The 144,179-nt window shown below is 45.1% G+C and overlaps 2 protein-coding genes across 8 annotated transcripts; one reads left to right on the forward strand and one right to left on the reverse strand.

Annotated features, from left to right (window-relative positions):
* Nucleotides 1-16,746: 16,746 nt before the first annotated feature.
* On the forward strand, nt 16,747-44,935 carry FBXO25 (F-box protein 25). Of its 5 annotated transcripts, none has more exons than XM_061424291.1 (11): nt 16,747-16,836; nt 27,316-27,456; nt 29,921-30,024; nt 31,115-31,164; nt 33,636-33,728; nt 35,413-35,506; nt 37,518-37,702; nt 38,626-38,808; nt 39,944-40,087; nt 43,545-43,571; nt 44,171-44,935. In XM_061424291.1, the coding sequence occupies exons 2-11, from the start codon at nt 27,323-27,325 to the stop codon at nt 44,258-44,260; spliced, it is 1,104 nt and encodes a 367-aa protein (XP_061280275.1). In that variant the 5' UTR covers nt 16,747-16,836; nt 27,316-27,322; the 3' UTR covers nt 44,261-44,935. The 5 variants fall into 5 exon arrangements, with proteins under 5 accessions (XP_061280275.1, XP_061280292.1, XP_061280284.1 ...); XM_061424300.1 differs by lacking the exon at nt 16,747-16,836 and adding an exon at nt 17,146-17,232; XM_061424308.1 differs by lacking the exon at nt 43,545-43,571.
* A 4,228-nt stretch (nt 44,936-49,163) lies between these two features.
* TDRP (testis development related protein) lies at nt 49,164-97,627 on the reverse strand. Of its 3 annotated transcripts, XM_061424346.1 has the most exons (4): nt 96,856-96,955; nt 96,129-96,316; nt 53,007-53,110; nt 49,164-51,692 (listed from the first exon to the last, which is right to left on the reverse strand). In XM_061424346.1, the coding sequence occupies exons 2-4, from the start codon at nt 96,231-96,233 to the stop codon at nt 51,347-51,349; spliced, it is 555 nt and encodes a 184-aa protein (XP_061280330.1). In that variant the 5' UTR covers nt 96,234-96,316; nt 96,856-96,955; the 3' UTR covers nt 49,164-51,346. The 3 variants fall into 3 exon arrangements, with proteins under 3 accessions (XP_061280330.1, XP_061280338.1, XP_061280323.1); XM_061424354.1 differs by lacking the exon at nt 96,856-96,955 and having other exon boundaries at nt 96,129-96,531; XM_061424339.1 differs by lacking the exons at nt 49,164-51,692; nt 96,129-96,316 and having other exon boundaries at nt 53,028-53,110; nt 96,856-97,627.
* Nucleotides 97,628-144,179: the final 46,552 nt, after the last annotated feature.

The following is a 144,179-nucleotide window of genomic DNA, read 5'->3' on the forward strand; positions in this document are numbered from 1 at the left end:
TTTTGTTTTCATGTAATTTTATTTATTTAATTTTGGCTGTACTGGGTCTTTGTTGCTGTGCGGGCTTTTCTCTAGCTGTGCAAGCAGGGGCTGCTCTCTGGCTGCGGTGCTCAGGCTTCTCGCTGTGGTGGCTTCTCTCGTGGTGTGCAGGCTCTAGAGCACGCCAGCTTCAGTGGTTGCAGCCTGAGGGCTCTGGGGCATGGCTCGGTAGTTGTGGTGCACAGGCTCAGTTGCTCCACAGCAGGCGGGATCTTCCCAGACCAGGGACCGAACCTGTGTCTCCTACATCAGTAGGCAGATTCTTTACCACTGAGCTGCCAGGGAAGGCCCTGGCCTTCAGTTTTACCTCCTGCCTTGGAGATGGATCTCAGTTCCCTCTTCTCAGGCCCATAAATCTGGGAATTCTCCTGCACCCCCACCTCTGGGGTATAGCTAAGCTCCAGAAGCAGGTCGAATGGGGCAAGAACCCCCAGTGGCCGAGCACCTCCACCCTAATGTGTCCTTGAGACCCCACTGCTTTCTCTCCCTGGCTCTGTTCTTTGCCTTGGGTGTGAGTCAGGGACAGGACGTGAGGATGGGTGGGGGGACAGGCGACCCTGCGGTGCAGGAGGCCCTGGGCACTCAGGCTTTCTTTGCTCCCTCCCCTCCTGCACCTGATTCCCAAGACTGCAAAACGAGGCTCTACTTCCAGCCTCCTGTATGGTCATGTCAAGGAAGACCCAAGAGCCTGTTTTTCCATATTTCACCTCAGGACATTTGGACATCGAGTAGTTTAGCAACAGGAAATAAGCCACCGTATAAGCAGAATGTTTCTCAGTCAAAAAACAAGCAATCAGAGAAAACGTATTTTAAAAAAAGAAGATTTAGTGGGTGGGCCAAGTTTTCTATCTTTCACCTGGTGGATTAACGATTATATGGCTACACGGCAGCATCTAACATTTTCAAACAGGAAGACATATGATTAAATCTCTTTTGATGTTATCTGCAAATAGTTTCTCTGAGCTCTGCTTCCAAAGGGTCATTCTCCAATTAGAGTCAGAGATGATTATTGTGGCAGCAGCCCTGCCTGCTTTGATGGTGAATTCTTCAAAGCATAATTAGCCTACATGCAGTATCTTGTAGCATGTTGGACCCTCAACATTTTGTTCTTTTCTATTAGTAACTAGAACCATTTCATCTCATATGTGAGTGCGTGCATGTTCAGTCGTGTCTAACTCTGTGCGAACCCATGCACTTCAGCCCGCCCAACTTGTGTGTCCATGGAATTCTCCAGGCAAGAATACTGGAGTGGGTTGCCATGCCCTTCTCCAGGGGATCTTCCCAACATAGGGACTGAACCTGTGTCTTTTGTGTCTCCTGCATTGCAGGTGGAATTTTTACCACTGTATCTCCTGGGAAGCCCATTTCATCTGATGCTTTTCCAGTAGAATGGAGTTCTTTGCTACTCCTGCCCAAGGTCCCTGTGACCTGCCACAGGGAGTGGACAGCCCTGTGGCTCCTGCTCCCCTGGCCCTGGGCAGACCATTACGCCCTCAGGACTGATGATTTAATAAGTTCATTTCCACTCAGGACATTTGCTAAGGCCTCTCTCGAAATAACAGATTGTTGCTCTTGACAACTTATTACTACTATTGAAGTGGACCTTGCGTCAAGGTGAATGGTTCCTAAACCTCTAATGGTCACTGGTGAGCAAAGTGAGGTGGAGGAGCAAAGACTAATCAGGTACTATGTCCTCTAGTTTCCTTTTGCTCAATAGTGACCACTAGAGGTCAATTTAGATTCCTGGCATTAGGTCATTTTTTTGAAGAGTTAATTGATGTTATGGGCTTCCCTGGTGTCTCAGACGGTAAAGCGTCTGCCTGCAATGGGGGAGACCTGGGTTCATTCCCTGGGTTGGGAAGATTCCCTGGAGAAGGAAATGGCAACCCACTCCAGTATTCTTGCCTGGAGAATCCCATGGATGGAGGAGCCTGGTAAGCTACAGTCCATGGGGTTGCAAAGTAACATTATATAAATGACATTGACTTGCTTTAAAAGAAGGCTGAGCACCGAAGAATTGATGCTTTCAAGTTGTAGTGCTGGAGAAGACTCTTGAGAGTCCCTTGGACAACAAGATGAAACCAGTCGATCCTAAAGGAAATCAACCCTGAATTGGAAGGACTCATGCTGAAGCTCCAATACTCTGGCCACCTGATGGAAAGAGCCGACTCATTGGAAAACACCCTATTGCTCAGAAAGATTGAGGGCCGGAGGAGAAGGGGGCAACAGAGGATGAGATGGTTGGATGGCATCACAGACTCAATGGACATGAGTTTGAACAAACTCCGGGAGACAGTGGAGGACAGGGAAACTTGGCATGCTGCAGTCCATGGCGTCACAAAATCAGACACAACTTAGCGACTGAACACCAACAGCAACCCCCTCTTTTCTGAGTGAGCTCCAGGCTCTCGTGGGTGAGATGTCTGCCAAGTGAGCAGACTTAACCAGCTTCGCCTGAAGGCGCTGGAGGAGGTGCCTCCCAGGAGTTCCTCCTGGGCCCTCGGCCTTCCCACTCGGCTGGGGCTCCTCCTGGAAGCAGTGGCCACACCAGACTGGCTGGCTGTCCAGTCTGCCAGCTGCCTCCCTCAAGGTTCCCAAATGAAGGTACGAAAACCCAACTTTACCTCCATGCACACATACTTGGTAATATTGTACTCAGAATTTTTGTTTTTTGGGAAAGGGTATAATGCCAAACGGGTACTATTTGTTCAGTAACATTTAACAAATGTGTTATTAATCACAAACACATCTAAGTACATATGTAGACAAGGAGCCACGGTGAAAGATGTGTGCTTTTTGGACCACGCTGAGTAGAGGGTCCCTGTGACACACACTGCCAAGGGTCCCAAGACCCCCAGCCAAGCCTGCAGCATCCAAAATGCATTTTACTGCCGAGCCTTGTATACAAGCCCTCAGCGTCGAGCGTCGTCTGGAATGAGAGCTTTATTACTTATTTGGCTGTGCTGGGTCTTAGTTGTGGCATGTGGGGTCTTCAATCTTCACTGCAGCATGCAAACTCTTAGTTATGATGTGTGGGATCTAGTTCCCTGACCAGGGATCAAACCCAGGCCCCTTGGGTTGGACGTGTGGAATCTTAGCCACTGGACCACCAGAGAAGTCCATATTAGTTTATTTTTTATTGAAGTAAGTATAGTTGGTTTACAATGTCATGTTAGTTTCAGTTGTACAGCGTAGTGATTCAGTTATAAGCATATAACTGAATATATATTGCTTTTCAAATTCTGTTCCCATATAGGTTATCACAGAATATTGAGTATAGTTCCTGTGCTGTCCAGAAGGTTCCCGGGGCAAGAGCTGAGAGCCCTGAGCTCACAACGTGGCCTTCCAGCCTCTAGGCTCCCAGTTGGCACTCAAAGAGCCTGGATGTCACCACGCCTGTGGTTTTACAAGTTTAAGAAGCCAACAAGTTGAAAACCAACAGTGCTTCTTAGATCTGCAAGAGAACTGCGATCACAGGGCAAACCGAAGGTCTCACCTGCAGTGGGGAGGGGGCTCTTGTGAAGGTCATACCCCAGGCACAGGCGCCTTCAAGCCTGAGATGCAGGCACACCCCCAACCCCCAAGCCCAGCCTCCACTCCTGACACCCACGTCGCCGTGGCCTCAGTGGGCCTCGGCCTGCTGCAGGATTCAGCTCCCAGCCAGAGACTGAGGTCGGCCCATAGTGGTGAGAGTGCTGAATCCTGGCCACTAGACCACCGGGGACAGTGACAAGGCCCTGGCCTGTCGGCTTTGTGAAAGTGAATTTCCACAAAGAGACAGAAGTAGTGAAAGGAGTAAAGTATACTAGGAGGAAAAAGAATATGTGCAGATAGACCCCCGTGGAGAAGGCAATGGCACCCCACTCCAGTACTCTTGCCTGGAAAGTCCCATGGATGGAGGAGCCTGGTAGGCTGCAGTCCATGGGGTCGCAAAGAGTCGGACACGACTAAGTGACTTCACTTTCACTTTTTGCTTTCACGCATTGGAGAAGGAAATGGCAACCCACTCCAGTGTTCTTGCTTGGAGAATCCCAGGGACGGCGGAGCCTGGTGGGCTGCCATCTATGGGGTCGCACAGAGTCGGACACGACTGAAGCGACTTAGCAGCAGCAGCAGCAGATAGACCCCCAGTGGGCTCAGAGAGGGAGTCATGCCCTCGGGGTGGTCTGAATCGCTTACCCAGGCATTTCTCCCAGTTTTCTCTGGCCAATCACCTGGCTCTGTCTGACTCTGAGTTCTTGTCTGGAGTATCTTGGGGTCCTTCCTTGTGTACATGCATGTCTCTAAGCTGAGACAGATTCCTGCACAGAGGCCTGTGGGTAGGTTGATATCACCTGCTGTGGGGTGGGGCCACCTCTCTTTGACCTTCAAGGAGTCTTTCTGCACCTGTGTAGTTAGGAAGGTCTCCTTGACCTTGAGAAGGAGGAACATGTGATCTCCTTGGCTCTTATCTGGGCAGGGCTCAGCTCCTCCTCCCTTCTGCCATCACCTTCATCTGCGAGTCTCTGTCCACAGGGGACAAACTCCAGGTCAGGCAGCAAGCCTGGCTGTTTTAACAAATAAAAAAGGGGGAGATGCCGGGAGCCAGCATACTCCAGCTGCTCAGCTGGGACCCTGTCCACCTTCCGCCCCACCCACGCCCACACCCCCATTCCCTACATCCACATTCCCTGCCTCACCACCCCCCCACAGCCCATCAGCAGGGTTCCAAACAACAGGGAATTCCCATGGAAAACACTGCACGTCTCAGCCCTTGTTGACGGGGACCTGCCTCTCCTAAGTTTCACTTCTAAACACTAAATTGTTCAGTTACACATGTAACAAACCACCTCGCAAGAGCCATAAAAAGAACCAAAGTTCACGTGCAGATCCACTGGAACAGCATCATGGTATCTACTTATCAGCAATAAGGAAAAGTTGCTCTGTTTCCATAACCATAAATCTCTTGTCCTGGGTTATCAGGAGGTCTTCCCTCAGATGGCCGGATCTCTGCAGCTTTTGTCCTGGGCATTGACTCTGCTCACCCAAGGACAATAGGGGACAACACGTTCCCAAGCCCCAGGCACTGCACTATTCTCCTGGGTGTCCAAAACCCTGCCCACACATGTGTACATAGTCCCTGTGTTAAACCCACCTTAAGCTACCCCTGTGTGAAGGTTCCATCGTCCCCCACAGGGCTCCTGCTACTCCTGAGGATGGAACCAGGGACCTACTAGGTAACACAGACCTCTTTCCACTTGCTTTGGCAAAATAAATGCCTGTAGTTTTGAGAAAAAGCATATTGTGTTCTGTAACTTAACCCAGATGGTGTAAATGTGTGACATTTCATCGAGTCATCCCTCTTCCTCTGGGGAGGCTGCAGGTAGACGGGAGGCTGCAGGTAGACGGGACATCAGAGGACAGCTCAAAATAAACCCTCAGAAGCTGGAAGAGCCCCAGAGTTCTATTTGCTGCACTCTAGGCTGCTGCTGCTAAGTCGCTTCAGTCGTGTCCGACTCTGTGCGACCCCATAGATGCAGCCCACCAGGCTCCCCATCTCTGGGATTCTCCAGGCAAGAACACTGGAGTGGGTTGCCATTCTCCAATGCATGAAAGTGAAAAGTCAAAGTGAAGTGTCCGACTCTTAGCGACCCCACGGACTGCAGCCACCAGGCTCCTCCGTCCATGGGATTCTCCAAGCAAGAATACTGGAGTGGGGTGCCATTACCTAGGCAGGTATCTGCAATAGAACCCTATTTTCTTTTTACTTTTGCACTTTTCTTAACTGGAGGGCTGTCTGAAATACTGTTACTATTTTCCTGTTGCCACTGTGAAAAGTCCTGTTGGGGAACCGACACTGAGTTAAGCGGGCAGAGGTAATTTAGCATTTGGTTTTGTTTTAGAAATTTCGGTTCTCTGCTCTTGACACCACTCACTGGAAAAGTCCTCACTTGCTGCAACTCAGAGACCAGCGTCGCATAGGACGTTGAGCAAATGTTTTCCACACACACAGTATTCACAGAGCAGGACCAATCACGTTTTAATTCGGGCCATAGTGACATCAAACTTCATCAAGTAAATAAGCAACATAATCTGGAAATATCTCAATTTACCAATCCTCCTGGTATAGTTTTTCAATTGGGTTCAATAGAATCTTCAAGTCTAGAACAAGAACATGTATATTGAACATTTTTCATATGAAGGATGTGTATCATTCATTTGCTCATTTACTTATTCAGCAAGTATCTGTTTCGTGTCTAGTACAGATAAGGTATTGTCTTGGAAGCTGGGGTACATTGGTGGATAAGAGGAAAAAAAATCTTTTTTGTTTTGGTGAAGCTTACATCCTGCGGGTCCTAGCTCAGTCGCTTCAATCGTGTTCGACTCTTTGTGACCCCATGGGCTATAGCCTGTCAGGTTCCTCTGTCCATGGGATTCTCCAGCAAGAATACTGGAGTGGGTTGCCATGCCCTCCTCTGGGGGATCTTCCCAACCTAGGGATCAAACCAGTGTTTCCTATGTCTACTGCACTGGCAGGCGGGTTTGTTACCACTAGTGCCATCTGGGAAGCCCTATCCTTGTAATTAATAAATTAATTAACAAATTAATAAAGATGAAAAATAGACCAGTGTGAAGGGGTCTCTGAGTGCCTGAAGGCGGTTACAATTTTAACTGACATGCTGCAGGTAGGTCTAGTGAGAAGGTGACATAGGAACCGAGCCTTGCTAAGGCAGGAAGTCATCGTTTGTAAACCTATGATGTGCAGGCCACCTGAAGGCCCAGTGTCCACAAGACCCTGTGCAGACACTGTCTACCAGACAATTTCCCTTCCATCAGTTCAGTTCAGTTCAGTTCAGTCACTCAGTCGTGTCCGACTCTTTGCAACCCCATGGACCACAGCATGCCAGGCATCCCTGTCCATCACCAACTCCCGGAGTCTACCCAAACCCATGTCCACTGAGTCAGTGATGCCATCCACCCATCTCATCCTCTGTCCTCCCCTTCTCCTCCTGCCCTCAATCTTTCCCAGCATCAGGGTCTTTTCCAATAAGTCAGCTCTTCGCATCAGGTGGCCAAAGTATTGGAGTTTCAGCTTCAACATCAGTCCTTCCAATGAACACCCAGGACTGATCTCCTTTAAGATGGACTGGTTGGATCTCCTTGAAGTCCAAGGGACTCTCAAGAGTCTTCTCCAACACGACAGTTCAAAAGCATCAATTCTTCAGCGCTCAGCTTTTTTTATAGTCCAACTCTCACATCCATACATGACTAAAACCATAGCTTTGACTAGAAAGACCTTTGTTGGTAAACCAATGTCTCTGATTTTTAATATGCTGTCTATGTTGGTCATAACTTTTCTTCCAATGAGTAAGCGTCTTTTAATTTCATGGCTGCAATCACCATCTGCAGTGATTTTGGAGCCCCCAAAAATAAAGTCTGTCACTGTTTCCACTGTTTCCCCATCTGTTTGCCATGAAGTGATGGGACTGGATGCCATAATCTTAGTTTTCTGAATGTTGAGCTTTAAGCCAACTTTTTCACTCTCCTCTTTCACTTTCATCAAGAGGCTCTTTAGTTCCTCTTCACTTTCTGCCATAGGATGGTGTCATCTGCATATCTGATGTTATTGATATTTCTCCCGGCAATCTTGATTCCAGCTTGTGCTTCATCCATCCCATTGTTTCTCATGATGTACTCTGTAAATAAGGTAAATAAGCAGGGTGACAATATACAGCCTTGACGTACTCCTTTTCCTATTTGGAATCAGTCTGTTGTTCCATGTCCAGTTCTAACTGTTGCTTCCTGATCTGCATACAGATTTCTCAAGAGGCAGGTCAGGTGGTCTGGTATTCCCACCTCTTTCAGAATTTTTCACAGTTTATTGTGATCCACACAGTCAAAGGCTTAGCCCCTTCCATACTTGAATAATAAAATGCAGAGCACGAGGCCCTTCACTTCTGACAGCAGGGATCATGGCAAAGCTATGCTTCCTTCTTATAAATGCCCTAAGGTCTCATCAAAGTTCTAGACCTTTTAGAACTAACAACCAAAAAAGATGTCCTTTTCATTATAGGGGACTGGAATGCAAAAGTAGGAAGTCAAGAAACACCTGGAGTAACAGGCAAATTTGGCCTTGGAATACGGAATGAAGCAGGGCAAAGACTAATAGAGTTTGGCCAAGAAAATGCACTGGTCATAGCAAACACCCTCTTCCAACAACACAAGAGAAGACTCTACACATGGACATCACCAGATCGTCAACACCAAAATCAGATTGATTATATTCTTTGCAGCCAAAGATGGAGAAGTTCTATACAGTCAGCAAAAACAAGACGGGGAGCTGACTGTGGCTCAGATCATGAACTCCTTATTGCCAAATTCAGACTGAAATTGAAGAAAGTAGGGAAAACCACTAGACCATTCAGGTATGGCCTAAATCAAATCCCTTATGATTATACAGTGGAAGTGATAAATAGATTTAAGGGACTAGATCTGATAGATTGGAGAAGGCAATGGCACCGCACTCCAGTACTCTTGCCTGGAAAATCCCATGGACAGAGGAGCCTGGTAGGCTGCAGTCCATGAGGTTGCTAAGAGTCGGACACAACTGAACGACTTCACTTTCACTTTTCACTTTCATTCATTGGAGAAGGAAATGGCAACCCACTCCAGTGTTCTTGCCTGGAGAATCCTAGGGACAGAGGAGCCTGGTAGGAGGCCGTCTATGGGGTCCCACAGAGTCGGACACGACTGAAGTGACTTAGCAGCAGCAGCAGCAGATCTGATAGATAGAGTGCCTGATAAACTATGGACGGAGGTTCGTGACATTGTACAGGAGACAGGGATCAAGACCATCTCCATGGAAAAGAAATGCAAAAAAGCAAAATGACTGTCTGAGGAGGCCTTACAAATAGCTGTGAAAAGAAGAGAAGTGAAAAGCAGAGGAGAAAAGGAAAGATATAAGCATCTGAATGCAGAGTTCCAAAGAACAGCAAGAAGAGATAAGAAAGCCTTCCTCAGCAATCAGTGCAAAGAAATAGAGGAAAACAACAGACTGGGAAAGACTAGCGATGTCTTCAAGAAAATGAGAGATACCAAGGGAACATTTCATGCAAAGATGGGTTTGATAAAAGACAGAAATGGTATGGACCTAACAGAAGCAGAAGATATTAAGAAGAGGTGGCAAGAATACACAGAAGAACTGTACAAAAAAGATCTTCATGACCAAGATATCACGATGGTGTGATCACTCACCTAGAGCCAGACAGCCTGGAATGTGAAGTCAAGTGGGCCTTAGGAAGCATCACTACGAACAAAGCTAGTGGAGGTGATGGAATTCCAGTTGAGCTATTTCAAATCCTGAAAGATGATGCTGTGAAATTGCTGCACTCTCCCAGCAATCTTGGAAAACTTCCAAATTTGCCAGGAAATTTGGAAAACTCGGTAGTGGCCACAGGACTGGAAAAGGTCAGTTTTCATTCCAATCCCAAAGAAAGGCAATGCCAAAGAATGCTCAAACTACCGCACCATTGCACTCATCTCACAAGCTAGTTAAGTAATGCTCAAAATTCTCCAAGCCAGGCTTCAGCAATACGTGAACCGTGAACTTCCTGATGTTCAAGCTGGTTTTAGAGAAGGTAGGGGAACCAGAGATCAAACTGCCAACATCCGCTGGATCATGGAAAAAGCAAGAGTGTTCCAGAAAAACATCTATTTCTGCTTTATTGACTATGCCAAAGCCTTTGACTGTGTGGATCAGAATAAACTGTGGAAAATTCTGAAAGAGATGGGAATACCAGACCACCTGACCTGCCTCTTAAGAAATTTGTATGCAGGTCAGGAAGCAGCAGTTAGAACTGGACATGGAACAACAGACTGGTTCCAAATAGGAAAAGGAGTGTGTGAAGGCTATATATTGTCACCCTGCTTGTTTAACTTCTATGCAGAGTACATCATGAGAAACGCTGGGCTGGAAGAAGCACAAGCTGGAATCAAGATTGCCGGGAGAAATATCAGTAACCTCAGATATGCAGATGACACCACCGTTATGGCAGAAAGTGAAGAGGAACTAAAAAGCCTCTTGATGAAAATGAAAGTGGAGAGTGAAAAAGTTGGCTTAAAGCTCAACATTCAGAAAACAAATATCATGGCATCTGGTCCCATCGCTTCATGGGAAATAGATGGGGAAACAGTGGAAACAGTGTCAGACTTTATTTTTGGGGGCTCCAAAATCACTGTAGATGGTGACCGCAGCCATGAAATTAAAAGACGCTTACTCCTTGGAAGAAAAGTTATGACCAACCTAGATAGCATATTCAAAAGCAGAGACATTACTTTGCCAACAAAGGTCTGTCTAGTCAAGGCTATGGTTTTTCCAGTGGTCATGTATGGATGTGAGAGTTGGACTGTGAAGAAAGCTGAGAGCCGAAGAATTGATGCTTTTAATCTGTGGTGTTGGAGAAGACTCTTGAGAGTCCCTTGGACTGCAAGGAGATCCAACCAGTCCATTCAGGGCGGCCCTGGGATTTCTTTGGAAGGAATGATGCTAAAGCTGAAACTCCAGTACTTTGGCCACCTCATGTGAAGAGTTGACTCATTGGAAAAGACTCTGATGCTGGGAGGGATTGGGGGCAGGAGGAGAAGGGGACGACAGAGGGTGAGAGGCTGGATGGCATCACTGACTCGATGGACGTGAGTCTGAGTGAACTCCGGGAGTTGGTGATGGACAGAGAGGCCTGGCGTGCTGCGATTCATGGGGTCGAAAAGAGTCGGATATGACTGAGTGACTGAATTGAACTGAACTGAAGGTCTCATCGCTCTAAGAGCTACTGTGGACAGCTCAATTGTCCTTGTTCAAAGGAGACATGTCTGTATAAATTGCGTATTTATTTTCCTCTCAACATCTTTCTTTAAAATACATACTATTTCCATGGGACTCTGAGGCTCTCTGGCAAACAGAATGCTGGGCAAATATTTCCTACCACTGCACGTATTCTCCTGGCTGGTAAGGACAGTATCTTGAAATATTTATCTCCGTGACTTTCTTTTATCGACTCCCTTTTACATGACTTTGCATGGGTTAGAACATCTACGTTGCCTTGAAAAGAAGTAGGAGTTCTGGAGCTGGAATGAGAAGCAGAAGGAAGGGAAGATGTTTGATTTATTTTACTGTAACTCGCCAACCTGAGTCAGTGGGGCCAACAAACAGGAGCTAGGCTACTGTCTCCAGGTTTTGCTATACCACTGGGGCAACTTGATTGAGTCACTTAAGCAGAGCAGCCAACTAATCCCTGAAATTTCCATCAACAGCTGCCTACGTGTCAGACTCATGGATCATGATGATGAGACACTGACTGTGCACAAAACCTCCCTGAGTCCCAACTGAGAGGCTACACTGGGGACCCACTCTTACTGAGACCCAGGACATAGGACAAGTGGAAGTTCCGTCCCAGTTTGGCTGTGTCTCAAGGTTTCGGCAGGATATCTATAAACCAGGCATCTGGAGTCAGGCTCCCTGCCTAAGCATGTTCCTAGCATCGGCATTTGCTTCTCCTTGCTTCTTTCCACTCAGACAGGTCAGCGAAGTTCTCCAGGAAGAATGACTTGAGCAGAGACGCTGTAGGCAGTACGCGCTGCACTCTACGTAGTCCTTTCAGTGACACTATACCTGCCAGAGGCTCAGGTCACTTACATTGCCCCAGGTTTCAGGCTGGAGTAAAAGAAAAAAGTGTTTGTTGAAAGACTGTGCAAAGTTTTTGTATTTTTGCCGTCCTTCACTTCCCCTGACCTTGGGTTGGGTGAAGACACCTGGAATGATGCTCTGTGGGTCAGCACGTGGAGGAAAGGTGAGCCGTCACAGGGCCAGGAAGTACTTCCCCTGCTTACATGTCCCTGTGAGCGTGAGTTCTGGTGTGCACAGAAACAAATTTTGCCCTTGCACACATCCCCTCCGCTGGCTGCGGTCGCCTTCATCCAGCCGATCCAGACTCCTTGATGACACAAATTCACCCTTTTCTCATCCTGCCATTCCCAGCACTTCCGAGGACGATGAGATTTCCATGTGAACAGAGAAGCTAAATTTCTGTGTTCTGGTTGTATATTTCCATGTGTGCATTAGATACTTGCCTCCAAAAGATGAGGCTCCTTTCTATCGACATTTTCACCCATTCATTTCCCCTTGCTTTTCTAAATTATTTGGATTTGCTTTAACTTCATTTTCTCCCAGACACTGGAAGAATGATTAATGCAGCTCATTAACCATTTTATTGCTCATCCTCAAACTAGAATTAATTTTCCAAAATTATGTGGCACATTACTATAAAGATTTACTAAAACCCAGATGCATGTAAAATACTGCCTTTCTATTGTTTCTGTTTATTTTCAATTCTATCAAAAAGCAGTAAACTTCTGCTGGCAAAATTGCTTGGAAAAACCCAACTGTTTAGCAGGCAATGTTGCTGTTTTCATCTACAGGTTTTTACCGTAGCCCGGGTGACAGGGCATCTGTACAGTTGCCTTCATTTGTACAATTAGTGACTTGATCAGAAACTCAGAAAATTCTCACGACTGGACAGGAGAGGCTCTGTTCATGCATTTCTTCACAAAGAAGGATCCCCTTAGTAGACTTTGCTCATCTCCCGGAGGCTGTGCCTCTGTGCTCCTCCCAGGAGGATATGGTCAGTTGTCCCCCTACTCAGCAGAGGACAGGAGACCAGGGTGACCATTGGTGAAGTCTGGGGCAATCAGAGGGCCGCTTAGCAATGCTAAGGCTGCTAACACCTTACCAACCACTACCAACCTTTACCAACCATTGGGTGAGCCCGTCACGGGGCCAGGAAGTACTTCCCCTGCTTACATGTCCCTGTGAGCGTGAGTTCTGGTGTGCACAGAAACAAACTTTGCCCTTGCACACATCCCTGTTGGTTGGTTGATAAAAGGCTGCAGACACCTTACCAACTGCACCCAACCCATGGTGGTCTCCCATTTGATGGATGTAGGGCAAAGAATCAAGAATTCCAGGCTCAGAGGACAGCAGACACAGAAACCCATCTGCCATGTTTGCAGTGGGAGGTTGGGCCCAGCTCTGCTGCTCTGGTGGACCAGCTGAGTCATGAAAGTGTGGCCTTAACTACAAGATTAGGCTCCATGCACAGTTCTCTCTTGGTTCTAACAATCTATGGAAGTTTAATCTATGGCTTGGATCTCAAATAAAGCAGCATAGAAATAAAAGAAGTACATGCTAGCATGGAACTAACCATGCAGAAAGTGAAAGTGTTAATCACTCAGCCGTGTCTGACTCTTTGCAACCCTACAGACTGTAGCCCGCCAGGCTCCTCTGTCCATGGAACTCTCCAGGCACAAATACCAGAATGGATCGCCATTCCCTTCTCCAGAGGATCTTCCTGACCCAGCGATCAAACCGGGTCTCTTGCATTGGCAGGCAGAGTCTTTACCATCTGAGCCACCAGAGAAGCCCCAACCATGCAGATGCGAAGCCAGCTCTCAGTACCATATATGAGGTGACTCTGAAGGCGGACTTGTTCCTGGTCCTCGTGTTGTGAGATCCAGTGGTGTCTGCTGGATGGGTAGCTAGCCTCTCTCTGCCTTCTCTACAGAGAACTCGGCTTTCAGGGCTCTGTAAAGTATCAGGCCCTAGTCCCTGCCTTCAGAGAGCTTACAGTCTTCATGCAAAGCTCGAGGCAGGGCAGGGCTGGGATTTAGGAGACTGAAAGAATTTACAAGAAACTTGGGTTGTCTTTTGTTGGGTAGCTGCTAAACTTGTTCAATTCTTTGTGACCCCATGGACTGTAGCCCGCCAAGCTCCTCTGCCCATAGGATTCTCCAGGCAAGAATACTGGAGTAGGTTGCCATTTCCTACTCCTGGGGATCTTCTCGACCTAGGGATCAAACCCCAGTCCCCTGCATTGGCCAGGAGGATTCTTTACCACTGAGCTATCTGGGAAGCCCCTGTGATTTTCTAGGGACTGGTAAAGACTATAAGCACTGGAGGGCTAGGGGAAGGAGCCCCTGCCCAGTGGGCTGCCTCCCAGGGAGGATGGACACACAGTGACGGTGTCAGCCTAACCAAGCCATACCCTGGAATCAGCCTACTTGTGGGGTTCCAACAAGGTCGCTGAGCTTTCTGGAAGCCACGGGGCTTCATCTTCAAGACACATAGGACTGACCTTCTAGGGTAATCTTGGACATAAGGCAAGCAGAGCATCTGGCACAAAGCCTGCTGTGCAGTGAGCAGTAGGTAAAGGTCAGCCACTCATGTCACCATTGTCATGATCAGAACTGTCCTTGTCATCACCATATAAGGAAAAGGTTGGTGTGAGCCTTGAGGAACAGGATTGTGTGGACAGATGCTCCCTTGAACTTGTGGATGGAATTTCAAGATCCAGGACTGGGAGAGACTTAGAGACCTAGCATTTTTTGTTTCTAGATTGGAGTACCTCCTATCTGGGCTTTACATTTGAGGAAAGGGAGCATGGCTATACGGGATGTTGCCAAAAACATGTGCCCTGTCAGATTCCCTACTAAGTTAGGAGACTAGGCTTTCCCTCCTCACCTGCCAAAGTGTATTTTAGTATCTTCTTTGACTGCTCACACTAAAGTGATTTCTCTGCATCTATGACCCCCTCATCAAAGTTTACTAGTCATTTGTGCGACTGTTTTGGCCCTTCCTTGGGTTCTTTTGAATTTTTATTTAAATTTTTGATTGCTCTCTAACATGTATTCCCTGCCTCAATTGTTGTTACATATATTTCCTGCCTGGATTGTAGAGCACAAACTCCTAGTTGTTTCTATGTGTCTCTGCACTTCCCACAACTCTTAATGTGATTCTGGGTGTGGGGTAAGCACTCAACATATTTGCTGGTTGTTTGATTTTTTAAATTCAACATGTTGCATAAAATTCGATCAGGAAAAGTCAGATAGAAATGTTTCTGCCAATGAAAAATATGTATTGGTTTATTGAGGTTTAACATACTTCCAGTGACATGTTCTGTGATATTTAACACATTCATATTCTCATTCCAAACCACCCCAGAAAGTTGCCCTGCCCTCCTCTGGCACCACAAAGCCACCGCAGGTGTCATTCTATCACCACGTTAGCTCTGTCTGTTCTAGAATTTCACATGAATCACATGGAATCACATGGCATACACTTCCGTGTCTGCATTCCTTCACTAACATACTATCCCTAATAAGCATCCACATTGTCGCATGTATCAGAGGCTCATTCTCTTCCACTGGGTAGTGGTTGACTGCTTGAATATTCCCACCTGTTAGTCCACTTCCTTGCAGACAGGTATATAGGTTGTTCCAACCAGTAAACCACTATGAGCATTATTGTACATGCCTTGATACCAAGCAGGACCCCATGAAGCTCCTGGGCACAGAATCCTTGGAAATGGGCTGCATTCAGCCTCCATGACCTTCTCCGAGTTCCAACAGGCAGGTTCAAGCAGCTGTTAATTAGCGAAGGGAGTGGATGCGGAGACAGGAGAGGTACTGTCAGAAGAAACAATAGAGTATCTTTGAAGCAGGGTCCTGGTTCCCAGTCAGAGGATACACACATTATTTTTGAGCAGCAAGGCTCTCTCTAACTCCACTCGCAGATATGTTTATCTGCATACACATGCCCCAGCAGAGTCCACACTCAGTATTTAGCAAAGATAAATGAAAACATGGCCATGAGGAGCATGTACCATACTGCTGACTGTACACTAGGCGCTGTCCTGAATGTTTTGAGCATGTTAACTCAATTCTTATCAAGATCCCTGAGGTGAGTGCCTCTACCGGCTCCATTTTACTTGTGGAGAAAGCAAAGCAGAGAGAGGTTCTGGCCTCAGTCAATCCCCAGCCTCCTGCCTCCGGTCCTCTCCACAGATGGGGGAGACTGGTCACAACCAGGACTCTGCTCCTCCCCTGCCCCAGTACCCCACATTCTTGTCTCCTTACTGGGAAAACCCCACAGGCTGACACTTCCACCTCCAAAAAATGAGCAGTACTCTAAACCGTTTATAAATACAAAGGACTTGGGCCTTAAGCTCAGTAGTTTTCCTTGCTCAGTCGCTAAGTCTTGTCCGACTCTTTGCAACTCCATAGACTGCAGCATGCCAGGCTTCCCTTACTCCACTATCTCCAGGAGCTTGTTCAAACTCATGTCCATTGAGTAGTCGATGCCATCCAACCATCTCCTTCTCTGTCGCCCCCTTCTCCTCCTGCCCTCAATCTTTCCCAGCATCAGGTCTTCTCCAATGAATCAGCTCTTCGTATCAGTACTTTCAGTGAATATTCTGTGCGATCTTAATATATTAATATTAAGCTCAATATACAAAGTAACTAGGTACACAGGGTAATTGGGCGTAAAGTGAAGCTACAACCAGGAATTTCATATGGTTTCCGGGCAGCGGTTGGGTTGGAAAGTTGAGCAGGCGGGGGTGATCAGATCTGCAGTCCACACGGCAGTCAGGACCCAGGTACCCACATTCTTCAGTTTACCTAGGACTCCGCAGCGCTGGGACCCTCCGGCCCGGGCCGCACTCACTGCGAACTGGCAGTCAGCAGCACAGTAGGTTAGGGCAGGCGACGCCCACTGCGCACGCGCGGACTGCCGACTCCTAGATCAGGGTAGCAACACGGCCTCGAGGAGCCGCGCCGGCCAATCAGCGCGGCCGGGGGCGGGGCTTTCCCGTGGCGCTCCCGGGTAGGCGGCGGGCAACTTCCGGCAATAAAGCCTGACGCTCCGCCGTCAGGTGCGGGCTGTGGGCTTCTGAGCGCCAGGTGGGGCCGGGATCGTCGGCGCGCTAGGTAAGGAGTGCGATGCTGCGCGCGCCAGGTGGGGACTGTAGGCGTTCGCGCGTCAGGTGGGGACCGAGGCAGCCTTCCGGCCTCAACCCCGCGCCCACCTTCCGCGACACGCCGTCCGGCTTCCTTCACGACCCCGCCCGGTCCTTAACCGCCTCCCGCCCCCGCCAGGTTGGCCCCCTTGCCCACCGCCCCCCGCCGTCTCCGGGATCCCGTCTCCGGGATCCCCGTCCCTCGGCCTGGCGTCTTGTGAGTCCGCCCTCCGGCTCCGCCCTCCCCAGGCCAGAGCCGTCCTCCCGGCGTCAGTCGTCTCCCCTCGCTCGGCTCCGGCCCCTCTGCGGTTGCCTTCCTTGTTTTTCTTGAGCTGACGCCTCTGCATTTTGCATCCTTCTCTTCGCGGTAAGCTCCGCTTTGCCCATTCTCCCAGCCCTGGCCTGCTAAGACTCATCTGAAAGGAGTCCTGAGGAACCTTCCTTTCCTGCCTCTCGCAAACCCTTCCCTCCAGCCCTAATCAGAAATAACTCGCATTCTCTTTTCTTTCCTATTCCACTTCCCCTCTTTCGGGACTGTTTTCCGTTTCCTTATGGCATCTGTGATTATCTTTCAGGCCTTCGTATGGTAAACCCCATTTCTGATTTCCAGCCCTCGATTTACCCCTGCTTGATCTCTCTGGATAAGATTCTTCCACACTTAGAAGCCATATTCATGTTTTATCTGTCAACATTGTTTGGAAGTCTTGTAAGGAAAAGAAAGCAACAGAAAAAGTCAAATGCTTATCAAATGAAGAATCAGTCATTCTTATCTCAGAACAATGGAAATTATTTTCTCAAAATCGATGATGTAAGATAAATACTGGAGAAGAAACTCCTTTGCCAGCTTTTTGTCTAAATACGAAACTGCCTTTTATTTTCGTTGTAACTTGTGCTTGTTCCTAGTATATATAGCAATAGCTCTTGCTCTACAGTTATAGTTTTTATTGTTTTGAAAATCAGTTTAGTGATTGAGATAAGTACTGTTACTCCATTTACTTTCCATCTGACTTTAAAAAAGCAAGGTATATATAGCCTTTTAAAACTTATTAGCTCTGTTTCCTTTCATATGTTTTCCTTGTCTTGTGTTTTATATTTAGATCAACCATTACTTTCAGTTCAGTTGCTCAGTGGTATCCGACTCTTTGCGACCCCATGGACTGCAGCATACCAGGCCTCCCTGTCCATCACCAACTCCCGAAGTTTACTTAAACTCATGTCCACTGAGTCACTGATGCCATCCAACCACCTCATCCTCAGTCGTTCCCTTCTCCCGCCTTCAGTCTTTCTCAGCATCAGGGTCTTTTCTAATGAGTCAGTTCTTTGCATCAGGTGGCCAAAGTATTGGACTTTGAGCTTCAGCATCAGTCCTTCCAATGAATATTCAGGACTGATTTCCTTTAGAATGGACTGGCTGGATCTCCTTGCAGTCCAAGGGACTCTCAAGAGTCTTCTCCAACACCACAGTTAAAAAGCACCAATTCTTCTGCGCTCAGCTTTCTTATAGTCCAACTCTCACATCCATACATGACTACTGGAAAAACCATAGCTTTGACTAGACAGACCTTTGTTGGCAAAGTAATGTCTCTGCTTTTTAATAAGCTGTTTAGGTTGGTCATAACTTTTCTTCCAAGGAGCAAACGTCTTTTAATTTCATGGCTGCAGTCACCATCTGCAGTGATTTTGGAGCCCCCCCCCCAAATAAGATCAGCCACTGTTTCCACTGTTTCCCCGTCTATTTGCCATGAAGTGATGGGACTGGATGCCATGATCTTAGTTTTCTGAATGTTGAGTTTTAAGCCAACTTTTTCACTCTCCTCTTTCACTTTCATCAAGAGGCTCTTTAGTTCTTCTTTGCCTTTCTGCTATAAGTTTATGGCATTACTTTAGATCATATCTGATGTATGACATATGAGCCAAAAAAAATAAGGGAAAAAAACCCTGCAGTTTTATGACATCTGTTTTTATACGGTGTCCTGGAATTGCTGTTATAAAAGTGTTGCGATAGAGATGGATGGTGGTATCCAGGAATTGCCGTCATAACAGTGTTGTGCTAGAGATGGATCGTAGATTGAGATTCCATGGCTGTAAATCCCAGCTCCACCAACCTTGGGGCCTCAGTTCCTTCATCTGTAAAATACAGATTTAAACTCTTAAAAGGGGATTGTAACATTTCCTGCCTTGTAGGGTAGTGTAAGGACTAAAAGATAGTAGAGGTAGATTGTCTAGAGTAATGCCTACCCCATACTGAGATCTAGTAAATGTTTGCTTCTGTTATCATTAGTTAACAGAAAGTTAACTTTTTGAAGGAAAGACATTTTTTGGTTACTTCTGATTCGCTTGTGCAGGAGTTTGAGCTGGTAAATGAAGTTCACGAAGTCCTGTTCTGTTGCAGTGCTTCACCTCCATGTCCTGCTGTATAGAACAGACATCAAGGAAAGGTTTACAATAGATAGCCCCATATGCTCTCTGACATTAGTTGGTAAAATGTGCATAATATTGCAGATTGTACCAGCTACTTCACAAGAGTAGCCACACTTTGAGTCATTACTCTTACACATTTAATAATTTTCAGGAGTAATTTCTAGTTTTTATTTTTGTATTTGGAAATTTAAAAAAAATAGTGATTTTAAGTAAATTTGTAAAATGCTAGCAGTTCAGATCTTTTAGTAGAACAGATAGATACATTTCCATACAAGATGATGGTTGTCATCATTCCAAAACTTTAGTAATACTGTTTTTCAGTATGCAGATTTGTTAGATGTCTCACACTGGGAACAGTTTTGAAAATTTGAGAGCCAAGTCTTTCACATTGCAAGTCATGTGTTTTCTTATTTTTCTTTTCTGTGATGGCTCTTTTTTGGGGGGAGGGCAGTTTACTGTTTGTGATCACTGTGGTTCCAGAATCTCTGCTTTAGTTTATGAACTAAAGCATAAAGATTACATTTGAGTATTATATAAGGTTACATATTGTAATAACCTATGATGGAAAAGGATGTGAAAAATATGTATATGACTGAATTACTTAGCTAACACAACATTGTAAATCAACTATACATCAATTTTTAAAAAAAGGTTATATGCAAGTATAAAGCATAAGTATAAAGATTATTCACATTTATAGGATGGAATATACACATTTGTTTTGAAACAAATCTTTTACTCTGTGTTGAAAATAAAACCTTTGGAAATGTACTATTATTATTTCCATGGCCCATTTAGCTGCATTTCACTCCCTAGCAGCTGAAAAATTAAGGCCAAATAAATTTGTTTCTCACAGAGTTGTTGAAGTCACCGTGATTATCTGTCGAGTTTTGGTAGTTGTAAAGCAATCAATTATCTTACTGGAAACCCCAAGATGACTCTTAACTTTACAGTAGAAACTTGGTGTAAATGTTATAGGGATTGCTTGTGAGGCCTGAATATAAATGCATTAAGTGGTGAGTGGGCATGGTGTTCACAGAGGCAAGTACAATGCGTGTCATAAAGTCTTAAATGATTTTGTTAGCTGACGTGTCGACAAGAGGTTTCTACGGCTTAAGTAGTTGTTCTTTCTGCCTCTGTTCTCCCCTTCAATTTATCCTTCAGACCCTGGCAAATGATTCTCAAAATAGTGTTGCTCACATTGCTGGATTGCTCGAAAATTTGAATTACTTAGAGAATAAAGTCCAATATCTCTGATAGGCAACATTCTCCTAGTCTCTTTTTCAACATACCTGCCAGCCTTGCTGTAAATTTCTCTATTTCAGCCGGCCTGTTCTGTTTATTCTCAATCATGTCACATGTATTCCTGTCTTCATATTTTTCTCACCCATCATTTCTGTGATTGGTGTTTTTTCTTTCCTCTCCATTCACTTAAGGTCTAACCATGCTCCAAGGCTAAGCTCATGTCCTCATTTTTCTTCACGCATTTCCCAGATGGTTTGCTTTTTGCACAGAATTTCTTTTAATCATTCTCTCTTCACTCACTCAGTACAAGAGTGCATTATACATACATATATATATTTAAATGAGAAACCAAGTTTATTAATTTAACTATACAAAAACTTCTAAATTCTACAAGAAAGGAAAAAACTAAAATAATAAATTTATTAAACCTGTGAGCTTACAAATCATAAAAGAAAAAAAGAATCAAATACTGGGGATAATTCTTCACCTACATTAGGAATCAAATAATATAGGTTAACAATGTCACCATTTCTGTCTTTCACATCAGCAAATTGTGTTCTATAAAAATTGTCACATGGTTAATACATGTTCACCTAAGAAAATAAATATTAAAAATAAAAATATCTCAAAGAAAAAATAATGTACTTGAAATTCAAATGTGAAATCACTTGAAATTGAAACATACAGAGGTATTCACTGTTTACATTTTGCTTTATCTGCTTTTAGACTTTTTTCTGTGCACACATGTATAAACTTGTGCTCAGATGTAGAAATACACAGAAGTATTGCATATATTTTCCTAAAACTTCTTCTACTTAATATACTATGAATATCTTTTTATGATAATAAATATTCACACAATTATTATTTACAGTCACTTATATCCCTGGTGTAATAACATATATTTAACAAAGCCTCTTTTAGATATTTTAATTGTTACAGTTTGTTCCTGTTAAAAAGAATTCTTCAAGGGGCATTTTTCTACATAACATCTCCCCTCCCAGTTTTACTGAGACGTTAGTGACATATAGCACTATATATAAAAGTGCCGTGAAAGTGCTGCACTCAATATGCCAGCAAATTTGGAAAACTCAGCAGCGGCCACAGGAGTGGAAAAGGTCAGTTTTCATTCCAATCCCAAAGAAAGGCAATGCCAAAGAATGTTCAAACTACCACACAATTGCACTCATCTCACATGCTAGCAAAGTAATGGTCAAATTCTCCAAGCCAGGCTTCAGCAGTCCAGGAACCGAGAACTTATAGATGTTCAAGCTGAATTTAGAAAAGGCAGAGGAACCAGAGATCAAGTTGCCAACATCCATTAGATCATAGAAAAAGCAAGAGAATTCCAGAAAAACGTCTACTTCTGCTTTATTGACTACGCCAAAGCCTTGACTGTTTGGATCATACCAAACTGTGGAAAATTCTTCAAGAGATGGGAATACCAGACCACCTGACCTGCCTCCTGAGAAATCTGTATGGAGTTCAAGAAGCAGCAGTTAGAATCGGACATGGAACAACAGACTGGTTCCAAGTTGGGAAAGCAGTATGACAAGTCTGTATTTTGTCACCCTGCCTATTTAACTTATATGCAAAGTACATCATGTGAAATGCTGGGCTGGATGAAGCACAAGCTGGAATCAAGATTGCTGGGAGAAATATTAAGAATCTCAGATGTGCAGATGACACCACCCTTATGGCAGAAAGTGAAGAGGAACTAAAGAGCCTCTTGATGAAAGTGAAAGAGGAGAGTGAAAAAGCTGACTTAAAGCTGAACATTCAGAAAACTAAGAACATGGCATCTGGTCCCATCGCTTCATGGCAAATAGATGGGGAAACAATGGAAACAGTGACAGACTTTATTTTTGGGGGCTCCAAAATCACTGCAGATGGTGACTGCAGCCATGACATTAAAAGATGCCTGTTCCTTGAAAGAAAAGCTGTGGCCAACCTAGAGAGCATGTTACAAAGCAGAGACATTACTTTGCTGACAAAGGTCCATATAGTCAAAGCTATGATTTTTCCATTAGTCATGTATGGATATAGGAGTTGGACCATAAAGAAAGCTAAGTGCTGAAGAATTGATGCTTTTGAACTGTGATGTAGGAGAAGACTTGAGAGTCCCTTGGGCTGCAAAGCCAATTGTAAAGGAAATCAGTCCTGAATATTCATTGGAAGGACTGCTGCTGAAGCAGAAACTCCAATGCTTTAGCTACCTGATGAGAAGAACTGAGTCATTTGAAAAGACCCTGGTGCTGGGAAAGACTGAAGGCAGGAAGAGAAGGGGACAACAGAGGATGAGATGGTTGGATGGCATCAGTGACTCAGTGGACATGAGTTTGAGTAAACTTTGGGAGTTGGTGGTGGACAGGGAGGCCTGGCGTGCTGCCGTCCATGGAGAGTCGCAAAGAGTCGGACACAACTGAGTGACTGAACTGAACTGATAGCACTGTATATAAGTTTTTTAAATTTTTTATTTTGTATTGGGGTATAGCTGATTCACAATGTTGTGATAGTATCCAGTGAACAGTGAAAGTATCAGGTGAACTCAGCCATACATATACATGTATCCATTCTCCCCCAACCCCCCTTCCATCCAGGCTGGCACATAACATTGAGCAGAGTTCCATGTGCTGTACACTAGGTCCTTGTTAGTTGTCCATTTTTTTTTTTTTTTTTTGAGATTGGAAAACTCTTATATTTTGAGCATTTCTTTCTTTCTTTTTTTTTTTTTTACTTTACAGTATTGTATTGGTTTTGCCATACATCAACATGAATCCACCACGGGTGTACAAGTGTTCCCCATCCTGAACCCCCCTCCCACTTCTCTCTGCAGTTGTCCATTTTAAATATAGCAGAGTGTACATGTCCGTCCCAAACTCCAAAACTGTGTCTTCCCTTTGTTTTCTAAGTCTTTGAGTCTTACTGTTTGTAGCATTTCTTTTAGATTCCACACATCAGGGATGTCACGTGATACTTCTCCTTCTTTGACTCACTTCACTCAATATGACAATCTCCAGGTCCACCCATGTTGCTACAGATGGAATGATTTTGTTCTTTCTAGCGGCTGAGTAATATTCCACTGTATGTATGTGCCACGTCTTCTTTATCCAGGCCTCTGTCCATTGCTTCCATGTCATGGCTGTTGTAAGCACTGCTGCAGTCAGCATTCGGGTGCATGTATTTTTTCAGATTGTGTTTTTATCCAAATATATGCCCAGGAGTAGGATTGCAGAATCATATGGTAGCTTTTATTTTCAGTTTTTTAAACCAAATGTTACATGTAGAGCATGATGATCTGATTTACATACATCACGAAATGAGTATCACAGTAGGTTTAGTGAACATCTATTATCTCATATAGATACAACACTAAAGAAATAGGAAAAAAAAGTATTTTTCCTCATGATGAGAAGTCATAAGATTTACTGTTTTTATAACATTCATATATAATGTACAGCAGTTTTAACTAGCTTGTACAGTACATCCATAGTACCTGTTTATTCTATAAGTTTGTGCATTTTGACTACCTTCATCTGCAATTATGTATAAATGTATTTACATATATTGTATGTGGAGGGGGCTTCCATTTGTTTTTTTCATTTCGTCAAAGGAGTATACTGGTATACCTTTAGGGAAGGGATGCATAATGTAACAATCAGTTCAGTTCAGTCTCTCAGTCATGTCCGACTCTTTGCGACCCCATGGACTGCAGCACACCAGGCCTCCCTGTCCATCACCAACTCCCTGGGCTTGTTCAAACTCATGTCCATTGAGTCAGTGGTGCCATACAACCATCTCATCCTCTGTCGTCCCCTTGTCTTCCTGCCTTCAATCTTTCCCAGTATCAGGGTCTTTTCAAATGAGTCAGCTCTTCACATCAGGTGGCCAAAGTATTGGACTTTCAGCTTCAGCATCAGTCCTTCCAATGAGTATTCAGGACTGATTTCCTTTAGGATGGACTGGCTGGATCTCCCTGCTGTCCAAGGGACTCTCAAGAGTCTTCTCCAACACCACAGTTCAAAAGCACCAATTCTTCTGTGCTCAGCTTTCTTTATAGTCCAACTCTCACATCCATACATGACTACTGGAAAAACCATAGCTTTGACTAGACAGACCTTTGTTGGCAAAGTAATGTCTCTGCTTTTTAATAAGCTGTCTAGGTTGGTCATAACTTTTCTTCCATGGGGCAAACGTCTTTTAATTTCATGGTTGCAGTCACCATCTGCAATAATTTTGGAGCCCCCCAAAACAAGGTCAGCCACTGTTTCCATTGTTTCCCCATCTATTTGCCATGAAGTGATGGGACTGGATGCTATGATCTTACTTTTCTGAATGCTGAGTTTTAAGTCAACTTTTTCACTCTCTTTCACTTTCATCAAGAGGCTCTTTAGTTCTTCTTTGCTTTCTGCCATAAGGGTGGTGTCATCTGCACATCTGAGGTTATTGATATTTCTCCTGGCAATCTTGATTCCAGCTTGTGCTTCATTCGGTCCAGCATTTCTCTTGATGTACTCTGCATATAAGTTAAATAAGCAGGGTGACAATATACAGCCTTGACATACTCCTTTCTTGATTTGAAACCAGTCTGTTGTTCCGGGTCCAGTTCTAACTGTTGCTTCTTGACCTGCTTACTGATTTCTCAGGAGGCAGGTCAGGTGGTCTGATATTCCCATCTCTTGAAGAATTTTCCCACAGTTTGTTGTGATCCACACATGCAAGGTTTTGGCATAGTCAGTAAAGCAGAAGTAGATGTTTTTCTGGAAGTCTCTTGCGTTTTTGATGATGCACTGGATGTTGGCAGTTGGGTCTCTGGTTTCTCTGCCTTTTCCAGCTTGAACACGTGGAGGTTCACGGTTCACGTACTGTTGAAGCCTGGCTTGGAGAATTTTGAATATTACTTTGATAGCATGTGAGATGAGTGCAGTTGTTTAGTAGTTTGAGCATTCTTTGGCATTGCCTTTCTTTGGGATTGGAACAATACATTTAGTCTGTGTTTATATATTTGTCATTGAAGAAATCGTATCTTGGACCTATTGGCAATATTCTGTATGGTTGCCATTTGATTCTTCTAAAATTCAGTTTAAATATGATATTGAAAGATACTTTGGCAATTGTCAGAGTAGTCCTAACAGACATTTTTCTCTTGTTTGTGTTTTATCTGGATTGACTGGACACGGGTGGCAGCTTTTGCATTTCAGGGTGATCTGTAGTTGTGAAACAAGAGTGTAATATGAGCTTTATTGATGTACTGTTGAGATTTAAGTAATTGTTTTTAATTATTTTCTAAAGCAAGGATTTAAATAATATATGAGTAAAAAAGATGTGTTCTGATGAATTAGTTTAACAAGGTTTTGAGATCCTCTTGGTATGGCAGAAAATTACTTCATACGTTTCATGTTGGGCACTTGTACTTAACTCAGGAATATTGTTGAAGGCTTATCATTTCTCTCTGAAATATTTTTGTCTTTTTTAAGCCTGTATAAATGCCTATTTAATAGCTTATTTTTTGTGAGTTATATTAAATATATTTGGGAGATAGTATTTAAACACTTTAATCTCCTGTGTACTCTGTGATATGATGTGTGATATTAGGGAAATACCCCAGATTTACTTTGGACATGAGGTTAGTATAACACAGTTACTCTATTGAAACTTTCTGTTGGATTATGAAATACCTTTTGTACAGCTGAATACAATGTATACTTTTAAGTTCTTACCGTACTGGCTTCTTTATCATACTTACCTCCCTGTCGATGGTTTCTTTCTTGAATCCATTCTTGTCTTGCCTTCCCATTTCCACTACATCTGTGGCTCTTCCTTTTTGGTGTCCTTTCTTGGCTCCTCTTCATCTGCCTGTCCCTTAGATGTCAGTGAGTCTTAGAGCTTGTGGCTTGACTCTCTCCTTGCCCTACTCTGTCTGGTCTCTGTCTGAGAGACGGTTCCTGTGGTCATGTCTGGATGCTGATGGTTTTCCTACCTTACTCTCTTGCCTCACCCTCTCCTCTGAGTCATGGATCTGCTTGCGTTTCATTCATTCTTCCATTCATTCAGTGATTGGTGAGCTCCCTGTGTGCCTGGCATCATTCCAGGTATTGGGATACAGAGTTGAACAAGACATGATATTTTCTTGAGAAAGGCAGGCAGCAGCCATGTAATTTCAGAGGACACTTATTACTGGGAAGACGTGAGGTGCTGGCAGAGAGACTGAGTAGCCTGAGGTCTTTGGGAAGCTCAGATCTGGTTGAGTCGCCTCTCTGCAGAGGTCCCTTTGTTGGCCACTCTGTGTCCTCAAAATGCAGTCCAGCTCCTGAGTCATTTGCAGCGGTGGTCTCTTCGTTCTCATGTCAGGCACTCCCTGCTCCTCCCCTTACGTGGTCAGCCACACCAAACTTGACTGTGTGCAGGGCTGAGCGTCAGTGTCTTGTGTCCTTTGCTTCTAACTTCTGAGTGGATTTTCTGTTTAGTGTCATTTCCCCCTTTCTTCCTTACTCTCTGAGTGCTGCTTCTTCAGGCATGACCTGGGATGTCAGCCCTAGGACACCTTTCATGACACATGCAGGATTGGGCTAGTAAAGCCACCAGTCCTCATCTGTCTGACCCTGTTAGGACAACTGAGGTACTGTGTTATCTTCACTGTCTTATCCTTGTGTGTAGCCGGCATGTAAGGCACATATAGACATTTAAATAGGATTGTATTCATTAAAATTAATGAACACATGTTCTAAATGAAAAGAACCGTATCAGTTACACATTTTTAACATGAAGTAACCATGTTTTATAGGTGAACCATGCCATTTTTGGGCCAGGACTGGAGATCTCCTGGATGGAGTTGGATGAAAACAGAAGACGGCTGGAAAAGATGTGATGCGTGGAGCCAGGAGCTTGAGGGGGAGAACAGCCAGTGTGACATAGGCCATGGCATGTGAGTCTAGCTCAGCAGAGCCACGGCGTGTCCCATCCAACATTGATGTCACATCTGCTGAAGCCCTGTGACTTACCAATTGGCTGAGAATCGCCCCCAGACAGGCTGGTGTGAGGAGACAAGTTATTAGCCAGAGTCTCAGCCTGGTGGAGTGCCTGGTGCCCACACACAGATGCTGCTGTCTTCTTTTTATTTAAAGCGTTTACTCCTTATAGCTTTCTGAGAGATAGGTGTTGTTGTTATTAACCTCCCATTATAGCTGAGGATGGGGAAGGGAATGGCGACCCACTCCAGTATTCTTGCCTGGAAAACCCCACGGACAGAGGAGCCTGGCAGGCTACAGTCCATGGGGTCACAAAGAATCAGACACGACTGAAGCGATTAAAGATGCACGCATAGCTGAGGAAGGAGAAGAAATGGAAAGACGCAGTGCTGGTGGCCTACGTCCGAGGCCCATAATAATGGCTTGCACCAGACAGGAGAGGTCTTTCTTGGAGGCCTGAATGGCGCTGTGACTTTGCTGGGGGCTGAAGTAACGCGTCTCGTTGCTCTGCGGGTCCCAGTGTGCGGCCTCACCTGTGCGGTTCAGGGTGCAGCTTCACCCCAGGGCTGCCTTCCTCCTGGTGGGAGAAGGGAGGAGGGAGACGCTTGTCCCCACCTCACGAGCTGGTGTGTGAGCGGCAGGGGGCTCTGGGGGCCGTGGTCCTCTCCAGATGGAAGTGGATGGTTGCAGACACAGGAGCAGGCTGGCGGGCCGTGGCATGTCACTCACCATCTGTGTCACCAGTGTCCTGCAGCATTTGGGGAGTGGGAGGTCTGGAGACCTCTTCCTCCAGAGTCACGGGTCTTGGCGTGGATTATACTGCATATCTTTATCTCACATTGACCTAACTCTCAACTAGGTCAGACAGCGTAAGTGCATAGGTGTCTGTACTTTCTCCTGTACGTTTGTCCCCATACCATTCCCTCCCTTCAGATGAGGGGCAGTCTGGCAGCCTGGCCCGCCCAGGGCAGAGTGTGGCAGAGCACACGTGGGCGTGTCTCCCCAGTGCCCCTCACTGCTCTCGGCCAGCCAGACATGTGTCTGAGCCTGCCTTTCCGGGGGCAGGGCGTGGAGGGAGGTGCCGGGCAGCTCCCTCATCCCCCGTGCTGGGTTCCGCTTCTCTGATGTCCTTCTGGGGAGCAGTGTGGTTCTGCTCCTCCTGGATACCTCTGTGATTGTCATTAGCAAAGCTGTTCAGGTTTGAGAGCGTCTGCCTTTAGTGCTTGAATCCATGACAGCAAACTCGTGTGTGACTAGGTATGAGATACAGACAGGATCATCCGATCTCTATGAATTGGTGTTATTTAGCGCCTGTCACTGGATGTTAAGTTGTTTGTTTTGGGTAAGTGCTCTTTTGCCTGTCTTGATGATTTACAGTTCTTGCCGGTGTTTAAGTCTGTTCTGACAGTGATGAATGCATTCATTTGGCAAATTCAGCTGCTTTTATTAAAAGTGAATTCGGGTTAGTGGATGGCACCTGTGTACAATTTTCTTGTCAGAGAGTGGTGGCGAGGAAGCCAGCGGTGTGACCTCCTTGGTTTTGAGCATCGGTGCTTGGACCTCTGCTGGCCAGAATCTCCAGGGAGCCCCTCTTTGCCACCAGCTGGAAAGCTGTCCAGGGTCAGTGTGCTGAGAGTAACCATTGCGTGCGTCTTCACTTTGGAAGGGGGTGGGCTGCATTTTGCCTAGTCTTTTTTTGTTTTTTTTTTTTTAACTACAAGGAAGATTTTTTTTTCTAAAGAAAGTGTTTTCAAATTGTTTAGTTATCACCTTATGATTTTATTATCTTGTATCATCCAAAAGAAAAAAAATGGGAAAGCTTTAAATTACATGTATTTCAGTGGATAAAAGACATGTTTTACCTCATCTGGCTTCAGTTAAAGGCCTTAATAGGCAGCATTATTTGATTGATGCTTTGTAAGAATACGTGCCAGTGCAGTAATAATTCTAGTTGAGGCTTTGGAAATGTGGGGACAAGCAGAAATGTCGGGTGTTTCCTCAGCATTGGATCAGGGAGACAGCAGATCATTAGTATCAGGTACTTTTTTCCAGTGTATAGATTATAAATATAAGTTTTAAAGTCTGAAATGACCTTGGTTGAGCATGTCAAAATCCTTAGGAGATTCTAAAACATGTACATCAGTTCCTGATGCAACTTTCTGATAACCAGGATAAACCTCATATTTCTCAGAACAAACAAAAAACTTAGATATTAGCCTTGTGATTTCAAACGTGTGATTTATTGCTTTGAAAATTAAGTGATTGCCTTCAGATTTTAACATGATTTTTATTTTGGGCTCCTGAATTGTAAAAGTATTTATTGTCCAAATAAACCAAAATTTATTTATTTATTTTACAAAAGAAAATCCAAATGAAGAAATCCTTGTAAAAATATTTTAATAAAATGTATCTTTGTTTCAGTATCTTAAATAGTGAAGATGAAGAAATATTCAGTAATGAAGAGCACGAATTTGCATCCAAAAAAAGGAAAAAGGACCATTTTAGAAATGACACAAATACTCAGTGTAAGATCATTTATGTTAATAATCTCATGTTTGCTTGTGGACTGTTTTGATAAATTGGATTGTGTTGACAGTGCTTTTCTAGGGCAGAAATGCTGATCCAGTTTCATAAGCAATAGTGTGTCCAGAGGTCAGACTTGGTGGTCAGAGTCTCGCAGCTCTGCCGTTTGCTTGACTAAGTCATCAGTAAGATTTACAGCAATGAAATAAAGGACAGGAAAACCCACAGAACAGCCTGTCTGAATGTTGAATTATGTGTGTTTAGTTGCTATGTCCTACTCCTTGCGAGCCTGCCCAGGCTCTTCTGCCCATGGAATTCTCCAGGCAATAATACTGGAGCAGGTTGCCATTTCCTCCCGCAGGGGATCTTCCCAACCCAGGGATTGAACCCTGAATGTGTCTCCTGCGTTGCAGGTGGGTTTTTTACCACTGAGTCACAGTAGCAGTCCTGAATTCAGGTCTGTTCACTCCCAAGCAGTGAAACTGACCTTTAGAGGCCTTGACACTGCTTTGGTGCAGGAGACACTGCTGGTTCGGAACAGGAGATAGTTGTGGTCAGAGCTGGAGCCTGTAGGCAGGGTGGGCGAGCACCTGGAGATGGGGCAGCTCTGAGAGGGCGCCTGTGCATGTGCTCAGCCCTGAGCCACTGAGGGCCTGTTAGTGTGATCAGTCGTGCGCCCCCTGGAGGCTCCCATGGACAGTGTAGTCTCGATCCTTGAAGCTCTGGGACAGGAGTTACGTGGAAAGTGTGTTTAAATGGAATACCATATAGGGACAATGAAAGAGGAAGATAATTTTTATTAGAGTATATACAAAATGCACATTTATAGCCATTTATGTTTGGAGATGGCTGAAGTCGCTGGTGACACTATTTTCTTCTAAGTCACCAAGATGTGGCCGTGCCATGACACCTTTCATGCAATGACGTTTCAGCACTTTGTAAACTGATGTTGGGACGCAAAGCACGTGGCCGAGTCCGGGGGTCTCCTGTCCACACGGCAGCAGACAGCGTTACACGTGCAGCTTTTGAAGCTCCTCAAAATCCTCATTTGGTAATGAGTCACCAGATGTTAAAAACAAATTTTTATCCTAGGTTTTTATCGTGAAAACTGGATCTATGTCCATAAAGAAAGCACAAGAGAAGTAAGTATTCTGTTATAAATAAGAGTATATTTTGTATTGTTTCTGTTGGTTGTGTGATGTCACATTAAGTAAATTGTTTCTTTTGCAATATTAAATCAGTGTCCAAATTCTGACGGGTGAAAGCTTTACGAGGGTCTTTCAGACAGTGTTTGCATGTGCATGGGTGTGTGTGTGCGCCTGTGTGGTGTATGTGCCTGTGTGTGTGGGGTGTGTGTGTATGTGTGGTGTGAGTGTGTGTGTGCGCGTGTGTGGTGTATGTGCCTGTGTGTGTGTGTGTGTGGTGTGAGTGTGTGTGCGCGCGTGTGTGGTGTATGTGCCTGTGTGTGTGTGTGTGTGGTGTGAGTGTGCGTGTGTGTGCCTCTGTGGTGTATGTGCCTGTGTGTGTGTGGTGTGAGTGTGCGTGTGCGCGTGTGTGGTATATGTGCCTGTGTGTGTGGTGAATGTGCGTGTGTGTGTGTGTGTGTGGTGTATGTGCCTGTGTGTGTGTGTGTGGTGTGAGTGTGTGTGTGTGTGTGTGTGTGTGGTGCATGTCAGTGCCCCGTACAGATCTGATTCAGCTGAGGGCTGTTTCAGAACAAGTATGGGCCTGCAAGTACTTTGATATTTCTCCCCGCCCTCCCCGAGCTATTCACAGTGAGCTGCTGTTGCTGGTGGGGCTGTTTCTCGGCCCCTGTGTGTCCTGGGAGGGTGGGAACAGCTTGTAAACCCTCGTTTATTTGTAGAGTAGTGAAGGTGGTGTTGGTAGTTAAGTTGGAATCTGCAAAGAGCATGCAGTTCAAGCCCTGCCATCGCCCTTTCTTGGCGGAAGGTCTGGTCTGTTCACGTCAGCTGTCTGTTTCCTTTTTCTCTGCTTGGTATCTGGGGAAGCTTGCTTCCATCTGTAACCTGAAAGACCCTTTTGCTTTTGCCTTATTTTGTGACAATTGTGGGAAATGATTTGGGAGGAGTCGTTCAGCATGTGTTTAGACTATGTTAGCGTGAGTGAAGTGCTCTGGCAGTGTTGGTAGTGGATGTTCTGAAACCAGCCGCGTTTCCTAGAAGCTTAAGGGTTAGATCCTGAGACGGAGTTACTCTGAGCTGTTTGGCAGTAGTTGCTGTTGTTAAATGGATGTGCCGCCGGGAGAACCTGTGTGAGCTCATGAAAGACTCCGAGACAGAGCAGGGTCCTGCTTTGGTGCACACGAGGCAGCAGGGGAGGGGCCTCGAGGCCTGAGACGGCGCTGGGTCCACGGGGCAGGGGTGCAGGCGGGAGTCGGGAGGGCCCCTCTCCGTGGAGCATCGCACCTTTGGTCTTCTCCTCTGGGCCCACCAAGTTCTGCTGCCCGGGAAGGGTCTGTCACACCAGTGTCTGGATGCTGTTCACTGAGAGAGAGAAACGTTACCGGCTGTGATGGGTTTCATGTTATGACCGATGCTGCCTCCACAGCTCCCAGGGAAGCATTCTGCAGCTAGTGGTGTTGAGCATTTGCGACGAGTGTATCTTGCTGACTTCTGTGCACCTCGAGGCTGCTGCGGTTTGGGGGTGTGTCTCGTGTCGGAGACCAGGCGTCCCCTGCACGTCCCGCCCCGCTGGGCCCGCTCCTGTCTCTGTTTGAAACACGAGGCGCGTCTGTCTCCTCATGTTTTCTGTGATTATTCACACGCTTTATCCTCACAACGCTGAACTGAAAACCTCTCTGTGTTCTAAGTGTTCAAAAACAGAGATAGAGTTTAAAATGTCTCTGAAACCTAGGGTTCAGATCTGTACAGCACTCAATATAGAACGTGGGGCATATCATTAAGGAAAAACATCTGAAATAGCAGTGTTTCTGGTAAGGAAAAAAAGTCACGTTTCCTTCGTGGTCTTTGACCCTCGAACCTGTGAGCCTTATTACCACATACTTGGGTTTTGGGGTGCTCGGCCCCCTGTTCCCAGCCTGAACACTGCCCATTGTCATATCCCATTGCCTCCAGCCCTTTCCACCTAACCACTGGTATTCAAACCTCCTGCCCCACTCAGGTGCATCTCGGCCTTGATCCTGAGTGGCTGGACGAACGCAGGACTGCCTGCAGAGGAACTGAATGGCAACATGTGTGTTCATGGAAGATGCCTTTTGTAGTGGCCAAGCATGATTTATGTATTTGTAGTTGCACAGCCTAGAGTACATCTGGTTATTTTGTTATTTTAGGCTTAATTTGGGCCTCCCCAAATGCATGTCAACAAAAGAAATTGACAAGTATTTAATCAGTATTTATCTTTGTATCTGTAGTGGTGTAGAGTGTCAATGCATATACATAATTGATTATACATAAATGACAGATTTAGAATGGCTTTAATTTTACTCTAAAATTAAATATGGAATAAATCATAGTGAAAATGAATATCCTTTGCGAAAATTAAAAAAGTTGCACAGACTAATTCCCGTTGGCTGTCCGTTCATTTTGCCTGGTTGGCTGATTTGAGGTATCGTAACTTGTGTCTGTTTTTCCAGAGACATGGCTACTGTACTTTGGGAGAAGCTTTTAATCGCTTAGACTTCTCGAGTGCGATCCAGGACATCCGAAGGTTCAATTATGTGGTCAGGGTGAGTATTCATTTCAGAGCCACCAGAGGACACGTGGAGTGGTTGCGCCCTACAGATGATCATGTCACATGTTTAAGATCCTTTTGGCAGCTGCGTGAAGCTGTGCTTGTTCCTGGTGGAGAACCATGGGATGGGGGGTGGGGTCAGGAGGAGGAGGAGGACTGAAGCTCCCTCCAGCCCACCTCACGTGTCACGTTGGAGACAGAGGGAGAAGCGGGAGTTTCTCTCAGGGTTTCTTGCCTGGTGGTTTCATATGCATTTTCTACTTTGTTTTTCCCAGAGCATGAGCCCTGCTCCATAGAGGGGAGCAAGCTAGTGGAGAGAAGGGAATTGATACAAAACAGAGCTGCATAGAAGCCTTATTGTGTTAATGATACATTTTTAGAAGAAATTTTTACCTTTTCCTGCATTCAGAAAATAAGGGATCTCACTATATATTCCATTTATTGTTTTTATTTGCCTAGCAAGTTTACTCACCTGACTGTCGTAAGCCAAGACTAAGTGATGAGTCATGAAACTGTTAGTTGGGATTTTTAACAGTGCCACGAGGCTGTGGTACGTACTCCTCGTACTCCCCGTAGCGGCCTGTAGGAGCGCTCCTGCAAGGACAGAGCGCTGGCTGGTTACGTGACCCCAGCCGGGCTGGGGTGTGGTTTCTGTAATCACTGCAGCACAGGACACGTGTGTAGACACACTAGAATTAGCGGCGTGATCCTCCCCAGCAGTTAGCGTGTGATTGTCATGTTTGTCGTTCTGGCCTCCACAGTCAACACAGAGTGTGTGCGAGAGTGTGTGAGTGTGTGTGAGTTGGCACTTTTCTCTCCTCCCTCTGCAACTGACAGAGGCAGCAGGGAGGGCTGGAGAGGAGGGATGAACAATCCCTTTTCAGAGACACAGGAGCAGATGTGATCTGGGTTCTGGAATGTGTTTGCGGCTCACCCAGAGGGGCTCAGATTGCTCAGGAACAGTACGGGCCGCAGTGAACGGGTGTGTGCAGGCATGGGTCTGACCAGCACCACAGACAGGCGTGGCCACAGTGAGGGCCTGCGTGGGCACAGCAGTCACAGGACGTGAGGCAGTGGGGATGGGCTGACCCAGGGCTCCTGAACCGGTGTGCACAGAGCTGGGAGTGGGTCACTGGAGACTCCTACAGATGAGCGGTGTTTGTGATGACCGGTGTCCCTGACGTGCGGAGGGGAGGGGCAGCTCTGTGTCCGAGAAGCCGGCCCTGCTGCTGGGTCCCCCTGGGTCCTCCCCGCTGGCCTCCCTGCTGGCCACCAGGACCGCTCCTCCTGCAGAGCCGAGGAGGGCTGCAATGGCTTCCATGTGCTGAGAGCAGCCAGCCTCTGACGGAGGGGGAGCCTGGGAGGCAGGTGGATATTGGGGCCCGATGGACCTGCAGGAGTGGTGGGAGGGCAGCACTGGCAAGGAAGCTGGAGGGACAGACAGAGGGACAGATGTGCTGGGGGGCCATCAGGGAAGGCCTGGCTCATGTGAGGCTGGGGCGGTCAGAGGAGGGGGCACAGATTGCAGCAGGGGTGGCCGGGATACCGGCCGGGGCTGGAGGGCGGAGGTTGAGCAGCAGCCCTACCTGCATCCTTTGCTTTCTTCTCGGGTGACTGGGGTGGGGAGGTGGGCTTCCTTTCAGAGGCAATGCTCACCTGTAACCCCTCCCCCTCTCAAGCTGTTGCAGCTGATTGCAAAGTCCCAGCTGACCTCGCTGAGTGGTGTGGCCCAGAAGAACTACTTCAACATCCTGGATAAGATCGTTCAGAAGGGTAAGGCGAGCACTGGTGTTTTTACTGATCTCAGTCTTAGTTAACTTAGTACAAGGAGATTAGATTTTTCTTTCATTTACCCCCAGTATTAATGGTGTCAGATAATGTGATGGGCTCCGGTTGGCCGCTTGGTACTTGATATTCTTGGTGGTGTTCTTTAAAAGATGCTTTTGGACACAGAAGAATATATTGTAATGAGAAAGACAGGTTGGGGGGCACACCGTGAGGCATGTTGAATCTTAGATCCCTCACCAGGGATTGAACCCATGCTTCCTGCAGTGGAAGTGCAGTCTTAACCACCGGGCTGGCAGGGAAGTCCCTGAGAAAGTATCCCTGAGTTTTAAACGGACACGTTCTCCTTCGTGGTTAACTACTCATAGCTCACTTTTGCTATATAGTGATTCTGTAATTACCAAGGTTGTGACTTAGTTCTTATGCATTAGACAAGCCTGTAATTTTCTTTTTAACTTAATGTTTGTCTCGATTAGTTAATGGCCAATAATAAATAGAACTTTAAGAGTTTATGTATAAATATGCCATTTTAACTATCAATTCTCTTTATGATTAAGTATAAAAGAAAGTAGAGATGGATTTAAAGACAAAATTGTAGACTCAACCACAAATACACTATCAGACAGCATTTGGAAGTTTTCGAATCTCATCATACTTGTGATACCTCAAAAATGATGCCACTTTGGATATGCAGTGAAATTAGATCATTATTTTCCTTTTGTCGTGAAATATACATAAAATACCATCTTTCCTGTGCATCTTGAGTGCACAACTCAGTGGCACTGAGCGGTCACATCCCTGCGGCTGTGGCCACCACAGCGGTGACACACTGTCGGCAGAACTGACACACTCATCGCTGTGGCTGTGGCCACCACAGCGGAGACACGCTGTCCACAGACTGACACACGCATCACTGCGGCTGTGGCCACCACAGCGGCGACACGCTGTCTGCAGAACTGACACACTCATCGCTGTGGCTGTGGCCACCACAGCGGAGACACGCTGTCCACAGACTGACACACGCATCACTGAGGCTGCGGCCACCACAGTGGAGACACGCTGTCCGCAGAACTGACACACTCATCGTTGTGGCTGTGGCCACCACAGTGGAGACACGCTGTCCGCAGACTGACACACGCATCACTGCGGCTGTGGCCACCACAGCGGAGACATGCTGTCCGCAGAACTGACACATGCATCGCTGCGGCTGTGCCACCACAGCAGCGACACGCTGTCCGCAGAACTGACACACGGATCGCTGCGGCTGTGGCCACCACAGCGGTGACACGCTGTCTGCAGAACTGACACACTGCCCCCATACACACTAATGCCGCCTCCCCAGCACCCGCCATCTACACGCTCTGTGAACTTGACTATTCCAAGGACCTCATCAGGAGCATCAAACAACACTTGTCCATCTGTGACTGGTTCTTATCTTAAGGTGTTCAGGTTTCATGCGACGCATGTCAGCATTTCTGCCCTGTTTAAGGCTGAGTGACACTCCCCTGTGTGTATAAGTCACATTCTGTTCACCTGTGCTGTCTGTCGAGAGGCCCTTGGGTTGTGAAAGCAGGCCATTTTAAAACCCATTTTGCTTCTTTTCTCTCTCGGCTGTGCCGGGTCCTCGTTGCCGCCCGGGCCTTTCTCTGGTTGCAGAGAGTGGGGGCTCCTCTCCAGTCGTGGTGCACGGGCTTCTCATCGTGGCGGCTTCTCTTGTTGGCGAGCACAGGCTCTAGGGCTCTCAGGCCTCAATAGTTGCAGCTCATGGGCTCAGTAGTTGCGGCTCCCAGGCTCTGGAGCACGGGCTTCATAGTTGTGGCTCACAGGCTTAGTTGCTCTGAGGCATGTGGAATCTTCCCGGATCCAGGAGCAAACCCGTGGCTCTCCTGCATGGGCAGATGGATCCTTCACTGAGCCCCCAGGGAAGCCCGAAAGCAGGTCATTTTTAACAATGGGGGCTGATGGGATTGTTGGATTGTTTCGTTTTTGTTTATTCCAGTTCTCGGTGACCACCAAAACCCTCGCCTGATCAAGGATCTTCTCCAAGACCTCAGCTCCACCCTGTGCATTCTGATCCGAGGAGTAGGGAAGTCTGTGCTGGTGGGAAACATCAACATCTGGATTTGCCGATTAGAGACCGTTCTCCGCTGGCAGCAGCAGCTGCAGAATCTTCAGATGACGGAGGTATGTGCTTTCTGGCCTGCATGTGAGTAGTCTCTGCTGTTACATCACAGAAGCCATTGCTACTTCTGAGTGTATGTGGAAGACTATCACAGCTTTTCCAAAGGCTTTTTCTGTTTACATTTCCTGAATACGTATTAAACTGTCGTAAGATGGATTCAGGCCAGAAGACTCTTTAATGGCTTATAGGTGTCATTGGAAAGACAGTGGGGATGGTAATTATTAAAAACAGCTGGTCCTGTGGGTGATGAGGTGGTAAGTTAATTTACCTTGACAGCTGATTAGATATTTTAGACTAATGATATTCGGTAAATTAAGACTGCACCATGTAATGGTGACTGTTCACCTGCTGTTGCTTCTCGGGGTTGGTGTTTTCATCTCCATTTCTTGCTGTCTTTGATGTTTTGTGTTTATTCTGATAACTGGTTTCACCAAGAGAAATGTTGACCCCATTCACTAAAGTGTCTTACGCTGTGTTTGGTTTATCTCTGGTTGGGTTCAGAGGTGACCTTGGGCCAGTATTTGTCGTGTAAATGCGAGATTTATAGGGAGTGATGATTCCCTAGTTAAGGCCCTGCAGTTAGCAGGGGTGCTCTGACATTCCGTGTCCAGGCAGCCTCATTCCTGTGTTCAGGGGCTTGTGCTGTGAGGGCCACTCGCCTGTAAGACACTTACATGTGGGGTGTGTCTGCTTTCCAGACCGTGACCAGGCCACGTGCCCCAGATGCCACTGTCCCCAAGTCCCTGATGTGCAGTGACGCCACATCACCCGGCGAACGCTGAGACTAGGGTTTCAGTGTCCGGGGCCCCAGGTTCAGCCAGGGCCGCTGCAGGGTGTCATCTGGGAGGATTGGGGAGGAGGGAGACGTCACTGTGACCGATGAGCTCCCGTGTTCCCGCTGGAGTAAGTGTGCGGGCCCTCCCAGCAGGTGGACAGTGGCCTGACGCTCAGTGACCTTCCTGTGCACATGCTCAGCAACATCCTGTACAGGTTCTCGGATGGGTGGGACATCATCACCCTGGGTCAGGTGACCCCGACACTGTCCGCGCTCAGCGAGGACCGGCAGCTGTGGAAGAAGCTCTGCCAGTACCACTTTGGGGAGAAGCAGGTGAGTAGGGGTTGTGGCCCTGATGGCTGAGCCTGGCCGCTTCAGGGAGTGGACTAGAATCACTACGGGAAAGCCTGCTTTTCATGTGGAGAAAGTCATAATTTTAAAAATGATCCAGAACAGAGCAGCAGAACCAGGGCAGTTTCTTCCTGTCAAGGATGGGCCATTAGTCTTTCCTGTAACTGGAGGCCCCTCTCCAGGCGGTGTGTCCCCTCAGAGACTCACGGGTAGGCGCCTGCTCCCTGCACCTTGCCCTCCCAGGATGGGGCCAGCCTTGGGATCTGGTGGATGCTGTGTGTCTCTGCTTATCGCTGCCCCTCCCTGCCACCCCCGTGCTGCGTGGTTTTTGGAGCACAGCTCCGCCAGCTGGGTGCCCATGACATACACAGCAGCGTGCAGGGCCAAAGCAGACACAGTCTTGCCCTAGGGAGGCCCCAGGGAGGACCAGATGCCATGTGTCTCCTCAGACACAGGCTCGCAGACCTCAGGGGTCACGTACCTATCCAGGAGAAAGTCAGGTGGTGGAGGCAGCAAGCAGGTTCCTGCCTGAATCAGAGGGTGAGGATTGGGCACAGCCAGGCCGTGGGGCCACCATGGTCACCTTCTCCTGGGGGCACGGGGCTCATGAGCGGAGGGTAACATTGTGAGGAACTGTGAAGATGCTGCTGCGTCGGGCAGCCCCTGGCCACGCCCAAGCCCGCCTGCTCAGCATCCCATCCCTGCCTGTTCCTCTGAGGGTGTGGTCGCTGCCCCGTAGGGTGTGAGGTGCCGCCTCCTGCCATCTCTGGGGTCCAAGACACTGAGCATCTGTTCACGTGCTTGTTGCCTGCTTGTGTGTCTCTCCAAATCCTTTGCCCATTTTGTATTTGGATACTTTCTGCATTCTAGTTACCAGTCCCCGTCAGACTCGATAGCATATAACTTATTTTTAGCTTAATAGACATCATGGACATCACTCCAGATAAAAACCTTTAAGTCTGTTGAACAGCTGCATGGTATTCCATTGTATGGATTCAGCTCAAATTTAATTTCACATAATTAAATGTTTCCTGCAGTGTGTTGCCTTTTAAAGTTGTTGTACAAATGACGTTGCTATGAAAGTCATTTGCGTCTGAACAGAAGTCTGTTTGTCTAGTTTTGTAGACACTTGATCCTTTCAGAAAAAGGCCATGTGGAGTGGAAGCTGATGTATTTTGCACTTCAGAAGCACTACCCCACCAAGGAGCAGTATGGAGACACCCTGCACTTCTGCCGGCACTGCAGCATCCTCTTCTGGAAGGTAAGGATAGCACCTGTGCTCCTGGAGAGACATCCTGTCCAGCTGAGAGTAGTGAGTGATGACATGGTGTCTACTAGGGACTGTCCACCCGAGTGTAGTGTGTGATGACATGACGTCATCTCCCCAGGGACTGTCCACCCGAGTGTAGAGTGTGATGACATGATGGGGTCTCACCAGGGACTGTCCACCCGAGTGTAGAGTGTGATGACATGATGGGGTCTCACCAGAGACTGTCCACCCGAGTGTAGAGTGTGATGACATGATGGGGTCTCACCAGGGACTGTCCACCCGAGTGTAGAGTGTGATGACATGATGGGGTCTCACCAGAGACTGTCCACCCGAGTGTAGAGTGTGATGACATGATGGGGTCTCACCAGAGACTGTCCACCCGAGTGTAGAGTGTGATGACATGATGGGGTCTCACCAGGGACTGTCCACCCGAGTGTAAAGTGTGATGACATGACGGCGTCTCCCCAGGGATGTCCACCCGAGTGTAGAGTGTGATGACATGATGGGGTCTCACCAGGGACTGTCCACCGGAGTGTAGAGTGTGATGTGATGGCGTCTCACCAGGGACTGTCCACCTGAGTGTAGAGTGTGATGACATGATGGTGTCTCAGCAGGGACTGTCCACCCGAGTGTAGAGTGTGATGACACGACGGCGTCTCCCCAGGGACTGGGGCCAGGGACAGGTTCACCAAAGCAGAACATGGTTGGACCTGAAATTGGGGCCACCCAACCTCGTCTGGTGCAGGATGTTAGGGCGTGATCTGGTCCCTGGCTGTGAGCACGCTGACTGTGCTGCGGCCTGAGTCCCGGTGGGCTGCTTCCCCCTGTTCTCATGGCTCAGCCTGAGAGGAGGGTCAGGATCCCTGCCTCTTCTGGAAGTCAAGGGAGGCCACCCCCAACCCCCATTTTCCACACTTGGCCTCAGCTCCACTGTCAGGACCCCAGCAATGGTGCCTCCAGGGGCTTTCCTCACAGCACAGCCCTGGAGCAGAGGAGAGGCCCATGAAAGCGCCCGGGCTCCTTCTGTTTTTTTGAGCCAAACTTAGCATGTCTGGTCCTTGTGAAGACTGAGCTGTGTCCGCAGTTGTCAGCCCCATCCTCTTCCTCTCTGGCCCCTTCCTCTCCCGTCCAGACTGATAAAAACAAGTTTCTGGGGGAGATACGGGTGCTTCTATTCACCTCCTCTTAGAAAGACCATTTCCGTAGTTGGCCTTGAGTCTGAATTTGTTTAATGTTGTGAGATTTCACTGGGGAGGAGGGTGCCAGGCGGTCTGCCCCTGCTGCTCGGGGTCCTCCCTTGGGGCCATGGGCCACGTGCCTTCTGCCTGGTATGAAGCACCGTGGCTGTTTTTTGTTTTCTGTTTATCTGTAATTTGTTGGCTGGATTATGAGGCCAACTCTAAACTGCTAAAAAACAAATGACCACTTTAAATTGTTTTCATTTCAGGTTATATACATGATAACGTGGGCTTTTTTTTAACCTGTACCCCTGTGGTTGTACGGTGGGAGTCCCCGTGTTAACAAGGCTTTACTGCGGGTGCTGCAGGGGGCCAGCCGGAGACCACTTTGTTTCTGACTTGTTCTGGAGTCTGGCACGGCTTGTTCTGCACAGTTAACGAGGAAAGGTGTTGCACGGCTGCAGTGGTGGTTCTGTGCAACCTCTTCCTCCAGGCCAGGGCACCTCATGCTCAGTCTTGCCAGGGTGCTAGCGGGACACGGGTGAGCCAGTCTGCCACAGCACACAGAGGGTAGTCCCAGACATGTGGCAGCTTCAGGGCCGAGTCAGCAGATGAGATGATCTGGTCGCTGCTCTGAACGACGCTTCCCCCGAGCTGAAGGTTTATTCCAGAGACACTGGGAGCAGTGGTGTGTCCCCCCGGGACAGACGTCTCGTCTTTGCATGTGGCAGACTGTCTTAGACCGTCTGAGGACACTGTTTCTGATGTAGCGAACAGAGAGGCACCCTTGCTGCTTTCTGTGTTGGCATACAGCGTGTTCAGGTGAAGTACCAAGAAATAGGGGCATTCTGGATTTTTAAAAATGGAGAGGTAATTTTTTGGGTTTCCAGAAGAATTTGCCTACAGATTCTTTTGTTTATGAAAATTCAGAACAAGTGTCTTGCTGGCCTTTGGGCTGTGAAATGTTGTTCACAGCCTTGCCTTGAAGGCCGAGCGCCTTGACCTCTGTGCAGCCTTGGGGACTGGCTCTGTCCATCTGTGGGGTCACATGGCAGCTTTTTCTCCCAGAGGCCCTTCCACTTTCTTCTGAGTCTGCGGGTGGAAATATAAAGAAAAAAACGAGTGTCTGGAATTTGTGGTGGACCCTGCTGCCTGTGTCAGCTCCTGAGCAAGCCCCCTGGCTGCCCACTGCACCCCCACACACAGCTTGGCCCCCGCAGGCCTCAGCCCAGTTTCGTGGCGCCTCCGTGAGGGCAGGCCTGCTGCGTGGAGGCTGCATGGTGCTCAGCCCCATGTGGGGCGATACCCCACTGTGCCCGTGCTGCCCGCGTCCCACCGGACCTGTCCTCTTCCACACACATAGGCTGGGGCTCTGCCGCGAGCTCATGCAGCCGCCCCAGCTGCCCCAAGCCGTCCTGTCTGACCTGGCTTCACTGTCTGGACACTGTGTCGGTTTTTCTGCTTTGCCTTTGGGGAACGTTGGCAAGGTGAAAGGAGGTCTTGGAGTTGCACACAGGCCCAGCTCAGGCCTGTCTGCCTTCCGTGGGGTGGCCCTCCTGTGAGGCCACTGTGCTCACCCCATCCTCTAGCTGCTTTTCAGGAACTTCAGCTAAAGCCAGGTGTGGAGTGGGCTGGAAGCCCGACAGAGTGAATGCAGTCAAAGGCAGGGATCAGGACTGGGTGTCCACTGCCAGGCCCACACTGCAGTGTGCAGCGGGGGCCAGGAGGCCGCTGGTCTGGGCCTGTGCCGACAGCCAGCCCTGCAGACCCCTGGGCTGTGGTGAGGGGGAGCAGCCAGCCGGTGGCGAGAGGGGCAAGTTGGTGCTGACCTCGAGTTGAAAACCGTGGGTGAGCAGGAAGGAGCTGGCTCCCATGGAACCTACATTGTTCACTTAATTCCACCGAGCTGACTCAGAGGGAGTGAGTGGGCTTCAGGGAAACCTGCTAGAAACGTTCCAGTGTGGCCCGCTGCTCTGCATGTTCTCAGTGAAGTCGTGACGGTCATTTGGCTCTGCTGTCTCACCAGCTGTGGGCCCGAGACTGGAGGAGGTGGAAGCCAGGTCGGCCCCAGACGGCCTGCGGGTCCTCTGGCTTCCGGCTGCTGCGTGGGGCCTCGGGGGCAGCTCTCCCCTCGGTTTCACTGCCCAGTGATGTTGGTCATTTTCATAAATGATTCATGTTCAGCCTGAGTCCTGGTGTGGCCTGGCTCTTCCTAACCCTGTTTTCCCTTTTTTCCTCCCTTCACTGCTCTCCTCCTCCGCCACCTCCAGGACTGCCGCCTTGCTTTATTACTCGAGGTACCTCCTCTATGCCCGCGTCTGTGCGCGTCCCCTGTCTGGGGCTGGGCCGTTGAGGCCGCAGCCTCTGCTGACGTGTGACTGGCCTTCCTACTTGGCCACCATCGGGGTCCCGCGAGCTGCCTTTAGACCAGGGGTGTAGGCTTGGCTGGGTTGGCGGGGGGGGTCCTGTCTCCAGACACTGGCCTAACTGGCCCCCAGGTCCTGAGGCTGTTCTGTCTGCTGACACAAGCGAGCCCTGGGTGTTTCTGCCGTGGGGCGTGGTGCTGGGCCCTCGGGTGAACGTGGGTGGGTGGTGCCCAGAGCAGTTCCAGAGTGGATCCTGACCCACCGCCAGGGGAGGGGGCAGCATGACCAGGGCAGGGTTGGGGGTGGGGAGGAGGGAAGCGCAGGCTCCTCCCGGCCCCCTGACTCAGGGCCGCCTGTACCCCATGCACTGGCAGAGAAACTCTCCCCGCTGAGCAGCCACGTGTTCCTAATTCTTGCTTGCTGTCCACATACCTGTGTGGTGGGGTCCAGGTGCATTTAAGTGAATGCCTGGTGACTTCTGAGCTGTCTTCCTTCCCAGCACGTGCGGTAACGCCCTGCCCTTCCCACAGGACTCGGGCCACCCCTGCACGGCTGCCGACCCGGACAGCTGCTTCACGCCTGTGTCCCCGCAGCACTTCATCGACCTTTTCAAGTACTGAGGGCCTAGCCAGGCCCACCATGACCTGGAGTCTGCGTTGGAGGCAACGTGAAAAGGGCCTGTGGGCAGGGTGCCTGTGGCTTCCACCTCTGAAACCGGGTCAGGGAACCCCAGCAAAATCCACCTTTGAAATAGGGTCAAGGAACCCCAGCAAAATCATTTCTGCTTCTCTCTTTAAAAAATTCTTCTAAGCACATTAAAATTTGGAACTTTGTGTATTTGTAAATATGGTTCAAAAAGAGTGTGTTTTCAGCACCACATCCTGTGCTGAACTGACACTAACAGCCAAGAAGACTGCCTCTTAACTCAAATGATGGTTTCCCGATTTTGTAGTGATTGGGGTGAGGGTAGATCACGGATCCTTGTAATGACATTGTACAGAATATTTATTTTTCTTAAGATGTATATTAACAGTTTTGGTTGTGTCTGCACGAGTCTCCTCAGATACAGAAGGATCCAGGGAAGTATGTGCCTGTCTCCTGGATGCTCAGCAGTGGGTTGTGAATTGTGCAGATGGCTGAGACCCACAAGGGCCTGAGTCTGGGGCTGTGGTCCTGGGCTCGTGCCCAAGACTGACAGGCAGGGCCCTGACCTGGGGGAGCCTGGTCTGGCCTGCACCACACTGCTTGGAATCCTCTTCTAGCAAAGTAATAAATCATGTTTGTCTACCTATTTTGTCAATTTTGCATCTTACTGAAAAAAGTAGTGTCAATGATTTTGATAATCATGTATTGAAACCTCTCAAAGATAATTTTATTTTAAAAATATTGCATGTACATTTTAGAAAATTTTGAAAATAAAGGTTTATAAAAGAATAAAACTGGTGCATAACCCTGGCACCCAGAATATGTGTGCTTGGAATGGCCCCGGCAGATACAGGGGAGAAATGAACAAGGTCAGGGACCCGAGCCCAGGCACTCCTGCTTCCTTCTTAGCAGGTGGAAATGTGCAGTCTTGCGTATTTGTAAATAAAGAGTCTGTGCTTTCAGCACACGTTCTGTGCCGAACTGGTGTAGCCAAAACTATGCTTAGTTGTCAGATGATTGTTACCCTGTGTTGTGAATCAGGTGGAAGCTTTTCATAAAACCATCAACGGCATATATATTGTTTTCATTTTACAACCAGCTCTTTTTTTCACAAGAGTTTGTAGAAATACGGTTTTTATTGGTGACACGGTACCATGCAGCTGGAAAGAATCACTCTGTGATCAGCAACACTGCACAGGTGCTTCCATCCATCTGATGATGCTCTCCTCACGTCAGACAAGCAGCAGAGCCTGGGAAGCAAGTCAGAAATCTGCAGGGACATTCCCAGAGCAGTGGCGAGAGTGGGTGGTGGCATCTTTCTCCCCTGAAGACGGATGTGTGAAGAGGCTGTGAGGTGGGGGTGTTCCTCCTGAAAGCTTCCTGATCACTTTTATCTCTGTTCTACTTTTGGCAAATTACCTAATGTGTGTTTACTTTTGGGGTGTTGGTCTTTTTTGTGTTAATTTCTTAAGAAGACATTAACCTCTTGAAGTGAGTTCTTCCCCCTCAACAACATGAAAAGTCTTAGGAGACGTGTGTAGCTGTCCCCCATTAATCAGCCCATCTCCACAGGCTGTAGATGTGCTTGGACCGGAACCCACATACAGGGGTCGGCAGGATTTCCAGCAATTGTGTGGGGCGGGGATGTGACTGGGGTACAGTTGGGGAGGGGCAGACAGACCATGCACACTGTCCCTGGGCCCCGACCAGTCGTTTCCCCATGATCGAACGGCATAGATCAGGAAGAGGGGTGTTGTCCTGGGCCGCAGCTTTTTGTGGCATTCCTGAGCATGGTTCCGTGCCCATGATATGGCACCTGCATGTCCTCTGTGCTCGCTGGACAGCTGCAGGGGACCCGCAGCACCCCTGTGGGAAGCCTGGCCCCCGGGAAGTGCCATCAGCACATCCATGGTGTCCGTCTTGGCGTTGAGGTACATTTTCCCACCCGGGTTGTGACTTGTGGGTCAGGAGGAGCCACGGTAGGTTCTGCAGCTGACACAGGAGCTGCTTTTGGGGCTTCACAGAGTTGGCTGTGCATGGTCAGGGCTGTCCACAGAGAACCACGTCTCTTTTTGGGACAGTATTGAAGGGTTTGGTGTTAGTTTTGCTGTAAATGCCACTTTTAGAATCATACACAAACAAGATGTAAGGTGTTTGTAGACTGATCCTGTATCCTCTTCAGAAAGAAAGTGAAGTCACTCAGTCATGTCTGACTCTCTGCGACCCCGTGGACTGTAGCCTACCAGGCTCCTCTGTCCATGGGATTTTCCAAACAAGAGTACTGGAGTGGGTTGCCATTTCCTTCTCTAGGAGATCTTCCCGACTCAGGGATTGAACACACGTCTCCCGCATGGTAGCCAGACGCTTTATCATCTGAGCCACCAGTGAAGTCCTCTTAACTTTGCTGCTTTTGAAGCTGAAACTCCAATACTTTGGCCACCCGATGTGAAGAGCTGACTCATTTGAAAAGACCCTGATGCTGGGAAAGAATGAAGGCAGGAGGAGAAGGGGACAACAGAGGATGAGATGGTTGGATGGCATCACTGATTCAATGGACATGGGTTTGGGTGGACTCCAGGAGTTGGTGATGAACAGGAGGCCTGGCACACTGTGGTTCATAGGGTGGCAAAGAGTTGGACACGATTGAGTGAACTGAACTTTGCTGAAATCACTAAATGGATCTGGTGGTAGTTTGTAGACTCCCTGGGATGCGGATGTACATTGTGAGGTCTGCACGTGAAGGAGGCTCATCACCTTCTTTTAGCGGGATACTCTTTTTTCCTTCCTCGTCAGCTCTAACGCCAGATCCCCATGGGTGAGGACGGCAGTCCCTGGGGGCTGTCTGTCCTTCACCTGTCGGTGTGCTGCAAGCTGGGCATCTCTGGGTGCCTCAGGGTGAGGTGCTCCCTTCCAGCCCCATGTTGTTGGGGGCATTTTACATGGAGGGGTGTTGGGTTTTGTTGAGTTCCCTTTCTGCACCCACAGAGGTGGTCACGTGTTGACTTGTTGGCTGAACCAGCCTTGCACTTGGTGGTTTTAGTTTGTTTCTCTGGATCGGACTGCTGAAGATACGCTGCATAATTGGCATCTTTTAGTATCTGTCTCATTCACGTTGTAGCATGGCTTAGGCTTTCCCTCCCTTGTGGGCTTTCCTGTCCTCCACATTCTGCTTCTTCATCACCACTGATGTGGAGGTGCTCCCCTACTTTGAGCTGCTGTGAACATGCTATACAAATCTCTCTTTGGAGATACACCCACAAGTGGGATTGCAGGACCGTGTGGTAAATACATGTTTAATATTTTGAAGAACCACCATACTATTTTCCATGGTGGGAATGTAAAATGGTGCTGCCTCTGATAGTGTGGAATAGTTCCATTTCTCGCCATCCTTGTCCTCGCCAACACTTGTTAGGTTGTGGCGTTGATTTGCATTTCTCGTGATGGTGAGCATCCTTTTCTACGCTTGTTCAAGAACTTGCCTGCCTTTTAATTGAGTTGTATGTGGTTTTGTTGTTGAATGTAGAAGGAACTATTATAGCTGGACACTTAAGGCCTTATCAGCTAGATGACTTGAAAATGTTCTGATTCCCTAGGTTGCCTTTTTCACTCTATTGATTGTGTTCTTTGGGGGCACAGACTCTTCACAATATGAACTGAAAGACATTTAGGTTAGAGCAGTGCTTTTTCTGCAAACTTAAGTGCATTCAGCTGGCTGAACAGTCTGGCAGCTGGCCAGCACCAACTGGACTGGGCTGGGCTGGGCTGGGCTGGGACGCAACACAGTTACAAACCATAGAACACAGGTGTGGGGACGTGGACTCACCACAACAGCATCAGGTGCAGTCCCCTCAGACACTCATGGGGAAGCAGCAACTACAGGAAGTGGTGGTATCTGTCTTTGGGGCATGGTGCCATGGAAGCCCCTCAGAGGGTTCCTTGCCTCACACTCACCACCAGAACCACACTTCTGCCATACAGCAAGTGGCAGCCACTGCCTTGGTCAGTCATTCAGCACCATCTGCACCCCCTGTGGGCTATTTTATCAGTTACAAAAATTTTAGCCAGTTCCTGTCTTCAAGCTTCTTATAGTGTCCTGCCTGTCTTTTGTTCAGTCAAGTATCAATTGAGACTTAACCATAAAATCTGGAAAGAAGCTAAATGGCTAGAAGTAAACTGGGAGAGTGAAGAGAAGGCCCTTTGCCTGCACAAGAGTCGGAGCATCTGGTGAAGTGAGTGAGAACCCGAGGGTCGGGGTATGAAGCTACCACAGAGCCACAGGCCCCCAGGGGAGGGTGCAGAGCAGGACCTGGGGGAGGGCACAGGCCACGAGACCGGTGAGGACAAGGCTGCCCGGGACACACACCACTGGGAAGGAGTTTGGTGGGACGCGCACTCACCACCTGGCTCGAGACAGCACTGCAGGTGCTACCCAGGTCCTAACGGGAGTCAGCGTATCTCTCCAAGAGGCTACTGTTTGGAAAGAAGAGATGAAACCTTAAAAGACTATTAAAGAACCTAATCAGGCTGGCTGTTGAAGGGGAGGCTTCCTTCAGGCTCCCCCTCCTCAAGTGACGGGGAAAAAGCAGGGCCCAGGGCGGGTGGCTCAGATGTGGGGCTCTGCTGCTGCTGCTGCTAAGTCGCTTCAGTCATGTCTGACTCTGTGCGACCCCATAGCTGGCAGTGCCTATTACTCCAAACAGCATCCAAAGGCCGTTCATATGTAAAAGCTACATCCTGATGACTGAGGTTGAAGTTGGTCATTTATCCATGAATCTACACATTTCGTTGGCATCTTGAAAGACACTGAAACTGTTGAGAAGATGTCATCAGCTCTAAGTCGTCAGAAGCAGATGTCAATAACCATGCAAACTAACAGGATATAAACCATGTTTTTATTTTTAAAAAACTTCAGCATTATGGATGAATTCAACTTCCTTTAAAACCAGTCACTTTCCTGTTAATGACAAAACAACAGGCAAAAGAGCAGACACGTCACTCTTCAGAGAAGCTGTGCAGTTTACAGAATTTAGACAGACCCGCTCTCTTGTCAGCCAGTGAACAAAATAAAGTTGCTTTGGTAAATTCCATCAAGAAAAAAATATCTTTCCCCCAAAGCACACCAATAAATATTTATATTAAAATCCACAGAGTTATTTTAATCAGATACAACAGAAGAAAAATTCATTTTTACATTAATGTTTGTAGATAAGAAAAGTATTATTCACGTGCATAATCCAACCCCACTCTGGCTTGCATTCGGTTGTGAGGAATGAGGGGTATGAGGGGCCGTTCTGCCAGCTGTGCATCACGTGTGTCCCCAAGGGGATCACAGGCACTTAGCATCATAGCACACTGGCACAGGCTCCCCGAGCTGGAGGCTGTCCCACCTGCCCCCCACCCCGAGCACTCTGCCCAGAACCTCAAACACACAAGTCCCTTCCCTGCACCTCATCACAGGATTAGCCCAAGATGAGCCCGAAGCTCCTGCTTCAGACAGCTCATCTCAGTCACAGCAAGTGTCTCTAGGGAGAAGGACTCCAGTCAATGAGCTGAACTGTTTACCTGAGGAAACACGGTTTTCAACTCCGCTATTAACCACTTCAAGGTTCTAACACAAACAGGATTTTACCACCACTCACATGTCCCCCTTTCAAGGCTCGGTGAAGTAAACTTGTCTATTAGAGAGAGAGGGACATGGGTGATTTTGACAGACGCTACACAGATGACAGACACAGATGGTTAGGTGACACATGTGGATTGTGGCTAGACGGCTGGTAGTCAGATGACAGGGTGTACAAAGACTGAGCGACCGAGAAATGGCAGGTGGCAGGCAGGCACTCTGTCACCCCCTTCACCCCTCGGAGTCCACGGAAATGCTAAATGGCACCCCTTGTGTGGAACAGCACAGAACTTCTCACTGAATACCTTGAAGATAGTGGCTCTCACAAGAGAGGAATGCACAGTGTAACTGGAGGTTTTTCTTTTTAACCAAAAACCCCTATATCTGTCCTGACCTCAGAGACACGTGGTCCTCCTGTGGGTTGGGTCTGTCTTGCTGAGGATACACGTGCTGTGTACCTGACCTGGGGCCCACCTGTCAAGGAGACGACAAGCAAGTTCAGAGACACAAGAGATGCTCAGTGACGCTCCCGAACCAGCCACAACACACAGCTTCTCAGGGTCCAACAGTCTCATTTGAAAAAACAAAACCCTGGGTGTTACAGAAAAGAGGCACTTTCAGCATTTTACCTACAATTTCAACTCTTAACTAGCAAGTTAATATTTTCCAAACAAATTTAAGTGTCAAGTTATTAAAACTGATCCATGCTTTATAGCATTCTTTAGTCTGCAATCAAAATAAGAACAAACTTTAGAAGAAAAGAAACATCAGTATTTAAAAGTTCAGGAACCTCAAGATGGGAACACTGTCACCATCTCATATGCTTGTGGGAGGTGAAGCTGTGTTTGCAGACAGTGTATTTCTGGGGATCAGATAACAGCCTTCACTTCTCCAGCGTTTAATTTGCTTGCATATTTTACGGTTTAATACAAACAAAGAGCTAGCACAATGTGACGTGACCTTTGGAAGATTCACGTTACACCTGGATTGCAGGTTTCTGACAACAGAAAAGAAGTGTGTGGCCGCTACATTCTTGTGTCATAGGATACAGGTATGTGCTACATGCAGAGACAGGGATCAAGTCACAGAACACAGAACCGCAACTCAGGACACAGAAAGACAGTTTTGTGGCAAAAAGCAAATCCCCACTGCGGTGAACTTCCCATCTAAGGTCAGCAGCACACGGATGACAGGTGGACCCTGTGCGTGTCCACTGAGAAATCACAGGACGCCTGGAATTTCCTCACTTGGCTTTTGAAGAGGAAAGCCAAATGAAACCGCACAGAGCAGATCCTCTGTGATTTTCATCTGGGAGAGACCAAACGGAACACTATACTAATAAACACCACAACACCGCAGACTCTAGGAATGTGAGGGAGATGAGATACAAAGGTGCACGATCAGGCAGACTTTGGTGTGAGGACACGTGGGGGCTGGGCGGTCACTCAAGCTCCTCCCAGTCGTCCGTCAGGTGGCCTCTGCTCTGCCGGCGGATGCTGACCAGCTTCCCGGCCGACCTGAGGCTCCAGCGCGAGCTGCTCCCTGCGCCGGCCAGGCTGGTGTACTTGCTAGAGCCCTTGGTGTCCTCCTGCCAGCCCGGCCGAGACACACGGTCACTCACAGGGCCGCCTGAGTCTGCCGCCACGTCTTCAAGGGCAAGTTTCGGAGGTTCCCAACCTTCTATCTCATCTGGTTTCTTGGACTGTATGTTCTGTTTCAAAACCAAATTGTCCCAAAATCCAGACTTCTTCTCTGTCTTCAACTCTTCTTTTAATCGTAAGTTAGTGCTACAGGAGATGAAAGAGTTAAGTGTTGGTGATCAGTCATCTTAGGATGTCAAGTTGTGTTTATTTTATAAATAAACTCAAACAGATAGATGTGTAAAACCTGAATATTAATATGGAAAAATCAGTCAGTACACGTGATTAATAAAATTTGTGAATGCCATATTTAAGGTACCACCACGTGGCAAAACTCAAGCAATGTCAGCCTCAGGGAGAAGACAGAAAAGCAAACTGTCTCAAGGCACACAGAAGGCTGAGCCTGTCTCTGAAGATACGTGAGAAAAGAGGCCCCAGATCCCAGATTCAGAAAAAGAGATTATTCCCTGTACCAAGTCGGTTTGCCACAGGCTTATTCAGCTGCAGCCTCAGATGTTCAGAGCTCAGAGCACTGTGTGCCCTGAGGAAAATGCAGCCAACTGGAGTGGGTCCCCACAAACGACACAGCACCCTGGCCGAGAGTCCCCTGGCCTAGCTGCGGAGAGCATCCCCAGAACATAGGCCCAACCTTCCAAGTCTTGTTTAACTGGACTGAGGGGCAGAACACAGGCACAAGTTCAAGGCCCCCAGGAGATGCTGGCCTGTTAGCTGCTACCCAGACAGCCCAGAGGACTGACTTACACAGTCCTCAAGGAGAGGGTGGGGAGGTCACAATCACGTGGTCAGAGGAGGGGGAGGACTGGATGGCTCTGATGGGTCCTGAGTGCTGCCAAGGTGCCCTGTCCACGGAGGAGCAGCCTCTCTATGGTCAGATTCCCCAGGATTCACCTGCTGTTGGCAACACCATTTATATTTTCAAATTTAAATTTATATTTTCATCTTTAAGTACATTTTTTTGTTGGCCATGCCACACAGCTTGTGAGATGTTAGTTCACCCACCAGGGATCAAAGCCAGGTCCACAGCAGTGAAAGCACCAAGTTTTAACCACTGGACTACCAGGGAATTCCCTAAATATATATTTTTTAAATTCAAAATATTTAACTAGCAGCATTGTCAGCACGTAAGTATAGTTTACAGGCAATCTTTGCATTTTTAACTGGGTTTTTCCTTGATTCTCTAGAACAGCTGCCACCTGCCCACCTTAAACATGTGGCTACCATCTGCTTTAAGGCTTGTAAGTTCAGTTTACAGCTGGAAGTTCAAGAGCTGGTCTGAGAAGCTTTTAAAATTTTTTTCCATTTTTCTATAGTCTTTCAAAGTGCTTATACTTAGAACAACTCATTTCCATCTCCTCACAAGGGAGGAAGCCCCTCTTGTCCCCTCTCATGGCCCTGCCCTCTGTCTCTGGAATGCTTGCTCCCCTGACAGCGGCTACTCACGCTCTGGACTTGGGGGATTTTCGCCCTTCCAGCAGCTGCTGCTCGTCATCCTTGTTAAATAGAGAAGTCACTTCTTTCCAGCCTCGGAAAGTTGCTCCTGGAACCTAATGAAAGGTTAAGAGAAGATCAGACCTGACGCAGTGAATACACAGGTCCGAGTCGTGTCACCCAGTGGTCATGAAGCTGACACTTCAGCAGAGAAGCTGGCCCACACCGCCTTATCTGTGTGTCTGCACAGCGAGTTCTCCCATCAGCTGCAGGCAACCTCCATGCGGCTGAAGACAGTCACCCGCGTTTAGTAACTTCAGCCAAACGAGATCAGGTTGACGGGGCTCCCAACCGAGGGCGGAGGGGTACTGAGGGGTGGGGAGGCTGCACCACCACACATTTTGTAGATTCTTAGAAATGATTTTGTTACTTTTTCATTTCTGAAATCAGGATATAATTAACGCCTGGCACCTTAGATTCAAAGAAATACAGTAATAAGAAGGCAGGGATGGAGAAAAGGAAGTGCATCTGCAGGGCTCTCCTGTCAAGTGCCTTTTCCTGGAGTCACTCTGATGGCTCTGGAGCCTGAAATCACAAAACAGCCGGCAAATGTGACACCACCTAGTTCAGTCGCTCAGTCGTGTCCAACTTTTTGTGACCCCATGGAATGCAGCACACCAGGCCTCCCTGTCCATCACCAACTCCCGGAGTTCACTCAAACTCATGTCCATTGTGTTGGTGATGCCATCCAACCATCTCATCCTCTGTCATCCCCTTCTCTCTCCATACATGACCACAGGAAAAACCATAGCCTTGACTAGATGGACCTTTGTTAGCAAAGTAATGTCTCTGGTTTTTAATATGCTGTCTTGCTTGGTCATAACTTTTTTTCCAAGGAGTAAACGTCTTTTAATTTCATGGCACCTAAGGGAGCTAATAAAACTTCAGTAACTGACCCTAAAGAAATGTGGTACCTATAAACGTTTTATCAGAGAATTCAAAATAACCCTATTGAAGTTTAGTGAACCACAACACAAAGGTAACTAAATGAAATTAGGAAAACAACACATGGAACAAATAGGAACCATAAAGAAAAAATCTTAGAACTGAAAACACAAAACAAAAATTTTAATAGGGTCAAAAATAGACTTGACAGTGCAGAGAAACAAAGACATCTGAAAGTATCCAGTAAGAGAAAAAGAAAAAAAGAATGACAGAGAATGAAGAAAGTCAAAGGGACTTGTGGAACACAATCGGTACAGAATAAAAGAGAAAGGGACAGAAAGTATACTTAAAACAATAAGGACTGAAAATGTCTCAAACCTGGGGGGAGAAATGGATATCCAGATCCATGAGACCAAAGGACCCCAGATAAGTTGAACCCACGTAGATCGGCACCAAGACACATAATTAAATTGTTCAAAAAGAAAGAATTTTGAAAGTAGTGAAAGAGACTACTTACATACAAAGGAACCCTTCACCCCAATATGGAGAGATTTCTCAAGAGAAACTTGTCAGGCCAGGAGAGGATGAGATGATATAGTCAAAAGATATTTTAACTACTAAGCATTTTCTTAATTTACTTACTGAATTATAATTACCATAGGATATGGAGAAGGAAATGGCAACCCACTCCAGTATTCTTGCTTGGAGAATCCCATTGACAGAGGAGCCTGGCAGGCTACAGTCCACGGGGTTGCAAAGAGTCGGACATGACTGAGCGACTTTACACTCACACTCATTATAACAAAAGAAAAAAACCCTATCAACCAAGATTTCTATATCAGCAAAACTGTTCTTCAGAAATGAGGGAAGATAAAGACTCTCCCAAACAAACAAAAGTGAAGGGAGTTTGTCAGCACTAGACCTGCCTAACAAAAAATGCTTAAAGGAGTTCTGTGAGTGAAAATAAACACAAAGCTAGAGTACAACTCACTAGGACAGGTAAATTTATACTCAAGAGTAATACAGTAATGGTGGTACATAAATCACTTATAATTCTAATTTAAAAGTAGAAAAAAAGTACTAAAAATAATTCCAACTACAGTAATCTGTCCTTGGATACACAAAAATATATGTAAACTGTAATGGGTTAACAAGACCCAACTATAAGCTTCCTACAAAGAGTCTCACTTTAGCTTTAAAGACACACATAGCCTGAGTGAATGGATGTAAAACTAACTTCAAGCAAATGGTGAACCAAAAACAGTAGGGATAGCTATACTTATGTAACACAAAACAGACTTTACAAATGGTGAAGAGGGACAAAGGTCACTATATAATGATAAAGGGGTCAGTTCTATCAAGAAGATCCAGTTATTAAATATTTATGCACCCAATACTGGAACACGTAAATGTATAAAGCAGAAATTAACAGAATTCCCTGGTGGTCCAGTGGTTAGGACTTAGCCTTCTCACTGCTGAGGGCCTGATCCCTCGTTGGGGAACTAAGATCCCAAAAACTGCATGGTGCAGCCAAAACTACTGCTGCTGCTGTGCTAAGTCGCTTCAGTCGTGTCTGACTCTGTGTGACCCCATAGAGGCCGCCCACCAGGCTCCCCCGTCCCTGGGATTCTCCAGGCAAGAACACTGGAGTGGGTTGCCATTTCCTTCTCCAATGCATGAAAGTGAAAAGTGAAAGTGAAGTCGCTCAGTCGTGTCCGACTCTCAGCGACCCCACGGACTGCAGCCCACCAGGCTCCTCCGTCCGTGGGATTTTCCAGGCAAGAGTACTGAAGTGGGGTGCCATTGCCTTCTCAACTACTGCTAACAGCTAAAAAGAGAAACTGCAGTACAATAATAATAGCTAGCGAATTTAATACCACACTCTCAACAATGGATAGAGATCAGACAGAATCAATATGGAAACAGTCTGAACAACATTACAGATGAAATGAACCTCACAAACACATATAGAATATTCTATAATGTGACTGCAAAATACACATTCATTTAAGCACACATGGAACCTTTTCTATGATAGACCATATATTAGGCCACAAAACAAGTCTGAGCAAACTTAGGAGACTGTAAGCATAGTATCTTTTTTGACTGCAACATATACCATCAGAGGAGGAAAAGTGGAAACTGCATGCAAACTAAACAATACTCTCCTGAACAACATCAAAGAGGAAACAAAACTGTATCTTGAGACAGACAAAAAAATACAACATACTAAAACTTACAGGATGCAACTAAAGCAGTTCTAAGAAAGAAGTTCACAAGACAAAATAACAATCCTGAATAACATAACTCTATGCCTTAAGCGTGAGAAAAAGAACAAACTGAGCACAAAGTAAAATGGAGTGATAAAGAGGAGAAACAGAGACACGAAAATGACAGAAGAGTTATAAAACTAAGAGTTGGTTCTTTGAAAACGAAAACAAAATTGACAAACCTTTAGCTAGACTCACCAAGGAAAACAAAGAACCAACTTAAAATTCTAAATGAAAGAAACATTACAATTGATACCATGTAAAATAAGGATCATTAGAAGTTACTGTGAGATTACAATTGATATCACCCTGCTCCCCAGATGGGGGCTCTGCATTCATCCGGCTGACCCTTTTAATCTGTTAGGATGACACTCAGCAGTAAACTCTACAGAAACTCCTTAGACTAAGTAGAGAAACAGCTAAGGCTTCATGTGGCTTGCTCTGAAAACTACATACTGTACAATGGTCTGCTGTGGACCTGCTCCTCAGTGGGAATGCACAGATCAAAGTGACTCACCAGCAGAGCACAAGAAGACATGCAGTTGTTGTAGAGTGTGTGATGCTACAAATGCATTTACTAATAGTAACAAATACATGTAGTAGTCCTAAAATGTGAAAAATGTTCCTGATCAACCACCAATTAAACTTTGAGTTCTTGGTTTGTTTGGTCACTTGTGCAACAATGTTTGTATCTTTTCAATACCCAAATCAGTTGGCAGTCAACTCAATTATTCATGCTAATAGAAGAGAAGAGAGAGGTTCCTGATTCAAAGCCAAGTGCATCTGTGTGCCAAAAGCATTGAGCAGGAAAATGCACTGTGGAATCCCGAGGGGGTGACCCGAACGTCTGTCAGCTGAGGCCTCTTTAGGCAGGCAGAAGGGGCTTTGGGGACTAACCCAAGCCCACCAGCTAGACCCCAACGTGCTACCAGCTGTCCGTGCATATCTGGGGACTCAGACGCTCACTTTTTGTACATGTGACATCTGTGTACATGTGTGCATATTGACACGTCCTGTGTTTATACATTATATGCAGACAAGACCTCTAGAGGGAGGAGCAAGAGCTGTCAACTGGAGAATTGGGTGGCAGGCAGAGATGAGACTTACCACATCCCCTTCAGTCCATTTTCAGTCTTAGATCATGTGTCCCTGCTGGAAGGAGCAGGAAACAGGGCATCCTGGAGTGGTGGACTGGCCACGGGAGGAGGTGGCCCCAGGAAACTAAACGACAGATGGTGGGCAGAAAGAGCATGAGGTGTTGCCAGGCAGATACTGAGTTTTCTGGGAGGAGGAGAACAGGGAAAGCCACCAGATAGAAACTGGTGCAGGACAGAGCTCAGACACTCAAGATATAAATGCAGTTAAGAGGAGTTTCGTGAGGAAAATCAATAAAAGGCAGATGCGCAGTGGGCACAAGAAGCAGCCCCCAGTTCAGAACAAAGCTCCCCTCAGCCACTGGAAGACACTGCCCGCCTGGACACTGCAGAGAGGGACATGTCCAGCAATGCAGCCTCAGATGTCAGCAGATGTCAGCCTCTGACCCACAACAGAGGCCTTGACAAGTGGCGTTTTCCAGGGGCTGAGGGCAGGTAAGTGCGTACCCAGAAATCTAACTAGTCCAATAAAACACACCTCCCCCTGCGCCCTGGGAAACACCTCTCTGATGGAATGGAAAAGACTACTCTGAATAGCGTGCTCCTCTGAAACACAGTAGCAAAGAGCAAAGAGTCCACAGGCACAGGGCTCAGTCTCTAGGGAGACAGCTTTCCACAGGGTCCCACTGCAACATGAGACAGGCACTGAGCTTGCAAACCTGCTCGCAAGTATCTTGAGAAAGAGCTTCAACATTAACAGTGGTAACTTCTGAGAGCAGAATTCATGGTGGGGAGGGGAGAAATGGGTACTCTTCTTTTAATTATAAACTTCACAGTTCTTTCTGAATTTGAAAAACAAAAAGACAAGCTACTTTGCTAGGAAAGATTGTAATGTATAATGATAAAAATCTAATGTCTTCAATATAAAGAATTTTACAGAACAATTAAAAAAAAATCAAACGACCTAGTAGGAAAATGGGCAAAACAAAACAGAATCTTTTGACTTGGGAAGGCTCTCTGAGTATGTGGGAGAAGCCAGTCATGTGACTAGGTCTTCACCCCGGTGTCTCAGGAGGAGACCCTGTCAGGTGAGCCTTCTGGTTCTGGAGAAGGGTGGGCTCTGGGCCTGAAAGGACTTGGATCTTCTGTCACAGACAGCATCCAGCAGCTCTGCACGCCCTGCTGACCAGGACACTGCTCGGTAACATGCCCTTTTTTCCATTGGTTTTCTTTCTCTTGTTTAGCTTTGGGGTGCAGTCAGAAAGTGTTATTAAGAGTCTTGAAGCTGGTAAAAAGTCCCCAGCAGATCTGTTTACCACATGAGGTGTGAACTGAGATCTCCAGGAGGCACAGGGTAGCGGGCACTGTCCCCAGAGAGGTGGGTGGGTCTCTGCACCCGCTTGGGCACCACCACCTTGTCAGCACCCAGCACCTCAGGGGGGAGAAGGCCATTGCTTGGCTGCCCCGTCAGCACTCAGCCGCCTGCACGCCCGGTTCCCTGTGAGCATTCAGCCCTCTACATGCCTGGTTCCTCAGGAGCACTTGGCCGTCTATGCTCCCAGTCTCCCGCAAGCACTCGGCCCTCTATATTCCCAGTTCCCTGCAAGCACTGCCCGCCTACACTCCAGGTCCCCGACTTCTTTGTGCTTCACTGTCTCAGGAAGCGAACACAGAGATCTTGGTGCATTTAGAATCTAACACACCAGAAGCTATTTAGAGACAGTGATGAGACGTAAAACAAAACAACTTGTCCTCTGCTTTTGCACATTTGGGAACCAAACATAATACGTTCATTCAGAGTTTTAAACTGCATTTTCAATCATTTCATTTCTAAAAAACTTCCACTTTGTGTCCTTTTAAGAGCTATTTGAAAACTAACTGGCTAACTGTAGTGGTAATTAATTGTGGCAATTACTTATTCAGAGTAGGATTGCAGTGGGGAAAAGCAAATTTTTCCTTTCCACACCAAATTTTTTAACAAACTGTTTAGCCGAAATAAAAATTAACCCTAAATGATGACTTAATTTATGTAACTAGTATAAATTACAACCTTCACATAATCTTGTAGGCCTGATGAAAACAAACATCATTTGTACACGTGACGTACTTATGGAACTGAAAACCAGAACCTCTACACACTGCCCACTACAACCTTCCTCGATACAAACTGTGCAGCAGGTCTGCCAAGTGTTGGAAAGGACCCATCCAGCAGGAGCGTTAACTGCCCATGTGAATGCACACTGGTCACAGAGTGCCTGATGGCTTTAATAACAGGTAAACTCTGGGGCCAGAGGGCCTGCCAAAGGGAGAAACGTTGGTCTTTGGCTCATCGAAGGCAATGGTCTAAATGGATGTCTCTCCCCAGAATTCCCCTGCTGGAATCCTAACCTGGGACATGATGGTATGTGGGGGTGAGGGGGATCAGGCCCTGTAGGTGGAGCCCTGCGATGGGATGGGATGCAGCCTGGCAGGAAGTGTCCTGCTGGTCTCACCATAGCCGTTTGAATCTCAGTCCCTGGTGTTATGTTACAGCAGCCCGATCCCATGAACACAAAGGTGCCACAAAGAAACTGGAAAAAGCAATCCTGATGAAGAAACACAGGCCTTCACTTTGCCAACCGAAATCCAAAATATGTGGGTTTTTTTGCTAGAAATATTTTAGACAGATGAACTTAACCTGTTGCGAGAAGCCAAAGGAAAATCCCATCTGCTCCCCCCACTTTTGCAGCCTCTGAATACCCTCTGCAGTCACAGCAATGGGAATAAAAAGCTGACAAAACCCAACATTATCAGATAACCAATACATCAACAAGGCTTAGGCAGAGAGAAAGCAAAAACAGCTCTTCTCAGAGCCCAGACTTCATGCTGTGCAGTGTGTACGCCCTCCAGGGGGCAGCCCTGGAAGGAGGTGGCCGCCAGGGAGCAGCACAGCCAGGTGGGCCCTGGGCCCGAGGGCACCTGGGGCGCTAGCTCCTGCTCTCCTCCAGCTGGCCTTCCTGCTTCCTGTGAGCAATCCCCCCTTTTCCCTGGCCCACCCGGGAGGGGGCAGCTCTGGGGCCCTGCCAAAGTGGGATGGCTGGAGCCCCACCTTTGCACTGGGTTCTGGGCTGTTTGCACCTCCCTCTTGAGCCCGTGGCACCACCACCACCACCACTGTCCTGGCCCGTCTTGCCCAGCCACCATGGGCCTCTGTCCCAAGAAAAGGCCAGCTCGGCCATGGCCTCCAAAGGCAAGCCGCTGAGCTCTCACAGTCAGAAGGGGTGCCAGTGAGCCGGCGGCAGTGGGTGGAGCAGGAAGGGAAGCTGGTGGAGCACCCACCAGGTGCCCCTCAGAACAGTCCACAATCCTACCAGAAATTTAGGTTCCATTCTCCACTCCAGTGTTCTTGCCTGGAGAACCCCAGGGACGGGGGAGCCTGGTGGGCTGCCGTCTATGGGGTCGCACAGAGTCAGACACGACTGAAGTGACTTAGCAGCAGCAGCTCCACTCCCACAGTGAGATGACAAGCTAATCGTTAACTGTATATAACAACCATATAATCATGAGCAATACTAAAATTTTAAGTATCTGCAATGATACAACTAAAAATAGTAGTAAGAACCTAACCTAATTTGTTCTAAGTGTCAAAACAGAGGAATTCCAAATTGCATAAACAAACATATAAAACAAACAAATCAAACATATAAAACTCAGACCAAAGGAAGCCAGTAATTACAGGTCACGGCAGTATTCTAAGTTACTACTGCAAAAATAAACTTAAAAAGATTGATGGGTATATGTAAGAGCTGGAAATAACAATCAATAAGGAAAATAAACTCACATCTTAATCCCATGTTCCCTTTGAAAGTTATTGGAAACAGAAAAATACGCTCAGTAGACAAAAAATAACAAGTATTGGTAAGGATGTGAAGAGAAGGGAACCCTTGTGCATGGCTTTTGGGAATGTAAATTGGTGTAGACATTATAAAAAACAGCATAGGAATTTCACAAAAAATTAAAAATAGAATGACATAGCAATTCTCCCTCTGTGTATTGATCCAAAGGAAATGAAAACACTAACTGGAAAAGATATATGGAAAAATATATGTAGTTCATGTTCATTGCAGTGCTATTCCCAATAGCCAAGATGTGAAAACAACCTAAATGTCCATCAACAGATGAATGAATAAAGATAATGTGATGTGCACACACGCACACACATGGTTTATTATACAGCCATAGAAAATGAAATCTTGCTGTTTGCACCATGGATGGACCTTGGGGACATTATGTTCAGTGAAATGTCAGACAGATCAGGACCAATACTGTGTGATCTCACTTATATGTGGAATCAAAACCAAAGCAAAACCAAAAAGAACCCGGCACACACGGCTTCCCGGGTGGTGCCAGTGGTGAGGAACCTGCCTGACAGTGCAGGAGGCTAGAGATACGGTTAGAAATAGCCCCTGGAGGGAGGACACAGCAACCCACTCCAGTACTGGAGAATCCCATGGATAGAGGAGCCTGGTGGGCTACAGTCCCCACAGAGTTGAAGCAACTTAGCATGTATACACAGTACTCACAGACACAGAACAGACCGCGGTTGTCAGAGGCAGAAGGGGAAAAGGCACAAACTTCCAGTTATAAAACACCTAAGTCATGGGCATGGTGGTGTGATGCACAGTGTAGTGACTACAGCTAATGATACTATACATGTAAGTTATTATCACAAGAGAAAACTTTAACTGCCTACAGTGATGGATATTAACTAGACTTATTGTCGTGCTCATTTTGCAGTATACATATCAAATCTTTATGCTGTACACCTGAAACTAATATACTATTATATCCTAGTTATACCTTAGTTTTAAAAAATTTAAATAGAATAAAATGTCCATTTTCTAATGAAAAATTCTGAAGCAGCCAAAAAAGGAGCAAAGGAAAACCTATAGACCAAAAAGAAAGTGGACAAACAAACTGACTCTGAGAGCAAACCAGATGTTTGATTTGACAAAACAGCCATCATAAACACATTCACAGGACAGAAGGAAGTGCCATTAAAGAAGCAAAAGGAGGCATGCCAGCACTGCGGCACCCAATAAAAAAGAGCAAAGGCAGTGGCAACCAAAGAGAACCAGGCAGAAATTCTGAGGGCGAAAAGTACAATAAACAAAATTAAAAATTCACTACAGGGGCTCAAAAGTAGGTCTTAATTTGGAGAATAAAGAATTACTGAACTTGAAGCCAAAAACCAGAGAGAAAAAATGAAAAAGATGACCTCAGAAAAATGCATCATACCATTAAGCGCATCAACATATGCAAAATAGAGTACCAGAAGAAGAGAGAAATTAGCAAAAAAAAAAAAAAAAAATCAAAGAAATAACAGAACATTACCAAATTTCTTGAAAACCAGAAATCCATACAACAGGAAGCTCAAGAAACTCCAAGTAGGATGACCACAGCGACCCACAAGCACACACACTGTAGTAACACACAGCCAGAGTCAACATCAATGCTGAGACCCACAAACACACAGACTGTTGTAAAGCAAAGTCAGAGTCAACATCAATCCTGAGGCTAACCACCTGGAGTCTGTCTTGGACTCAACAAGTTCAAGGCTCAATCGTCCTCAAGACTGTCTTTATGGAAGTCACCAGCCTCACTTCAGGGGCTCACTTAACCTGGACTTCTGATCAAAGGGATATAAATTCAGAGGGTGGGGAATGCAGAGCTTCCTGCAGTCTCCCTGTGAACTCAGAGTCAGCTTGTCTGCCTCTGTCTCTCACACACACATCAACATGTTCACCAACCATAAAGCTCTACTGAGTCTGTATTGGAATTTCATTATGTCGGCATGACTGATTAAATCATTGACTATGTGAAAGAACTCAGTCTCTAGCCCTCTCTCTTCCCTGGGGGTGACATGGCTGAAAACCCCAAACCTCTATTCCTATGCCTAGTCTTTGGTACCAGAACCAAGCCCCATCCGTATGCTAATGGAGGGGCACAGGGGAGTCATATCCCTGGCATAACAATGACTCCTGACCCTCAGGAATCCCAAGGGTTTAGAACCTCTGTGCTAGGAATGGGGGTTGGAGAGAAGACCAGACATCTTCTTTACCACAGCATACAAAGAGAAAGTCTTGAAAACTACAAGAGAAAAACATCTGGTCACTTACCAAGGAAGCTGCAGTCAGAGTAGGAGCTGACTCTCAGAGAACTAATGAAGGCCGGAAGGGAGTAAGACAACATACTCAAAGCGCTGCATGAAAACACTGAAAAACGAGAATCCTGAGCCCAACAAAGCCATCTCTCAGAAAGGAAGATGAAATAAGGTTTCCCCATATAAGCAAATCTGAAAGAATTTGTTGCTAGCAAATCTGTCTTATAAGAAACACTAAATAATGGTCTAGACTTAAGCAAGTAACTCCAAACAGTAATTCAAAACCACATGAGAAAACAAAGGTCGCTGATAAAAGTAATTATGTAATTAGCAACGTAAAACACAGTAAAAATGCATAGATTTTACTTCTTATAACTAACTTAAGGAGGTATATACACTAATATATATTCAACGTAATGCTGGGCCTATGTAACATAGGTGTAATATATTTGCCAATAACAGCATAAAAGAGGTGGGTGGGAATATTGGACTACAGATGGTAAAACAATAAGATACTACGATGTTACATTAGAAATCTTCCCAACCCAGAGATCGAACCCAGGTCTTCTGCACTGCAGGTGGATTCTTTACCATCTGAGCCACCAGCAAAGTCCTACATTAGAAAATATACATGTAATACAAAAGAAAGCACTAAAGGAGGAATCACTGAACAAAAAAGACACGAGACATAAAGAAAACAAAATATGGCAATATGATTTCAACTAAGCAATAATACTATTAAATGTAAACTGACTAAACAATCCAATCAAAGGCAGAGATTGTCATACTGTGTTTAAAAACTGATCCAACTAAATGTTGCCTACAGGAGACTACTTGAGATTCAGAGATAAAAAAGATTAAATGTAAAAGGGAGGGAAAAGATAAATCACTCAAACAGCAACCACAAAAAAAGCTGGAGTGGCTATATCAATAAGAGAAACGTTAGAATTTTTAAACTTACTAAAGATAAAGAGATTATTTCACTGCAGCCTACCTGGCTCCAACCATATGCTATGATAAATGGAAGAAATGTAAGTTGGGTAAACAGAAACTGTTATATCTTACCATCAGAAGTATATAACAAAACATATAGGCATATAATAACAGAAAAAATACAGAAAGGAAAAATGTGGAGAAATTAAAAGCAAACTAGACAACCCAACAAGAGAAGAGACTTCAGTATCAACACTGGATAGAACTAGACGGAAAAGAAACAGAGGACATGGAAACCACTACAAACTAAGGAGACCTAGTAGGTATCAATAAAACACCCTGTCCAGCAGTAGAACACACATTCTTCTCAGTGCACATGGAACACGGACCACATGCTGCTGCTGCTGCTAAGTCGCTCAGTCGTGTCCGACTCTGTGCAACCCCACAGATGGCAGCCACCAGGCTCCCCCGGCCCTGGGATTCTCCAGGCAAGAACACTGGAGTGGGGTGCCATTTCCTTCTCCAATGCATGAAAGTGAAAAGTGAAAATGAAGTTGCTTAGTCGTGTCCGACTCTTCACGACCCCATGGACTGCAGCCTACCTGGCTCCGACCATATGCTAGTCCATAAAATAAACATTTAATACTTTTAATAGGATAAAATGGTTCATAGTTGTCAGATCATTCCTCTGACACAGAAGAATTAAACATCAGTAGCAGGAAAAACTCACAACTGGGTGGAAGTTAAACAATGCATGCCTAAATAACCAAGGAGTCAAACAAGAACTCAAAAAGGAAATGAGAAATAGTTTGAAATGAATCAAAGTAAAGACACAAACATTCAAGTTTTAAGTGTAACTTACACACATTGCATGGTTATAATAAAACTGTCACTGTATGTGCTAAGTATAGCAGCAATAAGTTTTCAGTGTTTCTTTGGCTTGTTATGCTATTTAAAAAAATCAATTAGTATATATATATATATTTTTAAGGAGAGCTCCCTCAATCTGATAATGAGCATCTATGAGAAACTCACAGCTAACATCAGACTGTATGGTAAAATACTGAAAGCTTTCCCCCTAATGAAGAATGAGGCAAAGGAAAAAGAAATAAAAAAGATCCAGATTGGAAAGGAAAAAGTGGAAAGGAAAAAGTACAATACTTCTATTTGTAGATGACATATTTTACAGAGAAAATCCTAAGGAATCCCCTAAAAACCTACTAGAATTAACCAGTTCAATGAGGTGACAGGATACATGATCAATAAACAAAAATCAGTTGTCAATATATACCAACAATGAGCAATCAAAGAAAGAAAAGTGCCATTTACAAACACATCAAAAAGAATACTTAGGAATACCGCTTACAAAAGTTCAAAGTTTTTTTTTTCCTGAAAACTACAAAATATTATTGAAATAAACTTTAAAAGGTCTGAATAAATGAGACAATCATACAACGTTCATGGATCAGAAAACATAACACTATTAAGACAGCAATTCTCCCCCTAAACAGATCTACAGATTCAGTGCATTGCAATTCTGACTTCTTTGTAGAAATTGTTAAGCTGATTCTAAAATTCATATGGACTCACAAGAGACTCAAATAGTCAAAATGATCTTGAAAAAGAACTATCTCTTACCATTTCAGAACATTCTACCAAGCAACAGCAATCAAGACACTACTGGCAAGTGGAAAAATAAACAGATCAATGAAACAGGACTGTGAATCCAGAAACAAACCCACACCTCCAAGGCCAACTAATTTCCTTGAAAAGGTGCCAAGACAAATAGGAAAAGAATCGTCTTTTCAATAAGTGGCGCTGTGACAACTGCGTAATAACAGGAAAAAGAACAAAACTGGGCCGTCATCTCACATCATATACAAATACTAACACAAAACAGGTAAAAAAAAACAACAAACAGAAGAGCTCAAATTATAAAACTTTAAAGAAAACACAGGGGTAAACTTTATGACCTTAGATTTGGATATTCTTAGATAAAATGCTGAAACCATGAGCAACAAAAGAAAAAATAAAGTGAACTTAATCAAAATTTAAAACTTTTGTGCTTCAAAGGACACTAGCAAAAAAGTGAAGACAATCCACAGAACGAAATTTACAAATATAGACTTTATCATCTTTGCATGAAATGTTCCCTTGGGATCTCTAATTTTCTTGAAGAGATCTCTAGTTCTTTCCCATTCTATTGTTTTCCTCTATTTCTTTGCATTGATTGCTGAGGAAGGCTTTCTTATCTCTCCTTACTATTCTTTGAAATTCTGCATTCAAATGAGTATATCTTTCCTTTTCTCCTTTGCTTTTCACTTCCCTTCTTTTCACAGCTATTTTCACAGCTAAGAGAAGCAGAAGCTATTAAGAAGAGGTGGCAAGAATACACAGAAGAACTGTACAAAAAAGGTTTTCATGACCCAGATAATCAGGATAGTGTGATCACTCACCTACAGCCAGACATCCTGGAATATGAAGTGAAGTGGTCCTTAGAAAGCATCACTATGAACAAAGCTAGTGGAGGTGATGGAATTCCAGTTGAGCTATTTCCAGTCCTAAAAGATGATGCTGTGAAAGTGCTGCACTCATTGTGCCAGCAAATTTGGAAAACTCAGCAGTGGCCACAGGACTAGAAAAGGTCAGTTTTCATTTCAGTCCCAAAGAAAGGCAATGCCAAAGAATGCTCAAACTACCGCACAATTGCACTCATCTCACACGGTAGTAAAGTAATGCTTAAAATTCTCCAAGCCAGGCTTCAGCAGAACGTGAACCGTGAACTTCCAGATGTTCAAGCTGGTTTTAGAAAAGGCAGAGGAACCAGAGATCAAAGTGCCAACATCCACTGATCATCGAAAAAGCAAGAGTTCCAGAAAAACATCTATTTCTGCTTTATTGACTATGCCAAAGCCTTTGACTGTGTGGATCACAATAAACTGTGGAGAATTCTGAAAGAGATGGGAATACCAGACCACCTGACCTACCTCTTAAGAATCCTGTCAGGAAGCAACAGTTAGAACTGGACATGGAACAACAGACTAGTTCCAGACAGGAAAAGGAGTACGTCAAGGCTGTATATTGTCACCCTGCTTATTTAACTTCTATGCAGAGTACATCATGAGAAATGCTGGGCTGGAGGAAGCACAAGCTGGAATCAAGATTGCCGGGAGAAATATCAATAACCTCAGATATGCAGATGATACCACCCTTATGGCAGAAAGTGAAGAACTAAAGAGCCTCTTGATACAAGTGAAAGAGGACAGTGAAAAAGTTGGCTTAAAGCTCAACATTCAGAAAACGAAGATCATGGCATCTGGTCCCATCACTTCATGGCAAATAGATGGGGAAACAGTGGAAACAGTGGCTGACTTTATTTTGGGGGGGGGGGGGCTCCAAAATCACTGCAGATGGTGATTGCAGCCATGAAATTGAAAGATGCTTACTCCTTGGAAGGAAAGTTATGACCAACCTAGACAGCATATTAAAAAGCAGAGATATTACTTTGCCAACAAAGGTCTGTCTGGTCAAGGCTCTGGTTTTTCCAGTGGTCATGTATGGATGTTAGAGTTGGACTGTGAAGAAAGCTGAGTGCCGAAGAATTGATGCTTTTGAACTGTGGTGTTGGAGAAGACTCTTGAGAGTCCCTTGGACTGCAAGGAGATCCAGCCAGTCCATCCTAAAGGAGATCAGTCCTAGGTGTTCATTGGAAGGACCGATGTTGAAGCTAAAACTCCAATACTTTGGCCACCTGATGTGAAGAGCTGACTCATTTGAAAAGACCCTGATGCTGGGAAAGATTGAGGGCAGGAGGAGAAGGGGACAACAGAGGATGAGATGGTTGGATGGCATCATTGACATGATGGACATGGGTTTGGGTGGACTCTGGGAGTTGGTGATGGACAGGGAGGCCTGGTGTGCTGCAGTTCATGGGGTCGCAAAGAGTCATACATGATTGAGTGACTGAACTGAACTGATACTTTATCATATGTCTGATAAAGTCCTTATATGTATCTAGAACATAGAAAGGAACTTTACAACTCAATAATAAAGAGATAACTAAAATTTTTTACATGAACAAAGCATCAGAATAGACACTTCTCCAGGAAGTTATACAAACAGCTTGGAAGTACACAAGATGCTCAATACATGTGTCGTCAGAGAAATACAAGTCAAACCACAGTGAAATACTACTTTACACCCACAAGGATGGCTAGAATCAAGATATCAGAGCAATACATATGTGAGGAAGTGGAGAAATCACACCCTAACACATTACTGGGGGTATGAAAAACGATGCCATCACGTGGAGGAAACAGCCAGCAGGTCTCTAAAATGATTACATGCAGAGAGACCCTGTGACCCAGTGTCTCAGTCCATCTGCGCTGCTGTTAACAGAAGACCATGGACTGGGTGGCTTATAAACAGTGGAAGTGTACTCCTCACAGCCCAGAGGGTGGGCAGTCCAAGATGCGGTGCTCACAGCGGCTGAGTGGTGAGGGCTGGCTGCGCTTGGTGTACTTCCATGTGGTGTGAGAGGCAGGGAGCTCTCGGGGGTCCCGTTCACGAGGGTTCTGGCACATCACCTAACTACCTCCCAAAGGTCCCACTGCGTAGCCCCCATCACATAGGGTAGGATTTAACATATGAATCTGGGAGAATAAACATTCAGTCTGAGGCACCTAGAAATTCCACTCCTAGATATATACCCATCAGAAATGAAAACAAGGCCACGGCCCCACAAAATACTCTACACAAATGTTTATAGCAACGTTATTCAAAATAGCCAAAAAGTGGAAACAACCAAACATTTGTGATAAATTGATAAAATGGAGCATCTACTGCTGCTGTTGCTAAGTCACTTCAGTCGTGCCTGACTCTGTGGGACCCCATAGACGGCAGCCCACCAGGCTCCCTCGTCCCTGGGATTCTCCAGGCAAGAACACTGGAGTGGGTTGCCATTTCCTTCTCCAGTGCATGAAAGTGAAAAGTGAAAGTGAAGTCACTCAGTCGTGTCCAACTCTTAGCAACCCCATGGACTGCAGCCTACCACGCTCCTCCGTCCATGGGATTTTCCAGGCAAGAGTACTGGAGTGGGGTGCCATTGCCTTCTCCTAAAATGGAGCATGAGTCAGTCAAAAAAAGTAACTAAGTACTGACATAAGCTATAGCATAGATGAACCTTTTAAAACACTATGCTCAGTGAAAGCAGTCAGTCACAAAAGTCCACACATTACATGATCTTCTGTTCAAATAAAAGTTCAGAGCAGTGAAGATGCAGTGACACAAACGGACCAGCAGCTGCTTGGGGAGGGGAAACGGGGGGTGAAGAGCCACAGGGTTTCTTCCTGAGGTCCTGAAAATGTCCTAAAATTGGTAGGTTGTAGTCACATATCTGTGACACTAAGAATCATTTAGTTGTACCATTTGAGTGAATGAATTAAGGGAGATGGTTGTACTTTAACATGCTGTGAAAGGCGTGCAAGACACACCCAGAAGTCAGAAAGCCTCTTCCCACCTCCACCAGCCTTGGCCAACAACAGAGGACGATGCTGGGGATATCTGGTCACATCACATTAACAGCAGGCTCACAGGTGCAGCAGTGCACAACAGAAGCACGGCACGCACTAGCCTTCTCGCTCCTCTGTGAAGATGCCCGAACACGACTCCAACAGCCGTGATGCTCTTGACGTGCCTGAGTCCTGGCACAGACAGCTAACACCAGCCACCATTTAACACACTCATAAATTTAACAGAAAAATACATCCAACGGCATGAAGACTGAGGGATGGGACTCCACACAGAGCCTGCACGAACGACCCCCAGGAAACTGGACCAGAGCGGACCTGCCAAGGACACGCTGGCCGCAGTCACATTAAGCTCCTCTAGACCAACATGCTCAGCAGAAACCCAGTGGCCAGCAAGCCTCTGCCTACCCTGCTGACTCCTCAGTGCACACATGTCGACACAGGACACCACCTGGACTAGAAGCTCCATATCAGCACATGGGTGGTTCTCTGTAAGTGGCTGCAGGGATGGACAGGCCTCACAGGCACTGGGAAATGGCAAACTCAGTTTTCCTGCTCCAGGGGCAGGAGTCCCACCAGACCACGGGGACACGAGCTGGGAGAGACCACTGGCAGCTCTCATGGGCCACCACCCACGCCCCCCAAACCCCAACCAGAGGCTGCTGCCAGCAGGCTAATAATATTTGTTTCAGCCCTTGAAGGACCACCTAAAATAAAGATCCTCATCTCACAAATCAGAGGAACTAGACCTTGATGGACTCAATCCTGGGAAAAAAAATTTAGGAAGGGAAACATTTTGCAATTCAGATTTTCCTACACTTCAACTAATATTTCTGAATAAAGATATCATAAATACTGGGAATGCAGATCAGGTCAGGGCCCCACATACATCTGCAGTTGACCAGAAAAGCAGCACGTACTCAGCCAAAAACTCATTAAACCTCGCAAATGCTGACCTCCGCCTGAAGAGACAGCCATGGGACTGGATCTTAGGTCCCTCCTCCACCCTCTTTAAATATAGTTGCTGATCTACATTTTTGATGATTTTTAAATGCTCAATAATCAATCTCTTGGCCAGACAAAAAATTGTATCTATGAAACCTACCTCTGATTAAACTTACAAATACAGGTATTCAAAACAGTGTATGTATGAAAATGCTTACAGTACTTTCAAAATAAATGATATTCTACCCAGCATAACCCAGTTAGAAAAAAGTCAGAAAAAAGATATGTCCACCCTCCCACATTATTACTCAGTATTATTCTGTAACTTCTAATCAGTACAAGGCATAAAACAGAAAAGAGAACTACTGGGAAGGAAAATACAATTACTATTATTTAGGCAAAGATCATATAACTAGAAGATGGAAAAAGCATCAAATGAAGAACCATTAGACCTAATGAAATGGCTAAATATAAAATAAATGTACAAAACTAAATAGCTTTATTGCAATTAAAGACAATAGAATAAATGCTGTTCTCGAGAGAACATTTAAAATGTCCAGAAAAAACTTTTACATGTTACCTTGACTGATTATATTTAAAAACTTGAATAAATGAAAATAAAAAAAATCATTACCTAAAAAAAAAATTACCTAAATGGCAAGAATAAATATTAGGGAATATTAATTTCTTCTCAGATACAGGTCTGGTAGTATGCTTTCCACATGGAGCGGGGCAGAGTCAGAGAACAAAGTCTCAGCCCCGGGCTTCTCCCTGAGTCCCTTCAGGCAGTGAGCCGCCGCCCCCACTGGCACCACATCACAGCCCTCAGGAGTGTGGAGTACAACGAAAACAGCGAAAATTCTAGAGAGAAGAAAATCCAGACTTGAAGAAAACATCTGCAAAAGACACACCTATCAGGTATTAAGATACTGTCCAAAACACACAAAATCCTGACACCACCAAATGACTCATTCACTGCTGGTAGTAATGCAAACTGGAAAAGTCACTTTGGAAGAGTTTGGCAGTTTCTTATGCAAATAAATATACTCTAACTATAAAGTCCCCCCTTCATGGCTCACACACAACCTTGTCATGGCAAAGAGTCTTGCATAACTCAATGAAGCTATGAGCCATGCTGTGCAGGGCCATCCAAGATGGATGGGTTATAGTTAAAAGTTCTGACAAAATATGGTTCACTGAAGAAGGGAATGGCAAACCACTAAGAACCCCCATGATAAAGCAAAAAGATATGACACTGGGAGATGAGCCCTGCAGGTCAGAAGGTGTCTAGTATGCTACTGGGGAAGACCAGAGAAATAGCTCCAGAAGAAATGAAGTGGCTGGGCCAAAGCAGAAACAACGCTGAGTTGTGGATGCGTCTGGTGGTAAAAGTGAAGTCCGATGCTATATAGAACAATACTGCATAGGAACCTGGAAAGTTAGGTCCATGAATCAAGGTAAGTAGGACATGCTCAAGCAGCAGTTGTCAAGAGTGAACACTGACATCTTAGGAATGGGAATGGGTGAATTTAATTCAGATGACCATTATATCTACTACTGTGGGCAAAAATCCCTTAGAAGAAATGCAATAGCCCTCATGGTCAACAAGAGTCTAAAATGCAGTACTTGAGTGCAATATCAAAAACAACAGAATGATCTTGGTTCGTTTCCCAGGCCAATCATTCAACATCACAGTATTCCAAGTCTATGCCCAACCACTGAAGCCAAAGAAGCTGAAGGTGACTGGTTCTATGAAGACCCGCAAGACCTTCTAGAACTAACACCTTTTCATCATAGAGGATTGGAATGCAAAAGTAGGATGCAAGAGATAGCTGGAGTAACAAGAAAGTTTGGCCTTGGAGTACAAAATGAAGCAGGGCAAACACTAACAGAGTTTTGCTAAGAGAACGCACTGGTCATAGCAAACACCCTCTTCCAACAATAGAAGAGATGACTTTACACATGGACTCACCAGATAGTCAATACCAAAATCAGACTTGTTACACTCTTTGCAGCTGAAGATGGAGACGCTCTATACAGTCAGCAAAAACAAGACCAGGCACTGACTGTAGCTCAGATCATCAGCTCCTTATTGGAAAATTTATGCTTAAATAGAAAAAAGCAGGGAAAACCACTAGACAATTCAGGTATGACCTAACTCAAACCCCTTATGATTATAATACAGTGGAGGTGTCTAACAGATTCAAAGGATCAGATCTGGAAGACAGAATGCCCAAAGAACTATGGACTGGGGGTTTGTAACATGGCACAGCAGTCAGTGACAAAAACCAGTGAAAAAGAAATGCAAGAAGGCAAAAGAGTTGTCTGAGAAGGCTTTACAAATAGCTGAGGAAAGAAGAGAAACAAAAGGAAAGGGAAAAAGGGAAAGATATTCCCTACTGAATGCAGAGTTATAGAGAACAGCAAGGATAAGAAGGTCTTCTTCAAAGAATAGTTCAAGGAAGTAGAAAACAACAGAATGAGAAAAACTAGACATCTCTTCAAGAAAATTGGAGCTATCAAGGAAACATTTCAAGCAAGGATCAGCACGATAAAGAACAGAAATGGTAAGGACCTAACAGAAGTAGAAGAAATTAAAAAGAGGTGGCAAGAATATATAGAAGAGCTATACAAAATGTCCTGGATAGCCACAATGGTGTGGTCACTCACCTAGAGCCTGACATCCTGGAAGCTGAAGTCAAGTGGGCCTTGGGAGGCATTACTACAAACAAGGCTAGTGGAGGTGACAGAATTCAAGTTGAGCTATTTAAAATCCTGAAAGATGAGGCTATTACTGCGCTGTACTCAATATGTCAGCAAATTTGCAAAACTCAGCAGTGGCCACAGGACTGGAAAAAGGTCAGTTTTCATTCCAATTACAAAGAAGGCAGTGCCAAAGAAGGTACAGTTCAGTCGCTCAGTCGTGTCCGACTCTTTGCGACCCCGTGAATCGCAGCACGCTAGGCCTCCCTGTCCATCACCAACTCCCGGAGTTCACTCAGACTCACGTCCATCGAGTCAGTGATGCCATCCAGCCATCTCATCCTCTGCCGTCCCCTTCTCGTGCCCCCAATCCCTCCCAGCATCAGAGTCTTTTCCAATGAGTCAACTCTTCGCATGAAGTGGCCAAAGTACTGGAGTTTCAGCTTTAGCATCATTCCTTCCAAAGAAATCCCAGGGCTGATCTCCTTCAGAATGGACTGGTTGGATCTCCTTGCAGTCCAAGGGACTCTCAAGAGTCTTCTCCAACACCACACTTCAAAAGCATCAATTCTTCGGCGCTCAGCTTTCTTCACAGTCCAACTCTCACATCCATACATGACCACAGGAAAAACCATAGCCTTAACTAGACGGACCTTTGTTGGCTAAGTAATGTTTCTGCTTTTGAATATGCTATCTAGGTTGGTCATAACTTTCCTTCCAAGGAGTAAGCGTCTTTTAATTTCATGGCTGCAGTCACCATCTGCAGTAATTTGGGAGCCCAAGAAAATAAAGTCTGACACTGTTTCCATGTTTCCCCATCTATTTCCCATGAAGTGATGGGACCAGATGAAAGAGTCATTTCCTAGGCAGGTTGATAGGGAGTCTAGGGGTCCCCAAGGAGAGAGGGGTCTGGAATTCTCAAGGAGGAAGAAAGGACAAACTTTTTTTCTTTCTCCACATTCCTTAGGAGGATTATATAACAATAATGTATCCTGCCTAAGGACAGTCTTTGGATTCAACCTTCTGTTATCTTAAAATGTTAATTATGGGAGTAGACCTGGTCTTTACAAGGATGTATCTTGCCTGAGGACAGTGTTATCTTAAAATGTAAATTATGGGAGTAGGTCTGATGAGGTCTTTACAACCTCCAGACATTCTTTGGATTATATAACTTCATTGTTAACACTAGCAAGTGGGTACTCTTTCTGCCCCCTTCTGATGCCTATGTCAGAAGCTTTTTCTATCTCCTTTATACTTTAATAAAACTTTATTACACAAAAGCTCTGAGCAATCAAGCCTCATCTCTGGCCCTGGATTGAATTCTTCTCCTCTGGGGGCCAAGAATCCCGGTGTAGTCGCATGATTCAACAATAACCTTTCACAGATGCCATGATCTTTGTTTTCGGAATGTTGAGCTTTAAGCCAACTTTTTCACCCTCCACTTTCACTTTCATCAAGAGGTTTCTGAGTTCCTCTTCACTTTGTGCCATAAGGGTGGTGTCATCTGCATATCTGAGGTTATTGATATTTATCCTGGAAATCTTGATTCCAGCTTGTGCTTCTTCCAGTCCAGCGTTTCTCACGATGTACTCTGCATAGAAGTTAAATAAGCAGGGTGACAATATACAGCCTTGACGTAGTCCTTTTCCTATTTGGAACCAGTCTGTTGTTCCATGTCCAGTTCTAACTGTTGCTTCCTGACCTGCATACAAATTTCTCAAGAGGCAGGTCAGGTGGTCTGGTATTCCCATCTCTTTCAGAATTTTCCAGTTTATTGTGGTCCACACAGTCAAAGGCTTGGCATAGTCAATAAAGCAGAAGGAGATGTTTCTCTGGAACTCTCTTGCTTTTTCCATGATCCAGCAGATGTTGGCAATTTGATCTCTGGTTCCTCTGCCTTTTCTAAAACCAGCTTGAACATCAGGAAGTTCACGGTTCACGTATTGCTGAAGCCTGGCTTGGAGAATTTTGAGCATTACTTTACTAGCATGTGAGATGAGTGCAATTGTGCGGTAGTTTGAGCATTCTTTGGCATTGCCTTTTTTGGGATTGGAATGAAAACTGACCTTTTCCAGTCCTGTGGCTACTGCTGAGTTTTCCAAATTTGCTGGCATATTGAGTGCAGCACTTTCACAGCATCATCTTTCAGGATTTGAAATAGCTCAACTGGAATTCCATCACCTCCACTAGTTTTGTTTGGAGTGATGCTTTCTAAGGCCCACTTGACTTCACATTCCAGGATGTCTGGCTGTAGGTGAGTGATCACACCATCGTGATTATCTGGGTCGTGACGATCTTTTTTGTACAGTTCTTCTGTGTATTCTTGCCACCTCTTCTTAATGTCTTCTGCTTCTGTTAGGTCCATACCATTTCCGTACTTTATGGAGCCCATCTTTGCATGAAATGTTCCCTTGGTATCTCTAATTTTCTTGAAGATTATTTTATTATTTACTTTGCTGGAGCAGCCGTGAAGAGATACCCCACACCCAAGGTAAGAGAAACCCAAGTAAGATGGTAGGTGTTGCAAGAGGGCATCAGAGGGCAGACACACTGAAACCATACTCACAGGAAACTAGTCAATCTAATCACACTAGGACCACAGCCTTGTCTAACTCAATGAAACTAAGCCATGCCCGTGGGGCAACCCAAGACGGGCGGGTCATGGTGGAGAGATCTGACAGAATGTGGTTCACTGGAGAAGGGTATGGCAAACTACTTCAGTGTTCTTGCCTTAAGAACTCCATGAACAGTATGAAAAGGCAAAATGATAGGATACTGAAAGAGGAACTCCCCAGGTCAGTAGGTGCCCAATATGCTACTGGAGATCAGTGGAGAAATAACTCCAGAAAGAATGAAGGGAAGGAGCCAAAGCAAAAACAATACCCAGCTGTGGATGTGACTGGTGATAGAGGCAAGGTCCGATGCTGTGAAGAGCAATATTGCATAGGAACCTGGAATGTCAGGTCCATGAATCAAGACAAATTGGAAATGGTCAAACAAGAGATGGCGAGAGTGAATGTTGACATTCTAGGAATCAGTGAACTAAAATGGATTGGAATGGGTGAATTTAACTAAATGATCATTATATCTACTACTGTGGACAGGAAACCCTCAGAAGAAATGGAGTAGCCATCATGGTCAACAAAAAAGTCTGTAATGCAGTACTTGGATGCAATCTCAAAAACGACAGAATGATCTTTGTTCATTTCCAAGGCAAACCATTCAGTATCACAGTAATCCAAGTCTATGCCCCAACCAGCAACACTGAAGAAGCTGAAGTTGAATGGTTCTATGAAGACCTACAAGACCTTTTAGAATTAACACCCCCAAAGATGTACTTTTCATTATAGGGGACTGGAATGCAAAAGTAGGAAGTCAAGAAACACCTGGAGTAACAGGCAAATTTGGCCTTGGAATATGGAATGAAGAAGGGCAAAGACTAATAGAGTTTTGCCAAGAAAATGCACTGGTCATAGCAAACACCCTCTTCCAACAACAGAAGAGAAGACTCTACACATGGACATCACCAGATGGTCAACACCGAAATCAGATTGATTATGTTCTTTGCAGCCAACACCCTCTTCCAACAACAGAAGAGAAGACTCTACACATGGACATCACCAGATGGTCAACACCGAAATCAGATTGATTATGTTCTTTGCAGCCAAAGATGGAGAAGCTCTATATAGTCAACAAAAACAAGACCAGGAGCTGACTGTGGCTCAGATCATGAACTCCTTATTACCAAATTCAGACTTAAATTGAAGAAAATAGGGAAAACCACTAGACCATTCAGGTATGACCTAAATCAAATCCCTTATGATTATACAGTGGAAGTGAGAAATAGATTTAAGGGCCTAGATCTGATAGATAGAGTGCCTGATGAACTATGGAATGAGGTTCATGACACTGTACAGGAGACAGGGATCAAGACCATCCCCATGGAAAAGAAATGCAAAAAAGCAAAATGGTTGTCTGGGGAGGCTTTACAAATAGCTGCGAAAAGAAGAGAAGCGAAAAGCAAAGGAGAAAAGGAAAGATATAAGCATCTGAATGCAGAGTTCCAAAGAATAGCAAGAAGAGATAAGAAAGCCTTCCTCAGCGATCAATGCAAAGAAAGAGGAAAGAAAGTACAAACTACTGTAAAACTGGACTCATTCTGCAGCCAGTAAGGTTATACTCAAAATCCTTCAAGCTAGACTTTAGCATTACGTGAACTGAAAACTTGCAGATATACAAGCTGGGTTTAGAAAAGGCAAAGGAACCAGAGATCAAATTGCCAACATCCACTGGATCAGAGAAAAAGCAAGAATATTCCAGAAAAACACGTTCTTCTGCTTCATTGACTACGCTAAAGCCTTTTTTAAAGAGATGGGAATACCAGACCACCTTACCTGTCTCCTGAGAAACCTGTATGCGGATAAAGAAGCAACAGAACCAGACATAGAACAACTGACTGGTTCAAAATTGGGAAAGGAGTATGACAAAGCTGTATGTTGTCACCTTGTTTATTTAACTTCTATGCAGAGTATATATCATGGGGAATGCTGGGCTGAATGAATCACAAGCTGGAATCAAGAGTGCCCAGAGAAGTAACAACCACGGATATGCAGATGGAACTACTTTAATGGCAGAAAACAAAGAGGAACTAAAGAGCCTGTTGATGAAAGTGAAAGGAGAGTGAAAAAGTTGGCTTAAAACTCAACATTCAAAAAACTAAGATCGGGACTTCCCTGGTGGTCCAGTGGTTAAGATTCTGAGATTCAGTGGTTCTCAGTGGTTAAGATTCTTTGCCCACCCAATGGATGGGGCATGGCTTTGATCCCTGGTAGGGGAACTAAGATCCCACATGCTGCATGTCTAATAAATAAATAAAATAAACATAAAAAAAAAAAAGAAAACTAAGATCATGGTATCTGGCCCCATCACTTCATGGCAAATAGATGGGAAAAAGTGAAAGCAGTGACAGATTTTATTTTCTTGGGCATCACTGTGGATGGTGACTGCAGCCATGAAACTAAAGGACATCTGCTCCTTGGAAGGAAAGCTATGATAAACCTAGACAGCATATTAAAAAGTAAAGACATCACTTTGCTGACAAAGGTTCATACAGTCAAGGCTACGTTTTTCTGCTAGTCATGTATGGATGTGAGAGCTGGACCATAGAGAAGGCTGAGTGTCAGGAATTGATGCTTTGAACTGTGGTGCTGGAGAAGACTCTTGAGAGTCCCTTGGACTGCAAGGAGATCAAACCAGTCAATCATAAAGGAAATCAACCTTGCATATTCATTGTAAGGACTGATGCTAGAGCTCTAATACTTTGGCCACCTGATGTGAAGAGCCAGCTCACTGGAAAAGAACCTGATGCTGGGAAAGACTGAGGACAAAAGAAAAAGGCAACAGAGGTTGAGATGGTTAGATGGCATTTCTGACTCAATGGACATGAATTTGAGCAAACTCCAAGAGACAGTGAAGGACAGAGAAGCCTGGCATGCTGCAGTCCATGTGGTTGCAAAGAGTCAGACACAACTTAGCGACTGAACAACAACAACAAACTGTAAGGTCCAGCAATCACATGCTTCAGTACTTAACTAAAGGAATCAAAAACTTATGATCACATATAAACCTGCACATGGATGTTTACAGAAGCTTCATCCTTAACTTCTAAAACTTGGAAGCAACCAAGACGTCCTTCAGCAAGTGAATGGATAAATAAACTTAGTATGTCCAGAAAATGGGACATTATTCAGCTGAAAAGAAATGAGCTACTGAGGCATGAAAAGACATAGCATGGAGGAAAGTTAAATGCATATTGAGTGAAAGAAGCCAATATAAAAAGACCACATACTATACATTCCAACTGTGTGACACTGTGGAAAAGGTGAAACTGTGGAGACACAATAACACCAGGGTTTGGAGGAGGGAAACTTCCCTGGTGGCTCAGATGGTAAAGATCTGTTTACAATGTGGGAGACCTGAGTTCAATCCCTGGGTTGGGAAGATTCCCTGGAGAAGGAAATGGCAACCCATTCCAGTACTCTTGCCTAGAAAATCCCATGGACGGAGGAGCCTGGTGTCCATGGGGTTGCAAAGAGTCGGACATGACTGAGCGACTTCATTTGGAGAAGGGAAGAACGGGTGGAGCATAGAGGATCTTTGGGTCACGAAACCCCTCTGTGTGATATTATAATGGTGGATATGTGTTGTTACATGTTTGTCCAAACCCTCAAAATGGGCCAGGAGTGAACCCTGATGTAAACCATGGACTCTGGGAGATGACAATATATCCGATTGTAACAAACATCCCATCTGGTGGGGATAGTGACAGAGGGGGAGGCTGTGCATGTGTGGAAGCAGGAGGTGGAGGACTGGGGTTTACCCAGTCCTGTGTGCCTTACCCTGTTTTTCTGTGAATCTAAAACTGCTCTAAATGAAAAAACGGCGTATTAAAAACAAAAAAGATAATAATCTAGCTCAGTAAGACACATACATACAATAAATAAACAGGAAAGTGTCAACTGGGAGAAAAAAAACACAACCTAAATTTGAACAGTTTCATCTGAAGAACTTCCTGAGGGCACAAGCCTGAGGGCAGCTCCCAGGTAGCCCTGAGGGACTGCTCTGAGGAGTGACAGAGCAGCAGCTGGATCTACAGGAATATTTGCAACACAGACCAGGTAGTGGGAACATCCAAAGATTACTGATAATTAAAGAAAACCAAGTTAAGGAATTTAGTGCTTCTCTATGCATGGCAAGATGCAAGAGTCTGGGCTCACTGAAATCATTCCTCTGCTGTGCACCTCACTCTCTGGGGCCAGAATCCTGTGCTTTGCCAGCCTGAGTCCCCTCTGGGCTCACCATCGGGCAGCTGCAGTGGTTTGATGGCTCCAAAAATCTGCTTTTTAAGAATGTGGCACACAATGTTTTTAATTCACAAAAGCATTTTTAAAAGGCTAAGAAAACGCAATTTGTGCCACCAGTTATTAAATACATTATAAAACTTCAGTACATAAACTGTGGAAATGGAACGAGAATACACAGAGTTCAAGACAAGAGAAGGGAAAACCCTACAAACCCTAATAGAGAAGAATTTTAGTAAGAGTGATGTGACAAAGAGGGTAAGAGAAAAATGATTTAAAGAAAAACGAAACAGACTTACAACAATTGGTTATCTATTTTGAGAGGAAAAACTTAAATCCTTATTTTCACAAAAAATAAATTCCACACAGATGAAAGAGCTGTTCCTTTTAACTGAAGCCATAAAGGAACTAAGGAGAATCTGATCTCAAGGAAGGAAATGCCTTTCTCAGCATAAAAGCAACAGGAAAAAAAACACAGAGAAAAACTGAGACTTGATCTTTTTAAAAAGATTTTTAAGAAAACATTTACATATTTTAATAAAAAGTTTAACTCAAAATCCACATACAGTTCCAATAAATCAAATATTGGGGATCTAGTACAGTAAAAATAATACTTGATCTTTGTTTCCTGGTGCAAAGTCACCAAAGTCTGGGAATTTATAGTCTTTTGAATGCTAATATGACGACACAGGGGTCTTGGAGGTTTCAGAACTTCGGGACTGGGGGTGGGGTGGGGTGGGGTGGCTGGTCACCGGAAAAGCAACTCCTACAGTCACAACTCTCCTTCATTCCCACAACCATGCCTCCCCTGTTGGCTGAGAGGGGCTAAACTGACTGAGTGAGCGATGGCCCACCAGTCATTTAACCTCTTCTGCTCAGTGTTGGAAAACTGAAAGCTTTATAGGACATATATGTGTGTGTGTGTATATATATATATATATATATATATATATATATAATATATATGTAATATGTATAAACATATGATGACCCTCTTTGTCTCTTGTGAGAGTCTTTGACTCAAATTTTTGTTTGATGTACCTGCATACTTATTTTTTACGTTTATTCAGCTACTTTGTATCTTTTGATTGGGGAGTTTAAGACATTTACACTGAAAGTAATTACTGATAGTGAAAGTGAAAATGTTAGTCACTCAGTTGTGTTTGACTCTTTATGACCCATCTGGCTACCCCGTCCATGGGATTCTCCAGGCAAGAATACCAGAGTGGGTTGCCATGCCCTTCTACAGGGGTTCTTGCTGACCCAGGGATTGAACCCAGATCTCTTGCATTGCAGGCAGATTCTTTTCGATTTGAGCTACCAGGGAAGCACTTACTATTTCCATTTTGTTGACTGTTTTTTGTCTTACGGTTTATTTGCTCCTCTTTTCTGTTCTTGCTTCCTGCCTTCATGCTTCCTTGGTGTTCTGTAGTGACATGCTTTGATTCCTTTCTCATCTTCCATCTTTATCCTATGGGTATTTTCTTCGTGGGGAGGTTACATAACACATTTTATAGTTACAACAATCTCTTAAACTAATTACTGCTTAATTTCAATCACACACAAAAATTCTACTCCTGTACATCTCCCCCCACTTATGTTATAAACATCACAAATTACATCTTTTTATATTTTATAGTTACTATAGTTACCATTTTTTATTTTTTAATTTATGTACCACCATGACAGTATTACAGATTTTGGACCTTTCTCTATGGGCTTCCCAGGTAGCTCAGTGGTAAAGAATCCGCTTGCCAACAAAGGAGCCCCAGGAAATGCAGGTTCGATCCCTGGGTTGGGAAGATCCCCTGGAGGCAGAAATGGCAATGCACACCAGTATTCTTGCCTGGAAAATCCCATGGACATAGGAGCCTGATGGGCTACAATCCATGAGGTTGCAAAGAGCTGGACATGACTGAGCATCCACACACCTGTCTCTATACTCGCCTTTAACAGAGTGTTATGCTTTCACGTCACACCTTGCATCCTGTCATTAGCATTTCTGGCAAAGCAATCTAGTGATGTGCACGCCCTCAGCTTTTACTTCCCTTGGAAAGCCTTATTTCTCCTTCACTGTTGAAGGACAGTTTTGCCAGATCCAGTTTCCCTGGCTGGCACTCTTCTAGCACTTTGAATGCGTCGCTCCACTCCCTCTCGGCCTATAACGTCACTGCTGAAACACCTGCTGAGAACCTTATGGGAGCTCCCCTCTGACAACTCGCTTTTTTCTTGCTGTTTTCAAGATTCTCTCTTTGCTTCAGCCTTGTGAGTTTTATTACAATGTGTTTTGGTCCGGGCCTCTTTTAGGCATCTTGAATTTGGATGTCCGTATCCTGCCCTGAGTTTCAGAAGCTTCCTGACCTTTCTCCTAGGTCTCCCACGCGACATATACTGGTCTACTCGTTCGTGTTCCATAAGCCTCCGAGGCTTTCCACGCTCTTCATCATTCTTTTTCCTTTTTGCTCCTGACTTGGTAATTTCAAGTGACTTGTCTTCAAATTCTAATTCTGCTGTTGAACACTCTAGAGAAATTTTCAATTTAGGTATTGTATTCCTCAGCTCCAGAATTTGTTTGGTTCTTTTTTATCCTTTCTCTTTCTTGATATTTGCTTCCCTGGTGGCTCAGTAAAGATTCACCTGCAATGCAGGAGACTGGGTTCGATTCCTGGGTTGGGAAACTCCCCTAGAGAAGGGAATGGCAACCCACTCCAATATTCTTGCCAGGACAATTCCATGGACAGAGGAGCCTGGTGGGCTACACAGTCCATGGGGTCACAAAGAATTGGACAGGACTGAGTGACTATATTTTCTTTTCTTTCTTTCTTCTGTTGATATTTACATTTTGTTCATTTTCACAACTGCAGTTAGTTCACTATGCCCTCCTGTAGCATACTTAAGCTACAGTTCAAGACTATTATTTTGAATTCTTCATTAATTCACACACCTTAGTTTCTTTAGGGTCAGTTTCTGGATATGTATTTTGATCCTATGACTGGGCCACATTTCCCTGTTTCTTCATCTGCCTCATTATTTTTGGCTGGGATTTGGGCATTTGTAAAAACTGCTACCTCTCCAAGTCTTTCTGAACTGGCTTCATACGGGGAAAGACTTTCACCAATCAGCCTGGCTAGATCCTGGGAGCCTCCAAACCTTCTCTGGGGACGTGTCTTCTCTCCACCTGTCACTGCCCAGAGCGGTAAGCTGCTTCTCCATCTAGCATCCATCTGTGGGGCTGCAGGTTCTCTGACCACAAGCAGCTGAACTCCCGTCGTTCTCAGTGGCCCCAGGGGTGCCAATAATGCCAATCAGGTGAGAGAAATTGACCTGTGAGGAGCTTCTCTTGGGCACGTAACTGGACAAGTGTAAGCGTAGCACTCACTGAGAGTCCTGCTGACGGGCACTTGTGGACGTGGCTCTTGTGAGTGCGGGAAGGGAAGCAGCCTGTCACCACTTCAGCACGGCTGCTCTTGGCTTTGCGCTGGCCTGGGTGACTGCAACTTCTTAACTGGTCTCTGGAGTCATAAGAGCTTTTCTGGACCATTTATTGTTAAGGCAGTGTGTCTGAGGCTTCACAGATCTGGGGTTCCCTTTGCACCATTGTGCTGGCTTCGCTCCACTTGTTTGCCTGGCCACCCGTTGGCAGCTGACTTCTGACATGGGGGCAGCTGTGTGGGACTGAGCCCGTAACCTGGGGGGTCTGTGCTAACTTGAGGCTGTGTCAGAACGAAACTGAACTGGATGACACCCAGTTGGTATCAGAGGACTGAAGAACTGCTTGGTGTCAGGAAAGAAAACAACATGGGGATATACATATTTCTTATGATAAAAATGGAAATGTGTGAAGATGACCACTCTTAAGTATAGTCATACACTGTTTTTTCTCTGTAAAATTTCTTAGCACACTTTCTTGCCACATCAACCAATGTCTATAATTACATCTTAGGACAAAACTTTTCCATTTATTGTTTAAAACACCACTATAAAACAACTTTCTTTTTAAGAAGTATTATTTACCTTCAGTCAATAAACTTACTATGCTGCTGCTGCTGCTAAGTCGCTGCAGTCGTGTCCGACTCTGTGCGACCCCATAGACAGAGGCAGCCCGCTAGGCTGCCCCGTGCCTGGGATTCTCCAGGCAAGAACACTGGAGTGGGTTGCCATTTCCTTCTCCAATGCATGAAAGTGAAAAGTGAAAGTGAAGTCGCTCAGTTGTGTCAGACTCTTAGCGACAATACCTAGCAAAGAAAATCTAAAATGAGATATAATAGTTACAAGGAAATACTAAAGTTTTATTTTAAAGTTTAATTGATACAGATGAGGGAGAATGAAGTAACTGGTACATGACGTAGAGCAGGCCACTGGGTAGATGCAAAGAAATAGAGGAAAACAACAGAATGGGAAAGACTAGAGATCTCGTCAAGAAAATCAAAGATACCAAGGGAACATTTCATGCAAAGATGGACACAGTAAAGGACAGAAATGGTATGGACCTAACAGAAGCAGAAGATATTAAGAAGAGATGGCAAGAATGCACAGAACTACACAAAAAAGATCTTCATGACCCAGATAACCACAATGGTGTGATCACTCACCTACAGCCAGACAGCCTGGAATGTGAAGTCAAGCGGGCCTTAGGAAGCATCACTACTAACAAAGCTAGTGGAGGTGATGGAATTCCAGTTGAGCTCTTTCAAATCCTAAAAGATGATGCTGTGAAAGTGCTGCACTCAGCATGCCAGCAAATTTGGAAAACTCAGCAGTGGCCACAGGACTGAAAAAGGTCAGTTTTCATTCCAATCCCTAAGAAAGGCAATGCCAAAGAATGTTCTAACTACCACACAATTGCACTCATCTCACATGCCAGTAAAGTAATGCTCAAAATTCTCCAAGCCAGGCTTCAACATTACGTGAACCGTGAACTTCCAGATGTTAAAGCTGGATTCAGAAAAGGCAGAGGAACCAGAGATCAAATTGCCAACATCTGCTGGATCATTGAAAAAGCAAGAGAGTTCCAGAGAAACATCTCCTTCTGCTTTATTGACTATGCCAAAGCCTTTGACTGTATGGATCACAAGAAACTGTGGAAAATTCTGAAAGAGATGGGAATACCAGACCACCTGCCTACCTCCTGAGAAATCTGTACGCAGGTCAGGAAGCAACAGTTAGAACTGGACATGGAACAACAGATTGGTTCCAAATCGGGAAAGGAGTACATCAAGGCAGTACACTGTCACCCTGCTTATGTAACTTATATGCAGAGTATATCATGAGAAATATTGGGATGGAGGAAGCACAAGCTGGAATCAAGATTGCCGGGAGAAATATCAATAACCTCAGATATGCAGACGACACCACTCTTATAGCAGAAAGCGAAGAAGAATTAAAGAGCTTCTTGATGAAGGTGAAAGAGGAGAGTGAAAAAGTTGGCTTAAAACTCAACATTCAGAAAACTAAGATCATGGCATCTGGTCCCATCACTTCATGGCAAATAGATGGCAAAACAGTGGAAACAGTGTCAGACTTTATTTTTTTGAGCTCCAAAATCACTGCAGATGGTGACTGCAGCCATGAAATTAAAAAACGCTTGCTCCTTGATAGAAAAGTTATGACTAACCTAGACAGCATGTTAAAAAGACATTACTTTGCAGAGACATTACTTTGCCAACAAAGGTCCACTTGTCAAAGCTATGGTTTTTCCAGTAGTCATGTATGGATGTTAAGAGTCAGACCATAAAGAAAGCTGAGTGCCAAACAATTGATGCTTTTGAACTGTGGTGTTGGAGAAGACTCTTGAGAGTCCCTTGGATTGCAAGGAGATCCAACCAGTCCATCCTAAAGGAAATCAGTCCTGAATATTCACTGGAAGTACTGATGATGAAGCTGAAACTCCAATACTTTGGCCACCTGATGCGAAGAGCTGACTCATTTGAAAAGACCCTGATGAGGACAGGAGGAGAAGGGGACCACAGAGGATGAGATGGTTGGATGGCATCACCGACTTAATGGACATGAGTATGACAAAACTCCGGGATTTGGTGATGGACAGGGAAGCCTGGCATGCTTCAGTCCACGGGGTGGAAAAGAGTCAGACACGAGTGAGCGACTGAACTGAACTGGGTAGATGTATGTCATAAAGCCTCTAGTTATAATAAAATTTGCTGCAAGAATACAGCACAACAGAACAGAACACTACACCAACACCATACCCCACCTTACCCCACCCCCTCCAGAGCAGAGGACAGCCCCACCATCATTGAGCAAAGTGCCAAGGGAATGGGAAGCAGGTGGGCAAGCACACTTGGTTCCTCCGACGTGACTCCCCAGACCTGGACGCAGAGCTCTTGCTGGTGCAAGGCATGCTGGGAGTGAAATCTCCAGTTGGGGGGCTGTGCACACGACGAACATATAGTGGGAAGTCAACAGTTTCTCCCAAAAGGGCACCTGCCAGTCCCTAGGCTCTACAGAACTAAGATGAACACCACTATACACAGTTCTTAACTGTCGACACAACACCTCCAGGTTCCCTTCACCTCCACGTGCTGTTTGGGTTGAGATGATGCAGAAGATCACTGTGCTGTTCTTCATGTTGTCTCCTTGACTATAAAGCATGACTCATTTCATCATGGAATGAGAAGTAAAGGGCCAGAGTAGACAATTTATGTGAAAGCACAGAAAGATACACAAATGTTCACTAGCCAATTAATAAAATGTAAGCCCAGGAAGAATATAAGGAACTCCAGCATCTGCCATTAATTTCCAAGTTTAGCAACTAAGACTTCCTACTTGTACCCTAAATCACAACAAATTCCACACTGCAAAACTCTAATGAATTAGGTTGCCTCATAATTAGCATAGACTTCAAAGATCTTTATTCTAAACCAGGGTCAGCAAAGAATGGCCCAGCCCTGCCTGTGTACCTACAGTTTTATTGGAGCACAGCCACGCTTGTTCACCAACACAGGTCATAGCTGTCTGCACACGACAGCTGCAGAGTTGCACATCTGTGACGGACACCATGTGGCCCTTTACAGTCAGCTCCTCCACTCCTGCTCTAACCCTCTGGCTTAGAACAGGGGCTCTGCAGAGTGAATAATGCACTCACTGGCCCCATGTCTCACAATTGCTGAGACGGAGTGGGGAACCAGGACTGTCTGCTGATGCCAGGCTACCAACTCCCTTGCCAGTGGTCCCAGTTCATTCATCAACGGAGAGCCAGGCTCTTGGAGTTTCTCACAAATGATGAGTCCTCTGGCTCCTACCCAGCACTCTCCCTGCGAGGCTCAGCCATGGGGGTGTCTGGTAGAAGCTGCCTCTAAGTCACATGTCCACAGTCAACGCGCGCAGGATTCCCTGCTGCTCAGAGGTGACACCATCTTCCTCATCACTCCAGGTGCCCTTCAGCCTCTGACCTTCACTTCAAAAGGCACCACCTCTCTTTCCATTGGCTTGGCAAGCTTGCTTCCTCCCACTTGTCCTAAACCTAATCCATCTAGAATTCAGGCTCTTATTTCAGCCTGAACTCCGATACCAGGATCCTACCTGTTTTACCTGCACCTCGCCTCTAATCCCTCCTCCCCAGACAAGAATTCCCTGTGAAGTGGCAGGAAGCCATGACTCAGAGGCCTCAATACTTACCTCCAAGGTGAAGTCTAAACCCCTCAGTGGGGTTTCCTAGTTCTCCCTGTACAAACCTTCTATACCAATTAAACTGGTTCGTTTTCTATTCCCCAAGCTATTTGGGGTCCAAAGCTATGCCATTTCCTCCCTCCCTCACTATCTTTCTTTAATAATCAGCTTAAATTCTACCTGCTCTTCTTCAAATAACGAAGTTAAAAGGGAGGTGCATAAAGAAACAGGTGTGTGCACGACAGTTCTCTACTTCACCTGCTAATTCACCAGAGAGCCATTTACCTTCCACAGTAAGACTTCTATAAATATACTCATTATTACAATACTTAAGCACGGCCAAAAAAAAAAAAAAAAAGTATATTAGGATGTTTGTTATACTGAAATTTGAGCCAAGACATAATTTTATCACTGCTTTTTAAGGCACTAATTATTGAAGCCCTAATACTTTAAATACTGGCTTCCTTCATAGCTCAGTCACTAAAGCATCTGTCTGCAATGCAGGAGACCTGGGTTCAATTCCTGGGTCAGGAAGATCCCCTGGAGAAGGAAATGGCAACCCACTCCAGTATTCTTGCTTGGAGAATCCCATGGACGAAGGAGCCTGGTGGGATACAGTCCATGGGGTCACAAGAGTCGGACACAACTTAGTGACTAAACCACCGCCACCACTTTAAATATAAAATATGAAACCTGGATTCAAATTCCTGTTAGTAGCTACATAACTCTACACAAGTTCTTTAGCTTCCTTAAGTTATTCAAATGTAAAATAGTTGATTTTCAATATTCAAGACAGCTATGAATCCGCAAATACTGAATTGCTGCTCTTACAGGAAATACAGGGTCAAGTTCCTGTGAGTCTCTGGTCACATTTTCTTCAGTCGTTCAATATATATCCTTGTTTTGTGCGTGTTTCGGTATGAAACCTTGGTGTTGCTGTTTAGTCGCTAATTCGTGTCTGACACTTTTGAGACCCCACGGGCTGTAGCCCGCCAGGCTCCTCTGTCCACAGGATTTCCCAGGTAAGAATACTGGAGTGTGTTGCCATTTCCTCCTGCAAGGGGATCTTCTCAACTCAAGAGACTGAACCTGTGGTCTCCTGCAATGGCAGGCAGATTCTTTCCCACTGAGCCACCTGGGAAGTGTATAAAACTTTATTTAACATATACTGCAAAGTTATTAATGTTGACCTCACAGGCAACACACTAACTCACAATAACAGACTTCAACAGACCCCTCCCAGCACCACACATGAAAGATTCTGTGTTATCTCAACTAAGACTCTTGGTTTTTCCTATCCTCAAGGCAGAGTAAAAAACACCTGAAACGTTCTCTGACTTTTTTTGGAATGCCTACAGAGTCTGTCTAAGCCTTTTAAACTTGTAAATAAAGTCTTTTAAATTTTTAAATAAAGCTTTTTCATATTTAAATGAAAATATGTCCAAAATGCCCTGAGTTTTGTTTCTGAAGATGTTCAATTGCAGCTGGAGAAGGCAATGGCAACCCACTCCAGTATTCTTGCCTGGAAAAACCCACGAACAGAGGAGCCTGGTGGGTTGCAAAGAGTTGGGCATGACTGAGCAACTAACACTCAGGACCCTGTGTAGTGCAGCTTGAAGCAAGTGAAAACCAGCTGAACCCTCCCTCATGTGGATCATCTCAGACCAACTTTTCCTCTTACCACTCACACAGCTCCCAGGAGCAGCGCCTAAAGACAGCTGCCTCCACATCCATCAGGAGAGGTCCAACCAGATAAATTCTGGCATTTAATAATACCCAGCCTTAAGGATGGTTTTTTCCCCAGCTGTAGGCTTGAGACAGGAAGTGCCCCATGATACATATATTATTTATTGAGGGAACCATTCCAAGTACACAAAATAGTTTGTGGTGGAAAAGCAAATATGTGATTTTAAACATACATTTATGTATGTACATAAATGCTTCATGGGTAGCTATATTAGAAAAAGTAATGGTACTTCCTACTGGAAAGAGGAAGAAGACCCAATATTGAACATCCAGAAATGTTTTACGATATGCATAGCAGATGTTGTTTAAACAAACATTAGATTCACTAAAACTTCTAAATCTTTTTTAAATGATTATAATAAATGTTTCACCTTAAAAACCTCACTGTTATACTTTAATGCAAAATAGATGCATATTCATGACAAAAAAGGCTAGTTGTCTACGGAGAGACTCATATAAATTTGCTTTCTATAATGTTAAACGTATTTTAGTAACAGTTAAGTGTTCCTTCAGAGAAGGCAATGGCACCCCACTCCAGTACTCTTGCTTGGAAAATCCCATGGATGGAGGAGCCTGGTAGGCTGTAGTCCATGGGGTCGCTAAGAGTCGGACACAACTGAGCGACTTCCCTTTCATGCACTGGAGAAGGAAATAGCAACCCACTCCAGTGTTCTTGCCTGGAGAATCCCACGGACAGGGGAGCCTGGTGGGCTTCTGTCTATGGGGTCGAATAGAGTCGGAGACGACTGAAGCGACTTAGCAGTAGCAGCAGCAGCAGCAGTAGCATCAGCAAGTGTTCCTTAAATCCAAGGAATGACTGAATGCCTCACATTTCAAACTTACTAGAACCTAACATTAAGCTCTTTTTTCTTTTTTTAAAAAACGACACAGATTATAGCTGTGTGATCCGATTTTCAAGCAAGTCGACTGACCAGATTTGAACACAAATTAAATGCCTTTCTGGAATAAGATAAAGGGCACTCCCAGCCTACATGTTTTAATATGAACTGACTTTTTTGAGGGGACAGGGTGGGGTGGGGGGAAGGTATGGACTGAAAATGAAGTAGAATGAGAATGAGGAATGAGAATGTCTTTCTAATGAGACACAATTTAACAGATCCATTAAATCCTTCTGTATTAACTCCTACTCCTTTCAACTTTAAAATAAAATTTTGTAGGCAGAAGTTTTATTTTAGACTTGTCATAAATTTTAAAATTTAATTCTAAGAGAAGCTGGCTTTGGGATAAATATCAATCTACCTGATGAAATGAACTAAATTTAGAGTATGACTAACTTGCCACAAAAAGTCTTTGTTTTTCTATAGCAAAGTTTTTTCAACACACCAAACTATAGATACACTTGATAAAGTAAGATAGAAACTGCAGTCAAATCTCACTCCTAGAAGGTAACCCAGGATAAAATATAGACGCCTTTGGGGAAACACCACCAAAGATGTGATCTATGAAAGAGGTAACTGATAACCTAGACTTAATTAAAATTAAAAACTTCTGCTCTGTGACATATAATGTTAAGATAATGAAAAGATATGCCATAGACTGGGAGGAAATATTTGGAAAAGACACATCTCATAAATGCTGCTGCTGCTGCTAAGTCACTTCAGTCGTGTCTGACTCTATGCAGCCCCATAGACGGCAGCCCACCAGGCTCCCCCATCCCTGGGATTCTCCAGGCAAGAACACTGGAGTGGGTTGCCATTTCCTTCTCCAGTGCATGAAAGTGAAAAGTGAAAGTGAAGTCGCTCAGTCGTGTCTGACTCGTAGCAACCCCATGGACTGCAGCCCACCAGGTTCCTCTGTTCACGGGATTTTCCAGGCAAGAGTACTGGAGTGGGTTGCCATTGCCTTCTCCGTCTCATAAATGACTGCTATCCAAAATACACAAAGAATTCTTAAAACTCAACAATAAGGGGAAAAAAGCAACTCAATTAAAAAATGGTGCAAGAAAATCTGAACAGTCATCTCACTGAAGGAGACAGGAGTGAGTGAAAGTCGCTCAGTTGTGTCCGACTCTTTGTGACCCCATGGACTATACAATTCATGGAATTCTCCAGGCCAGAATACTGGAGTGGGTAGCCTTTCCCTTCTCCAAGGGATCTTCCCAACCTAGGATTCAAACCTAGGTCTCCTGCATTGCAGGTGGATTCTTTACCAGCTGAGCCACAAGAGAAGCCCAAGAATACTGGAGTGGGTAGCCTATATGGATGGCAAATGAGCAAGATGAAGAGATGTTCTGCATCAAATGTTATCAGGGAAATGCAAATTAAGCAACAGTGAGATGCCAGTCCTCATCTATCAGAATGACCAAAATGCAGAACACTGACATCACATGCTGGCAAGCACAGGAAGCAACAGGAAGTCTCACTCATTGCTGGTGGGCATGCAAACTGGTGCAGCCACTGTGCAGACAGTCTGGTTCTAACAAACAGAATATACTCTTACTCTATGATCCAGGAATCACAGTCCCTGGTATCTATCCAAACGAGTTAAAAACTAACATCCACACAAAACCCTGCACATGATGTTTTATAGAAGCTTTATTTAAAATTTCTAAAACCTGGAAGCAACCAAGATGCCACTCTGCAGTGAACTGGTAAACTGGTACATCCAGACAATGGGATATTATTCCGCATTAAAAAGAAATGAGCTATCAAGCCGTGAAAAGACACGGAGGATCCTTAAATGCACACTGCTCAGCCAGTAAGAGAAGTCAATCTGTACAAGCTGCATATCTTATGATTCAACTCTGACATTCTGGAGAAGCAAAACTATGGAGACAGCAAAAAGATCAGTGGTTGCGGGGGGCAGGGGAGGGATGAATAGGCAGAGCAGAGGGGATTTTTAGGGCAGTGAAACTATACTACATGGCACTATAATGGTGAATTCATGTCACTATACACTTGTCTAATCCACAGAACAGACAACACCAAGAGGGAACCTTAATGTAAACTGTGGATTCTGGGCAATAACAGTGTGTCAGTGGAGGTTCCTTGGCTGTAACAAATGGGATTTTGCTAGTATGGGGGAGGCTGTACATGTGTGGGGACAGGGGGTATATGGGAACTCTGTTTTCCACTGAGTGTTGTTGTGTACCTAAAAAAAAAAAAAATGGTATAGACTGTAATTCTATAAACTTGAAGAGACACAGGTTTGATCCCTGGGTCAGGAAGATGCCCTGGAGAAAGAAACGGTATCCCACTCTAATAAAATTTCTGGAAAATCCCATGGACAGAGGAGCCTGGAGTCTGTGGGGTGGCAAAGAGTTGGAAAGGATTGAGCGATTAAATAACAATCGTTATGTCTAGGTAGTATATATGTGGGTGCTTAATCTCCTATCCTTCCAACTTTTCTCTGTTAAAGGACAGAAATGGTATGGACCTAATAGAAGCAGAAGATATTAAGAAGCAGTGGCCAAGAATACACAGAAGAACTATACAAAAAAGATCTTCACGACCCAGATAATCACGAAGGTGTTATCACTCACACTCACCTAGAGCTGGACATCCTGGAATGTGAAGTCAGGTGGGCCTGACTTCAGAAGTATCACTATGAACAAAGCTAGTGGAAGCAATGGAATTCCAGCTGAGCTATTTAAAATTCTAAAAGATGATGCTGTGAAAGTGCTGCACTCAATATGCCAGCAAATTTGGAAAGCTCAGCAGTGGCCACAGGACTGGAAAAGGTCAGTTTTCATTCCAATCCCAAAGAAAGGTCATGCCAAAGAATGCTCAAACTAATGCACAATTGCACTCATCTCACATGCTAGTTAAGTAATGCTCAAAATTCTCCAAGCCAGGCTTCAGCAATATGTGAACTGTGAACTTCCAGATGTTCAAGCTGGTTTTAGAAAAAGGCAGAGGAACCAGAGATCAAATCACCAACAACCACTGGATCATTGAAAAAGCAAGAGAACTCCAGAAAAACATCCTTTTCTGCTTTATTGACTATGCCAAAGCCTTTGACTGTGTGGATCACAATAAACTGTGGAAAATTCCCAAAGAGATGGGAATACCAGATCACCTGACCTGCCTCTTGAGAAATCTGTATGCAGGTCAGGAAGCAACAGTTAGAACTGGACATGGAACACCAGACTGGTTCCAAATAGGAAAAGGAGTATGTCAGGGCTGTATATTGTCACCCTGCTTTTTTAACTTATATGCAGAATACATCATGAGAAATGCTGGGCTGGAGGAAGCACAAGCTGGAATCCAGACTGCTGGGAGAAATATCAATAACCTCAGATATGCAGATGACACTACCCTTATGGCAGAAAGTGAAGAAGAACTAAAGAGCCTCTTGATGAAAGTGAAAGAGGACAGTGAAAAAGTTGGCTCAACATTCAGAAAACTAAGATCATGGATTCCGGTCCCATCACTTTATGGCAAATGGATGGGGAAACAGTGGAAACAGTGTCAGACTTTATTTTTCTGGGCTCCAAAATCACTGCGGATGGTGACTGCAGCCATGAAATTAAAAGACAATTGCTCCTTGGAAGGAAAGTTATGACCAACCTAGATAGCATAATAAAAAGCAGAAACATTACTTTGCCAACAAAGGTTCATCTAGTCAAGGCTATGGTTTTTCCTGTGGTCATGTATGGATGTGAGAGTTGGACTGTGAAGAAGGCTGAGCGCCGAAGAATTAATGCTTTTGAACTGTGGTGTTGAAAACTCTTGAGAGTTCCTTGGACTGCAAGGAGATCCAACCAGTCCATCCTAAAGATTAGTCCTGGGTGTTCATTGGAGGAACTGATGTTGAAGCTGAAACTCCAACAGTTGGCCACTGATGCCGAGAGCTGACTCATTTGAAAAGACCCTGATGCTGGGAAAGATTGAGGGCAGGAGAAGGGGACGACAGAGGATGAGGTGGTTGGATGAGGTCAGCAACTCAATGGCCATGAGTTTGAGTGAACTCCGGGAGTTGGTGATGGACAGGGAGGTCTAGCGTGCTGCAGTTCATGGGTTCGCAAAGAGTGGGACACGACTGAGCAACTGAACTGAACTGAATTTAACTTAAAAGGGGAAAAAAATCTGTTTTGGGATTCATTAGGAGAAACAGAAGCGGAACATAGAAGAATAGATTATAAATTAGATTATAAAACTTTAAGTTCATTCAGAGACAATACTGCTTATCTTTGACCAATAATAGTTATTTACAGAATTAAATAAGTCTGTAACCACATTTAAACTGCACTTAAATTCTCAACATTATATTTAAGAAAGCTGTTGTTTAGAATAACCATAAAATTTTGAGATTTAAAAAGTAAATAGTAGGGTGAGCACTAAAACTACCAAGAAGTGGTTTCTGAAAGACCCTACAGACAGGGATCATATTTAAATGCTTATCCAAGGGTATTTAACTCCTACTAAAAAAATATCCAAATGAAGCAACTTCAGTTCCAAGGGAAGTTATTTAGAACCAACTGGGAAAGAAACAACCTCGTGAACTATTTCCAAGAGCCGAGAAGAGAGGCACAGATCACCATTAACTTCCGTCCTACGCCAACAGCAACAGGAGAGGGTTTCCAAACATTTAACAAACAAGAAGTTGTCGTATTACCACCGTCATTGTTAAAAAAGCTGAATTTCTGACCTAATTTCACTGCATAGGAAAAGGAACACCGCGTTGGGGGTGGGGTGGAGGGGAGCGTATGTAAGGCGCACAGGATCCACCTGGGGTCCTTTTTAATTAAAAAATTCTAAACATTCCAGGCATATCTCCGAACTTGTAACGGCAGTGTCTGTCTAAATAAAGGCCATCTGCCTTCTTCCTCCAATCCAGGGTTTAAACAGAGGTGAAGGTCTGTTTGTTATCTGAAGAGGTATTTAGCGCACTCGGCGCGCGCGCTGCAGTCCCCAGAAGCTCCTGACCTCGCCGGCGGGCCGGTGCCCTCCTCCAGTCCAGGCCTCGCCGGTGAGTCCAGCCCAGCCCGGCGCGCGGCCCCGGACTCGGCGCTGGACTGATGGGCCCGGGCCGGGGCCAGGGCCGCGTCCACTCGGCAGACAGTTCCCCCCGCGCCGCTGGAAGGCCACGGCCCGAGGTTCCCACCTCCGGGAACTGCGCCGGCCATCCCAAACCCGCGCGAGGGGCGGCGGGGCGCTGGGTTCAGTCATTCGTAACGTGGCGGGGGGGGCGGTCACCACAGGGCACAGCGGCCGGGCCCGGACCAGCCTCGGGAAATTAAAGGGCCGCGCGGCGCGGGCCTCACCTGTGCGCCCCACCTGTGCGCCTCCCCCACTGCGCGGCCAGGCCTCAGCCCCGCTCATGCCTACCCGCATCACCCTACCCGCCCCCCGCGCCCCGCCCCCCCTGGCGCCCCCTCACCTGAGCGGCGGCGGGGGCGGTGGCGGGCGGCGCCCCCCCCCGCAGGCCGTCCTCCTCCTCGGGGGGCTCGTCCAGGAGCACCCGGCTTCGGCCCAGCTTCCACATGCTGCAGGCGGGCGGGCGGGCGCCGGTGTCCGTGCGTGCCCCTCCTCGGCCGGCCCGCAGCACGGACGCCCGGGCTGCAGCTCCTGGAGGACCGGACGCGGCCAGTGGGGCCGGGCGGGGCTGGGCTGTGGGGCGGGCCCACCCCCGGACCGGGCCCTCCCCAGCCCACCCCGCCCCCTCCCGGACAGGGCTCGGTTCCCTCACCCAACCAGACCCGGCGTCCGTCCGGGCCCGGGCCCACCTCCAGACCCGGGCCACACCCCCCGGGCCTTCACTTCCCCTGCTCGCCGCCCCTCTCAGGTCACCACCGCCCCACCCCCGGCCAGGCCCTGCCCCCGACAGACCCCCCCACCCCACAGAGACACCTCCTCCTCTGAGAGGTCCCCACCCCCTAACATAATCCCACGAGGTTCTTTCTGCAGACCGCGCACCCAAACCGACCCTCTCACCCCTCGCCCCTCACCCAAGCTCCCGTCACCTAGCCCCCACTCATCTCGGACCCTCTCCGCTCACCCCTTGACCCAAGGTCCCCGCAACCTGGCGAATCTGCTTACCCCTCACCCCGTGATACTTGCTCACCCCAAGCGCACCCCCATCCCGAGCTGACCCTTTCACCCCTTACCCTTCACCCCACTCTGGGTCGCGGCCAGGCCCGCCGGGCGGCGGCGCGGGGGGCGGGGCGGCCGGGGCTCCGGTCACCATGGCGACAGCTACCGGACGCGGAGCGGGCATGGTGCGCATGCGCACACCCCAGTGTCCGAGGCTCGGGGCGCGGTGGGTGGGGCTGGAGGCGGTGGCTGCTCGGGTTCCCGCTGGGTCGGCCCGCCTCGGTGCCTGGTGTTCCCGGGGGTGCGCAGGCGTCCAGCCTGGGGCTCCGGTGGTAACAGCGCGAATGTTGGCCGGCACCACAGAGGGTGGAGGCACTGGGCATGCGGACCTGCCACCGAGGAGAGGGTGCGGCCGAGCCCCGGGATGGGCCGCAGACGGTGGGCTCGGCCCAGGCGGGTGCGGGGAGAGGGACGGGAATGTGTCTGCGTTCGGAGCGGAAGGCCCGCGGGGAAAGCGGGCAGCTCGCTGGCTACACCACCTTGGAAGCCGCCGTGTTGCGCGCCGGACGCTCGCTTTCCGGGAACCTGACGTTGACCAGCAAGTAAGATGACCCATACGTGGTGTAGTTCACGGGCAGTCGAGGGGACTTTGTGACAGTCAATTATGACAACCGAGATTTGTTACTTTTTCTCAGTATTGCGTTTTACAGTCACAGTCATGGCGAGCGAACCCCAACTTGTGGCAGAGGAGGCCTGGCCCACCCGGCTCTCTGGCCTCTTACCCAAACCCCAAGTACAATACAGGATAACTTTTACTTTCTGCCTCATAAAGGAGCCATATAATGAAATATAAAAGATATTCGACTCCAGTGTAATCAGTTCAGTTCACTTGCTCAGTTGTGTCCGACTCTTTGCGACCCCGTGGACTGCAGGGAGGCCAGGCCTCCCTGTCCATCACCAATTCCAGGAGTTTACCCAAACTCATCTCCATTGAATCGGTGATGCCATCCAACCATCTCATTCTTTGTCGTTCCCTTCTCCCGCCTTCAGTCTTTCTCAGCATCAGGGTCTTTTCTGATGAGTCAGTTCTTTGCATCAGGTGGCCAAAGTATTGGACTTTCAGCTTCAGCATCAGTCCTTCCAATGAATATTCAGGACTGATTTCCTGTAGAATGGACTGGCTGGATCTCCTTGCTGTCCAAGGGACTCTCAAGAGTCTTCTCCAACACCACAGTTCAAAAGCATCAATTCTTCTGCACTCAGCTTTCTTTATAGTCCAACTCTCAGATCCATACATGACTACTGGAAAAACCAAAGCTTTGACTAGACCAACCTTTGTTGGCAAAGTAATGTCTCTGCTTTTTAATAAGCTGTCTAGGTTGGTCATAGCTTTTCTTCCAAGGAGTAAGCGTCTTTTAATTTCATGGCTGCAGTCACCTTCTGCAGTGATTTTGGAGCCCAAAAACAAAGTTTTGGGCTCCACTGTAATCAGGGAAATGCAAATGAACATAAGAACCCTTTTCCACTCATGAACGTGAGGCCCTTTTCTCCCCCATCAAGATGGTGAACACTTGCAAGGATGTACCCTGTGTTAGTATCTATTACAATTTAAACTCATGAGCCCTCTGCCCAGCAAATTAACACCTGCAGAGAAACTTTTTACTTAAGTGATATGCTTCAGTATTGCTTGTATTTTCACAACAAATGTTTATTAGTTGAGAAATCCAGAATCATTGGCTTCTATAAAATTTTCTTAAGTTTTTTAATTTTACTACGCTGAGGAAAAAAAAAAAAACACCATCATCTGTACCTTTTGGGATTTTCCAGATGTGACGGCCAGGAAAAGTTTTAAAATGAAGAGAGGCTCTGAGTTTGTCTTTGGGAGAGGCCTGCAGAAGCCCCAAGAACAGACCCAGTGGTGAGGGGCATGGGAGTCCTTGCAGGGTTAGTGGTTAGGGCATGTGAAGTGAAAGTGTTAGTCGCTCAGTGGTGTTCAACACTTTGCAATCCAATGGACTGTAACTCTCCAGGATCTTCTGTCCTTGGAATTCTCCAGGTAGGAATACTGGAGCAGGTTGCCATTCCCTTTTCCAGGGGATCTTTCTGACCCAGGGATCGAACATGGGTGTCTTGCGTTGCAGACAGATTCTTTACCATCTGAGCCACAGCATGGAAGGGGAAAATTTACTTATCAGCCAGCTACCTGGAACCCAAGCCTGTGGCAAGAAGCCCAAGAGACCCCATTCTCCCTTCTCACTGAGTCAGGAGGATCATGAGATAAATACACAGGCACACATACCAGGGCCCCAAATATCTCTGGATCCACAAGGCACAAATACCCGAAACTGATGTAGAACCAGAGAATACCTACTGAAAAATACTGTACCCACTAGAAATTAAAGAACTCTTTCTTCATGGGACTATATAAGAATGTTAAAACTGTATAGATATATACATTTTTCAAAGGATCAAGACCATCCCCAAGAAAAAGAAATGCAAAAAGGCAAAATGGTTGTCTGAGGAGACCTTACAAATAGCTGAGAAAAGAAGAGAAGTGAAAGCAAAGGAGGAAAGAAAAGATATACCCATTTGAAGGCAGAGTTCCAAAGAATAGCCAGGAGAGATAAGAAAACTTTCCTCAGTGACCAGTGCAAAGAAATAGAGGAAAACATAGAATGGGAAAGTCTGGAGATCTCTGCAAAATTAGAGATACCAAGGGAACATTTCATGCAAAGATGGGCACAATAAAGGACAGAAATGGTATGAACCTAACAGAAGCAGAAGATATAAGAAGAGGTGGCAAGAATACACAGAACTACACAAAAAAGATCTTCATGACCCAGACTTCACACCTTGATGATGTGATCACTCACTTAGAGCCAGACATCCTGGAATGCAAAGTCAAGTGGGCCTTGGGAAGCATCACTACGAACAAAGCTAGTGGAGGTGATGGAATTCCAGTTGAGCTATTTCAAATCCTAAAAGATGATGCTGTGAAAGTGCTGCACTCAATATGTCAGTCAGCAAATTTGGAAAACTCAGCAGTGGCCACAGGACTGGAAAAGGTCAGTTTTCATTCCAATCCCTAAGAAAGGCAATGCCAAAGAATGTTCAAATTACTGTACAATTTTACTCATCTCCCACGCTAGCAAAGCAATTCTCAAAATTCTCCAAGCCAGGCTTCAACAGTGCATGAACCGAAAACTTCCAGATGTTGAAGCTGGATTTAGAAAAGGCAGAGAAACCAGAGATCAAATTGCCAACATCTGTTGGATCATTGAAAACACAAGAGAGTCCCAGAAAAACATCGCCTTCTGCTTTATTGACTATGCGGAAGCCTTTGACTGTGTGGATCACAACAAACTGTGGAAAATTCTTTAAAAGATGGGAGTACCAGACCACCTGACCTGCCTCCTGAGAAATCTCAGGAAGCAACAGTCAGTTCCAAATTGGGAAAGTAGTACATCAAGGCTGTACATCGTCACGCTGCTTATTTAACTTATATGCAGAGTACATCATGAGAAAAGCTGGCTGGATGAAGAACAAACTGGAATCAAGATTGCCGGGAGAAATATCAGTAACCTCAGATATGCAAATGACACCACCCTTATAGCGGAAAGCAAAGAACTAAAGAGCCTCTTGATGAAAGTGAAAGAGGAGAGTGAAAATGTTGGCTTAAAACTCAACATTCAGAAAATGAAGATCATGGCATACGGTCCCATCATTTCATGACAAATAGATGGGGCAACAGTGGAAACAGTGACAGACTTTATTTTTTTTGAGCTCCAAAATCACTGCAGATGGTGACTGCAGCCATGAAATTAAAAGATGCTTACTCCTTGGATGAAAAGTTATGACCAACCTAGACAGCTTATTAAAAAGCAGAGACATTACTTTGCCAACAAAGGTCCGTCTAGTCAAAGCTTTGATTTTTCCAGTAGTCATATATGGATGTGAGAGTCATATATGGATGTGAAAGAAAGCTGAGCGCCGAAGAATTGATGCTTTTGAACTGTGGTGTTGGAGAAGACTCTTGAGAGTCCCTTGGACAGCAAAGAGATCCAACCGTTTCTGGATCTCACTGGAAATCAGTCCTGCATATTCATTGGAAGGACTGATGCTGAAGCTGAAAGTCCAGTACTTTGGCCACCTGATGTGAAGAACTGACTCATTTGAAAAGACCCTCATGCTGGGAAAGATTGAAGGCAGGAGGACAAGGGGACGACAGAGGATGAGATGGTTGGATGGCACCACTGACTCAATGGACATGAGTTTGTGTAAGCTCCAGGAGGTGGTGATGGACAGGGCAGCCTGGCATGCTGTCCATGGGGTCTCAAAGAATCGGACATGACTGAGCAACTGAACTGAATTGAACTGACTGGCACATCTTTTCAAACCAGGTCAATTAACCTTCGTCTTCTGGACTGGAAAGATTTCAGGATGGAAACACTGAACATAAACACGGTGCTGATTCTAGGATGTGTGACTGACACACAATGAATTTGTACTCCAGGGCCCACAGGGCACTGTCAGAATAAACACACTGCAAACACAAACAGTGATAAAAGTAAAAAAAAAAACTAGAGGCTACAAAACAAAGCCAGGATCCAAACACAGCCCCTTCAAAGTTACCATAAACAAAATATGGAAAACCAACTCAGAACACTTGCAACAAATAAACACGGATGCCTTTACTCTTGCCAGTAGAGCACGGGGCCTATGCCCGACCACTGGCCTCCTTGTTCTGGTGTATCTGCATTTTTCATTTTTGAGATTTTTCTTTATAAATTAATCTGTAACCTCCTGCAGATGCAGGCCAATCTGGGATAAGAAGGCCAGGCTAACTAAATAAAACAGCTCAATTTCAGATCAGTTATACAGTGTCTCGCATTAACTTCTAGGAGAGCTCTGCAGGGAAGGCCTGCTCTTGAGGCTAAGGTCAGCAGGAGGGCCAGGTGGCTGAGCAGCAGGCAGCCTGGGACTCTGAACACTTCCAGGGCGTTCTAGGAGTCTGACCCTACTCATTCATTCATTCACGTATGAGTTTTATAAAATTAAGTCTTGATATGGTGAAAGTGCCATACAAATGCGCTTTTCACAATGCGCTGTCACAAAAACACAATGCCTACACGTAGGAATCCACTTTTGGATCTAGAAAGACACGGCTAACCTTTCATTTACTGAGCCCTCCTTGAAGAAAGCTACTAATTTTAGCCTGAATTGCCTGTATTGGCTAATGGAGTCCTGAAAATTCACTGGATTGGAGGGGGAGCTCTGTTAATAAAGATCGAGTGTGCCATCCCTGTTTGAAGGCTCACCTTAGTCGGCTTTTACTCTGGCAAACTTAGTGTTAAAGGAGAGCACTGTCTGGGCACGAAAAGAACCTCTTAGCAACCAGAGCCCCAGTGAACTCACAGCAGGTCCTCACCCCAGGAGGGGATGGTGCAGAGGCCCATCTGGGTGATGAGGCAGCCCAATGTGAAGTCCCATTTTTCCAGTTATGGGGGCCATGAAGCCAGGGGTGTCCAATGGCGTTTGAGCCACCACGTGCTGGTGGTTCTGTTACTGGAAAACTGGGTTCACCTTTTGGTGGGTGTCAGCCAGCAGACAGCACCAAGCCAAAGATTGGGAAAGGGAAGGGTCTGCAGCAATTAGAACCAGACATGAAACAACGGACTGGTTCAAAGTTGGGAAAGGAGTACGACAAAGCTGTAGATTGTCACCCTGCTTATTTAACTTATATGCCGAGGACATCATGTGAAATATGGGACTGGATGACTCACAGGCTGAAATCAAGATCAGCAGGAGAAGTATCAACAGCCTCACATACGCAGATTATACCAGTTTAATGGCAGAAAGTGAAGAGGAAACTAAAGAGCCTCTTGATGAAGGTGAAAGAGGAGAGTGAAAAAGTTGGCTTAAAACTCAACATTCAGAAAATGAAGATCATGGCATCCAGTCCTATTAACTCATGGCAAATAGATGGGGAAAAAGTGGAAACAGTGATAGATTGTATTTTCTTGGGCTCCAAAATTGCTGTGGATGGTGACTATGGCCATGAAATTAAAAGATGCTTGCTCCTTGGAAGAAAGGCTATAACAAACCTAGACAGCAAATTAAAAAGCAGAGGCATGACTTTGCTGACAAAGATCCAGTCAAAGCTATGGCTTTTCCAGTAGTCATGTATGGATGTGAGAGTTGGACCATAAAGAAGGCTGAGCATCAAAGAATTGATGCTTTTGAACTGTGGTGCTGGAGAAGACTCTTGAGAGTCCCTTGGACAGCAAGGAGATCAAACCAGTCAATCCTAAAGGAAATCAACCCTGAGTATTCATTGGAAGGACTGATGCTGAAGCTGAAAGTCCAATACTTTGGCCACCTGATGTGAAGAGCCAACTCACTGGAAAAGACCCTGATGCTGGGAAAGATTGAAGGAAGGAGAAGGGGGCAACAGAGGATGAGATGGTTGAATGGCATCATGGACTCAATGGACATGAATTTGAGCAAGCGCCAGGAGATGGTGAAGGACAGGAAAGGCTGGTGTGCTGCAGTCCATGGCATTGCAAAGAGTCAGACACGACTGAGGGACTGAACAACAACAACAAATGGCTTTTCCAGTTGTCATGTATGAATGTGAGAGTTAGACCATAAAGAAAGCTGAGTGCTAAAGAATTGATGTTTTCAAACTGAGGTGCTGGAGAAGACTCTTGAGAGTCCCTTGGACAACAAGGAGATCAATCATAAAGGAAACAACCCTGAATATTCATTGGAAGGACTGATGCTGAAGCTCCAATGCTTTGGGCACCTGATGCGAAGAGCCAACTCATTGGAAAAGACCCTGATATTGGGAAAGATTGAGGACAGGAGGAGAAGGGAGCAACAGAGGATGAGATGGTTCGATGGTATCACTGACTCAGTCTGCCTGCAATGCAGGAGAACCGGGTTCGATCCCTGGGTGGGGAAGATCCCTTGGAGAAGGACATGGCAACCTACTCCAGTATTCTTGCTATGGGTAGGGAAGCCTGGTGGGCCACAGACCATGGGGTTGCAAAGGGACATGACTTCGTGACTGAACAACAGCTTTTACTGGTAGCAAATAAGGAGAATGCCAGGGATCTTTCCAAAAGCAGTGTTTCCTGAACAGCACAACTGGGGAGGTCTTAAGCTTTAAGCTAAGGTATACGCATATTCATGAGGGGCTTGAGTAGGAGAGAATCAGCATAGAACTGGGGAAAAGTCAACAGAATCCACACTTTAGTTGTCTGCCTTCTGGAGGGTCAACCCCATTTTTCAGCTTCCTCCTAGTGAGGGCTTTAGTTCCCATAGAGCTCAAAGATGTATCATTATATCTGTCCCTTGAAGAGGAACTGTTGTTTGTTCATTAGTCACTCAGTCATGTCCAACTCTTTGCAACCCCATGGCCTCTAGCCTACCAGGCTCCTCTGGGAAAGTCATGGGATTTCCCAGGCAAGAATACTGGAGTGGGGTGCCATTTCCTTCTCCAGGGGATCTTCCCAACCCAGGGATCGATCCTGCATTTCCTGCACTGCAGTCTGATTCTTTATGACTGAGCTACCTGGGAAGTTCTCCTTACCTGTAGGTATTATTAAAATGACATTCTGTACCCTTCTCATCCTCTCAAGTACATCCTGTGTGGTGCTGAGAACAAAACTTGCACCAAGAATTCACAAACTGCTCACTAATTCCATTCAGCTGTGTCGACAGACGTGAACCACAACTACAGCTTACTGAGGGCTACTGAACACCAGGTATTCACTAGTACTTTATATACATTGTCCTAGTTAATTGGGAAAAAAAAAAACAAAAACACAGAATTTGGAGCACATTGACCTGGATTACAATTTTAGCTCTACTTAAAAAAAAGAAACAGAGCCTCAAAGGATTTGCACCAAACTTCAGTACTGGCTACCTGTGGGAATTAAGCTTGAGAATCAGTAACAAAATTCCACTTTGACTTCTGTAGCTATATATATATATATATATATAACTATATATATATATGTATAACTACATATATATGTATGTATATATGTATATATATATGCATATTCATGAGGGGCTTGGTTGGATATATATATATATATATATATATATATATATATAACTACATATATATTATATATGAATTTTGACATATTTAGATAGCAAATTATGCATTATGTGTATTATGTATCTAGTCTATATTGGACTTCCCTGGTGGCTCAGATGGTAAAGAATCTGCCTGCAATTCAGGAGACCTGGGTTCCATCTGTGGGTGGGGAAGATCCCCTGGAGGAGGGCATGAGAACCCACTCCAGTATTCTTGCCTGGAGAATCCCATGAACAGAAGAGCCTGGTAGGCTACAGTCCATGTGATCGCAAAGAGCTGGACACCACTGAGAGACTAACACAAGGACAAGTATATATACAAGGTGATCAAAAAGTATTTGCTGTTTTCAATTTTTAAGAAATTTCCTACTCTATAAAATATAAACAGTTATCACATTGCAACAGATATGAAATTTACAACAAACAATTGATTTGTTCTAATTTATCTTATTTTTCATGTTAAAATCCTACGGTAACTTCAGTGACTATATCCAAATTTATGCATAATGGTAGTGAAAGTATAAACGCTCACATTTCTATCATTAAATGTAATGTACAGCATAAATGTTACTAACAATCACGTGTATTTTTGGGAAATTTGTTTTCTATTTTTGTACTTTCGTTGCTCAGTTGCTCGGTAATGTCCAACTCTCTGTGACCCTATGGACTGCAGCACACCAGGATTCTCAGTCCTTCACTATCTCCCAGAGTTTGCTCAGATTCATGTCCATTGAGTTGGTGATACCATCCAACCATCTCATCCTTTGCTGCCCCCTTCTCCCTTTGCCTTCAATCTCTCACAGCATCAGGGTCTTTTCCAATAAGTCATCTCGTTGCATCAGGTGGCCAAAGTATTGGAGCTTCAGCTTCAGCCTCAGTCCTTCCAGAATATTCAGCGTTGATTTCCTTTAGGATTGACTGGCTTGATCTCCTTGCAGTCCAAAGGACTCTCAAGAGTCTTCTCTAGCACCACAATTCAAAACCATCAATTCTTTTGGCATTCTGCTTTCTTTATGGTTCAGCTCCCACACTGACAACTGGAAAAACAAGCTTTCACTATATGGACCTTTGTCTGCTTTGTAATATGCTGTCTAGGTTTGTCATAGAGTTTCTTCCAAGGAGCAAGTATTTTTTAATTTCATGGCTGCAGTCACCGTCTGCAGTGATTTTGGAGCCCAAGAAAATAAAATCTGTCACTGTTTGCATTTTTTCCCATCTATTTGCCATGAATTGATGGGATTGGATGCCATGATTTTTCGAATGTTGAATTTTAAGCCAGCTTTTCACTCTCTTCTTTCACCCTCATAAATAGGCTCTTTAGTTTCTCTTTCCTTTCTACCATTAAAGTGGAATCGTCTGCTTATGTGAGGTTGTTATTTTTCCCAGCAATCTTGATTCCAGCCTGGCACTTTGCATGATGTGCTCTGCATTTAAGTTAAATAAGTATGATGACAATATACAGCCTTGTCTTTTCTATATTTTTCAAATTAAAAAGTTCCTTAGGGGGTATAAATAGTTCTGCTCTTTGACTTACAAATGCTGTGACTCTGGGAGGTCATTTTGGTGTCAATAATGGGAAGGTTTCATGGATGAGGAAGGACGGCAGGCGCGTCCTCAGCATAAAGACACAACATGTACTCGCTGTGAAGCTCGGCAAGAGGGCCTTGCCCTCTGTGAGCCTAGGTGTTCCAGGTCAGCATTCCTGATCTAACCTTCCTCTTGCACTATTAAAGTCCTGCTTCCAGACCAAATCTCTGCGTAAACTCGTGTGAAGCACTTGCTTCTGTGACCTGAGTCCTGTCTCCTGGACCCCTTCCACACGAAGCCCTCTGTGAGGCACACAGCCCTGCTCCCCACAAACTCAGCCCAAACTCGGCCCCTCCTGGCTCGAGCCTCAGTGTCTGATGGTCAGCATTGGTCACCCAGTCTCAGCAAGACACCCCCTGGTCAGCTCAGTGGAACTACTGCAGACCACCCAGGGAATCTGACCCCCTGGCTGTCTCCAGCAAGAGCCCCAACACCTCTTGTTTTCTGTAAGTGGATTTCCATCGTGAATCTGCCCTGCTCCATCTTGGGCTGGCCCCCCCAGGCAGAACCCTGCTGGTGTAAAGCTCACCATCTTTAGCAACTGTCCAAATAACTCAGCTGCCCAGGGAGCAAGCTTCAGTCTCGGTTCCCCTCACACTCTGGAACCATAAACCCTCACACTCCGGAACCATGAAAGCACAGAAAATTCCAAATCCTCCCGCAGTCCCCAGTCCCCCTCCCAGGAACAACCCCCCACAACCTGCCCTCCCCTCCCAGGAGGAGCCTGCTCTGCTGTCTCCTGCTGGCTGTTAGCAGTTCCTACCAGACTAAGGGCCTGGGCCTTTTAATTAACCCTGTTTTCGCCAAAGAAATAAAGTGTAAATAATACAATAAAACCCTTACCGTCCAGCATCCTGCCGCCCCTAGCATCTTTATTTTTAAAGCCTTTTTGTATCTGCTGTACCTCATTCCCAACATCTTAATTAACAAGTATAATATTTATTTCCCTTTGATTTTATTTTTTATTGAACTACAGCTGACTTACAAAATTGTTTTAGTTTCACATGTACAGCATATTGATTTGGTGTTTTGCAGATTATAGTCTGCTGTAGGTTATTACAAGACACTGAGTGTAATGCTGGAGGCATCTGCCAGGCCCCTGCTGGAGCCCTGGAGTCAGGTTGGTTTTAAACCCCAAAGCCTGGCCAGGGTTCTTCCGTTCCCTCTGGCCAGGCTTCTTCCGTTCCCTGGAAGTGTAATTCCCTGTGCTTTTCAGTAAATCCTCCTAGCTTATCTCTGTTATGTATCATAGTTTGTATATTTCTTTGAAAAATTATAATCGTGATAAGAGGTTGCACTGTATCTAAAGTTATTTTACATGCTGAAGAAATGTGGAAACGAAAGTCATAAACCTGTGAGTGTTGGGGACCGTCAGCTGTCAGCACAGGCTCTACAGGGAGCTTCAGGCTTTGAGGCTCTGGGCAGAGCCTCTTCTCTCCGCCGGGTTATCTGCCCCGGGAGGCAGCAGAGGGGCAGGTCTCATCTCCCCGGGCAGCCTAGGGCAAGCGGGCACGCGGAGCAAAGGGCTAGGGCGGGCGGGTGGCTGGGGGCTCCCTGGGGCCGTCTCCCAGCCGGAGCCCAGCCCGGGCAAACCCCCCTCCCCTCGGGTCCTCCTTGCCCCCGGCCTCCAAGAGGCCTCGCCACCTCCCTGGGGGCGGCCCCTCCTCCCAGGAGTGTGGAGATGAGGGGGCTGCTCCCTGGCTTCCACACTAACTTTGGCACCAGCTCGGTCTGCAGTCTCCACCCGGGGGCTCCTCAACAGGCTGCTAAGCCTGGCTCATGGGTGGGAGGTGCTCGGGTGGCAGAGGGTACTTGGGCCAGGGCCCTGCCGACATTGCCGCCTCGGCAGTGACTGCAGGGGTGGCATCGGTCCGTGCCCACCTACACCCCCTCTCAGCACAGGTACCACACTTGTACCACATATACATTCTACTGGCACCACACACACCACATACACACATACCACACAAACTCCCCAACACACACACACACACAGGGGAGAGCCCACCACACTGACCTTTGGTGGCCTTGGGCAGCGCAGAATCTCTGACTTTCCCAGACCCACAGTAGATTCCATCTCACTTACTGAATCGCTCATTTTTTAAGGTGTAAATGGAAAAAAGCAACAGGGCAGGACGATCACATAGTCTTTACAAGGGCTGCAGACCCAGAGGAGGGAGCCCAAGCCTGCGACCCTGATGACGGGTGACCCTGGTGACCTTGGCGACCCCGGGTTCCCGGCGCCGGTAGTTCCTGCCGCCCTGTTAGGATGCGGCCATCTTTCCTTCTTCCTTCCTTCTCCTCCCTTCTTTCTTTTCAATAATTGTATTTGCTTTTTCTTGTGCAGTTTGCCTGTCCCTTTTCATTCTGTTTAATAGCAACATATTTCTTAACACTGGTGTTAAAAGAGTCAATATCTTTTAAAAATATTCACTTTTTTCCCCCTGCTTACAAGGATAATACAAAGCCATAATAGGCCACCTGGTAAATAATGAAGAACACAAAGTAACAAGGAATTATCCAATCTGCAGTAACTTCATCACCCAGTGAAGAAGCCTGGCCAGAGGGAACGGAAGAAGCCTGGCCAGAGGGAACGGAAGAACCCTGGCCAGGCTTTGGGGTTTAAAACCAACCTGACTCCAGGGCTCCAGCAGGGGCCTGGCAGATGCCTCCAGCATGACTCTCCCAGTCAGCCCCTTCCCTGAGAATTCTCCATCTACCTCATCACTGATGACAGGGCATTCCTTACCCTATAGGCTCCTGCTCAAGGCCGATTTTACTCACTTGTCAAGTGGATAACCCATCCTAACTAAGCCAATCACAGTTTCCATTGACAGGAATTAGGTTTCGAAGTTTTGCAGGCAGTAAAAGCTTCCTTCCACCCTCTTAGGCTCGTGATGGTGCCTGTAAATTAAACCAACATAAGACATTTTTAACATGAGAAAAGCATACAGATTTTATTTAATATTTTTGTCCACAGGCAGTCTTCATAGGAAAAATGAGGACTAAAGAAGTGGTTAGGATCCAGAACTTGTACACTTTTTAAACAAAAATATGATAAATCCTGGGGCTGTGACAAAAGATAAATGGTGGGAGAAGATTAGGAAACATAAGGGACCCAGTGGGGGATAAGGTTTATGTTACTGGGTTTGCCCAGATCCCTGTCTCTAGTGATTAAAATATTCTGTTCCCCCTGGTACAAAAGGGGTCCATCCTCACGGGCAAGTTCATGTGCTGTTTTCAGGAAGAAAGAGGTCAGAAAGCCCCTACTATAACTGTGGCATCTCAGGTGACTTGGCCCAGAGGGATCAAGATGCCAACTCGGGGCTTCAGGGAGTAGGGGAGTCGTGTTCTGAATGCCTTGTGGAGATCCAGGGACCACAGTCTAGAGATTAGAGACCAGCACGTGAGCCGGGAGTGGTGCGTGTCACTTGGAGGCCAGCCCAGTGATAACCCAGAGTGCCAAAGACCAGGCTGAAAAGGCTGAGGTGGACGATCTGGAGCCCAGACAGGTGGGGGAGTGAGTTCATGCTCACCCCCAAGCCCTACGTCATGGCCCCAGCAGGGAACCCTCCTGATGAGTGCCACAGTCTGGGCCCAGCCAAGGCAGAAGCTGAATGTTTGCTGGGTGCATGTCACCGAGTTCAGTGTTTGAACAAGAAAGATGCTATCTGGAGGACTGGGACTTAGTGAGACTCCCTCCACTTAACAACAGCAGGTGTCCTAAGGGGCTTGGACCCCCCATCCTGCTCCATGGTGACATGACATCAACATCCTCTCCAAAACGTCACCACAGAGATGAGGCAGAACCCTCCTGCCTGGATACTCTCATAAAATCCCCAAATGGACATCCCTACCCTGAACTGTGATGCAGACATTCACATGCAGTTCATATGCAGACTTTTTTCCCCCCAAATTGTAAGAAAAATAAAACAAATGTCTTTATTTAAAAAATTATATATATATATATGTATATATATATATACATTCATTAAAAAAATGTAAACAACACCAGGAAAAACTGAAATAAGGTAAAACTAATATTGAGTTCCACTATTCGCCCTAGGGTCGGCCAATTGATGGCCCCCAAAAATGTCCACACCCTGACCCCCAGAACCTATGGGTATGTTAGGAAAGGAGAATTCAGGCTGCAAATGAAATTGCATTTAACAGCTGACTTTAGAATGAAAAGATTAGTCTGGATAATGTGGGTGCACCCAGAGAAGGGGCAGCACTGATAAAGATGGAGGGGGCGGGATGAGCCAGGGAGAACAGCGGCCTCTGGAAGCTGGACAAGATGGGAACAGACCCCCATCCAGGCCTCCTGAAGGGGCATAACTCTGCCACACCTTGACTTTAAGCCAGGGAAACTGGCTGCAGACTCCTGACTCTAGGTTGGAAGATAACTGGTGTCCTTGTAAGACCCTGTTTGTAATGTGTCAGAGGCGATGGGAGACTACTGTCAATTACAAATCGACACTTGCCAAGAGCATTGCCAATGACTGAACAACAAAGGCATTTGCCATCTGCCTCTACAGAGACTGAGCCCCATGCTGCTATAGCTGTTGACCTTCAAAAACCCCTCAGGGAGTTCAGGGTGGAATGAGGCACTCTGTGTTCCAGGGAATCCGGTAGGACAGGTCTTTAGATGGATGTTTTTAGAAACAGATTTTATGATCTTAGTCCTTGCATCTCCTTATATCTAGAGAAGCACTGAATTTCTTCATGGTGACATCAGATCCTCATGACTAGCAAAAAAAAAAAAAAAAAAACCTTTTGTAAAATGGTTGCTTAATGGTATTGAACTCCCCTTTCACCAAAACCTTATATATTGACCTTCCTCCACTCCTGCTTTGGAGCAATCTCTCAGAGCTGTCTGAAGTGCTGCCTCCCAGGCTGCAGTCCTCATTCTGCCTTAAATAAAACTGAAGTCACAGCTCTCAAGTTGGCACCTTTTTAAGTCAACACTAACAAACATACATGACATCCACTCCATTTGGGGAAAACTCATTCCAGATTTCTGCTTAAGGGTGTAAGAATTCTTCTGTTTACTCTTCTCTGTCTTTAATAAAAAAAACAAAAACAAAAAAAACTATACTCTCATTTCAAAATTTTCATCCAGCGTTTTTCGTTAAATGTCACATAGTAAGAAGTTTCCAGTGACATTAAAAATTCTCGAGATTATAAACAGCATCAGTTCTTTGGCACTCAGCTTTCTCTATGGTCCGACTCTCACATCCATACATGACCACTGAAAAAAATCATAGCTTTGACTAGATGCACCTTTGTTGGCAAACTAATGTCTCTGTTTTTTAATATGTTGTCTAGCTTTTCTTCCAAGGAGCAAGTGTCTTCTAAATTCATGGCCGCAGTCACCATCTGCAGTGATTTTAGAACCCAAGAAGATAAAGTCTGTCACTGTTTCCATTGTTTCCCCATCTATTTATCATGAAGTGATGGGACCGGATGCCATGATCTTTGTTTTTTGAATGCTGAGTTTTAAGCCAGCTTTTTCAGTCTCCTCTTTCACTTTCATCAAGAGGCTCTTAAGTTCTTCTTCACTTTCTGCCATAAGGGTAGTGTCATCTGCATATCTGAGGTTATTGATATTTCTCTCAAGAATCTTGATTCCAGTTTGTGCTTCATCCAGCCCAGTATTTCTCATGATGTACTCTGCATAGAAGTTAAATAAGCAGGGTGACAATGTACAGCCTTGATGTATTCTTTCCCAATTTGGAAACAGTCTATTGTTCCATTTCCATTCCTAACTGTTGCTTCTTGACCTGAATACAGATTTCTCAGTAGACAGGTAAGGTGGTCTGGTATTCCCATCTCTTTCAGAATTTTCTACAGTTTGTTGTGATCCACACAGTCAAAGGCGTTGGCATAGTCAATAAAGCAGAAGGAGATGTTTTTCTGGAACTCTCTTGCTTTTTCAATGATCCATCGATGTTGGCAACTTGATCTCTGGTTACTCTGCCTTTTCTAAATCCAGGTTCAACATCTGGAAGTTCTCAGTTCATGCACAATTGAAGCCTGGCTTGGAGAATTTTGAGAATTGCTTTGCTAGCATGGGAGATGAGTAAAAATTGTGCAGTAGTTTGAACATTCTTTGGCATTGCCTTTCTTTGGGATTGGAATGAAAACTGACCTTTTCCAGTCCTGTGGCCACTGCTGAGTTTTCCAAATTTGCTGGCATACTGAGTGCAGCACTTTCACAGCATCATCTTTTAGGATTTGAAATAGCTCAACTGGAATTCCATCACCTCCACTAGCTTTGTTGGTAGTGATGCTTCCTAAGGCCCACTTGACTTTGCATTCCAGGATGTCTGGCTCTAGGTGAGTGATCACACCGTCGTGGTTATATGGGTCATGAAGATCTTTTTTGTAGTTTTTCCGTGTATTCTTGCCACCTCTTCTTACTATTTTCTGCTTCTGTTAGGTCCTCACTGCTTCTCTCCTTTATTGAGCCCATCTTTGCAAGAAATGTTCCCTTGGTTTTCCTCTATTTCTTTGCATTGGTCACTGAGGAAGGCTTTCTTATCTCTCCTTGCTATTCTTTGGAACTCTTCATTCAGATGAATATATCTTTGCTTTTCTCTTTTGCCTTTCACTTCTCTTCTTTTCTCAGCTATTTGTAAGTCCTCTTCAGACAACCATTTTGCCTTTTTGCATTCTCCCCCCCCCTCCCCCAACCCTTGGGGAAAGTCTTGATCACTGTCTCCTGTACAATGTCATGAACCTCTGTCCATAGGTCTTCAGGCATTCTGTCTATCAGATCTAATCCCTTGAATCTATGTCACTTCTCCTGTATAATTGTAAGGGGTTTACAATTTAAGTCATACATGATTGGCCTAGTGGTTTTCCCTAATTCTTCAATTTAAGTCTGAATTTTGCGATAAGGAGTTCATGATCTGAGCCACAGTCAGCTCCCAGTCTTGTTGCTGACTATATAGAGCTTCTCCATCTTTGGCTGCAAAGAATAAAATCAATCTGATTTCTGTATTGACCATCTGGTGATGTCCATGTGTAGAGTCATCTCTTGTATTGTTGGACAAGGGTGTTTGCTATGACTGATGTGTTCTCTTGGCAAAACTCTGTTAGCCTTTGCCCTGCTTCATTTTGTACTCCAAAGCCAAGCTTGCCTGTTATTCTAGGTATCTCTTAACTTCCTACTTTTGCATTCCAGTCCCCTATGATGAAAAGGACCTCTTTTGGGGGTGTGAATTCTAGAAGGTCTTGTAGTTCTTCACAGAGCCATTCAACTTCAGCTTCTTCAGCATTAGTGATTGGGGCATAGACTTGATTTACTGTGATGTTGAATGGTTTGCCTTGGAAAGGAACAGAGATCATTCTGTCATTTTTGAGATTGTACCCAAGAACTGCATTTTGTACTCTTCTGTCAACTATGGGGGGCTACTCCATTTCTTCTAAGGGATTCTTGCCCACAGTAGAAGATATAATGGTCATCTGAATTAAATTCACCCACTCCTGTCCATTTTAGTTCAGATTCCTAAAATGTTGATGTTCACTGTTGCCATCTCCTGTTTGACCAGTTCCAATTTACCTTGATTCATGGACCTGACATTCCAGGTTCCTATGCAATATTGTTCTTAGAGCATCCAATTTTATTTCCATCACAGTCATATCCACAATTTTTCGTTGTTTTCACTTTGGCTCCATGTCTTCATTCTTTCTGGAGTTATTTCTCCACTCTTCTCCAGTAGCATATTGGGCGCCTACCAACTTGGGGAGTTCCTCTTTCAGTGTCAAATCTTTTTGCCTTTTCTTGCTGTTCATGGGGTTCTCAAGGCAAGAATACTGAAGTGGTTTGCCATTCCCTTCTCCAGTGGACCATTTTTTGTCAGAACTCTCCACTATGACCTTTCTGTCTTGAGTGGCCCTACACATCATGGCTCATAGTTTCATTGAGTTAGACAAGGCTGTGGTCCCTGTGATCAGTTTGATTGAAGCGACTGAAAAGTTGTTCTTGAAACACGAAAAGGTGCTGGGATTCTTGGCCTCTGGAGGAGAAGAATTCAATCCGGGGCCAGAGACCAGGCTTGATCACTCAGAACTTTTGTGTAATAAAGTTTTATTAAAGTATAAAGGAGATAGAGAAAGTTTCTGACATAGGCATCAGAAGGGGGCAGAAAGAGTACCCGGCTGCTAGTCTTCAGCTGGATGTTATATAGTCACTTGCAGTTTGCTAATGAAAGAAAGGAATGTCTTAAAAACTCAGAATGGCATCAGGCCCCTCATCCATAAGATGTATTTTGGGGTAATCTTGGCACCAGACGAGTCATCCCAGGCCATAAAAAGACTGACTTGAATCTTGTAGAAGGGCAGATTACCATACAAATAGTTTCATTTACATAGATTAGGGGAACAATGTCTGCCTATAACATAATGGTTTGTCAAGTAGGTTCTGAGCCATTAGGCAGAACTGACTTGAAGACAGAGTCTGGGGTAAATGCATAGCACATTAACATAGCTTAAGACAAATATTTCCATAAGAAAAATGCATTGGTTAACTCAAGGTTTGAGAATAGTTAACTTCAGGTGAAACCAGGTGTCATTATGGCAACACAGTATTTTAAGAGAAACCTCCTTTTAAATTTGTATAGAGAAGGAAAATCCCATGGACGGAGGGCCTGGTGGGCTGTAGTCCATGGGGTCGCTAAGAGTTGGACAGGACTGAGCGACTTCACTTTCACTTTTCACTTTCATGCATTGGAGAAGGAAATGGCAACCCACTCCAGTGTTCTTGCCTGGAGAATCCCAGGGACGGGGTAGCCTCATGGGCTGCCGTCTATGGGGTCGCACAGAGTCAGACATGACTGAAGCGACTTAGCAGCAGCAGCAGAGAAGGAAAAAATATCGCTAGTTTGTTTCCTCCTGCTGCTTAAGAGAGATAAAAATGTCTGACACTTGCAGCCTATTTCCTCCGTTTGGAGACCCCTGGCCTTCCTGCCTGTTACCCTGTCATGACATAGCATAGCTCATAGCTGATAAAAAGGGCTTTAGGGAAGACAGAGTCAGGTATTCATTCTGCAAACTGAACGAATGTCTTTGCTTAAAATGAGTGGATCTAAGACTGGAGAAACATACATCACATCTGAAATGTGGTGCATGGCAGGAGGTTAAGGCAAGCACAGTGACAGAACCGCACCCCTTCCATCCTTTCCTGCAGAGTAAGTTGACAGCAGCATTTGAAATCACGGCTCACATAATGGAAGCTCACTAGTGATTCTGAAACAGGAGGCATGTGGGCAGGGCACAACCTGACAGTTCCAAGGCTGGCCATCAAAGACAGAAAGTGGGTGGTGGCCGAGTTCCTGGAAATCTCCACCCCTTCCCCCAAATATCTGGAATAATCCTCCCACTCATTGTTCTTCAGTTGGTCAGTCGTGTCTGACTCTTTTCGACCCCATGGACTGCAACACTCCAGGTCTCCCTGTCCTTCACTGTCTCCCTGAGTTGGGTCAAACTCACGTCCATTGAGTCCGTGGTGCCCTCTAACCATCTCATTCTGTCACCCCCTTCTCCCCCTGCCTTCATCTTTCCCAACATCAGGGTCTTTTCCAATGAGTTGGGTCTTCACATCAGGTGGCCAAAGTATTGGAGCTTCAGCTTTAGCCTCAGTCCTTCCAATGAATATTCAGGACTGATTTCCTTTAGGATTGACTAGTTGGATCTCCTTGCAGTCCAAGGGACTCTCAAGAGTCTTCTCCAACACCACAGTTCAAAAGCATCAATTCTTTGGTGCTCAGCTTTCTTTATAGTCCAACTCTCACATCCATACATGACTACTGGAAAAACCATAGTTTTAACTATACAGACCTTTGTCAGCAAAGTGATATCTCTGCTTTTTAATACACTGTCTAGGTTTCTCATAGCTACATTTTGTGGCTGCAGTCACCATCCTCAGTGTATTTGGAGCCCAAGAAAATAGTCTGTCACTGTTTCCAGTGAGGTGGCTAGAAGGGCTCCCTCTGGACTGAGGTCCCTGGCTTGTCCTCAGGGCAGCAGTCAGTGATGATCCAATCCCAGCCACTTGGTCAACTGTTCTAGGAGGTTGTTGAGCTTTCTGGACTGGTTGCAGGAAACAGAGCCTGACGTCCTACACGTGTGACCTCAGCAGGCTGGTTCCTGGGCTGTCACTGCAGAGGAGGGACTCCCCCCTGGCCTGGCTACTGCAGGCTGTGGGCCAGGCTCCTCCTTTGTATATGTTTTGGCCATTGTTCCTTTAAAAACTGTAGCCCTGGGATTTCCTTGGTGGTCCAGTGATTAAGAATCTGTCTTCCAATGCGGGGGACATGGGTTCAATCCCTGATGAAGAAATGAAGATCCCATGTGCTATGGGGCATCTAGAGAGCCCACACACCACAAAAAATGCTTTTGAGTGCTGCAACTAAGATCCAGTGCAGGCAAACAAACTGCTCAGAGTTCTTATAAAAAAAGATTAAACAAAGACTATAGCCCCCATCCAGTTATCTGTGGTCAACTGCAACTTGAAAATATTAAATGGAAAATTCCAGAAGTAAGCACTTCATAAGTTTTAAATTGTGTGGCATCTGAGCACAGAGATGAAACTGAAAGATTATTGCTATAAGACATGAAAGATGCCCAGATGCTTGGCCTCAGGAGGAGAGGAATTCGATCTGGGGCCAGTGACGAGGCTTGATCTCTCAGAGCTTTTGTGTAACAAAGTTTTATCAAAGTATAAAAGAGAGAGCAAAGCTTCTGATACAGACACAAAAGGGGACAGAAAGAATGCCCCCTTGCTAGTTTTTAGCAAGAAGTTATGTACCTATTAGCAATCTGCTAATTAGAGGAAGGAAGTGTCTCACTCAGAGAGTGGCACCAGGCCCTTCACCCACAACCTGCATTTTGAGATAGCACTGGCACAAGGTGAGTTATCCTGGGCCATAAAACAATTGACATGAATCTTGAAGAAAGGCAGATTTTCAAGCAAATACACAGTCTCATTAACATAGCTTAAGAGAACATTTCTGAGTAAAACATACTGGTTTGCTGAGCCATTATTGGTTCTGAGTCTTATGTGGAACCCGCTTGAAGAAAGACAGAGTCTAGGGTAAATACATAGTTCATTAACATAGCTTAAGAAAAACATTTCCATTTAAAAATGCATTGGTTAGCTCAGGGTTTGAGAAAAGTTAAGTTTAGGTGAAGCCAGGTATTGTCATGGCAGCACAGAATTTTAAAAGAAATCTCCTTTTAATTCTGTATAGAGAAGGGAAAAAAATGTCTGACACTTGTAGTCTATTACCTCCGCTTGAGGTTCTCTAGCCTTCCTGCCTGTTAGCCCTCTCAAAACCTTGCTTTGTCCCACCCAGGGTGTGGATTGGCCCTTGCCCAGAGTGTCCCGTTCATCTATCACCAGTAGCCATCTTGGTTATCAGATTGGTGGCTGAGGTGTCACAGCCTGTGTTCCAGTGGCTCTGATTTTACTTAATGGCCCCACAGCCCAGGAGGAGCGATGCTGGGGATCCATCAGACTGTGCCTGGCTTGTAAAGTGAACTTTGTCCTGGGGTGGGTGGACAGAAGTCACGTTGTGTATGTAGGATCCAGTGCTCTTCCACTGCAGATTCTGGAACACACCGCTGAGGACACTGAGGGATGACTGTATGTATTAAGAACCTGACCCTTAAAGGCTGACTTTTCAATTGGTGGCACTGCATCATGTTTCAGTGGGGGCCACACGAATTCCCACTTCCAATCCCATATTCATGGAGTCTAACATGGGTACAATTTTTTTTCAGAATAATATTTATGTTCTTATCTCCTCAGTGGAACAAGATTCTGAGATTGCTTCCCCTAAGGGCCACTCTACTGGGTAAGAAGAGAAAGTAAATTTCCCTTCCAGTTAAAGAGATACAAGTTGGTAGAAATGGTTCTGTTCTACAAAGAGCTCACAGAGGTAGTCAATATTTACTAGATTTAAAAGGCACTGAGAAAGTTTTACTGATGTCCTGGGAGAAAAAGAGTTAATTGACTCACAGAAAGTACAGCCCAGAACAGGCAGACCACTTGGCTGGCACTGTTTATATGTAATTTTAAAGCAATTTTTAGTCAGAGGCAGTAGCTCCTGTGCCCTGTCTGTCTGTCTCCCTCTCTCCTCTCTCTGGTTTCTGCCCTCATTTTCCTCGGTCGTCCTGCAGGATAGCCTTCAGAGCTGCACCCGTGCTCCCACCTTCTGGGTAGATTAGCCAGAGGCTCCAAATGATGAGCTCAACCATTAGCCATGATTTCAATTTGATGCCCACAGATTTTAAAGCAGGCAGGAATTATTTTTGTGGCAGCATTCTTGGCCCGACAAGGAATGAAAAAAAGAAATGTCACTTTTGTCACAATTGTATACTGAACGTGACTAGAGGAAGATGAGCATCAAGTATGATTAAGAACATGTGTTAGAAAGAATTCTTGATTTTTACAGGAGGAAAGTGTTAGGTAGTTAGAATAGGAAAAAGGAGTCCAGAATGGCGGTGGCTAAAAGACAAAGAAGGGAAAAGCCTGCGAAAATAGAACAAAAGAAGGTCCAAGAACTGGAATGAGGACCTCAGGTAGAACAAACAGCCCTCCTGGCTAGCCCAATTTACACAGGGCAGGCTCAGAAGGAGGGGAAAACATGTAAAAAGAGGGGCCAAAATTGAGCTTTGGCTTCTCTTCTCTCGGAGTCTTTAGGGTTGGCCCATCCTAAGGCCTCGAGGATGAATTTTCCTTTGATTGCCAATAAAACTGAGCTGTAACACTGGTCCGTCTGTTGCTTCAAATTTTTGCTGCAGTGAGACAGAACCAAGGAAATTATACACTCTCCTGACAAAAGGAAGCAGGAAAACAATGTTTGACCTTTTGCAGGTAAAAGTCACCTGCCACGGTAAGAGAAACATTTGGGGGTGATACAGAAGACATTCCTACTGGAAAATAAAACAAACCAGTCTTCACAGGATGCTTTAACATGTTCATCTCTGCTTCTTGTCCTGTAAATGTGCCCGTTTCTTTCAGAGAAGAGATCACCGAGCCCACTCAGTCATGTCTAAATTCCCCCCAAGTTCTCTCTTATCTTTAAACAAGTTGCCAGAGCCCAGATGTTTTACACAGACCCTGAGACCCCAGCCTGTGCTGAGGTCAGTGTTCATTCAGGAAACGGGAGCTGAGGGAGGCCTGTGAGCAGCACCCAGTTGCCCTCAGATGAAGAGACAGCTAGCCTGCGAGGACCCCCAGCCCCTGCTCCCAGGCAAAGGCTTTTCTGTGTGTGGGCAGTGAAAGCTCGTCTTCCTCCTCTTCTCTCCCTTCTGTGTCTCTTCTAGAGCGTTTTGTCTGCAGATTCTCGGCCACAAGGAGTGCAGTAATAATTGCACTTCCTTCAGTGGGAAGCTTACCACCCGACCCCTCCTTGGACAGAATTGTCCCAGTTCCCTGAGGAAGGAAGGAGCCACCTGGACACCTGCTGGGAGAGTGTGTGTGTGGAGAGGGGGCGTCTCAGTGCCTGGGGGTGGGGGGGTGCATTACTCTCACCAGGTAGATTCTACTTTATACCATTTACACCTCGGAACCCTTGCAATTCCTCTATTTTTCTAAGCATCTTCTAATGTTGCCACTTTGGGAGCAGCAGGAGCAGTTTCCAGCCCAGGCCATCGTGGCCACGGCTGGAGGTCCCACACTGCCTTCTTCCTGAGGCTCCTGGTGCATCCTGGGAAGTTTCCACCTTTTTTTTGAGAATTCCTTCTTTCATTTTCCCTCACATATGTGAGCCAAACAGCTAAACATACTTGGTTTTAATCATTTTATCAGAAATGAAGGTGCTTTACCCCGATTCCAGAAGTTGGTGTTTAGTGTCCCCGCCTGTCCCTCCCTTCAGGCTCCCGTGTGGACCGTCCATCTGGTGGGGAGTTCCTGGGGAGCACCTGTGTGTCCCTCCTCCAGGCCAGGACTGTCCCCCTTTACTGCTTCTACTCTTACCTTTTATTATTTTATTGGCTTGTGTGGCATTGCCCCTCCACACCCACACACACACACACACACAGGACATGATGAGTTCTGAGCCTGTGGAAAGCATATTTGTATCTCTGAGTAAAATCTTCCCGTAAAATCTACAGGAAGAATTTTGAAACGTTTAAAAAAAATTATCTGAATTTCAGACTTCGTGTGAAACGTTAGGGTTTTTTAAAAGTTTTCAAATGGTTTGGTTCACAACCAGAATGAATAAGACATTTCTCTGGATCGTGAATTTGACTCCTGAACAACATCCCCTGTGGAGGCCGTAGGCTCTGCGGGCTGGGTTTGGTCAGCCCTCCCCCTCGATTCCCTCCCCCACCATCAATTCCCCAGGGAACATTCCGGCCTGTTTTCCCTTCAGGTCACAGGAAGCAGGGCTCTTTGATCTATAACAGGATTGTGGTAGTTTCATAAACTGATGGGTGGATTTTTTTACTGACAAAGGGAATGTTTAGAATAACAGCTGCAAATCCACTAGATCTTACTTTTCTGTGAGCACAGGAGTTATGTGGGAACACAGCCACTGTTCAGCTCTCTGATGTCAAAGAACCTGAAGTTGGGGCTTCACCTGGGGGCCTGACCCCTTACTCCCCTAAGCTGTACACCTGTCACAGCCATGCACTGCCATGACTGACACCAGGCTTCCACAGAAAACCTTCTGCTCCGACACTGGGCTTGAATGTTTCCCCAGGACAGACTCGGTACAAATACCCATCAGTAAATGCCCAGTGTCCAGCCTGTCTGAGCAGAGAACGAGCCTGCTGTGGAGTCTGACACAGCCCTAGGACTCTCTTTGTCCCAAGGAACACGAAATCTGGGGGTGACATTCTTAAGAAGAAGGCTGTCTCTCTCCCCATGTTTTGTCACTAGGGTGCTGGCATCTCCTGGGCCCTCTCTATGGTTGGAGGGCCGGGGCTGACCTTGCAGAGGAAATGTGAGGGCACCCCCTCACATTTCGCTCCTTCTGCAAGTTTGAAGGCCCCTCACCACAAAGTCCACCTGAGGGTGCTGACCTGATGCGGCCAAAGCCCTTGCATAAAGCGGCCACTCAGAGGAGAATGAAATGGTCAGAATGGCCAGTGGTCACTTGTGGTGGGGGGATAAGTCCTGTGCATCACCCAGGAAGGGTGATCAGGAGCAAAGCTGGACTCTGAGCACAGTGAGGGGACAGTCGACTACCACTGTGACCTCAGGCAGTGGTCTCTGCTCCAGTCAAGCCTGAGACAGGGAGCTCTTGTCATTTCAGAAGGAGAGAGCGAGTGCCGTGTGCACTGATACAGCCAGATCAGGTGCAAAAACCCTAACCACAGCCTGCAGTAACCAGCCCAGGAAACCAGCCTGCCCTTTGCAACCACCAGTTTAGAAACCAGCCCCTCACCTGTGCTCACCTGCCCAGAGACTAGCCCCTCATCTGTGCTCAGCTGCTTACCTTCCCAGAACTGTATTGAATGCCACCTAAAAGACCCAGCAAGCCTGAAGCCCCTTCTGGACACCCCAAGGATGGACAGACAGGGACCCGGGGCATGGGGAAGTGGCCATGGCCATGCTCTGCCCCTGCTGGGCTCTGCAAACAGTCTGTCCTAGTACAGAAGGAGGCTTTTCTGGGCATCATGGGGACCTGTGCCCCCAGGCAGCTAATATGGTATGGGAGCATCTCGTCCTGAGGCTGTGGGAGGTTCAGAGACCCTGGCTGGTCCCCCAACTCCAGGGGCCCCACGTGGCCACTGGCTACAGGACAGGCCCCTCATGTGTCCTCAGCAGAAAGGAGAGGAGGTGAGGGGTGGTGGTGCAGGAACCTGCTGGTCTGGACGGAATGTCCCCCAAGTGCACCCTCTGTGTGGGTGTTTGGAGGGGCCCTCAGAGCTGCTGAGGGTTGGATGAGGTCATGATGGGGGCCTGCAGTGGGATCGGTGACCTGTAAGGAGAGGAAGAGGTCACTGAGGAACAGCAAGAGGGCCCGTCCTTGGGCCAGGAAGAGGCCTCCCCAGGGACCCCAGCCTCTGTATTCATGAGCAGCCCAGCAGGTTCCAGCAGGCCAAAGCTCACGAAGCATGTGGCCCTGAGGGCACTGCAGCCTCACGTTTCTCCTCACTCTTGCCTCCTCCTTCGTGTCTGTGCTTCCCCACCTTGCTTCTTGATGACATTATCGAATGGTTTATCTACTTTATTTTCCAAAGAATTATTTGTCACTCCCTCTCCCTCTCATGAAACTCTGCTTTTATCTTCAGTAATCATTTCCCTCCAGGTTACTTTTTATACTTTCCCCAGCTTTTTGAGTCACAAGCTTAATTAATCTATTTTACAGTTATTCCTGTTTATTATTACAAGTGTTTCAAACTATGAATTTTCTCTTTCAGCTGGATCTTTTGTTGACCTCAAATTTATTCTGAACTAATATGAAAGCAGAAATGCCTGTCACTACATGCGATTTCTGTTTCAAAGGGAACACAGGAGGGAAAACGATAAGTCACAGTGCAAACAGTGTGAGCAGGGGACCTATTGCTGTGGGAGCCGGGCAGGGGCCGTGTGGGGATGTGTACTGCTCTCTCCTCTAGAAATTGTTTTTCCAATTATGAAAATCTTTTTAAAAAGTTCAGTATAGTACTGACACAGGAACATTTTCACAGATGAATGGAACAGGTAGAGTTTAAACAGTGACCCAGATAAATGATGCAGGAGACATAGCGGGTCATTTAGTCTGTGCGTGCAGAAAATGATCGAGTGGGTAAAAACAGAGTTAGTGTCTCATCAAAGCCCTGGTGCAGAGGTAGACTCCAGACAGAATCATTCTCCAATGCTAGAGAAGAAAGCAGGACAATCACAGTAAGGATTTTAGTAGCCAGGGAGAGATTTTTAAACAAGGATCTCAAAACACAATTCATAAAGTTAAAAGATAGACTCTTATGTCAATCTTAGTGAAGTTTACCATAGAGTTCATAAACCCACGCCATGCATATCTCATACAACCAGGATTATATTGGGGCTTCCCTGGTGGCTCAGTTGGTAAAGAATCCACCTGCAATGCAGGAGACCCGGGTTTGACCCCTGGATCAGGAAGAACCCCTGGAGAAGGAAATGGCAACCTGCCCCAATATTCTTGCCTGGGAAATCCCACAGAGGAACCTGGTGGCCTATAGTCCATGGGGTTGCAAAGAGTTGGACACGACTTAGCAACTAAACCAGTTCCACCAGGATTATATTCCATTAAAATATATAAAGAGCTTCCTCAAATCATCCAGAAAAAGACAAAAAAATCCAACAGAAAATTTGCAAATGACTTGGAATAGCATTTGTGGTGGGCAGAACAAGGACATCTTCTCCCTCAAAGATGTCCAAGTTCTGAGTCCAGAATTTCCAGATGAGGCCTCCTCATTGACCAGAGGAGCTGTGTAGGTTTGACTCTACTGGGCTGTCTAGGTGAGTCCACCTAACAGGGAGGCAGGGCCACAAAGGAGCTGGGAGGACGGGAACAGGTAGGGACAGTCAGGGCCAGGCCTGGGAACATGGAGCTCCTGAGGCTGAAGAAGCCAGAGATGCTGATCTCCCAGAACCCCCAGAGGAACCCAACCTGACTGACCCAGTCCTAGGTGCCGTCCTCAGACCTGCAGCAGAATAAGAGTGCAGTGATGGGGGAACTTGTCGACGTGGCCACAGGAAACCAATCCCCAGTGCATAGAAGAGGGAGCATGGACGCTCCATGTACATATTTCCCGAGTCCCTGGAGACAAAGAGCAACACAGCACTGAGTAGCAACCAGAAGACCCACATCGGTTCTGAACACCCTGGGAAGGTACCCATGGGATGCTGGTGACCACAGTGGGGCTGGCAGAGTCGTGGGCAGTGACCACAGGGTGTCAGCCCAGGAGCATGCAGGGACCTGCATCCCCGCAGGTGGGACATGCTGAAGGGGACCGAGGCGTTGATACAGCATGTGGACAGATGTCTCAGACATGGTGGAGACAAGAAAGCATCACAGAAGAGCAGCATCAGTAGGATCCTTCCTGCCATTCATAAATTAACACATACATGCACACCAGAGAATCACGTGACAAACCCTGAGGTGTGCTCTGGATGCCAGTAACAGGGCAGCTGGAGATCCCCGCACTTGGGAGCTCACACTCTACACACACATCCAAGGATGGATTTCAAGGCCTTGGCCGTGGAGCCGTGAGGAGCAGAGATGGACAGGGGCCCAAGTGAAGGGGACCGATCAGTTAACAAGGGTGGGGAGAAGCTGGGGCCAGGGTGGAAATGTTGTGCGCAGCTGTCTGCTCTGGGGACTGAGTGAACACAAAAGACACACAGCCAGAGCCTCAGGGAGCCCCAGGCTTCCGGGTGTCGGGGCATGGTGCTCCCGCCCCCGCATGGCCTTGCCTGTACACCGATTGCCTGCAGGCTGACTCTGTCTCCACACACAACCAAACAGCCCTGGTATTTATTTCAAGCCATGACCACCGGCTTCCAGGATTTCAGGGTGGAAACACCTGAATTTCTCCAGGTCTGGGTGCGTCCATCAGCTTGGTCCAATGCTGGAGTCTACATGATGTTACCCACTGATCTGAGGTGAACGCCTGCATGGTGTGAGACAAGCACACGCTGGGTGTGTCCCTGACTCGCACACAACCTGCCTGTGGTCCCTACAGCCCGTAAAGTCCATGGGCGCCACTTGCCGGTGGCCTGAACAGAAGCAGCCACCTGAAGCAGACGCAGAAACCATGCGAGTGATGGGAAGGAGCCACATTTCAAAAGACTGTGGGTCTGAAGTTGTTTTCTCATGGCTCACTCATCACACCCACCTCTTTATTGTGTCCTGTATCCTTAACCTTGACTCTTGTTTGGACAAGAAGAATATTCATTTTTACTTCAATCTTTTTGAAGAATCAGAAAGTCATAAACTCCAGTCTTGGTGTAGCCTGTGGCTCATCGTTAAAATTTCCCCCTAGATCATATATTTTAAAATGTATAGAGACATTTCATTCTGGAATCAGATGGTGAACTCTCTTTTCATAGTTTATTTCTGTGACAGAACAGAGCTGTCTCCAACTTGAAAATATTTCCAGGACTTCCCTGGTGGTACACTGGATAAGAATCTGCCTGGCCACGCAGGAGGCATGGACTTGATCCCTGGTCCAGGAAGATTCCACAGGCTGTGGGGGCAACTAAGCCCATGTACCACAACTATGGAGCCTGTGCACCTAGAGCCCATGCTCTGCATGAACAGAAGCCACCACAATGAGAAGCCTGTACACAGCAACTACTGAGCTTGTGCTTCAGAGCCCATGCTCTGCTACAAGAGAAGCCACTGCATTGAGAAGCCCGTGCACTGCAGCTAAAGAGTAGCCATCCCCCATTCTTTGCAACTAGAGAAAGCCTGCTTGCAGCAATGCTGCTGCTGCTAAGTCGCTTCAGTCGTGTCCGACTCTGTGCGACCCCATAGACAGAAGCCCACCAGGATCCCCCGTCCCTGGGATTCTCCAGGCAAGAACACTGGAGTGGGTTGCCATTTCCTTCTCCAATGCATGAAAGTGAAAAGTGAAAGGGAAGTCGCTCAGTCATGTCCAACTCTAGCGACCCCATGGACTGCAGCCCACCAGGCTCCTCCATCCATGGGATTTTCCAGGCAAGAGTACCGGAGTGGGGTGCCATTGCCTTCTCCGTGCAGCAATGAATACCCCCCAAATAAAATTAGTTAATTTATTAAAAAAAGAATTAGGACTTGGACACATATTATAAAAACAAACAAGAAAAACAAAACAAAAATTTCTAGAGCGTTGGGAAGGAAAGTAAACTTCCAACTTTTTCTAGAAAATGAATAAATATAACATTAGTGACAAAAATCTGAAAAGATTGTTCCAAAGGAAAATACAGATTTTCAACAACCTGCCTGTGAATGTCAATGCAGAAAAGGTAAGAAAAGTCTAGAAACAAAGTCAGTAGCACATTAGAAATAATGCAAGGTGATTAGCAATGCTAGGATGTGTCTGTAACATTTACCTATTCATATAATCATCACATCAATAATCATAAGAAGAAACTGCATAATCATCTTCAGAGTTGCCACAAAAGTATTTCTAAAAACATTCTTTATGATAACATGGAATAAAATGTAATAGATGGATATTTCCTTACTATTAAGAAATATATTAAGTATAAAATACATTCTCATGCTTAATATGAGAATGCGTGCATGTGTGTTAAGTCACTTCTGACTCTTTGCAACCCCATGGACTATAGCCCATCAGGCTCCTCTGTCCATGGGATTCTCCAGGCAAAAATACTGGAGTGGCCTGCCATGCCCTCCTCCAGGGAATCTTCCTGACCCAGGGATTGAACCTGCGTCTCTTATGTCTCCTGCACTGGCAGGCATGTTTTTTCCACTAGCACCACCTAAGAGGAGAGTACTTTCACTGAAATCAAGAAAAAGCAATCATATCCAGTACTAGCACTGTTGTAGAACATTATACTGGAGGTAGCAGTCCATGCAGTTTTTAGCTGAATAATATTCCATTTCTGGCTGCACAGCAGTTTATTTATTCGCTCATCTATTAAAGGACATCTTGGTTGCCTCCAAGTTTTGGCAACTATGGATAAAGCTACTTTAAACGTCTGTGTGCAGAGTTTTGTGTGGACATAAGTTATGAATTTTTCTAAGTAAAAACCAGGAAATGTGATTACTGAATGATAGGGTAAGAGTGTGTTTAGTTTTGTAAAAAAACAAACTGTCTTTCATAGTGGATGAACCATTTGCACAAAAGCAATGAACGAGAGGTCCTGTTGCTCTGCATCCTCACCAGCATCTGATGCTGTCAGTGTTTTCAATTTTACCCAGGTTAATAGGTGTGTAATTTTTTTGGTTTGCCATTCCTTAATGACATAGGATAGGTAGACATCTTTTCATATGCTTGTTTGCCATCTGAATATCTTCTTTGATGAAATATCTGTTTGATCTTTTGCCCATTTTTTAATTGGGTTGTTTGTTTTCTTATTGTGGAGTTTTAAGAGTTCTTTGTACAGGTTAGATACAAGTCTTTTATCACATATATGCTTTGCAAAGTTATTCTTCTTGTCTGTGGCTTATCTTTTCATTCTTTTAACAATATATTTCATGTGTGTGTGCAAAGTCACTTCAGTCATGTCTGACTCTTTGCGACCACATGGACCATATAGCCCTCCAGGCTCCTGTGTCCATGGGATTCTCCAGGCAAGAATATGGGTTGCCATTTCCTCCTCCAGGGGATCGTCTCGACCCATGCATTTCTTACATCTCCTGCATTTGCAGGTAGGTTCTTTACCACTAACATCACTTGGGGAGCACAGTATATTTCACAGAGCTGTTTTAAATTTTAATGAAACTGAACTTGTCAAATTTTTCTTTCATGGATCATGCATTTGGTATATCTAAATAGTCATTCCAAACCCAAAGTCATCTGAATTATTTCTTATGTTATCTTTCAGGAGTTTTATAGTTTTGCATTTTAAATTTAGATCTCTGATTTAACTATTTTTGAGTTGATTTTTGTAAAAGGTGTAAAGTTAGGGTCCAGATGGATTTTTTTTTTTTGCATGTGGAAGTCCAGTTGTCTTAGCACCACTTGTTGAAATGACTATCCTTTATCCATTGAATTATCTTTGCTTATTGATAAAAAATCTGTTAACTGTATCTGTGTGGGTCTATTTCTGTGCTGTTACTCTGTCTCACTGACTTATTTGCCTACTCTTTTGTCAATACCACACTGTAGCACTATAGGAAGCCTTGAATTCAGGGAGTGTCAGTCATTTAATTTTGTTCTTCTCCTTCAATATTTTTTTGGCTTCTCTGTGCCTTAGCTGTTTATATATATATATATGCTTTATAACCAGTCTATTAATCTACAAAATAACAGGTTTTTGATTGAGATTGCATTAAATATATAGATTAAGTTCTGAAGAACTGACATCTTGATGCTATTGAGTCTTCCTATCCATGTACATAAATTATTTCTCCACTTATTTTTTCTTTGATTTCTTTCATTAGAATTTTGTAGTTTTCCTCATATATATCTGGCACATATTTTTTAGATTTATTCATAAGCATTTCATTTTGGGGGTGAAAATTTACATGAATGGTATTGTGTAATTTCAAATTCTCCTTGTCCGTTGCTGATGTATGTAAAGCAACTTACTTTTTTATGTTAACTCTGCATCCTTAAACCTTATTATAATCACTTATTAGTTCCATAAGTTTTTTAAACTTATTCTTTGGGATTTTCTACATAGAAGTTTACATCATCTGTGAACAGACAGTGTTATGTCTTTCCTCCCTATCTGCAAATGGCTTATTTCCTTTTCCTATTGCATTGGCTAGGACTTCCAAGATAATATTGAAAAACAGTGGTGAGATGGTAGGTTTTGTTGATGCTTCTTCTGCATCTATTGTTATGATCATATGACTTTTATTCTTTAGCCTGTTGATGTGATAGATTATATTAACTGATTTTCAGTTTTCAGAGCTTTCATTTTTGGGTAAGTATTTTGCACCTTGATTTTGGAAGTTTATACTGACCTTTCTTCAAGCTCACTGATCCTTTCCTCAGCTGTGTCCAGTCTATTGCTGAGCCCATCAAAGGTGCTTTTCACTTGAGACATGGTGTTTTTGATTTTAGCATTTCCTTCTCATTCTTTCTTAGTGTTTCCCTGCCTGCTTATATTGCCATTTGTTTGTGCATGTTGGCCTCTTCCTTTATTCAGTCTCTGGGCATGTTCATACATTCCAGCATCTTTGCCATATTTTGAGTCTGGTTCTGATGATAGCTCTGTTTCTTCAAGCTGTTTTGACTTTTAGTGTGCCTTGTAATTTCTTGTTGAATGTCAGACATGATACACTGGGTAGAGGAACTGAAGTAAATAGTTCTTTTATATGAGGTTTTCTTTTCATCTGCCAGGGGCTGGGCTGTGATTGCCATTTGCTGTAGATACTGGCGTCAGAGGCTAAAGTCTCCGGTGTGTCCTTGTTCTCGTCTCCTTGTCATCTTTGGCTTTCCCTAGATGTTTCTTCTTAAGTAAGTGCTGAGACATTTAATTCTTTTCATTTTACTCTTGTTAGTACACAAGGAGCCTGTTAATATGGAGGTACAATGTGTGAGGGGATGGGAAGCTTCTCAAGTTCTGTAATGAAGGCTCATCTTTTCGTGAATCTGTGCCCTGGACTGTGACAAATGCGTTTCAGTTTCCCTCCCCAATTCAAGTGAGAAAGAAAAGATTTTCTCATTTGTTCCTGTGAAAGTGAAAGTCACTCAGTCATGTCTGACTCTTGCGACCCCATGAACTGTAGCCTGATAGCTTCCTCTGTCCACAGAATTTACCAGGCAAGAATACTGGAGCGGGTTGGAGATGTGGAAATTGGTGGTTCAGGTGAAATCTCAGAGGAGGGACTTGAGCATCCAGAGCTCATTGGCTTCAAAGACTGGGTTTGGCCAGAGCCCTGAGCAGTGATTAGAAGCCAGCCACACACCCACCCTCTGCCTTCTTGTCACGGGGATCTATGGCTTCCTTCATGGTGCTTGTCCTTCACTGCAGTCCTTTAACTAGAGCCCAGAATCCAGCACGGTTCCCTCAGCACTGAGGGCAGTCATGGGGGGAGGGCATGCCCTTTATTTTTTCTGAATTGCATGACTGTAGAGTGGCCTGGTTTCCAGGACATATAAATAAGTAAGTAGAAGAGGTTGCACCAGGAGACAACTGTATTGGGATTTATTTGAGCTGTCTTAGCTTAACTTGGAGAAGAAAATGGCAACCCACTGCAATATTCTTGCCTGGGGAATCCCATGGACAGAGGAGCCTGGTGGGCTACAGTTCACAGGGTTGCAAAGAGTCGGACACGACTGAGCGACTTCACTCACTCACTCACTCACTCACTAGCTTAACTAAAAGAATGTAATAAATACTCAGAATCACATTTGTCCATAGATGGTAAACTAAGAAGTCAGTTCCTGTCAACAAAACAGAAGTTGACAGTTTAATTTATTTAATTTTCTGGTTGATTTGTATTTGGGTAGAACTGACATCTGTTTGAAAAATGCTTTAAAAATAATGTGAAACCTTTCTCCAAAAATTTCACAACTACCAAAATGCCATAACATCTCTTTTTCCCAATAGAAAAGAGCTTAGCACGGCTTTCACTTCCTAAAATAAAACGTCTTGCAGTTAAGTATATATTCAATTATAGCAATTAGATTTTCACATTGAGAGTCCAGAACCAAATAGATAGGAGTTGATTAACTGTTGTGAAAACCAGTTCCAGTTATTTTACCTTCAAACAAATTTTTCTTTATTTTTTTTTAAATTTTATTTTATTTTTAAACTTTACAAATTGTATTAGTTTTGCCAAATATCAAAATGAATCCGCCACAGGTATACATGTGTTCCCCATCCTGAACCCTCCTCCCTCCTCCCTCCCCATACCATCCCTCTGGGTCATCCCAAGCATCCAGTATCGTGCATCGAACCTGGACTGGCAACTCATTTCATACATGATATTATACATGTTTCAATGCCATTCTCCCAAATCTTCCCACCCTATCCCTCTCCCACAGAGTCCATAAGACTGTTCTATACATCAGTGTCTCTTTTGCTGTCTCGTACACAGGGTTATTGTTAGCATCTTTCTTAATTCCATATATATGCGTTAGTATACTGTATTGGTGTTTTCTTTCTGGCTTACTTCACTCTGTATAATAGGCTCCAGTTTCATCCACCTCATTAGAACTGATTCAAATGTATTCTTTTTAGTGGCTGAGTAATACTCCATTGTGTATATGTACCACAGCTTTCTCATCCATTCATCTGCTGATGGACATCTAGGTTGCTTCCATGTCCTGGCTATTATAAACAGTGCTGTGATGAACATTGGGGTACACATGTCTCTTTCCCTTCTGGTTTCCTCAGTGTGTATGCCCAGCAGTGGGGTTGCTGGATCATAAGGCAGTTCTATTTCGTTTTTTAAGGAATCTCCACACTGTTCTCCATAGTTGCTGTACTAGTTTGCATTCCCACCAACAGTGTAAGAGGGTTCCCTTTTCTCCACACCCTCTCCAGCATTTATTATTTGTAGACTTTTGGATTGCAGCCATTCTGACTGGCGTGAAATGGTACCTCATAGTGGTTTTGATTTGCATTTCTCTGATAATGAGTGATGTTGAGCATCTTTTCATGTGTTTGTTAGCCATCTAATGTCTTCTTTGGAGAAATGTCTATTTAGTTCTTTGGCCCATTTTTTGATTGGGTCATTTATTTTTCTGGAGTTGAGCTGTAGGAGTTGCTTGTATATTTTTTTAGATTAGTTGTTTGTCAGTTGCTTCATTTGCTATTATTTTCTCCCATTCTGAAGGCTGCCTTTTCACCTTGCTAATAGTTTCCTTTGATGTGCAGAAGCTTTTAAGGTTAATTAGGTCCCATTTGTTTATTTTTGCTTTTATTTCCAATATTCTGGGAGGTGGGTCATAGAGGATCCTGCTGTGATGTATGTCAGAGAGTGTTTTGCCTATGTTCTCCTCTAGGAGTTTTATAGTTTCTGGTCTTATGTTTAGATCTTTAATCCATTTTAAGTTTATTTTTGTGTATGGTGTTAGAAAGTGTTCTAGTTTCATTCTTTTACAAGTGGTTGGCCAGATTTCCCAGCACCACTTGTTAAAGAGATTGTCTTTAATCCATTGTATATTCTTGCCTCCTTTGTCAAAGATAAGGTGTCCATATGTGCGTGGATTTATCTCTGGGCTTTCTATTTTGTTCCATTGATCTATATTTCTGTCTTTGTGCCAGTACCATACTGTCTTGATAACTGTGGCTTTGTAGTAGAGCCTGAAGTCAGGTAGGTTGATTCCTCCGGTTCCATTCTTCTTTCTCAAGATCGCTTTGGCTATTCGAGGTTTTTTGTATTTCCATACAAATTGTGAAATTATTTGTTTTAGCTCTGTGAAGAATACCGTTGGTAGCTTGATAGGGATTGCATTGAATCTACAAATTGCTTTGGGTAGTATACTCATTTTCACTATATTGATTCTTCCAATCCATGAACATGGTATATTTCTCCATCTATTAGTGTCCTCTTTGATTTCTTTCACCAGTGTTTTATAGTTTTCTATGTATAGGTCTTTAGTTTCTCTAGGTAGATATATTCCTAAGTATTTTATTCTTTCTGTTGCAATGGTGAATGGAATTATTTCCTTAATTTCTCTTTCTGTTTTCTCATTATTAGTGTATAGGAATGCAAGGGATTTCTGTGTGTTGATTTTATATCCTGCAACTTTACTATAATCATTGATTAGTTCTAGTAATTTTCTGGTGGAGTCTTTAGGATTTTCTATGTAGAGGATCATGTCATCTGCAAATAGTGAGAGTTTTACTTCTTCTTTTCCAATTTGGATTCCTTTTATTTCTTTTTCTGCTCTGATTGCTGTGGCCAAAACTATGTTGAATAGTAATGGTGAAAGTGGGCACCCTTGTCTTGTTCCTGACTTTAGAGGGAATGCTTTCAATTTTTCACCATTGAGGATAATGTTTGCTGTGGGTTTGCCATATATAGCTTTTATTATGTTGAGGTATGTTCCTTCTATTCCTGCTTTCTGGAGAGTTTTTATCATAAATGGATGTTGAATTTTGTCAAAGGCTTTCTCTGCATCTATTGAGATAATCATATGGTTTTTATTTTTCAATTTGTTAATGTGGTGTATTACATTGATTGATTTGCCGATATTGAAGAATCCTTGCATCCCTGGGATAAAGCCCACTTGGTCATGGTGTATGATCTTTTTAATGTGTTGTTGGATTCTGATTGCTAGAATTTTGTTAAGGATTTTTGCGTCTATGTTCATCAGTGATATTGGCCTGTAGTTTTCTTTTTTTGTGGGATCTTTGTCAGGTTTTGGTATTAGGGTGGTGGTGGCCTCATAGAATGAGTTTGGAAGTTTACCTTCCTCTGCAGTTTTCTGGAAGAGTTTGAGTAGGATAGGTGTTAGCTCTTCTCTAAATTTTTGGTAGAATTCAGCTGTGAAGCCGTCTGGACCTGGGCTTTTGTTTGCTGGAAGATTTTTGATTACAGTTTCAATTTCCGTGCTTGTGATGGATCTGTTAAGATTTTCTATTTCTTCCTGGTCCAGTTTTGGAAAGTTGTACTTTTCTAAGAATTTGTCCATTTCTTCCACGTTGTCCATTTTATTGGCATATAATTGTTGATAGTAGTCTCTTATGATCCTTTGTATTTCTGTGTTGTCTGTTGTGATCTCTCCATTTTCATTTCTAATTTTATTGATTTGATTTTTCTCCCTTTGTTTCTTGATGAGTCTGGCTAATGGTTTGTCAATTTTATTTATCCTTTCAAAGAACCAGCTTTTGGCTTTGTTGATTTTTGCTATGGTCTCTTTTGTTTCTTTTGCATTTATTTCTGCCCTAATTTTTAAGATTTCTTTCCTTCTACTAACCCTGGGATGCTTCATTTCTTCCTTTTCTAGTTGCTTTAGGTGTAGAGTTAGGTTATTTATTTGACTTTTTTCTTGTTTCTTGAGGTATGCCTGTATTGCTATGAACTTTCCCCTTAGGACTGCTTTTACAGTGTCCCACAGGTTTTGGGTTGTTGTGTTTTCATTTTCATTTGTTTCTATGCAAATTTTGATTCTTTTTTGATTTCTTCTGTGATTTGTTGGTTATTCAGCAGTGTGTTGTTCAGCCTCCATATGTTGGAATTTTTAATAGTTTTTCTCCTGTAATTGAGATCTAATCTTACTGCATTGTAGTCAGAAAAGATGCTTGGAATGATTTCAATTTTTTTGAATTTACCAAGGCTAGATTTATGGCCCAGGCTGTGATCCTGGAGAAGGTTCCATGTGCACCTGAGAAAAAGGTGAAATTCATTGTTTTGGGATGAGATGTCCTATAGATATCAATTAGGTCTAACTGGTCTATTGTACCGTTTAAAGTTTGTGTTTCCTTGTTAATTTTCTGTTTAGTTGATCTATCCATAGGTGTGAGTGGGGTATTAAAGTCTCCCACTATTATTGTGTTATTGTTAATTTCTCCTTTCATGCTTGTTAGCATTTGTCTTACATACTGTGGTGCTCCCGTGTTGGGTGCATATATATTTATAATTGTTATATCTTCTTCTTGGATTGATCCTTTGATCATTATGTAGTGACCATCTTTGTCTCTTTTCACAGCCTTTGTTTTAAAGTCTATTTTATCTGATATGAGTATTGCTACTCCTGCTTTGTTTTGGTCCCTATTTGCATGGAAAATCTTTTTCCAGCCCTCCACTTTTAGTCTGTATGTGTCCCCTGTTTTGAGGTGGGTCTCTTGTAGACAACATATGTAGGGGTCTTGTTTTTGTATCCATTCAGCCAGTCTTTGTCTTTTGGTTGGGGCATTCAACCCATTTACGTTTAAGGTAATTACTGATAAGTATGATCCTGTTGCCATTTACTTTATTGTTTTGGGTTCGAATTTATACACCGTTTTTGTGTTTCCTGTCTAGAGAATATCCTTTAGTATTTGTTGGAGAGCTGGTTTGGTGGTGCAGAATTCTCTCAGCTTTTGCTTGTCTGAAAAGCTTTTGATTTCTCCTTCATACTTGAATGAGATCCTTGCTGGGTACAATAATCTGGGCTGTAGGTTATTTTCTTGCATCATTTTAAGTATGTCTTGCCATTCCCTCCTGGCTTGAAGAGTTTCTATTGAAAGATCAGCTGTTATCCTTATGGGAATTCCCTTGTGCGTTATTTGTTGTTTTTCCCTTGCTGCTTTTAATATTTGTTCTTTGTGTTTCATCTTTGTTAATTTGATTAATATGTGTCTTGGGGTGTTTCGCCTTGGGTTTATCCTGTTTGGGACTCTCTGGGTTTCTTGGACTTGGGTGATTATTTCCTTCCCCATTTTAGGGAATTTTTCAACTATTATCTCCTCAAGTATTTTCTCATGGTCTTTCTTTTTGTCTTCTTCTTCTGGGACCCCTATGATTCGAATGTTGTAGCGTTTAATATTGTCCTGGAGGTCTCTGAGATTGTCTTCATTTCTTTTAATTTGTTTTCCTTTTATCCTCTCTGATTCATTTATTTCTGCCATTCTATCTTCTAATTCACTAATCCTATCTTCTGCCTCTGTTATTCTACTATTTGTTGCCTCCAGAGTGTTTTTAATTTCATTTATTGCATTATTCATTATAAATTGACTCTTTTTTATTTCTTCTAGGTCCTTGTTAAACCTTTCTTGCATCTTCTCAATCCTTGTCTCCAGGCTATTTATCTGTGATTCCATTTTGATTTCAAGATTTTGGGTCAGTTTCACTATCATTATTCGGAATTCTTTATCAGGTAGATTCCCTATCTCTTCCTCTTTTGTTTGGTTTGGTGGGCATTTATCCTGTTCCTTTATCTGCTGGATATTCCTCTGTCTCTTCATTTTGTTTAAATTGCTGATTTGGGGATGTCCTTTCTGTATTCTGGCAGTTTGTGGAGTTCTCTTTATTGTGGCGTTTCCTCACTGTGTGTGGGTTTGTACAGGTGGCTTGTCAAGGTTTCCTGGTTAGGGAAGTTTGTGTCAGTGTTCTGGTGGGTGGAGCTGTATTTCTTCTCTCTGGAGTGCAATGAAGTGTCCAGTAATGAGTTATGAGATGTCTATGGTTTGGGGGTGACTTTGGGCAGCCTATATCTTGAAGCTCAGGGCTGTGTTCCTTTGTTGCTGGAGAATTTGCTTGGTATGTCTTGCCCTGGAACTTGTTGGCCCTTGTGTGGTGCTTGGTTTCAGTGTAGGTATGGAGGCGTTTGATGAGCTCCTGTCAATTAATGTTCCTTGGAGTCAGGAGTTCCCTGGAGTCAGGGTTTGTATTTAAGCCTCCTGCTTCCAGTTATTGGTCTTATTTTTACAGTAGTTTCAAAACTTCTCCTTCTATACAGCATCATTGATAAAACATCTAAGTTAAAGATGAAAAGTTTCTCTACCGTGAGTGTCACCCAGAGAGGTTCACAGCGTTACCTCCTTTCGAAGACTTGGGTTGCTTTTCTGGGTGCCTGATGTCCTCTGCCAGCATTCAGAAGTTGTTTTGTGGAATTTACTCGGCTTTTAAATGCTCTTTTGATGAATTTGTGGGGGAGAAAGTGTTCTCCCCATCCTACTCCTCCGCCATCTTGGCTCCCCCCCACCCCAAACAAATTTTTTAAAGGCAGTGAATATGCTAATTCACTTCGGACGACAGTGCCATCATATTCCACATATTCCACATCCATTCTGGATGCTAGTCTCCCATCTTTTTGGCCCTAATTTGAAAAGGTACAGGCATTCTCTTTCCTGACCCAGGGATGTCTCTGTGTTTGACTGTCTCGTTTTTGAAGATTGATATCAGCTAATTGTAAAATTCAAGATGTTGCCTACAAATGTGGCAAAACACATTTGGGTTTGGATTAAAAAAAATTAAAAACAGAGCTCTGATAGGGCAACATAAAGTTCTATTAACCTGGAGGACAAATGACTTGTTTGTTTTCTGCAGGCCAGCTAGATTACGGTTCTGCTATTTATCTTATTTGAATTTCTTTTTTATACAACTTAGACCTAAAAATGACCATTTGGAGATGAAAATAATGCCTCGACTCACCTGCAGCCTTTATTGTAAAATGCAGTTTGCTGGTGGAATTCTACTGCCAAGATGTGATGCACTATGGGGAGAGTTTCCTATTTTTTGCACAAATGTTATTCCAGGGATCCTGTTTTTTCAGCACAAGAGTCCTGAGTAACGGCTTCCACAAGGAAAACCCGCGGCCAGCCCTGGATGATCTGAGTCATGACCCGGCAGGGAGACTGGGAAACGTGTGAGTTTGCTGCTAAATTCTCACATTTCCCACCAGGTTCCTTCTCTATGTTTTTCTGCCGTTTGTTAAAAAAAGAAAAGATGATGATGATTCAGATCAGCTGATCAGTTTTCTCACCTGCAAAGTGTGAAGAATCGGCCAGAGCCCGCGGAGTGATTTTGAAGGTGACATCAGTTGATGGGGGAGCTCCAAGGGCACATCCAGCCCTGGCCTCACTGCCAACAACCTCCAGAGACACAGCCGCGGGGGGTTCCCTCCCGCCTCTGCTATTCCTGAAGGCACAGAGGACCCATGTGGTCACCGAACCAGGGGCCACCGTCCTGGATAGTACCAGAGAGTGCTCTGAGTCTACTTAGCCAGCTTAGGTGAAAATGTACTCTGTACCCTCTAACAAGGAGTTGAAAGCAGCTGCTTTGGTTTCCAAAACCAATAGGATTTGATTAAGGAAGTTGTTGAACTGAATAACATACAAGCAAGCAGAGTGTTTTCCAGGTAACTTTCAGTGTAAAATCACCTAGGTTTTGGATGCAGAAAAGACAGCTTTAACCCAAAGCTGGGGTTCAAGGATCACTCACAGCATGTTTCTGAAGAATGTAAAGACACAAAAGGGCTAAGGGGATCCTTCTGGGAGAACCGTTGTTTGAGCAGTTAACTGTAACTAACATATATAGGTGGATTTGACCTCTGAGAAGAACTTCTACCAAGGCATGACAACCAGCTTCTTTCTTTCAGAAAGCTCAGAGATGAAAGTAGGAAGTTGAGAATCTGAATAAAATGAAGGCGAATATAACAAACTAGATTTCTGATTTGGAATGTATGGCTTGAGTCAAAAGATCGGTTTGCTAGGTTCCCACACAGAATGATTCTCAAGAAAGGAAAGACACACAGGCCACTCTGGATTATTCTCTGGTACACTGGATTGAGCAGAGAGTTTTGTGACTTGCTAGTTCTCTAGCTATAACTAACGTGAATAGGTGAAAATATACTCTGAGATGACCTCTTAGTGAGGAGTTGCAAACATCTCTGTCAGTTCAGAAAACTTGAGGATTAGAGTAGGAAGTTATCATTCTCCAGAAAACCAAAGAGAGCAATGTGTTGTAAGATGCTAGTTGCCTGAGGCAGGAAATACAGCTTGAATCACAAATTTGGCTTGCAATGTTCACACACATCTAATTTCCCAATCAGAATGTAAAGATACAAAGAGGGCACACAGGATCTCCCTGGGAGAACACTGCTTTGAGCAGAGAGTTCGGTGCATAGTTACTTTTCTCACTACAGCTCAGCTGGTGAAGTGCAAATGTGCTCTTAGATTTATTCCTCACAGGAGGTGCAAGCAACTTCTCTCTTTGAGAAAACTGAAGAATCAGACCTGGAAGTGATTGATCAGAAGCAAAGCCAAGCCACCAAGAGGTTTCTTGGTAACTTACACTGTAAAATATAAGCTTTCTGAGGCAAAAAAAGAGGCTTTAGAAAGCAAGTTCTGGTTTCCGGGTTCACAGCATGATTCGGAAGAATGTAAAGACACAACCTGGGCACTTGATCCTCCTGTGAGAATACTGGTGTTAAACAGAGAGTTCTGTGACCAGAGAGTGCTCTGAGTCTACCTAGCCTGCTTAGGTGAAAATGTACTGAGTTGACACTCTAACAAGAAGTTGAAAGCAGCTTGCTTTGGTGTGCAAAACCAACAGGATTTGATTAAGGAATTGGTAGAACTGAATAAAACACAAGCAAGCAAAGTGTTTTCCAAGTAACTTCCAGTCTAAACACAACTAGGTTTTGGATTCAGGAAAGAGAGCTTTAACCCAAAGCTGGGGTTCAAGGATCACTCACAGTATGTTTCTCAAGAATGTGAAGACACAAAAGGGCTGAGTGGATCCTGGGAGAACCACTGTTTGAGCAGACAGTTAACTATAGCTAACTCTGAGAAGAACTCCTACCAAGGCGTGACAACCAGCTTCATTCTTTCAGAAAGCTCAGGGATGAAAGTAGGCAGTTGTCAATCTGAATAAAACTAAGGCGAATAAAACAAACTAGATTTCTGATTTGGAAGGTGCGGCTTGAGTCAAAAGTTTAGTTTGTTAGGTTCCCACACAGCATGATTCTCAAGAAAGGAAAGACAAACACAGGGCACTCTCAACATTTCTCTGGGTACTGGTTTGAGCAGAATCCTGTAAATTGCTAGTTCTCTAACTATAGCTAACTTGGATTGGTGAAAATGTTCTCTGAGATGACCTCCTAGTGAGGACCTGCAAACGTCTCTGTTAGTTCAGAAAACTTGAGGATTAGATAGGAATTTGTCACTCTCCATAAAACCAAAGTGAGCAAAGTGTGTTGCCAGATGCTAGTTACCTGAGGCAGGAAATATAACTTGAACCAAAAATTTGGTTTGCAAGGTTCCCACACATCAAGTTTTTGAATCAGAATATAAAGACACAAACAGGGCACACTGGATCTTCCTGACAGAACACATGCTTTGAGCAGAGAGTTCTGTGTGTACTTTTCTCACCACAGCTCAGCTGGTGAGATGCTAATGTGCTCTGAGATGGATTCCTCACAGCAGGTGCAAGGAGCTTCTCTTTTTCAGAAAACTCAAGAATCAGACCTGGAAGTGATTGATCAGAAGCAAAGCAGAGCCATCAAAGGGTTTGTGGGTAACTTACAGTGGAAAATCTAAGTAATTTTCTGAGGCAGAAAAGAGGCTTTAGAAAGCAAGGTCTGATTTCATGGTTCACAGCATGATTTGGAAGAATGTAAAGAATGTAAAGATTTGGGCACTTGGATCCTCCTGTGAGAACAGTGGTTTTGAACAGAGAGTTCTGTGACCAAAGAGTACTCTAAGTCTACCTAGCCTGCTTAGGTGAAAATGTACTGAGTTGAAACTCTAACAAGGAGTTGCAAGCAGCTTCCTTTGGTTTCCAAAACCAACAGGATTTGACTAAGGAAGTTGTGGAGCTGAATAGCACACAACAAACAGAGTGTTTTCCAGGTAAATTTCAATGTAAAATCCCTAGGTTTTGAATGCAGAAAAGAGAGCTTTCACTCAAAGCTGAGGTTCAAAGATCACACACAGCATGTTTCTGAATAATGTAAAGACACAAAAGGGCTGAGTGGGTCCTTCTGGGAGAACCAGTGTTTGAGGAGACAGTTAACTATAACTAATGTATTTAGGTGGACTTGATCTCTGAGAAGCACTCTTACCAAGGCATGACAAGCAGTTTCTTTCTTTCAGAAGGCTCAGGGATTAAAGTAGGCAGTTGTCAATCTGAATAAAACGAAGGTGAATAAAACCAACTAGATTTCATATTTGCAATATATGGCTTGAGTTATAAGCTTGGTTTGCTAGGTTCCCACACGTTTCTGTGGAAACATTCTTCATGTTTCTGAAGAATGGAAAGATACACACAGGGCACTCTGGATTCCTCTCTGGGTACACTGGTTTGAGAAGAGAATTCTGTGACTTGCTAGTTCTCTAACTATAACTAACATGGATAGGTGAACATGTACTCTGAGATCACCTCCTAATGAGGAGTTGCAAGCATCTCTTTCAGCTCAGAAAAGTTGAGGATTAGAGTAGGAAGTTGTCAATCTCCATAAAACCAAAGCAAGCAAAGAGTGTTGCAAGGCGCTAGTTGTCTTAGGCAGGAAATACAGCTTGAACCAAAAACTTGGTTTTCAATGTTCACACACATCATGTTTCCGAAACAGAATGTAAAGAAACAAACAGGACACACTGGATCTTCCTGGGAGAACACTGCTTTGAGCAGAGATTTCTGTGTGGAGTTACTTCTCTCACTACAGTTCAGCTGGTGAAGTGCAATTTTTCTTGGAGAGAATTCCTCATAGGAGGTGCAAGCAGCTTCTCTCTTTCAGAAAACTCAAGAATCATACCTGGAAATGATCGATCAGAAGCAAAGCAAAGCCACCAAAGGTTTTGTTGGTAGCTTACACTGGAAAATATAAGTAGTTTTCTGAGGCAGGAAAGAAGCTTTAGAAAGCAAGCTTTGATTTCCTGGTCCACAGTGTGATTCAGAATAATGTTCAGACACAACCTGGGCACTCGGGTCCTGCTGTGCGAACACTGGCTTGGAACAGAGAGTTCTGTGACCAGAGAGTACTCTAAATCTACCTAGCCTGCTTAGGTGAAAATGTACTCTGAGGTGAGCCTCTTACAAGGCGTTGCAAGCAGCTAGCTTTGGTTTCCAAAACCAACAGGATTTGACTAAGGAAGTTGTCTAACTGAATAACACACAAGCAAGCAAATTCGTTTCCAAGTAACTTTTAGTCTAAAATAAAGTATGTTTAAAGCTAGAGTTCAAGGATCACACACAGCATGTTTCTGAAGAATGTAAAAAGGGGGCAGAAGAGGGCAGTCCCAAGATGGCAGAGAATTAGGACAGGGAGACCATTTTCTCCCCCTCAAATTCATCAAAAGATCACTTGGATGCTGTGAGCAATCTCCACAAAACAACTTCTGAACGCTGAGGACAGCAGGCACCCAGAAAGGCAGCCCATTCCTTTCCAAAGGTTGTAGGACAAAATGTAAAAGACAGAGAGACAAAAGCATTAGGGATGGAGGCCCATCTTAGGGAGGGAGGCATGAAAAAGATGTTTCTAAACAGCAGGAAACCCTCTCACTGGCAGGTCTGTGGGGAGTTTTGGAATCTCGGAGGGCAACATAATTGGGAGGAAAAAAAAAATCCACAGTAGAGGTGGCTAACCACAACTCCCAGCAGAATAAGAGCCGAGATGCTAGTGTCTGCCACCAGGGAGTGGGGGCTGGACAAGGAGGCGAGGTCTGAATGCTTAGGGTAGGGACCAAGCCTGAATGCCCTGAAGACAACCTGAGGGAGCTGACCTGAGATACCAACCCAAACTGTGGGATAGCCAGAGAGAGAGAGAAAAAAAAGGAGAACTTTCCTGTGAAAGGCTCTAACCTAACTTGCAGCCTGGCCAGCTCACAAAACAAAGGATTGAGTGAATACCAAAGGAGAGCTAGCCACAGTGTACAGGCCCCTCCCCCCTGCTGGAGGCAGAGGCATGCGTGCAACAGCCAGAGCCTGAAGGCAAGGGGCAATCTCAGCCCTAGAGACCAGCATCCTCCACCAAACCGTGAGCAGGCTCCCAGTTGCTAACCACATCTTCCTGGGACCCTGGACGGTGACATCTGCCAGGAGGATCACAGCCTGAGAGCAGCTCCTCAGAGGAGACACACAGCACACCTGAGATGGTGCTCTCATGGCACATCTGGGAAACTGAGCTGCTGGGACTGAGGAGGTGATTAAGATGCATGGCCCACCTGGGACAGTGCTCTCACCTAGCTTCTGGTCGCCCAAGCTGCATGGACCTGGGAAAGGCACAAAACACACGCCCAACCGAGTCTGTGCCCTTGCAGAGTACCCAAGAACTCGAACCTGAGCAGCTTAGACCTGGGAAGTGCACGAAATGCAGGGTCCATTTTGGACAGTACCCCTGCAGAGCAACCTGGAGCCTGAGCAGTGTAGACCTGGAAAGCACATGTCACAGTGAGCTGGGGCAAACCCAGTGTGGTCCATACACTGCGAGCACTCCCCACACCCACTAGTGATATTTGTTTGCAGTGTTCCTCCCTCCCTGTAACACAACTGAGCCTAAATAAGTGACCACCTTTGCCTCATTGTGTCAGGGCAGAAATTAGACACTGAAGAGACTTGCAAACAGAGGAAGCCAAAATAAACAAAGAAGAGGGAACCACTTTGGAAATGAGAGTTGCAACAGATTAAAACACTGTAGTTAACAATAACTAAGCATTGGATGCAGAGAAGACAATGGCACACCACTCCAGCACTCTTGCCTGGAAAATCCCATGGACAGAGGAGCCTGGTGGGCTATAGTCCATGGGGTTGCTGGGAGTCAGACACGACTGAGCGACTTCACTTTCACTTTTCACTTTCATGCATTGGAGAAGGAAATGGCAACCCACTCCAATGTTCTTGCCTGGAGAATCCCCAGGGATGGCGGAGCCTGGTGGGCTGCTGTCTCTGGGGTCGCACAGAGTTGGACATGACTGAAGCGACTTAGCAGCAGCAGCAGCAGCAGCAGCAAGCATTGGATGGGGCCTATAGACCTTGAGAAGTACAAGCTGAAACAAGGAACTATCTGAAACTGAATTGACTGCCCACAACAGCTCCAGAGAAATTCCTATATATATTTCTACTCTAATCACATTTTTAATTTTTTATGTTCTTTATTACTCCTTTAAATTTCATTTTTATAACCTCCTATTACTTTGCAAAAAGAGGACCCTATTTTTAAAGCAAATTATGTATATATATATATTTATAATTTTTGTGATTGATTTTGTTTTGTATTTTTAACATAGTATTTTTGAGAGTCTAACCTCTACTCTAGATTTTTAATCTTTGCTTTTGGGTATTTGTTATAAATTTTGTACTTTTAATAATCTAAACTTCAGTATCCATTTTCACTTAGGGGTATGATTACTAGCTTGATTGCTCTATCCCCTTTTGACTCTCCCTTTTCTCCCCCAGGTCACCTCTATCTCCTCCTTCCCTCTTCTCTTCTATACTTAACTCTGAATCTCTCTGGTGTTCCTGGCTGTGGAGAACACTTAGGGAACTGATTACTGGCTAGATTGTTCTCTCCCCTTTTGACTTCCCCTATTCTCCTCCTGGTCACCTCTATCTCCCTCCTCCCTCTTCTCTTCTCTATGTATTTCTGTGAACCTCTCTGTGTGTTCTAGACTGTGGAGAGCACATAGGGAATTGATTACTGACTAGAATGCTCTCTCCCCTTTGACACCCCTCTTCTCCTCCAGGTCACTTCTATCTCCTTCCTCCCTCTTCTCTTCTCCATG

This window comes from Bos javanicus, chromosome 1, assembly GCF_032452875.1.
Source record: "Bos javanicus breed banteng chromosome 1, ARS-OSU_banteng_1.0, whole genome shotgun sequence".
Classification (NCBI taxonomy): Eukaryota; Metazoa; Chordata; class Mammalia; order Artiodactyla; family Bovidae; genus Bos; species Bos javanicus.

Excerpts from the sequence above, each read along its gene's own strand:
- FBXO25 (XM_061424291.1), top strand. The coding sequence starts at position 27,323 with ATGCCATTTTTGGGCCAGGACTGGAGATCTCCTGGATGGAGTTGGATG. Across the intron at positions 27,457-29,920 it reads TGTGACATAGGCCATGGCAT|TATCTTAAATAGTGAAGATG; the intron begins GTGAGTCTAGCT and ends TCTTTGTTTCAG. Across the intron at positions 31,165-33,635 it reads ATAAAGAAAGCACAAGAGAA|AGACATGGCTACTGTACTTT; the intron begins GTAAGTATTCTG and ends CTGTTTTTCCAG.
- TDRP (XM_061424339.1), bottom strand. The coding sequence starts at position 97,397 with ATGGGTCATCTTACTTGCTGGTCAACGTCAGGTTCCCGGAAAGCGAGC. Across the intron at positions 53,111-96,855 it reads GACCCAGAGTGGGGTGAAGG|GTTCCAGGAGCAACTTTCCG; the intron begins GTAAGGGGTGAA and ends ACCTTTCATTAG.